Here is a 119,621-nt window from a genome sequence, read left to right on the forward strand (position 1 = left end):
GGGGGGGGGAGGGGGAAGGGTCTGGAGAGGAAGCCAAACCCTATTGACCTTCATTTTCATTCAAAGAGTTCCTGTATGATCTACAGCATTCCCATTGAATCTAAATATAGTTTTGTTTGGAAGTGCATTGTGGAGCAGTGTCAGCAAGGTTTGTGTTCTCAGGCCTGGCCCCAAACCCTTTGAAATTTACAGGGAGTCCCTGTGCTGACCAATTGGATCAATTTTGAGCTCCTCTTCTGCAGCATAAAGGTCTCGGATTGGGATGGTCAGACCTTTTGTTTCATGGATGGTTTAATTCCCATTGTGAGATCTGTTTGATAGGGATGGAGCAGGGTGCATGCAACCCAGTTCCCATCACTGCAGTGGGACCCATCCCTGATGGGATGAGTTGTGTGGCCAGGTGTGTGGGGAGCAAAGGGCTGTGTCTGTGTGGTCCTTTCCCTCTGGTCCTTCATAAGCACTCGATGACGGGTGAATGAATGAGTGAATCCTGCTTTTCTGCAGCACGCCTAGGAAAGCAATAACAGAGCCGTCATCACAGTGCTGGAACCTTGACAGGCTTAGTCACGGAGTCACGGGTACCTGGGGGGTTAGTGGGTGAGCAGCATACTGATACTTGGGGTCTTTTGAAACTAAGTTTTCCAGCATGCACGAGACCTTTGGCCTTAACTTGAAAGCTCAGAGGCCCTTCACCCAGGCAGTGAGCTGCTCCTAGGGTAGGAAGATGCAGCAAGCAACCCCACTTGCTGCCTTCTGCCCTGCAGATAGCAGGAGATACCCAGCAGAGTTTGGGGTGCTCAGCTGCAGCTTGTTGGCCATGCAGTGGGAATCTGATGCAATAAGCTGGCAGGCTGAGCACACTGTAATGTTTGTGCCAGAAAGGCAGCTTGCATTTTTTTTCCCCCTTTCTTTCTTTCTTGTTTAATTATATAACAAGACATCTGAAAATGCAGCTCTTCCCCCTTAGTTTCATGCCTGTGCAGTAAAGGTCCAAAGAGTTTCTTTTAATGCACTGTCAGAGGAAGAAGCAGCTCCCTGGTGAGTGAATGCAGGAGGCTGCTGTTGGGAGCACACTGCTCTCACAGCCCTGTCCTTTGCTGTGGCAGTGAAGGGATCTTTCAGCACAGGTTGAGAAAGATTTCCACACCTGGTTTAAAGCCCTTTGGAAAGGTGGGTGGGAGCCTGAGAGATGAAAGAAGGGCCAGTTTCCTGCTGTTGATATCTGTGCTGATGAAAGGGAGCAGTTGTATTCTTCTGCGTGGGGCAGCTGACAGGGGATTGAATTCACATTAGAATAAAAAACCAAGGCACTGTTTGCAGTCTGCAGGGATAACAGATCTAATTGCTTGGGAGGGCGGTGATTCATCGTTTGTGTGTTGCTGTCCTTTCAATTAGACTTATTTAAAATATATAAATAACGTAAAGTTTCGGTGCTCAGATGATGTGCATTGATTACAGAATGCTGTTCGTTGTTTGGGGCTTTTTTCAAGTTCTCCAAATCTCTGTTGACAAATGATATAGAGATAGACCTCTTTGCTTATGTTACAACTCCTTTGCAGTTCTCTTAAATATAGGATTTATTGCTCCCCCACGCTGCCAATTCCCTTCTTTTTGCTGCTGTTGTCTTTACGGTTTGCTGCCACAGTGAGGCTGTGAGCGAATCAGAATCAGCACAGATAAGGGGGGTGGGGGGGAAGAAAACAACAAAGTTCAATCTGAAAGTACCACAAATTGGCGTTTGGGTGTTGCAGCATCAGTTGTGGGTCGTGCACTGAACAAGTAGAGGAGGAGGAGGGAAAAAAAAGAAAGAAAAAGGTGCCTCATTTTATCCTTAATTAAAAGTTTTGCATGTGCCTTGCAGGCCTTGTCCCTGGGGAGCTGTAATGGGCTCCTGAGGCTCCTGAGTGCCTGGAAGCTGCTGCTGTTGGCAGCCTGAAGAGGTGGGTTGGTGGTCCCTGCCTGGCTGGCAAGGAGCCCCGAAAGCTACCCCGACAATTACCGCTAATTGGCATCATGGTTGGCAGTTTCACAAGAGAGGCTGAGGACTGAATGGAACTGTGGATTAAATTAGTAATAATAATACTTAGCACCTAAAATCATCTTCCCAGTCCTTCACCAAGTGTTAATTAATTAATTTGCACGGTGCCCCTGCTCAGTAAACCTGAACGAGCTGTCGTGTCCAGAGAGGTGTGTGTAGGAATGAGGTGTGCCCCCCTAGGGAAGGGACGGACAGGGACGGCGCGTGGTGTACGATGAGCTGAGTAACAACCGTACCCAGTTCTACTGAAACAGGAGTTTGCTATCGGGACGTTGTCAGGAGGCCAAGATGAGAGGAAGTTTTCTTTGGAAGCAGTCAGCAGACAACCGTGTGTCCCTCCCAGCCCAAGAATGACACCGTTTCATCTGTCCCCAGCCTGTGCAGTTTGTGCTGTGCAGTGTGGGCACTATGAGATGGGAAGACATGAGCTCTGCATTATCATGAGTTCAGCTGAGTTCTCACTGTCCTACTTTCTGGGAGCTGCTGTTTTTCTGTGCTGGGATCCCTGTTGCATTACCTTCACTGTGTGCTCTATGGGGCATGCCACTGAAATGCTCCAGGAGTGTTTTGGAGCTGAAGGAGCGGTGTTGTGCCCTTGGGATGGAGAGTACTTTTCCTGATACATAAAGCCTTGTGTCCCCTGTATTCCCAGCCAACCTGGTATGCCATGGCTGGATACAGAGGTGTTTTACCAGTCCTGCTCTGGAGTGCTGGTGGCCGGGATGGTTCATGCCCTCAACCGCTAATGAACCATGAATCATCTGATTCTGGCTCATCATGCAATCAGCATTCTCTGTGTTCATAGAATAATACTTGGTCTTAATGGAGTTGGAGGAGACACTTAAAGGCCATCCAGTCCAACTCCCTGCGGTGATCAGGGACACCTGCACATCAGGGGCTCAGAGCTCCATGCAGCCTGACCTTGGCTGTCTGCAGGGATGGGGCATCCACCATCTCTCAGGGCAACCTGTGCCAGTGCATCACCAATGTTATTGTAAAAAATTTCTTCCTTACTTCCAGTCTAAATCCCCTCCTTTTTTAGCTTTAAACCCCTTGTCATGTCACAACAGAACCTGCTAGTCTTCCTCCTTCCTTCTTACAGCCTGCCCTTTAGACACTGAAACGCACTCAGCTCTTCCCAAAGCCTTCTCTTCTCCAGGGTGAGCACCCCCATCTCTCTTAGCTTGTTCTTGGAGGAGAGATGTTCCATCCCATGGTGTTTGTATTACTTGGGTTGAGCTGGAGGAACCTGCTCTCTTGAGGAAGGGGAGTCCCAGGAGGCTTCAGGCACACAGCCATGCTGCTGGGCTGCCTCCCACCACACCTGCTGCTTCCCACATTCATGGGTACACCTGTGTGATGCTGATGGCATTACTCAAACAGGAAACAAAGAACAAAGTTTTGGGAACAGCATGCACTTCCCTGTGGGTTTCTCATTCATGCTAAATAACCCAATGTATTTCCACCAGAAGCAGAGCTCAGGAAGGATGGTTTAGTTGGATGGGTGCGTCAATCACCTCCTTGGCTCTCCTTGTGCCTCTGTACTGATCCCAGGTGTTTGTGTTGCTGGTGACTTGAAAAGAGGGAGCTGTGCCTTTTGGAGATGCACACATGCTGACAGTGAGCTAATATTACCTGGCAACTTGTCTGCTGCTGAACCAGTACCAGGCTGTTCCTGCACAGCTCCTCTCACTCTGGGAGTTATGGGCACTTGCTCTGAGTGTCCAACCTCAATTACAGATCATTTGACAGGTTCCAAAGCTATAGGAGAAGGATGAAAGACCTGAGTCTTGGCCAATCTCAGTGTGCTCCCTGACCAAAGGGCTGTTTTTCTTTCCATAGGAAGCCTTATGTAACCAGGCTGACATGGATAAGGGATTCTGAGCAGCAGAACTGTTTTACACCTCTGCGGAGTAATTGAGTGTTCAGGGCTCTTTACAAGCACTGAGTGCACCTTAGAATGTTCTGTATTTAACATTTCAAAAAGTACATAAGTGGAAAAGTAAAGTCTCAGTTAATAAATATGAAACTACGGGGCGTTTTTTGAGGTGCACTTTTAATATTTAATTTTGCAAGAGAGGCTCTTGCAGGGACTTGGCTGTAGAGTGCTTGGGGCTATAAGCTCAGATGCAGATTGCAGGTACTGTGCAGTCTAATAACAGGGTTAGTGACAACACCATGTCAGATATGTTGACACGAGCTGCTCACTTGTTTCAGTCTGTGCAGCAGCCCTCATGCTGTAGGGCAGGCCGAGGAACCTAACTGTAATGTGTTTGCTTTAGACATTTAGGATTTTCAAGCATGCCCTTTTAAAATGCAGGTGAGTAGGATTATCCTGCAGTCAGGATGCCTGAGGCCACAGACCTTCTCGCTGGGGGATCTGCAGAGGGGGGGAGCAGGGGTTGCGCAATTAGCTGGAGGTGCTGCGGTCTCCAGCTAGCTGGGGGTAATTAGTATTGCTGTGGCTAATGCCTTCAGCACCCTGCCCTATTAGGGGAAAGGGAGGAAACGCATAAACCATTTCAAAATCCCAGGGGGTGGAAAAGAGCATCTGCTGCTAACATCTGAGGTTACTTTGAACCTGTTGAAATATGTAGTTGCTGCTTTATTGTTTTTGCCAAGAGTTTCCACCTACAGTGATCCCAGCCTCTGGCTTGTTTGCAGGGAGGTTATAGGAGGCAGCAGTCATCCTCCTCTCCCATGGCCCACAGCAGCTGATAGCGGCTGCTCTTCTGGGCCTGACAGTGCCAGGGAACGTCTGGAGCAAACGGGATTTGGCTTTCTCAACAGCAGAACTGTCTGCTAAGTGTACATGGCTGCTTGGGTTTTCTGCTGCCTGGGTACTTCACAGCTGAGTCTACCTCCCTTGTGGTGATGAAGGTCTGGATGTGGTCTGGGGCAACCTCCTCTAGGTGTTCCTCCTTGAACAGGGGTTGGACCACATGGACCCAGAGGTTCCTTCCAAGCTCAACCATTCTGCTGGCCTTCACTATGTGGGTCCAAATCCTGTTTCCCACTGTGAAGATGCTGATGTAGGGAAGAACCAGCTCCACTCTGTGTAGAGAAGGAAAATCTATATGAAATTGCACGTTTGTGCTGTGGAAGGCTTTTCTCTGATGATGCTGTTACCTTTGTCAAAGTTAGATTGCTTTCATGAACTATATCCATGTGGATATTATTCTCAGCAATTGTGGCAAGCAGCTGTAAAACTGAGAGTATCACATCCCCTTTTTATGTATGTATTTATGTATTTTCTTACTGGAAATCTATGAAACTTGATTTGTCTGAGTTTGCCTCTGACCTCAGATCTGCAGCACTGGAATAACTGTTTTGTACTTACATTTCTAGTATAGCCACTAATGGAAAACACTTTCAGGAAGGCGTGAGTTCTGACTGTGTTACTGGCCATGCACTCAATCAGAATCAGGCTGACTTCTTATACAAGTGTCTCCTGGCTCTGGGTAGTGTTTCAAATGGGTACTTGAAGGAGGTAACTTGGACATAACTTTCATGGGAATCAAGTCTTCTGCTGCTGCCTTTGCCATTGGAGGAATGTTCAGGCACTGGGTAGGGATGTGAGTTGTGATAATCTGTGAAGAAAATTGCCAGTTCTCATGGAGAGGGGTGGTAAGGCTGTGGAAAGTGCTGCAGAGGATGTCTGGGCGAAGTGGAGCCTGCTTAAGTAGAGGGTATCAGATCAGCTCGGGGAGCGTGGATTAAAGCAGTACCAATGGCATCTAAAAGGGGCTTATCTTCAGGCTGTGCTGTGATCCCTGTGATGAAACCAGAAAGCTGCCTTGAGGAAATGGGGTGTGCCCCTGCAGTATGTCAGGAGTGCTTCAGTGGCTTCAGTCCCCCTTTCCGCTGTTGAAGTTCGTGCCAAAGTGTGTTACTTATTAGCTTTCATTTGAAATGTTTTGGTTTGAAATGGAAAATAAAAAGATAAGTTTATACAGAAATCCAAGAGCAAGGCTTCAAATGATTATCCCAAGCCAAGGGTGGGGCTAATGTTTCTTTGCAGAAGCAACATATTCTGTAGGATAAGTTTAAGTGAATGCAAGCTTCTGCTGTATGGTTCTTTGCACTGACCGCTTTGCTTTGAAGCTGCGTGAACTTTGAGGGCGTAACTGGCAGATGTTCATTTTCATGCTGGAGAAAGAATGTTTAGCTGGTATAAATAAACCCACCTATTTTAGGCAGCGTAATGCCATTGTTGCAAGTTTGTTTCATCACTACCAGTCTGACTGTTGGATGCATCACTCAAATGTAGGGTGAATCAGCGGAATCTCAGCACTTGATCACACAAACACACACAAAAAAAGGCTTAGGTGCACACAATTATCCTTCTTTCTGAGTCAGACCTTAAAATCAGTCTTTGATCAGCATTCCTGGAATTTGGCAGACTGCTCTCAGCTTCTGCTGGGGTTGGGCCAGCGTTCCCATATGTCAATACCTGTGCAGCATTGATTGAAATGTTGGGCAGCTGTGGGAAAATGATCAATTTTCATTTAGCTCTTAGCAAATCTTCCCCGGCTATTGCTGAGGGATTTTGCACTGCTGGGTGAATAGGATGGGAAATGTTCTGTACAGCTCTGAAATGTGATACTTCTGGCTAGGCTTGGCATTGACTGGCTTTCAGCACTAACAGCTACGATGAAGTATTAGTCCTAGTTCTCACAGCTTTCAAAAGATAATGTTTAAATGTATTTCCTACTATTACCACAACAGGCAACTTGTTACAGCGTGGTTTCTGTTGCTGTCAGTGTGTGTAGATTGATCAGGGCTGATTATGTTGCAAATGGGCAGCGTTTGGCTTTGTGCTTTAAGTCATTTGGGAAGTTAGATGTCCTCAGTCTGCACTGTACAGTCTTTATTGCCTTGTGTTGTTTTTACTGTATTGTTTGTGGTAGCGTGTATTTATTCCTTTTAGCATTGCTGTCATTCTCAGAGTACAGCAGTTTCCTACAGCTTTTGTTGCAGCTGGTCTCTGTCTTGTTTGTAAGCTCCCTTTAAATACTGAAAGGCCACAAAAGGATGTGGAAGACTTAAGAACTGTCTGGAATATGAAAACATATGAGTTGCTCCTATGATCAGGAAATCTGGCCATCCTTGTTTCAGTTCCTTTACTGCTTTTTGGTCAGTTGTAGAAGGACTGGGCTCTCCTGCTTGGAGCATTCAGCTCTTCCCTCAGTAGCATTTGGGTTCTCTTTGAGTGCCTCTGCATGAAACATGCTGGTGTTAATACTCACCCTCTCTTTAATACCGTACAGTCTGGAGTGTGTGGTGTAAAAGCAACTGCTTGTATCTACTGCCCAGCTGTGGCCAGGCTGCAGCAAACAATGGCATGCATCCCAGGAGGAAGAGTGGCTAAGAGCCAAGCCTTATAAATGTGCTTTGTCTGTGGAGTCCTTAGTAGATGCTGGTGTGGAAGTGGCTTTAGAAGCCAAGACTGCTGAGAGGCCTGGGCAACCCAGCACTGGCCCAGACTGGGCACATCCCCTTATGGCCTGTTTTGTGAAAGTAAATGATTTTCAGCTGCCATAAATAGTAAAAGTCGGATGGATTTGGTGTGTGTTCAGCAGATAAAGCTTCACTAGTGATGCCAGAGCTCATAGCATCCAAATGACTGAAGCAATGGTAGGGAAATAGTTGAGTAAGCTAATCCCTGGCAGCCAGGGTGAGAGGGATGTTGATGTCCATGTGCAGTGTTCTTAGAATAAATGGGAAGAGAACACTAACCTCTTCCAATGCTGTGCTCTTGTTGCATTGTTAGAGCAGCAGAGTTGTGTTGGTGTTTTGGCCTGGATTTAGTAAAATTGAATGGACTCTGAGGTGTTATTTGAGAAGTGTTGGCTGTGTTGTGATAATGGATCAGTTTTGTGCTGAACACGCGTGTGTGTTGTTGAGACTTAGCTTTATGAATCGGAGAGGAAACCAAGCTGAATCTGTGATGTAGACATCACATATACCCAGGTGTATGTCCTATTGCTGGGGGCATTGTGAGGAAGAGAGATGTTCCCATACCTGCTTGGCCTGGACCATCCAGTCCTTATGAAGCAGTCACCAGTGATGGAAAAACTACAAAATGTATAAGACTACTACAGTGTAGGGATCCATAATGGCCTTTGAAAGATGAGGTGAGGCAGAGGTTTGTTCGACAGTCATTTCAGGGCAACATCAGTGCTCCTTTTTCCAGTAGGTGTGCAGATGGGAGGGCTGGTTTGTCCCAGGTAATACCTTTGGAAGTTTCTTAGCCTTAATATGGACTATGGGCATTGCAGAGCTTTTGTAAGCTGTCTTGAAAACTATGCTGTGGGTGAAAACATGGGCCAGGATTTGGCCTGTAACTATTTTGCCTGTAGCTTGTAATTAAATATAAAGCTAAACCCAGAATCCCCAGTTAGAGTGTTTGTGTGTTAGTGTAGCTTGTGTAACTGAATGCAGAAGTGAGCCGTTCTGCCGTCTTCTGCTTGAAGATTTTGTTGCAAAGAAAAGAGAGTATATTTGACGTTCCTCCAACGAGCTCTCACAGGGGTAATTTTGTGTGGATGATTGAGAGGCGTGGAAACGCTGTGAGATATTGTCCTTTTGTGGGTTTTGTAAAGAGGAGATACAGTTGAAGTAATTTATAATACACAGAGTCTCAGCAGCCTGCTAAGAGAGCTTCCGTAAGCAATTACCTGTAAGAATAAAAGAAAAATCATTTATTATTGATAATTACATATTAAGAAATATTTCTTCTGGTATTGTTAATTTTTTATTTGTAGGCTCCAAAGGAGCGCAGAGTAACCCAAGTGTGGTTGGGGAAGAAAAATATGAGTTAAAGCATGAAAGTTTACATATTTTGCTTTTGATGGATTTATGGTTTTTAATTACATCTTCATGTCTTACATTGGGATCCCTGAGGGCCCTCTCTGAATTTTATGCTTGCACTCTTGTAACTGTGAGATGCTTTAACCTGCTGCCTTGTGCATTCCTACTGCTGCTCGACTGACCTCTGGTGAAGTTCCTTTTTATTCCAGTTTAAAATTTCAGACCCAAACAAAGAGCAAAAAAAATGTTCGTGTGATTTAGACTTTCTCAAGCCAGTATGTTGTACTTATGAATCTCAGCCTATCAATGGGTTCCTCTTTTTCTCTCTTTTTCTGTGTGGAAGAATGGGCTTTGTGCTCATTTGCTGGTTTGTTGAGGAGCAGCAGCACCCTGGCCCCAGCTTATGGACTTCTTGTCTCTATTGTGGCTGTTTGGCAGTGAAAAGCAGTCCCGTCTTTGCTAACAACCCTTTGAGGAGCCATGGCTGGGTTTGAGGAATAGCATCTTCAACAACATGTAATCATGCATCTGGCAGCAGATCTCTTCCGTCTTTGGGTAAATACAGCAGTGGATTCTCATCTCACAACAGTTTTGCAGCATGGTTCATTTATTGGAAATGGAATTGGAAGCCTGTGTTGACAGGTGGAAAATGAAACCTATTGGCTCTGTGTGTTTTCTGTTGATTTACACCAGCGAAACAGTGTTGGATCAGTGTGTGTATTTCAGATTCATTTCTCTATGTCCATTTTTGCATTCAGTGGGAATATGACTACCTGTGTTGAGGAGCGGGGTGGAACAGTGCCAGGATCTGTTTGGTGCAGCTCAAATGTAGCTTATCCAAATCTAACAGCAGTTTATCTAAGAGACAAACAACTCTGACTGATAATACTCAAAGGCTGCAAAAGATATTTGCCTGTGGACTGACTCTGAACATGAATATTCCACCCAACCTCTGGCATTTGAAAGCGACTGAAAGAAGAGGGTAACAGTCTTGCCTTTGGGAAAGCAAGGACACCTGAAGAACAGAGTTTATGCTGCACCAGCACTACAGTATCTGAGGCCCTTTTCTCAGGCTTGTATTATATGTCCTTATTATTCTGGTCATGACCTCTTTTAAGTGATGTAGCCCAAGAGCAAAATAGTTCTGATTTGTACTATAAGATTTTAGTTGGATTGCAGCATCCTTCTGCCAAGTCTCTTGATAACATGGAAGATGTGTTACATGCAGCGCTGGCTTTTCTGACCCACCCCAGCTTCTTCACTCAACTTTTCATTACTGTGATAGGACTTGACACCTGTAGGATTGGGTGCAATGAAACGTAGACAGGCAAAGAACTGCAGTGCAGAATAGTGGTAAACGCTTGACCCTGGGAAGAGAACACAAGTGAGAATGCAAAAGCAGTGAGATGACACTTTGGAAGATTGTTACTTTTCTGTGTTTTGTTCTTGTAGTTTTCATTTCAGTTCCTCTTGTTAGTCCAAGTTTGATCTGATTTTCTTTTTTCTTGCCACTTGAACAACAGCCCTGTTTATCAGCGTTGGGCATCTGTTCTTCCAGTATTTAAAAGGACATTATAAACAGGAAGGAATTCAACTTTTTACAAAGGTAGACAGTGATAGGACAAGGGGAAATAGTTTTAAGCTCAGGGAGAGAAGGTTTAGATTAGATATCAGGGGGAAGTTCTTCACACAGGGAGTGGTGAGGTGCTGGAACAGCTGCTCAGAGACATTGTGGATGCCCCATCCCTGGAGGTGTTCAAGACCAGGTTGGATGGAGCCCTGGGCAGCCTGGTCTAGTACCAGATCTGGAGGTTGGTGGCCCTGCCTGTAGCAGGAGGATTGGAACTTGGTGATTCTTGGAGTCCCTTCTAACTCAAGCCATTCTGTGATTCCTTTCTAATGGCTGTGGTCCGGCTTCCTGTGGAAGCAGTGAGAGGTCTGGTACAGAAGGTTGTCTCTTAAGCTTAAGGGTACAGAAGCAGCTTATCCACATCTAAAGGAGTGAGCTGAAAATGTTTCTGATTATTCAACAGCAACAAAAGTAGATCTGCTGAGTGAAAAAGCTGCCTCTTTCTATGCTTTGACAAGATCCTTTAAGTCTGTTTAAGAGCAAAGAGTTAAGGTAATCCTGATTTTTACAGAGGAGTTACCCAGGAGTCTTGTAGCTCAGCTGAATACAATGCAGGAGTGTCACCACTGTGAGATTAGAATAAGCTTCATTATCTTCAAAGAATGTTTACTTAATGGTTGGAAGCACTGTTTGTAGGTAGAGGTAGGAAATATCCTCAGGCAGAGAGGCGCTGATAGCATTGAAGTGAGCAGGAGTGTTTCTCCTGCATCCTTGCATCACATGTGCTTCTCCCAGCCTGCTTGGCTGCCTGCCTGCGCTCTCAAGTGCGCCGTTGGTATGGAGGTCTTCAAGAGATTGCCAAGGTAGTTTTGGATGCTCAGCACTGGATCCAAGCAGTATTTTTGCAGCTTTTGGATTACTTCTTTCTGCATCCTACCATCCCTGGCCTTTTACACGGCCACATATAATTGGTCAGCTTTTAGCCTTTGGCTTGCTCGTTTGTTTGTTTGCCTGTAATGTTCTTCCAGCTTTCTGTTAATTTTTATGGCAGATGTGCTTGCAGGGCGCCTTCTGAAAGCGTATCCCTGAGTAGCCACAGGACAGTTGTCTGAGGAATGATAGGGCAATGCAGAAGGGAGCTGGGTGTGCTGCTTCTCAGCATGGGGCTATCAGTGGCACGTCCTGTGGTGTGATGGATGCTGGATGTGTCACAGTGTGTCACTGGCTCTGCTGGGAACCGCATTCTATCAGGGGAACGATCGTGGTGATAAACACCCCTTTCCAAAACCCTGGCATGGTAATGAGCTGAGGAATCAATTTCTGCTGATGTTTGTGCAATATTACATGTATTTTTCTTGTAAACATACATCCAGAAGTTTTCTTTAAAATACTGGTCAGAAATATTTTAAAATCTCAGAGCTTCAGGTATTCCAGCTGTCACTTGTAATCATATGGAAGACAATATGTGGTTGGTTTAGGTTTCTGGAGGCCACTTGTGCAGGACTTGGATCTTTTCTGTCTTTCCATCTTCATAATCCCTTCTGATGGCAGTGAAGTTGCTTCTAATCTCCAGTACAAAAGAAAAGACTGTTTGGTAAAGACTGCATTAAATTTAATTTGCGACCCACTGGGGTACGTAAACATGTCCCACATGCAAATATTTAGCTCTTCCATTTTTCTCATGAGAACTTTACTGTAAAACTGGTCTTTAAAGCAAATTTGTGCCTCCTTGGCTTTATTTTGAAGACAAAGCAGAGATGCAGTGTTCTAGGCAGATATATTTTTGTTCCCAGCTGTTTTGAATGTTCATTTCATGTTAAGTCTTTGTTCAAACCAGTCCTATGTCATTAATGACTCTGGAGTAAGTAGGTATGCAGAGCTGGAGGAAATCCTGTTTTATATGTTCCTATTCTAGGAGAGCCTCAGAAAGACTAACAATAATGCCGCTTGGTGAGGTAATGGGTAAACATAGTAAGAAATAAAAACGTGCTTACTCCTTGCTGAGGCAGAAAAATAGCTTATAAAGCACAATGTTGTCTTTGATACGTGTAGATAATCTGACCTGCTGCAGTCTGTGGATTAAGACGTGAGCTGCAGAGACTGGAACAGCTTCTTATGAAGAACCCGTCCCTCTGGTTGTAAAGGAGTTGTCAGCAAATGCAAATGAGAATGAAAAAGAAGTGGGAGCCCAGTCATAACCCAGTGAAGCCTCTTTAAAGGCTTGCCTTCAGTGGTCAGTTGATTTCTGTGGGAGGTGGAGGGCTACGTTGTGCTGCTCAGCACTGTGTGTCCTCATGAGTCCAACACAGGCCCTTGGTTCCAGTGATGGGTGGGTGATATTCAACCAGGCTCTGGTGATGTGACCTTTTAAAATTGTTTATTCTTAAATCATTAGATTGTGTATATATATTTGTTGTTGTTTTTCTTCTCGAGCTAGATTCTGTAGCATCATGAATACAGTGAAACATCCTGCCTCCAGCCTACTGGCGCTGTCTGTGCTACGGACTTCCCTAGGGGCTAGGGCAAGTCAACTAGCATTACAGTTTTAGATGCACTTACCCATTTAGCATATGCATTTTTCTCAGCATGCGATTATGGGCTGGTGAGTTGCTGCGTGTATACCAGGTCTCTCCAGCTGGTGCTCCTTATATATGCATCATTTTTTATGTGCATTGCTCTGGTGCATACACTTCAGCTATAGCACTGATCTCTCTGCACCTTTATATATATTTTTTGAATGAGACAGCAGTGATTGCCTTTTCTTTGAGTAAGTAGGCAGAGTCGTACTTGCGGCATATTTTAAGACCACTTGGAAGTTATAAGCTTATTTAAACGCTTGTGATTCATCACGCTTTGCTTTATTTGATTTCTTAAATGTTAGCCACTGTGAACAGCCCTTAGGATTGGCCCCTTTTATTTGGGATACATCAGCTGAAGAGAAGGCAGCTGGTGTGCTGAAAGCATTGCTCTTGTAAGAATTTGGTGTGCAATTTGCTTGGCTAAGAAAAAACTCATTGATAGTTATCCTTGGTTTCTGCTTTCTTTTTTGCTTCCTCCCCACCCCCCATTCCTGAAGTTGCCATCTTGCTCTGTTGGTTTAATGGTGATAATGCTGCAACATGTTAACCAGTGCTGTGCCTTCCAGGCAGTGAGAGATAACTGAGGAATGAGAGCAAGCCTGTGTGTGAACAGAATGGCTCTTGGCTGACTTACGCTGATAGCGTTGGACACAGTCCTGATTGCTTGCTTGAAAGAGCATCTGATGCAGATGCATGCAAGACCCTTTTGGGGGCATGTGCTTTCCCACCCCTGTGATTGGTGCATGGGCTACCTTCAATGCTTTCTGCTGTCTTATGCTTTTGGAAAGGATATCTTGCCAGAAACCTTGTCCCAGGAGGAAGGAAGCTCCTCCCTGATGGTGAGAGGGAGCTGGGCCACCTGTATTTATCACCTGTAGAGGAGCAAGCAATTATTGATCCCTTATGGGAATGGTTGTTCTGGATAGAGTATTTAGGGTAAAAGAGTGAAGGAGTGAATATGCATTGAGCATCCCAAGCTTGTAGCTACCTGGTAGAAAGTGTGTAGGAGAAGCTGCTTTGTAATGCATGCTGGAAGCATCTACCTGCCCCATACCCAAATAAATCCATTTCTGGGTTCAAGATGTGGGAGGGAGGGAAGCTATCCATGAACAGCTGCTTTCCAGAAGCACTTGAGATCAGAGTCTGAGTGTATATCACCTCTAGTGTATCTTGCTTGTTTCAGGTTATGTTATGATGGCAGTCCTGATCATTATCTCATATTAATTTTCTAGAGCGTGATGTATGTGGATACACCTACTGCACTCAGATTTCACTGCAAGATTAGAGACATGTTTAGGAAATTAGTAATGAGAGAAAAACGCATAATTAAAAATGATATCAGTTTGGAAGCTCATCCATCTTCAGCCAGCTTGCTGGCACAGAAAGGAGTCTTACACAATGCTTAGTGGTGGGAAAACACATTTGGCTTTCTGCATTTTAAGCAGGAAGGAACTATTTAAATGGCAGACTTACAATAGTAATCAGGGCATTTACTTGGGAAAGTTGCATTGCATATTGTAGCTGTGTGATGCTGAGGTAACTCAGCTTGTATAAAGTTCAGAAGGAGCTCATCTTACTTGTTTTCTCTTAGTTATGCCTACAGACAATTGTTTTGTCTTATTTGAACCCTTTATAAAATAACCAGTCCTTGGAATGAAAATAGAATTCATATTTGAGGCAGTCAGATTTACATATGCTGGATGCTGTCTATAATGTTGTGATGCTGTGCCGTTAACAACTTATTGTTTCCTGAGGTACAGTTTTATGTGAAATGTCTTGAATTCAGAGCCTGCAACAGAATTTTAGCTCTTCATCCCCAATGACCATTATAAATTTGCCATATGCCTAAAAATGTTCTCAGCACAACTGTGATTGTTCAGGCTGTGAATTTCCTCTCATTTAATGATGGGATCCTTAGTTCAGAATAAAATTACTCTTCTTCAGCACGAGGAAAAGCACCATTTGGTTGTATATGGTTCATTACAAAATGTGATAATTTTTTAAACATTGCAAGCAGCGCACTTGCTTTATTTGAGTTCTTTATGCTATTTTTCATGAGCAGTTAACAGTAACATGTTGTCATTCTTTGTCTTATTATATCTGTAAACTTGGTTATCTTTCTCTGTGGTCCAACTCACAAATACATAAAACTGAAGCAGATGTCACAGCAATAACCAGGTGTATGTTAGACTATTTTGCTAAGTTTTAAATGCTGCAAGGATGTTTCCTAGTCAAGTTTTTTAGCTAATGGATCTGTTTACTAACTGGTTCTATCTGTTGTGCCTGACCTTGTGTCTGTTTTGCTTTTTTTTTGCATTGAATCTGGATATTATTATTTTTTTTAGCAACAGACTCGAAATAACCTTGTAGAGGGACACACTTCTTCACTGTCTGGAGTGTAGTCTGCAGAACTGCTGGCTGGCTTGTCATGCAGAGCTCTGTGTAACTTGTGATTTTGGTAAACTCATTAAATGTTTTAGAATTGCAAGTTTGACTGAGGGGGGGCTATATCCAGCTGGGCCTCCAAATGCAACCACTGTGTAAATATTTATCCTTGTTGCCTCTGTAAGCACTCTGGTGTAAAGCTAAGCATGGAGGCTGGTGACAGACAAGATAGCTCTGCCTTCACTCCAGTGTCAGAGCTGAACATTTTTGGGTGTCTGGTGATGGTGGCTGTTGGGTGTCTGATTGTTAGAGACAATGGCTGCTGTTAGCTGGGAGGACAGTGGGTAAGAAGGGTTTGGCAAAAAAGACCGAGGGAAGGACGACAAGCTGTTCTCAGCAGTGCTTCTAATGAGGAGCTGTTAGGTTGGCCAAGGGGACCTCATGGAGCTGGAGGTCAGCAGCTGTGATGGAGAGAGGTGGCAGCTTCTCAGTGATCCCTGTAATGCTCATCTGTGGAGGATTAGCCTTTCTGGAGAGAAACAAGGGGCAGCCACAGTCTCTGTTAGTAGCCACTATGGGGGCTGCGATGCAGTGCATGGAAAAGAGCAGGTGTGGATGTGTTCCAAGGATGCTTCCTACTGCCCTGTTCTTAGTGCCCAGAAGTGTCTGCATGGTAGGAAGAGGAGACCCTTGGTTCTTAACCCTGCACAGCACTGCAGATTTGGACCCAGGCCAGGCTCTGGAGCTAGGACTGGATCTTTTATGAGCACTATTATGTATCAATGGAATGAAGAGAGAGAAAATCTTTTCCCAGGAATTAAATAATTGCTTCCTTGATGAAAGGACCCAACATCTGGCTCGTGTGCTTCGTGTATTTTGTCATGTAGATGGAACTGTTTGCTTTGTTTCTGGCAATAACGTTAACTTATTAATGTATGAAGCTGTTTTTAGGTCAGGGGAAAACTGCATATAAATCTCAATTATGTGTAGTTGATTGTCTTTAACTCTTTATAAGATATAATTAGTGTCCAGTAATCATATTGTGGTGCTGTAGCTGTGATTACGCCGGTAGTTAGCGTGCAGTGCAATTCTGGTTTTATAGACTGGAGCTAATGCTAGCTTGATTAAAATTAAGGATAAATATCAGCCTCTGTTGTTAGCTAGCTAATCTTCTCACCTTTCTGTGGGCCAGTTTCATTGCCTCCTGCAGTTCTGAGATGTGGCCGCCTGCTCCTGAGTGCATTCAGATTAAAAAGCTGGGATTTTTAATACATGGTGTCTCACGTTGAAGTGGAGCCACTTTCAATAACAGTGTCCAATATGGGAGGGAAGAAGTGGATTGCAGCAGGGTCTTCAAGGACAGTGACTTGGCACAGCGCTAGTGCCTAGAAATGTTTTGATCCTATTGTAATGAATAACTGCTAGTTCCTGTTGTTGTTTCTGTTTTGATTGAGAGCCCAGCCAGCGTATGGTGGAGATAGGATGTTAGGGCAGGGAAAGGAAGTAACTGTCAAAAGTGCATCTCCCTTAGGAAAGCAAGAATGTGGAGGTATGGTACAGTTGGGGTTTAAATAGCACTTATTTTTCCTTGATTTTTCATAGTGCATTGGCTGTATGCAATTTTCCACATGCTGGGTAATGGAAAGTTGGTCCCAGAGGAAGTTACTTTGTAGATAAAGTTTGGGATTATAAAATCAATCACTGTTCGGTCACTAATTGGTGTGGAAGATAGGAATTTCCTATACAGTATGATAAGTTCATTGGCTTTTTGGCAGGGTGTGCACAGCGAGCTGTTTGCCGATGATATTCTTTCCTGGTTCTGTTGTTAACTCAGGAAAAGCATCAGGTCATTTGTGGCTACACCCAGACTGCCGGTTTGTTTCAGAGGAGTGAGGAGGAGGAGAGGGGGGAAGTTTGATGTCATGTAGAATCTGCATGTGTTTTATGATGTTTGTTTTCATCTGTCTGTAGCATAATAGTGAATCTTGGCAGCCAGATAGTAGTTGTGAAGATTGATTGCTCTCAGTGTTAAGCATCTCACATCTCTGAGTTTATGTCAACACAAGCCTTCTTCCAGCAGCAGCATCTGGCTCATTGGCAAGATCTGTGGACAGTTGTTCTGATTGCTCTGGAGATGCCTCTGGTTGTCATGTGGATGCTGCCTTGGCTGTGCTGCTTTGTTATTCTAGCTGGTCCCGTTTTAATTGTATTTATTTTTTGGCTTACCTCCGATTCCTGATGAATTGCTCCCGAGACTGCGTTCTTGAACAAATCTTGCCTAACATCCTCGTGCAGGGACTTCCACGAGATGCTGATGTTAATTTATTTCAGTGAGTGTTTGCTGATTGAAACTGGAGCAGTAACATCCCAATCTGTGCCTTCTGCAATGGTTTTTCCTGTGAATCACAGCATCAGCCTTGTGAAGTAAAACACACATTTTTGAGCATATCCTGCATAATGAACGAGTTGCTTTGAGACCAGAGCTGCAGGGATAAATCAAGGATTACCAGTACACAGCCAGTGTTTGGGATGGCACTGCCTCATAAGCTGGGAGTCCTTGAGTCAGCCACCAGGATTTCTCAAGTTGGTCACATGGAATAAGGTTTTTGGCCTCATTGATACAAGCTAGCACAATAGCAAAGAACAGCGTGTGTCAGTTTGGGATTTACATCACCTCAAGTGCTGCTGCTGCCTGCTTGATTGTATATTTTATTCATAGCACTTTAAAAATAGGATTCGTTCAGAGGCACTGTGGCTTTGAAAGACCTGTGGGTCGAAGTAAAAGTGAATGTTTCTAAAAATCCTAAAGTCCCTATCTTCATTAAATAGGCCTGTCGGGGTCATTGCACCTCCTGGCTGAAATTAGCAGGGCTCTGAGGTGCAGGAGGCCAGACGAGATGGTTATCTTCAACGGCCTCAAGCTCTAAGGATCTGTAGAACTGCTTCAGCACTGTCCACAATTAGAGCTGTTTGACTAGCTGTCAGATCTTATGAGGATGTTGGCAAGGCATGATTACCCACAATTTTCTGATTTTAAATGTGTATTTACATCTGTAATAATAATAATAAATCACCCTGGGAAGCATGTATGGTGTTTTTCTGGTGATTTACTGCAAATTTGATACAACGCTATCTGTTGCCACAAAACTTAATTTTCAAATGAGGGGAATCTTTGCACGTTAATTTAACTTTTCTCCCAGCAAATGTGCATTTCATGGGTGCTTTATGATAAATGGAGAAGTGGATTGATGAAACAGTCTTCATTGCTGATTTGTAGTCAGGAATGGGGATGCATGAACTTAGAGAGAGGGAAATACTGACTTTGTATTCGATATGAACATTACCGTGGCTTTTCACAGGGCCCAGATCTCGCTCTGGGGCTGTAATTTCTCTTCTTAAAGGAAGCCCATCTTCCTCTGTACTTGGCCTTTTCCAACAGGTGATGAGAAAGCTTATCTTTCAAGGTCTCAGAACAGAAATTAAAGTAAAAACATCCTCTTATGTAGTATTAACAATTGAATGGAAGTATAAATGTATCCTGTGATGTTAAGCATTGTCTAAGCTTGCGGAATTTCTATAGAAGTGACATTAGATACCATAAATGTTTAAGAGCCCTGGTTAAGTGTGACTGGTAGGGTGAGCTACAGCCTTTCATCTCTTACTTGCTGGTTTTAATAGGATCTGGCTTGAAGGGTGTTGAAAGTTGTTGCCAGGTGTCTGATTGCTGCTGTGTCTCAGGAGATAAGGCTTTTTTACTTTTTTTTTTTTTTCTTGAGGAGCCTGAAAGAGTTTGCAGAGGTATTTTAGCTATCCATCTGTGGGAATGTCTACATCTATGTGTGTTATAGCTCGCTCTGCCCACATATTTACTATGCTCATATCCTGTGTTGAAACAGAGCTTATAAACCATACCAACGTGGTTTTCAAGATGCCCTGAGCATAGGCAGAGTGATTTTGTTTGTCTGTTTGTGGACATGGCTGTGTTCATCTATGTTTGCAGTAGAGAGACCTTGGGCAAAGGGAGTTAGTCTTCTTTGATTACACAAGCTCTCTGGATGGAGAGAGGTTGTACAACGTGTGGGTTTTGCAGGACCACTGTAGGGCCACCCAGCCTTGCTGCCATAAGGATTACAGGTGGACATTAATCACTGTACTGTTTTCCTGCTCACATCATTTGCTGGGCTGACAGGGGAGAGCAGTTTAAAAAAAGTCAATTTCTGACTTGTCATTTAGGTTGCCAGGAAAATGTACAGTGCCTTTTAGTGGTCCTGTTAGGTGTTTTAAGGTACAAGGCAGGATACTTGCTTTCTTGTTCACAGTATGGCATAGCAATTGTAAGTCTTGTATTAGAAAATAGGTCATTTTGTGGACAAAGGTTATCTGGTAATGTTCAGGTAAGAGCTTTTGGAAAACAGTAGGATCAACAAAATGAACAACAACAGTGTCTTAGTACTACCCATTTTACTGCATTTATTTTACATAGTGTTTTGGTGTGACGCTGCTACAGGCTCATGTTCGAGGGTGTCATGTTAAATGCTGAACTTTTCATCTAAAGAAGCCATTGAAATAGGGGAACTGTGTAAGTAAAATATAACTGTAGAACGCGTTAGTTAAGCAGAATGGAATCAGCTACTTCAGTGCATTAGCATCTTAACTGAAACCAAACAAGAACCAAGGACCTTGGTTCTCTCCAAGTCCAGAGATGTGGGAGGGTGCTGCTTTCCAACAGAGCTGATGGCAAGTTTGTGAACTTACTTGCTAAAGTTTCTTGCTAAAAGTTGTATAAAATAAACGTGAAGCTACCACCTACCTCCCCAGTCTATTTGCCCCACAGCAACTCTTCTACATGTGCCACCAAATAAGCAAAGAAACAAGAGGAGGCTCTTCAGAGCAGAGTGTGGCCTGCTTGAGGCTGAGGAACTAGAAGTACACTTAGATGTTAATTTTCTCTGTTTGGAAGTTCCTTTTCTTTTGTTTTTCTTAAGTCCAAACCGGAAGAAAAAGGGAAAATTCTGACTTACTACAGAGTTGCTTAAACTCAGTTGCGAACTCAATTTTTTTTCAGCCAACAAATCAGTTTTTGGCAAAAAAAAAAATTAACAGAAGCACTTTAATGAAGATAAAGTGTAATCCACTTTATAACTTTATTTCTGCAGACAGACTACATAGTGTGCTAACTATGCACTGTGTGCAGTAATTTGTAGCTTTCAGGAGGAATACACAATGGGCAGCCCTTCCATTCTGTAAGCAAAATCGTTTCTTTATGGTTCTCAAGTATTCATTTACCAAACAAATAATTGATAAAATGAGCAAGTGAGAGAGACACAAAGAGGGTGTGATCCAATGCCAAGCACTGGTTTTCATAGTTGATTTTAAATCTACATTATGCTAATGATGTTCATTTGGAAGATGTGTCCACTCCCTAACTTCTGCTGCTGAGCATGCTTTTAATTGGATTCAGATGGTTGGACTGCAACAGTTGTAGGGTTTATATGCGGATGTCCTGAGTGCTCCAAGCATTTTTTCTCTCTTTGGTTTTTCAAAGCCAATGTTGTGGTCATTGAGGCTGGAGTCCAGATGTTCCTAAAATCCCCCACTGAAGGTTTGCCTGATGCAAACGGGCATGCTTCTCCTGAGATAAATGTCATTATAATAACTTAAATGTGTTGAAGATCTCATCTAGAGTGTTACTCCTCTCCCAGTTCATTGAGCTGTGTGGGCTGGGTTGCTGGTCTCTGGCCAGCTCATTGGAGAAGTCTATCTCACAAGGCTTGCCCTTGTGATCTGATTCTGAAAATATGGGTTGTTGCCTGAGTAAATGAGATAGTGCAAACAGCCTTTTGTTTAGAGTAAAATGATACCAAAGGATCATGTTTCTGAGGCATTCTGACAACACGGCATGTTTCCTTTGTGGTGAGCGCTGCTCAGATTTTCAGCCCTGTGCTGGAATTCAGAGGTACTGTATGATTGGAGTGGCCTGATTGAACTTAAACAGCATGTAGGGTAGGTAGTGGCAGAGGGCATCAGTTTCCAGAACGGTCATTCTAACACTTCTCATAAGCACATAAACTCTTCTTTTTTTCCTTTTAAAGAGAAAAGTTTTGACTTTTATATGAGCACTTTTACTCTTCAGTTTCAAAGAATGAAATATGATGAAAAACTATGATTTCTATTATTATTATTATTTAAGTTCTTAAATATTCTCTATATGTGTTTCTGTGAAAGTAATAGTGAAAACAGAGATGTTTTGAGGACACCAAAGGGCAGTGTAGGGATGGGATGTGCAACTATTTCTTCAAACAACTGTTGCTGTGCAAAATGATAATAATGAAGGTTTAAAAACAAAAAAGTAAAAGGGGGAAAGAAGAACGCAGAGGATGTTGGAATACCCTCTTATCATGTGAACAAAATCAGTTCTGAATTTGCATTGTGAAGTTACAGTAAGCCACAGATCCGAGAGGGAAAATTAAAGGATTACTTAAAACCAACAATAAACATGCAAATTAAAACGCATCATTTTTAAATGAAGTCATACACTATTAAAAATAAGCACAAAATTACATACTGGTTTGAATGTGTAGTTTATACAATACGTGGAATGTTAAAATTGAATCAAATTAAGAAAAACATTTTTTCCAAAGGCAAGTAAAATATCTGTTTAATTAGATCGTAAAGAAAGGAGATTAAAAGTAATATTTTGTAATACGGTAATTACTGTTTTTCAGAAGTAGTCGTGTTCCTGTGTGTTGATCTAAATTTCAATATGATAGCAGATCTCTTTGGGATCTTTTGTTTTGTGCGCATCTTTAATTGTTTTAAATCACGAGTGCTACCTTTATTTTGTTTCCTTTGCACTGAACGCACTGCCTGGCTGTTTGCTCCCATACTCCTCTGGCTCTCAAACACAAATCTCAGAGAACAGCCCATACCTTCTGGTTCTGGGAGGTTAAAAGACGAATCATTGCAGGGGACAATACAGAAGATAACAGGAAAGGCCCCTGAAACCACTGGGAACTGGGTTGAGGTGCTGATGGGAGTCTGAGATGTAAATAAACCAGATTGCTCTCATTTCCTCTTTCCACTGTATTATGCATTCCAATAGCACTATTCATCTTTATGACAGACACCTATTGCTTTAACTTTACTGCGGGCCACTGAAGTACATTAAAGTGGGCAGGAAATGGAAATAAATAGAGTTCAGTGGAGGCTTCAGAATAACTAAGCACACCGAAGTCATTTTTAGTGTGGGGTCATATGTTTTTTAGCACATTTTAGCGTGCTGCCTGACCTTTGTTATGAAGATGTTTGAAAGAGATGCAGCATACTTGTAAAGTAAGAAATAAAACGTGCTCTAATACATGTATTTTCCCCCAAACTCTCTGGGTTGCCAAAGATGAAAATAAATTGGGTTGAGACTCAGCTGGCCAGAGTCAATAGAGGATACATCTGTGTGCACTGCCTCAGGTTGGGGTTAGAAGCAGAATAATGGGACTGGAGATTGGAAGAAGTCGTGCTGACAGACAGCGTAGGGCAAGGACCACAATCCATTCACTTAAATTAATCTGCTTCAAGGTAGTGAGGCGTTCAGGTAGGGAGATGAAATGGAATTCAGCCTTTAAATGCATCTGTCTGTTTCTTAATTCATGTGTATTTTGCTTTGGAAACGTTCTGCTTATTCAGAGGGCTAGCTGCTTTCATAGACAGCTAAGTTACACTGCAAGTCCCACGTCCCTCTGGAAGAAGGGATTTGCAGTGAATTCCCATCTTGCAAAAGCTTTGTGTGTTTATTTTTCCTTGATTGTTTACACTCTGATAAAACATAGCCCAGTAACCGAGTGATCTTATAGCATGGGTTACTTGAAGAATTAGAGCTCATATTTTCAGTCCCTTGAGATAATTAGCCATGCGGAAACTTTTTAAAAACAAAAAGCTATTAGCATAGTTGTTTTTTAATTTGATTACACTAAATGGTATCTATAGTGTGTTCTTTTTTTTTTCTCCTTTTTTTTTTTTTTTTTTGCCAATGATTATATAGTGGAAAGCAAGCCCCAACCTTCAACGTTATGTGTCAATATAGAGCATATTAGTGGATATTCCACAATGTCATGTAAGATAAAAACTAATTTGTAAGCAGCATAGCAGAAATTGGCAAAAACAATTAAGACAAAAAATCATTATCATTGATCCATTTGCACTGGGAAAGTACATTTGATTCTCCCAAAGCATTTTTAAACATGTGGTTTGCCTTGGTCTATATTTAAGGATGCATTTCAGTGTACCATTCAGTGCTTCTTTCTTTTTTTTGATTATATCAAGATTTCCTTTAATTCTGAATACTGCTGCAGGTAAACTTGCACTGCAGAAACCAGCAGCAGGCAGAATTACAGCTAATTACTGAGAGTGGTTGTTGGCAATTTGACTTTTCATCATTTGTTCGTCATCGTTTGTTCGCGCTCTGTGGATAGTTCCTCACTGCAAGGATTAGGTTACAGATGGGTGGGTATTACTTCAGTGACTTCTTAAGTGAGAATCCAGATGCTTTTCTACATCCTCTCCTGTTGCTTAGTTTGGGAGGTAGAAGTCAGTGGCTGCAGGTAAGATTTAAAGTTTGTATTCTTGTTTCTCTTTTGCAAAGCTTTCTGTCACTCTTTGTTAGCAAAATTTAAATACAGACTTTCAATACTTTGGAAATTACTGACAAATTGCAGATTACAGTAAAATTTCAAGAGAATTTGAGTTTATTTTTTAACTGCATGTCACTCAAATGGTCTCAGGCTTCTAAGAGTTGAGCTCCAGCAAGGTCATTTGATGTCGCCTGCTTTTGAAAACCTGCATATTATTTTTGTGCCTAAGCTGCAGTGGGGATTTTCAGAGATACTGGCCTTTGGACACATCACAGTTGCTTAGAGTATGTCTGTCGTTTCAAGGACTGTGGTCTCAGGCTGTAGTAATTTATGGTTGTGAGATGCTGGCCTTTGTTTGTGCCCCACATGCTTTGGTGTTAACTGCATTGCTGGAAGCCTGTTTGGTGTGTGCTGGATTTCACAGGGAGGAACTGCAGCGGTTAAATTTTGCATTGGACAGGGTTGTGTGAATTAAAATTACTGTTTCTATTTTTCCTTCTGTTACAAATTACTTGATGTGTTTTCAGATCTGAGCGTGTTTTCTGTACTTGCACTCTACTTACAGAGACAAAGCCTGAAGGCAAACTCCAGGCTAAATGCAACAGTATTGAACTACGTGGGTATTTCTCTGTTATTTCTAGCTGGATCACAGTCCTGGTTTTCCACACTTATTATCTTCCCCAATTCAGCTAGAAAGCACTTTGAGACCAGGCGTGCATCCTTGGGGGTGCATCCTTATCCTTGGGGCAAGTTGCACATGTGTTATTAGTCTCCCAGGAGCTTGTAAGGTCACTTGTGTCTGTAAGAGCCACTTGCTGGAAAACACAGACAAATTCAGGTGCTTCAGAAAACTTTTGCTCACACAGATATGTGCAATTATCTCACTGCGGGTTTGCTGGGCTCTCAAGTGCAGTGGTCTGTAGTAGAACCATTTATTCATCTAATTGTCTGGAGCGTTTGGAACTCCAGAATTTGTGAGCAGAAGTTAACTGGGTGAGTCATTTTTGTAGCACAGCAGGCAGAAGTGGATTTGGAGCTCTGTTTGGATGGGTTTGTAGTTTGTGTGTGAGGGTATTGTGTCAGTACCCCCAGCTTGCACGCCTGCTTTGTTTGCTCCCCTCCATGCCGGCAGAGCTGTGATGAGGATGACTTTAACTGTGCCCCATCTGTGCCCTTAACACATATGGTTGCTCTGCTTCATTTTCTTCCTCTGCAAAACATGAGAAGGCAACTTCCACCCAGACTCATTAGGTCACAAGTTGCTGAAACAGGGGCTCCCCAGGTCCAGGCGTTGTCACCAGGTAGTAAAACCCCTTTAATGGGACTGACTTAACTTTTAAGTTCCGCTTAATGTTTTTAACAGTAACTTGCACTTCCTCTGCCCTTCACGCCCAATCATTAGCCAGGTGTTTTTGTCACAGGGAGTGGAAAAATAAAAGTAATCTAAGCTCACAGCTGGGCCCTCTGAGAGGGAGCCGGAGGAGGGAGGTTGACTACCAGCATCAGTGGGTAGTGGGCTTACAAGGCTGTAATATTGGTGCAATATTGGTGTTAGATGGACATCTGGACTAGATGATCTTAGAGGCATTTTCCAGCCTTAATGATTCTATGATTCTGTGTTTTGTGTAATCTAAATAGATCTATTTCCTCTCCTTTTTAATATGCCGTCCACTTAGTTTCCTTGTAACTGCAATACTGCCTGACTCTGATCTGCCTTGTGCTGTGAACTCTGTATATGGAGCTGGAACTGGGGGCTCATTAATTTTCTTTACATCAAAAGAAAGTTGTTTCTTTCAAATGAGAAGCCTGCTTCACCTAGTCATTTACTTTAATTGCTCATTTGAAACTTTTGACATCTGATAGCAATATAAGTGTTGCCAGATGAGGCCCATGCCAGCAAGAGCCACAGGTGCTTTATAGAATCACCAAGATTGGAAAAGGCCTTCAAGATCATCTAGACCAGCTGTCCTCCTACCACTAATTTCCTCACTAAACCATGTCTCTTAGTACAACATCTAAATGAGTCAACCACCACCCTGGGCATCCAATTCCTGCACCTGATTGCACTTTTGGGGAAGAAACTTTTCCTAATATCCAACCTGAACCTCCCCTACTTGAGGCCATTCCTTCTAGTCCTGTTGCTGGTTAGAGCTTCCTTGAGTGCCAGGCCACGACCTGGTGGCGCAGCACTGTGCACTGGTGTTTTTGGTGGCTGTGCAATCAGTGCTAGGTTGTTGACTGCAAGAGTGTGCTCAGAAGGCTCTCATTTGGAAGGGTTTCTGCAGAATGTGGGCTGTTTGTTTTTTCTTGGGAGATGTTAGGCATGGTCTTTGGCTTGCCTGAAGCATAATGGTGCCTGCAGGGCTGTGTTGTGATATCTTCCAGACTAACCAACAGCACCTTTCTGCTGACGTCCCACTGGCTTAGAAAAAAGTGTCTGAAATATTTTATTGTTTCCTGACTGTTATCTGTTAATTTAGTGTTTCTGACTTCTGGGAGGCATGAAGGGGAAGAATTTTCTTGCTCAGGAGGATAGGCAAAGTGAGCAACTTCAAATGCATTTTAAGCCTTAATAAGGAGAAAAGAGACAAAGATGAAACACTGTCTTTGACCTGAGTTTGTAAATTCGCTCGCTAGTGTGAATGCAGTGTATTGTTCAGTCAACAGCAGGAGCAGCTTTCCTTAGCCCGAGAGGTAATTTTTCTGTTTTTTGTTTTTTGTTTTTTTTTTTTCTTCCAGTAAATAAACAGTAATTTAAATTACTGTGGAAAAAGTAACTTTTGTTAATGGCTTTTGGCTGTGGACTGATGTGATGCTATACACAATGGTTTATATTAACACAATACTGGCATTTTATGAGATAGATCAAAAACTACTGCAGGAGTTATCCAGCAGCTAAAAACAAGCTGGATTCCCTGCTGCTGGTGGAGAAGTTGAGCAGTGTTTGAGGATTTTATAAACTCAGAGCAAAGGGAAATGGCACAGTTGAAAGAGAATAATGAGCAAAGCCAAAGTACCGGTCCCTAGACTTCTAAAGAGTTTTATTGATGTGTGTTGTAATTAAAACCAAAATGAGTTAGTTTTCTAATAGGGCATTCATTTCCTAGAGAGCAATTGCAATTTGGCATCAAATAATGCGATTTTAAAAGGAGTACTGATCTAGGGATACCCCAGCGTATGCAGGGTGTCTGACGTACTAGCTTTGCATGCCCTCATTATGAACACGCAAATTAAATATTTTCACTTAAAATAATTATACGAATAAACCTTTGGCTGTGATTTCATTAAAATTTTAATTGTTTAGAGAGCTGGAGGAGAGCGTGTGAAGTTGGGTTGGTTTTACTGCATGGCATTCATCTTGATAGCAGATTTACAGCAGGGCTGGATTTAATCTCCTGGCTGATCTTTACGGTAGCATGCTGGAGATGGGAAGGTGTTGGTGTGTTCCAGGAGATAGGTAACTCTGTCTCTGAAATGGAAGCACAGAGCAGGCTTATAAGATTTCTGGGCAGCCTTAAAATGAACCAGCAAGGTGGAGGAGTGGGGAGTAAAGTAGGTGTTGCTTTTAAATCAGCTTCTTAGTGTGCACATTGTCGCACCTTCACACATGGCTGTACTTCCAAATCTATTTCTCATCAAAGCAAGTGTAGTGTAAGGGAATATTGCTACCATCTGGGTTGCAAAGGTCAGAAATAACAGGCCTAGCCAGAAGAGGAGCCAGTTTTTGAGCACTACCATCTAAGCTGTTTTTATGCCACTTGATTACTCATTTCTGAGGGTCATGCACTAATTTTTTTTAATAATATGAAATTTTATTTTCCTGGTTTAAAGGTGGTGGTAATGCCTTTGAAATGCGTTACAATAACTGTAGGGTCAGCGTCTCTACTAATGTTACTTTTGAGCATGAAAAATACAAGCATGTAGGATGTGTCCAAAGGAGAGTTAATTAGAAGAATGAGTAGTTATCAAGTGCACCCACAGCTCTACTGTTTAATTTGATGAAAATTTTCGTGCTGGGTCTCATACGAATGAAGTCACTTATGGTTTATTAGTCAGTTGTGACCTGCAAGTCTTTTGGGGTATTCAGACAAAAAAAAAAAGCCTTGATAAATACCAGTAGAGATTTAAAGTGTTTCCATGGGTGGATTTTTTTCTCTGTTTATGTTTTGACTCAGTGTGGTTTTTTTTTTGCTTCTTCCCCCCTTCTGTAGGACCCACGATTATCAGCTTTAATTTTTGACAAGCTTCAAGTGCCTGACTATCTACAGAAAAACAGGAATGAAGGAGAGAGCAGATGCGAAACTTGTGCCACTCACTTGAACCAGCTGAAACAGGAAGCCATCCAGATGATGCACACCCTCAACCAAGCCAGCTACTCAGAAATGCCTGACCTCCAACCTGGTGCCACAGCAGTGACCAGCATGGTACCCAGGGTGGTGACAGTCTCTTCCCAGCGGGACCTGCCACTGATTACTGGGCAGGTGGGCAGGCAACCTGGAAAATCACCAAATCTCTTCTCCGGGACAGAGAGGAAGAAGGGACTTGGATGGTCTCAAGGCATGGGCGGTTTTCCAAACTCCAGCGTTCAAGTCACAGTAGCCCCCAGTGGTCTCAGCGGTGCACTGAGTTCAGTCACCATCCAGGCTCAGCAGTACCTCGAGGGCATGTGGAGTATCTCCAGGGTGAACAGCTTCCTGCCTCAGGCTTGTCTAGTAAGTCATGATAATTGTAGATGCACAACTTTTGTTTACGTGTGTGTGGATAAAGAAGAAATGTGATATGTGTGCGTATTTATGTTAGAGAGGGTTAGCTAATGGTATTCTAAGCCATGTTTCAGGAACTGAATGGCTTAAAAAGAGCTTTGAACGATGTTCTGTCAGATGTCACAAGGAATTTGCTTTCTTGTTCTGGATGGTGACATCCTTTCCTCAGAAGTTTTTTGCAACTGTTGTGGCTTTATGGATGCAGGTTGATGTTATTTGTCTGTCAGATACCTGGTGACCTCTTCAGAAAAACATGAAAGGCCAGGTTTGTCACAGAAAACTCTGGGGGCTTCATGGGAGCTGTATCAAAGACTAACTTGACCCTCAAGTCTAGCGCTGAACTTCTACGACTGTGTTCAATTCAGCAGATGTTGATAGAATGCTATGGGGAGGATTAATCTTCAGGTTAGGTGTGCTGCAAAACAGTTTGCTTTGCAGGAGGGTGTTCAGAAGGTAGCCTCTGTGACACACTTCTGTAAATACTACTGCACTTGGATTCTAGGTGTTAAAGTTGGTTTTAAACCATTCCTGTATTTGATATATATGGTAAGAATTCTTGTGAGAAAGGAAAAATCTTAATAGAGGTAAACATCACATTGACAACCAAGTTCATTAAACATTTGTGACTATCTATAGAGTACTGCTGTGTACAAAATGATACGCAGATTGATTCTGACTAAGTTATAAGCCTTTTTTCCATGAGAGTGAGCAGAAGTCATGCTTTTCACTTAGAGAAATTGCAACAGATCTTTCAAGACCAGGGATGCTGGTGCCAGGCAGCTTTGAGTGTAACATAATGCCTTATGTGCTGGTATATATAAACACTACTAGCATCAGCTGGCTGAGCTTCAAGATCATCAGTGATGAACATTTTAAGAGTGCCATTGTATAACGTTACCTTTACAGGGAGGCTGCTGTATTTCCTTCCAGAAGACTCTTCAGAGACATGATTGTTCCTTCCCATACTTTTTTTCTCATATGGAAATCTGAATGCTTGCATGTCCCCCTATTGAGGGGGCGCCCATTTATATCTGGTGTATCTTTATTGATGTGTTGATCTCTAATGATATTGCCTTTAGAAAAAGGGACGAGAAACATTCTATTCAGCTATTATGAGGAACTGCTTCTGTGCGTCCTGTTCTCTAAAATGCTACTTTGTTTGGGGTCGTTATGGCCAGTGTTAGGGCATGTGGTGTTGTAGTGTCTATTTAATTCTATGTATATCACAGAAACATAGGAAAATTAGAAAGCTTTTGGCTTAAGAGGCCTACAGTCTGTGGAAGCACAAGTATTTCAGTTTTTCTGCTCATTCCCTTCCTGCCCTTTTCACGTTCTAAATAATTCACTAACTGCCAGCTCCAAATTTCTTTCTGCTTAACCATGCTTACTGATAGATGTGGTTTCCCCTAACCACTGCATTACCCTACAATAAAACTGAGCTACCTCATTTAACCCCTGTGAAGTAAAGCTGTGTGTAATGCAACAGACCTGAAGTGCAATCTAGAAATGTGCAAAAAAGCTCAATAGCCTGGAAAACGTGACCTTTAAATGAAAGGACAGACAGTGTTAGACTGGGTGTTGGAGGTTGCTTGGATGTGATCCAGTCATCTGCAAGAGCAGTTTAGTTTTAGATGCAGCTTATGGAGAAAAGCTATTTTTTTTTCTTTTATTTTTGATTTAAGCTCAACTTTGTTCATCTCTGTCCACAGTATCCTTTCTGTGCCTGAATTCTCCTATTGGCTTTTGTTTTATTAAGAGCTTTGTGTCTGATTAATCTGTTTGGGTGGGAAAGGTGGGAAAGTGCCTGCACATTGCTTTTCCCCATGGGCTGGATATAAGGTTGGAGGGATTTCAGGAACTAGCTGATCTAGGATAGCATTCACTGCAGGGCATTCTTGTCCAGTGCTTGTCTTACTTCATCCTACAAATGTCATGATTGAGAGATTTCACGAGTTCTACTGATTGTCAGCTCTCAACCTCCTTTTCCATTAGAAAGATTCTCTTGTCTTTTGAAATAAACAAGCAAAAATTAATCTCCACTGCTGCATGTTAAACCCATTATTCCAGCTGCCAGTTAGTGTAGCTGGAGAAGAATTTATTCTGTTCTAAATAGCTTCTTCTTTTCCTGATGTATTTGAAGCTTGTTGTCACATTTCCAATCTTTACCAGAAGGTAAATCCTGTGCATTCAGCCTTTTCTTGTTAATAATGATTTCTAGACTCTTGATGACACTTGCATCTCTCTCTAAATGGCAACTTTTTGTCCGGTGTCAGTCTAAATATCAGCGCTCTTGCAGGATATATTGTTCTAGCTGAGGTGTCATTGAAATGAACTGTAGAATGGATAGTTCGGGTTTGGGTTACATCCTCAGTTTCACCAGAATCAAGAGTGTTGCAGCTGTGGAGCAAACCTGCAAATATGGAGCCCATGTAAGATGTGAACTGGCCTGGTTAGAGGAATTTTAGAGCAAGGAAAACGAATGCAGTGAAAAGGATAGCATTGAATTATATATTATGTGTAACATGAATGCATCTTGGAGCCCTCATGATACTGCATAAATGCAGAAGAAAAGATAGCTCCTGCCCTGAGGACTTCACGCTCTTGTGATGTTATTTTGACCACTCTGTAAATACCCCTGATTCACTTGGAACTTCACTTGGAACCTTCAGTTTTCCCTCCCCCATCAATGGAGGGCTTTTCATCAAACAGTGCTACACTCCTTGCTAGGAAACTCTTCTCTAAGTGCTTTACAGCTCAGTGATATAACTCAGTGCTGCACTTGAAGTGAGCATAACTCATTTTCTAAAGACTGGATGACAGATGCAGATGAAGGCTGGGATTCATCTCAACTGTTTTCAACTGCCAAAAAGACAGGTGTTTATTCCAAGCTAATTACAGAGCCTTCCTTTATAGCAGTGGGAGAGTACCAGGCACCTCTAAGATGTGCTTTATTCTTCTCATGTTGGTTGTCTGTCCTGGCTCATCCTTGACATCTATCTTTGCTCTCCTCAACTGTTGAAGGTGTCTGTTGCTTTCTGCTGGTGCCGGTAGAACCCAGATGGGTGTCTTGAAAATGCTTAACAACACATCGCTGTCAAACTTTAGGAGACCTTGTATCTACAGACTGTTCTTTAGGTTCCATATATATATGTGTGTGTGTGTGTAGATATATATATATATATACATACATACATACATACACATACGTGTGTGTGTATATATATATATAATTCTATTATGATCAATTTTAACAGTGGTGGTACTGCAGTTGTCTGCAGAGATAAGAGGATGATTTGATTTCTGCTCCTCTCATCTCCCTCCCTGAACTTGCATGTATTGCCTTATAATGTCACTTAGTTACAAAAGCATCTCAGAGCTGAATGTTTGGGGTCAGAAGTGCAGTACATCATAAATTTTTAATAAATGTTTGGAGTTCAAGTGTGAAAATCCATTATATAGATTATAAATTTTTTGAACAGGAGCATGTCTTCAAAGCATAGTGTGAGTGCTGCTCGAACTGAAATAATAACCGTGGTCTTCAGGAGCTTTGAAAAGGAGCCATAATTAAGGATCTGGAGGAGGGTCCAGGGAGGGGAGGATGAGGATTGCAATGAGAGTGCAAGAGGTGAAGATGTAATCAGTGGCTTTACCCAAGTGGCCTGTTGTGAAAAATTACACAAAATAATCACCAGTAGCAGTGATAAGTAGTTTGACCAGGCAGTGAACACTGTGAAGGGGAGGGAGCTGACATAACTCCATGTAAGACAGCTGATTTGCAGTGGACGACTGACAGCTGTAATTAGTACATAGTTTTATATTGATGTTTTTAATTCTAAACATGACAAATGAATACAAGGTTACTACTCAAATGAAAAAGCATGTAAGCAGTGCTCAGCATTGGCACCAACCACACTATTAAACACAGAGTAGCAAGGGGAATTTAGTTTTCCTAGATCCAAGATCCTTCCTGAGATGGAGAAAATGAAGACTACTAAAAATTCATTGTAGCTCTATTAGAAATACCTGCATATATTGCTTACTGTAGGAAAAAGAGGTTCAACTGCGTGCTTTGAATTGACTGTTATTAGTATGCAGCATTATGTGCTGAATAAAAGTGGTAATGTAGCCATGCAATGTAAAAACATCACCGTGAAATAGAGCTTGTTTTGCAAATTGCTTTTTCTTTCATCTTATGCAAAATGAAATCTTTGCCACACTTTATTTCTAATTTGAATATTCACGAATGGGACTGGTTAGAAGGCAAAGTACTGTGACTTTGTTGCCTGTTTACTAGTATCTAAGTTGCTTTAGAAATGTATTTAAGAAGAAACCTAATCTATTACCATACTAGGAAACCTGAGGTGCTGGAGAAGTGAATGATTTAAAAAGACTTTAAGGCACAGGTATATAAAATTGTGAATTTATAAGTAGTCCGATGTTCAAAGCTATGTTTATGTCTAGGTTGAGTGAGGCTCTTTGACTGTGGGTCAAAAGCCGGTATGGGTGTGAATGGGTGCATGTCTTCATAAGTTCAAGGAGTTCTGTTAATTTTCATAATTTGAATAATTTCTGAAGGCTATTTTAGCCAAAATTTAAGCTTTCCTGGAGTTCTTAGGAAAAGAAGATGACATATTCCTAATGGAAACCAGATGGATTCATCTGAGGGTTGCTCAGCCCCTGTTGACTTTCCTGAAATCCTTTTCCTTTCTTTATAGTGAGACTTATGCTGACTTATGCTTTGCTTAGAAGATGTAATAGAAACTGACTGGAAAACAGAAGAATGAGAAGATTTACTTTTCAGCACCTACTTTTTTACATTGATAAATGTCACGCCAAATGGATTTCTAAAATCTTTATTGATAGCTTTCTCGGTGACCTTTTATTAATACTGTGTGTGAAATATATTTTGTAACAAAACAATTAAAATATAGTGCTTTGACCATAAATCTTGTCTGTAAGTCATTTGGATGACTTTGAGCTTTGGGATGTTTCTCAGACGAGATGGATAACAACCTGGGTCTGCAGAAGGCAATAGCAAACCTCAGACTAATAGTGGGGCTAGGACTGCATAGAGACTTTAATGTTTTCTCTTTAGTTTTAGAGGTGCTGGTGTTACTGTTCTTCAGAGGAGGTACATCAAGGAAGGAGAATAGCAAAGAAAACTAGAGTTGGTTGTTCTCCTTAACAAGTCCAAGCAGTAAAAAGAAACTTCCTGATCCAAGTTACGAAGTGCTCTTTCATATTAACCTAATTTTATAGTTCCTGTGTGGAGGGAGAGATGTGATGTGAGAGGGCGACACTATCAGCAGTACCTTACATTCACTTACATCTAGAGTTGCAAGGTTGACCTTACCTCAGCAGCCAAGTAGCAGATCAGCTTAGAAACTGTGGATTAGAAATCTAGTGTTGCACACACACAAAACGCATAGAAATGTGGTAGTTAGCACAGTGCTCTGTGTGATTGCTAAGGACTCCATGCCCATTTTAAATTAAAAAAAGATTTTATTTTTTTTTAATTTTTAGATTGCTCCCAGTATGAAAATGAGCTTGCTTTTTAAAGTATAGCTCAGATATTAGAGTGTCTCATGAAAAATAGGGAGAGTTGGTGAAAGAGGTATTGGCTCCAAGATGAAAATAAGCATTTTCGTAGGGGAAGGTGTGGTTTGCATCCCTTTATATTGTGTATTTGAAACTTCTGCCATATTGTTGGTTTTATAGTCATGGGACAGAGTAACTATCCTCAGGACTCAGACACTCTTGGGGCTCAGATTACCACCTGAAAGCAGAGTTCTTTTGATCCTTTGCCCCTCTAGGCTAAGCAGTTATTATTACAGCTCTCACAGGGAAACAAATCCATCCTGGCCTTTGTTGACAATTGCAGTCAACAAGCAATAATAAAGAATGTTGGCCCAGACTTCACCTGTACTAATCAGGGGGTAGATTTAAAACAAGCAGACTTCAGAGATTATTTGCAGATGATAATCCACAGAATTTACCTTTACTGGGTCTCAGGTTATCTCAAGGCCTGTTGCTGAGGTCAGCTGCCTTCAAACTCTAAGAAATTCTATTCTGTAACTTCTGAGGAACTCTCTGAGAAAATCCTGAGTTTATGCAATGCCTTTTTAAATGTAATAGGGGTTCATAGGACGCTAATCTGGAAAATGTATTATAAACTACATTTTAAGTGAAAAACTACACTTTAAGTGAAAAATATCTCCTCCTTTTTACTCCGGGTGCTTAAATTTTCTACTCTCCCCTGTGAATTAATTTGAGTTGGCCTTTTCTGTTCACCCATTTTACTTTAGTGTCTTTTGCTCAGTACATTTAAACCATGTGTATTATCTGATTTGTTAATTCATGTGTCCCTATCCTCACAAGATTAGAAATCACCTTACAAGAAAGGCTCTTGATTTTTAGCTGGAGCTCAGAAATACCATCCAATAGACTAAGACTATATATCTAATCTAGAAGGGCTTAAATGAGGCTGCCATTGTTCTGCAAAAGTATTTTGCAGAGGTCTCTGTACCCCATGAAAGGAGCTGATCTACATGGCTGGATACAAGTGAAAGACCATAACAGGCAGCTTCTGAAAGGAGTTTTTAAAAGCACCAATATAAAATGTATCTTATGTTTCTGTTTGAGCACTTGGGAAAAAATTTATGATAGATAGAGAGTTCATAGATGTTTCAAGCATTTTATATGTGTGTGTTTAATGGAATGGATTGCCACTTTGCTGGACAAAGTATCAAATCAGCTTTGTTAATTGAAGTAGATTTTTCACATTATTGCTAATGATGTGACACAGTTTTGTTAGAGATGATGTATAAAATAGTGCTACTTGGAATGACATTAATGTACGCATTTAAATTCCTTCTTTTCCATTTATGTGCATTATTGATTTTATTTCATTGCTGGGCAGATAATGGATTTATAATTAGAATACAGTCACCATAATCAATGATGAGATTATTAGACTTATAAATAGAACTTTAAAACTGCGATGAGGTAATTTCCCAGTGTAACGAAGGATCAATAATTAGATGTTCGTTTTGAGTCTTAAAGCAGCACTTGTGAGATTCTGGCATGAAACACTTTAGGGAAGTGAGTCCATATAAATCATTACACAAATTGATGTTGTGGTTGGACATTGTGTGAAGTTGGCCTATTATTTTAGTTTGGTGCCCAAGTGCTTATGAGTTAATTCCTCTGGGTTTGCACAGCTGGTGATCTCTCAAAATTGGACAAGTTTGTTCTTTCCTGGTATTTAATCTGGAGGAAGCATTTGAAAGGAACCTGTTGCTCTATTTTTTATAATGTTGGGCAAAGATAATGATCTGCTACTCAACTTCCCACTCCTGCTTCTCAAAAGTAAGGGTAGTAGAGTTGGTCAAGGTGGTTACGGCTGTTATAGGAAGGTAGTGGAAAATGAATGGGAGAAAGTACCCTTAGGATGACTGGCTTAGGGAATGGTCTGAGTTTAGCTGGTGTCTGCAGACTAGCTGTGCAGATAGTGCCTCCATTCTCAGCAGCCTCTTTGAATGACTCTAAAGTTCTTATGGGGACCTATGGGAGTAGTGCAACCTCCCATTACTAGTTAAGATAAAAAAGACAAGTGAAAGGATAGATGTAAGTGATGAGAATGTTAGAAATATCCTACTCTGTCTGAGCTGTGGCACATCATGCTTAGGGTTGTCTCTAGCAGTGGTGCTATAAATGGTGTTTAGGGAGAGCTATGGACCCCCTTCTATGTAGCCGTCCTTTGGGCACTCTCTAACAGCTTTATATCCTTGTAATCTTGTGGCAGCCACACTGTGCCCAGTGCTCAAGGCGAGACCACACAGCACAGGGCAGAGTAGGGCAATCTCTCCCCTTGTCCAGTGGTAGTGCTGGGTCTGGTGTCCCTCAAGGATATCATTGGCTCTTTTGGGTGCCAGGGTACCCTGTTGACTCTCATTGAACCTGCCATCAGACGGAACCCCCCAGATCCCTTTCTGCAGTGTTGCCTATAGTCTCTTGTTCCCCAGTCTGTAAATATAACCAGGATTACCCTTGCCCAGGTGCAGAATCCAGCATTTACTTTTGTTAAATTTTCTGTAATTGCTGTCTGCCTAACTCTCTAGTTTGTCAAGATCTCTCTGCAAGGCCTCTCCACCCCTGAGGGAGTCAACAGCTCCTCCTAATTTGGTATCATCTGCAAATTTACTTAGTATGTGCTGTTTAGGTGTGTCTTAATGTTATGTGTGTCACACCTCACTTTGCCCTTCTTTGCCCACTCGTGTTTGGGAAGTTCTTCTGGCGTTTCTTGAATCTGTCCTGGCATTTAGCTTAGCTACATGGAGGAGCTTTGGGAAACCTGCAGGGAATCATGACTGTCTGTGCATCTGAGTTGCAGAGTTTCAGCATGGGAGGGTAAGCATTGAACAGCTGCAAGGGAGAAACAGCAGCACCTGCACATCTCCTTCCCTAATTTGAAAGGTTGTTGTCCTTCACCATAGTCTAAACTCTCCCTTGGAAACTTAATGCTGCTTAATAAGCTTACTGGAGATGAGGCCATATACTCTAGATTTTTGTGTACTGAAGATGCAGCTTTCACTGCATGTAACTGGGGCTTGTATCTCTTCAAGTGAGACACGTTCTTCAGTGGGTGCCTTGCACTTGGTAGCTGTCAGGCAAATTAGTCCTGAAGGATGTTCTCTTTTAAAGTAATTATGTGTAATATATAAGCAGTTCAAGCATGATTGAAAAAGAAAGTAGATATGGCAATCGCTGGCCACTTTGTTTTTTATTTGCTGACACTGTATGTCAGTAAATGTCACAACATAATAATTGCAAAATAATGTGATAAAAAGGAGATGCAATTCTTGGAAACGTGATGATTCCATTTTACAAAATAGGGAAAAGCAAGACACAGTGGAACTTGGACTGAGTTGCCTGAAGTCACTGGGTGATTTTTGCAGCCTCAGGAAGGCACTGCAAGTTCTGCTTCAAAGATTTGTGTGTGCCCTGTGTTTTGTTGCTAGAGACACATCTGGCCTGTGGAAGTCAGTCCTAATGGAAAAGCATTTGTCTTCTAGTAGGAAAACAAATCCTAAGCTAACAGAAATTTGCATTATTATGAGCTTGTTAATGAATTCCTTTGCTTGCTCATATCAGCCTCTGACAAAAAGCAGGGATTCAACTATATATTTGTCCATTCGAATAAACAGTTCATTTTTAATTTTGACCACAGTGGCAAATTAAAGCATCCTGAGCAGTAAACAGCAATATTTTTTTGGCTTTAGAAGCTGTAACTATTGCAATGTCAGCAGGGATGGTTCCAAGCAACATTTTCTGATGCTTCCCTGGAGGCAGTAGGAGAAACAGTTCCTCTGGTCTGGCTGTTTTAAATTGACCATACATGGAGGGTCCTGACTTTGAGAGTGCGGATGTGCAGTAGGGTCTGTGCCCTTCCTGACCCTTTCATGTCTCTTCAGCTTTCCAAGTGGTGAGCTTATGTGTATAAATGGGAGGGTAACATTTGTATGTTTGGTGATCAGAGAGCTGTGAAGGAGTAAAAAAATAGAGTATTGCTTGCTGCTTCATTCCATGCACCTGAGATGTGAAGTCACCTGTGTGGGTACTGAAGTTTGGCTGTGGAAACCTGAGTCAGAATGAGAGAGAATGCTGTCATTGCAAAGGTGTGAATGGGAGCAGGGAAGCAGCATGTTCATCGGTGCCCCCTGGCACCTTTGTGCTTTCAGACCATTGGCTTTGCTCTTTCTATCATGGGAACACAAGCAGACTGAAGGAAGGAATGGACACTTCAGAGAGCAAGGACACCAGCCGAAGATCTGTCCACAACTTTACTAAATCTCTGGAACTGAGGAGCATGGTTTAGGTGAGATCAGGAGCCATAGGGGGAATTTCTTCTCCATCACTTTACTGCAAAAGATATCAGCACTGGAAGCACATTGGTTTTCCATGCTCATGCATTTGAAGAGTGAGGACAGTCCATGAAACATACTCTGTGTGTGATTTTTGGTAGTGAAGACACCAATCCTCAGCCTGTGATAGCAATTCAGATATTAAACCAAAAAGTAAGAGCCCTGAGGTTGCCTTTGGATTTCCTACAGTGTTTTCCTGTCTGACAGGCCTTCCTATTTCTATTTAATTCTACTTTTCTTTGATTTTCCCTTCTGCCTCATCTTTAAAGATAAAACAATAAGTCAGGCATTAGCAACTCTTGTAGCTGAAAACCTATTTCAGGGAAGGGATATTTCGCTCTGTGTTTGATTCACCCTGAACACACACAATGCTCATAAAAGTCTGAATGTACAGGTTTAGGCATTCTTGTTATCACTTTGCAGCTGCAGGTTATGGAACTACTACTACAGCAGTGTATTGTGGTTGTAAACTACCCTAGTTATTTTATAATGAGCCCCAACAGAAACATTATCAAAAGGGAGTATGAAGTTTCTTTGGAGTATGTTTCATTTCAAGTGGTATATACTGCATGGTTAACTTTACATCATGCTAGTCAACTTGAGAGGGAGACATTTCACATGGGAGGGATATGCTTGGGAGGAAGGAGGGTTTAAAGTGTAAGCATTACCCAGGTGGAGATTTATGTCATGTTTCTTCCAGTTAGTGGGTCATAGAACTTTGGTATAAAACATTTGGGGGGATTATTGTTTTGTCATACACAAACAAGAGCCTTAATAGACTGCAAAAATCATTAGATCAAACAGTTTTTACAGTTCAATTTGCTGTGATGTTGTAGTCTAAAAGTGGAGAATAGCAAGTTAAAGCAACTACTTAAATTCTGCCTTTTGGCCTGCAAGTCAGAAAGGGGTAAAAACAGCTTGATGGGAGGAAAAGAACAGTCCCAGTGCAGCATCAGGACTGATGTTGCTAGAGCTTCAACTGCAGTTTACTAGTGAAGTCCTGCTGAATGCATTCACTATGGGACCAGTTTTTGGCCAGATAATATATTGGGTTTTGATTGCACAGGTATCTACCAGATATGGGGTGATGTTTCTGTAATTTTTCTTCCTTCCCACTTCCATGAGTGTCCTTAATACTCACATTTAGATGTTGAATCTGATTACTTTCTTTTACATTCCCTTTAGTCTTCTGTGTTTTTTTTACCTTCATAGTGCTGTCCAGGGATTGATCCATTTTTCTCTATGCAGATTTTCATATTCCCATGTTTGCTTCTTGCCTGTCAACAGGCTCATGTTTTGCACAAGTTGCAGAGATAAAGTAGCAGCACCTAGCTTGGCTTTTTTTGATCTGTGGACAAAGGTCAATGTCCAGAGAATAAAAATACTCAGTAAATTGAAAAAAATTCAGCTTAGCTTTTGGCTATGTACCTCAAACTTGTTAAGAGCTTGCTAGGGCTGTAATTGTCCTTTAGATGGTAATGACTTGACAGCATGCTGTACCTGGAAATTTAATCTATGTCCAACTTCTCTATAGTGTGATTTTAGACAAGTCTGACTTGTTTAAACATAGACAGATGTTTCCTGCCATCTGGTCACAGCAGGGAACCTGTGTGCTGGGAACTGGGGATGGGACAGGGGATGCCCTTGCCATACCCAGCACGTCTCTGCAGCCTGAGGATGTCAGGTCACCGCTGTCTCTCTGTCCTCACCCTGAGCTTTCAGGAACTTGGACTGGGAGCAACCTGTGCTACAGTTGTTGTTGTGGCCCTGTCAACCTTGGTTGTACGTGTGGACTCTGTCAGCCAAAATGCTGCAGCACATCCAGCGCTGTTCCAAATTCCTCAGGATGGGCACTGGGACCCCAAACCAAAACCCTTTCATCACTGATGCACTCAGACCTACAGAACACCTGGTGTAATGTTTTCAGCCCTTGCCTTTGCTATGTTCTTACTGCCACCAGTTCATGTATGGCTTCAGAGAGAAAGTAAAGGGAAGCAGCACTATAGAGCAGTTTTGGAAATCCTTCCTTTGGGGACTGGCAGTTTTCCAGAGAGTTAATGGTTTTTATCACCTCCAGATTTTTCTTAGAAAATTAAAACAACAACAACAAAAACACACCAAAAAACCCAACCAAAACAAAAAGCCAAACCCAACACATTAATCTCTGGATGGAGGCCTGTGACATTTAAAATATTCAGCAACGCTTTATAGTGACAAGTTTGTGATTTCTGCACTTGGTCATGAGTGATTTATGAGAACATTGCAGAGTTGCTGCTGTTCCTTTAGAGAAATGCTTTCCGTATGTAGTCCTCAAAAGAGAACGGACTGAGATGAGGGTGAGGCATGAGGTAATTCCCATGCTTAATTTAAAAACAAAGCCCACTTATCTTAGTTGTACCCTTCAGCATCTGTAGGCGACTCAGTCTGAATCAGGAGCGTGTAACAGAGTCCCACAATCTCTACTTAGTTTTCCTGCCTCAGGGCAAATGACTTGGACCTGAAATGTTTCCTCATACCTGAACTGGCTTTTCTTGAACTGGTAACAGTCTTAGTGTGTGACTACAAGGAGGAATGTGTACCCATGGAGCTGTTTCTCCTAAAGCTTTGAAGTCCTCCTTGGTTTGCTGTTGTCCTCTAGTAGTCTTGTCTTCATTTCTTCCCCATGATCCATCTTCTCTTTCCTTTGAGGGTCCCCCAATATCCACCAAACACGCGGACTGTGTGTATGTGGTGTGCAGAGGTGAAAAAGGGCAGAAGGAGAACGTGGCCATCAGTGTTTGACCATGTAGCCATCTTCCTTTTGGGAAGCTCATGTGTGTTCCTGATCTGTGCTGAAATGTTATTTTAGCTAGAGAAACTGGATGTGCCTGTAGGAAGACTGACCCTTTTCTCCTCATCAGCTGAGATGTAGCTGTATCTTGGAGAGCTGAAATTGATTGTGCTGGAAAATGCATTCACTTCATACAGTGCAAAAAATCCTTGAAATTAATCCTAAACTTGGAAGAGCTGGTTTGGCTTTTTTTCCACAGCTTCTTGGTAAGAATTAACATCAGTCTTCCTGCAATGTTTAAGAATGCTAATTGAGTAATTGAAAACTTAATGAAAAAGGTATGGTTTGTCTTCAGCACTAGGCTTCTAATGAACTTATCTTGCTTGAATTATTTCACTTTCTCTCCTTTACAAGAGTTAATGGCTTCTCACTGTCCTCATTCAATGTAAATTTCATGCAAAGAGCTGAGGAAAAATACTGTCAGATTTACCCAGAAATTGCAGTTTGAGTTTTTAAAAGTGTGTAATAATTCTAGGAATGGCAATTAGGCTTCCTGGGCTGTTCTATGAAGTCTGTGATCCAGCTTAGATATGTTGGCTAGGAAATGGGTGTTTGAAAAGTATAAACCATCTGCTATCTGAAAAATGAGTTTAGGTCTGAGTGTTTTGAGTTGAGGTGCCTGATATGTCCACAGTCATTGGTCTCTTTTAGAAACTTAGGCTTTTAAGTTCTCATAGAAATGAATAAATGATGAAGAAAGCACATGTGTTATCTGTTGCTCATGTTTTTGTTAAATGTGAATTGCTTTGATGGGAATTGACCTGTCAGAAGATGAGTGCTTACAAAGAAGCAAAACCTGATCTGGTTAACAGATTCCAGTGAGTTCTTATAAATCTGGCATACTTTCCTATAAAATCCCCCAAAGTTTTCTGATAAATACAGTTTTTATCTTCAGCTTTAGGTTATGCATACATTAAAGGTTAGAATCATGTTGCTTCTTCAGTATTCTTTTTTTTCAATATTTTGCTTAAATGTGATTTCTTTGTTTTAAAATCCCGCTGTCTAATCTTGCCCTGTTAAAAGTGAATGGAAAAATACGTATAAGTTTTGGGAATTCAGCTTCTTCAGCTTTTTAATCTGAGACAGTGCACATGACAGAGCTCTGCGGCTGTCTTCCTGGCAGAACATAAGGGAATATTCAAACACTAATGCTAAGGAGTGGCAGCTGGTAGGGTTTCCTTCTCTCTTGTGTTGGCCTCTGAGCATGCCAGTCCCTCAGTGTACCAGGTCTGGAGTTTCTCATCCCTTCTCTCTAGAAACCAGTCTTGCTCCACCTTGCTTCATCACTTTGCTGTGTAACTCTACTTTCATCACTCAGATTGCTTAATTAGGTGAAGCTTAGGGTGAAGTCTGGTGCTGTGAGCCAGTCACCACACAGGGCAGCTTGGTGTTACAGCTGATGCAGCAGCTTAGGTCAAAGATCCTGAGTCCACCTTTTCCTCATTGGCATTTGATTGTTTCTGTGATGTTGTGTCATGTGGTCTTCTTTTGGTTATTCTCTTACGCATCTGATGTATATTTCCTAATCCATAAATTGCTAAGCACTCAGTAAGCAATTCTTGTTGGCAGCATTTTGCATCAGTTCAGGTAACTCAGAAGATACCACATTTGGATCTTTCCTAGTCTGTACATTTTGCCCTGGGTGTATCATATTGTCCATGGCTGGCCTAGGTAAAGACCCTTTCAGTTTGTTCATACTCAGGTACCTGCTTTATTCACCATCCCATAATCCTCTTTACTCCATCATTTAGTTTCAAGCAGCTAACCACGTAAGCAGATTTCATTATTTTCCAGTCATCTCACTTCTTGGCTGTCCATTTGTGATGGTTCAATGTCAGTAGCTCATGGCTGTTGTAGACAGACTTCATTTTCTATGTGTGTGTGCGTATTGCTAGTGTACCACTTTTTTGTGTCATTCTTGATCTCCAGCAGTGCTTGGTCTCCTGCATTGCTAAGAAATCTAATCTTCTGGGACATGTGTGTTACCAAGTGAAGGATTTTTGTGAAAGGTTATTTAAATCTTCAAGTTAGGCTTTCAGTACAAGTAACTTCACTAGGATTACCTTGTTTGTTTGAATATTCCTCTGTCTCAGCCTCAGATCTCTGAAGTCTGGTCTATAAAAGGAGTTTTTTGTTGCAACATTGTAAGGTGAAGCATTTGTCACTTCTCCTGTTATGATAACAGCATAAGCCTTTGAAGTGCAGACGTTCTGAAGAGCTGAATGCACTTCCTTCTTGTTGACTTTTCTGGGAACTGGGAATTCAACAGACAGAACCTATGGGAATGAGTCCAAATGAACCTCCAGACACTCAGCCAAGCGCTGCGAGGTTGGCAGTTTTCCTGTGCTTGATACCTAACAACAGGGTTGCCTCACTTCTTACGAGAACAACTCTTTTTTCCAGTGCATGAGAAAGTTTATTGTCTGTATGTAGCTGGGAGAGCCCTATTACCATATTAATGTGTCTTTAGTTGTAAAACATGATCTATGGCAGCACAAAATTTAAAATTTGGTGGCATTGCATTTGTGCTTCATTACAAGACTGTCTCCTTTTTCTGGAATTTATTTTAGCTAATTAGTTGGAAATGTCGAAGTAGCATTTCAGATGTCAGAAATATCATATATTATCATATGTGAAGCAATTACCTCTTTTGACAAATATTTATTGTGGTGTCGTCTTTAATTAAATCTTCAGTACTCCTAGACAGAGAGCGGGTTATTCTTAAAAGGAGTCCTTCCCAGCACTGTCAATGAGAGTTTGACTGCGGGACTTAATTGAACTTGGCTCTCAAAGAGTTAATTGCCTCGGGAGGATGTATGGATATAGCACAGTTTAACAATACCAATGTCTGTCACTTTGTTAGAATTCCAAAACAACCACCTCCCTCCAAACTCAGTCTGTGATGTTGTGGATGTGTTATGCTGAAGATGATGTGGCTCCTCTTGTTCTTCTGCTGGAACTGCGCGTGTATTGGAGACAAAACTGCCACATACTTGTGCAGTTAAGATGGGTAATGCAGAAAAGCAGGGCTGTATACACATCTTACAAAATCAATTCTTTTGGTTTTGTTTAGTTCCTGGAGTTATTCTTGAGGAAACCTGTTACGAATGTGACTCTTTGGTTAGTTCCTCTTAAACAGATCGGTCTTGTAGATGATGTGCCACTGAGAAATAATTTCTGACAGTTATAACTGAACCAGATAAACAGTTCTGCCAGCTCCCAAATAACACCGTAAAACAAAAGGGTTCTGCTTATCATTTTCCATTTCTTCATGCCTGTCATACCATTTAACTGTGCATTACCCATCACAAAAGGTCTCTGTGTTTTTCTGCTTGTCTGCTGCGGTCATGGCTTTTACCTTCTCTGTTGCTGGACCTTTTGTGGTACACTTGTCCTGTTGTATTGCTTCTCAGCTCATCTTCGTGTTCATCCTCACACTCTTTGGAAATAACTGTTCCCCACCATGGCCATTCAGCAAAGAGTATTAACCTATATATTTCCTTTTATTTCTTTTTCAGGCAGAAACAGCACCAGAAAGTGTCTGGGATGGTCCCAGCGTTCAGGTCAGCTCAGGGCAGAACAATTCCGACCCCACAGGACCTGGTGGCTCAGCAGCTTCCCAGAGCTTGGTGGCTCCATCTGGGGTCTCAGCAGGTGCCTCGGCTGCAGCTTCATTCTTCATCAGGTTCGTCACCTTTCTGTTTTCAGAAACTGCTTGTGGATTTTCAAATGGTTGTGAAATATCCTTGAGGCTTTTTTGATAGGTAGAAGGTGAAGTGCTTGGTGTTGGTTGCTGAGAGGTAGAGTTGGTCACCTATGGCTTTCCACTGCCACTGGGGAGCAGGGATGTGACACTGACATCCCATTTCTCTCTCTGCAGACTTGAGCAGGACCAAAACCCTATCACGTACCTCTTGGTCTTTAGCCCTGAATAGACATTTCTACCTGTAGCAACTCTGGTTTTCAGTAGGTTTCTTTGGAGCAGAAGCAGCAAAGCTTTTACACTTGGATCAAAAGTAAAAGAGGTTTTTATTTAGATTTTCATTCAGCAGCATGGCCACATGTATACATACAACTGTTATTTTGTGTTTTGTTTTTTTTCCCCCCTTATTGGTAACAACAGTTAAAACAGTCTAAGACTTTTATAGCGCTAGCATGGAGCAGTCTTCTTTTTTCCCTGTTCTTGGGTCTTATAATGAAAATAAGTTGTTAGTTTTGTTTGTGAAACGTTTGTTGTAATTAGCACTGTTGACTAAATGCAATACGCTGTCAAGCAGATGGTATTTAAAACAACAAAATTCAGGGCTTTGTACTTGCATTCCAAACTCCTTTTTAAATTCAGAACTGAACATGTTTAGAGACAATATTGAAAAAGCATATGTCTGTGAATGGCATTAAAGTAGAATTTATGCACTGAGGAACCTTTTTATTCTTGTTAAAATTGTATTGTTTCCTTTTCCTTAATTATTTCTTGCAAGATTTGACAAAATGAATTTTAAATTGTAATCTAAAATAAAAAAGAGCTCTTCAGAAAACAGCACTTGGGTAGATGAATGTGGTATGGTGAGTCTGAAGCATCAGGTACCTATCTACCACCATGTCCCTGTACACAAGAGGTAGGGAAAGGTCTGTGCCAAGCGTCATGTGTGGAAGCTCATGTCGTGGATCTGTGCTGCAGGTTTAAAGTCAGCATAGAGAAATGTTGCTGACAGAGGACAAGGTGTTTTGTTTTAAGGTAGTTATTTGAAGTTGGTGTGAGTGGAGAGGAAAGTCAGGGGAAAAACTCAAACTTTTTTTCTTTTGGTTACCTAGATAAAGTTAGGTAAATCCTTTCCATAGTAGCTAGAGTGGCCAGTTGCACAACTTTTATTGTAGTACTGGGGGTACAAACAGTCTGATTCAATCTACTGGAGTAGATTAAGCTTTATGCTTTCACTGGAGAATCCAGAAAATAAAACAACCCATTTAGAACTGAGAGAAAGAAATCAGTGCCTATTAATCTGAAAAAAAAAAAAAAGATCCCAAATCTTTTCCTCCCAGTGGTGATTCTGTCACTGGCCAGCAAAACACAGTTCTGGATTTATTGTAAAGAGACAGGTTCTTGCTAATGATTATCATTGGCTTGACTGAAAGATTCTTAAAGTCCTCAGTCTTGTAACAAGACTGAAAATGACGTCAGTGTCTGTTGGATCAGGCCCTAATTGCTTCACATGAATCTGTCTTTGCCCTGAGTGAATAGCAGTTTTATAGCTTTAGCAGCCATGTGCTAGCTAAAATGTTTTAAAATCCATTAGTACCTCGCTTATTCCCTACACGTTTTCTCTGTTCAAAAATTCTCTTTTTTTTTTTTTAACCAAATAATAGGGCTGCTTTGATTTTTATTTTTTTTCCTTCATTTTTTTCCCCCCACAAAAGCACTTGTTTCAACAGTTTTCTGAATTAGTATTTTCATTATCTTTTATCATATTGCTGATAAATGCATTTCAGTATTTATTTCTTGGTCTTCTCAGAGTCCAGAGGAGGTTTTTTTTTTTGTTGTTGTTGTTTTTTTCTATTCCTAAAAGCAAGAGTTCAGGAAACAAGTTCAGCTACTGCTGTGATTGAACATATAGATAGAAACACAGGCAGTCTTATGAAGGTAGGAGGAGTGAGTTCCAATTTGATCCCTGGCAGTCATATATACATTGATCATCCTCAGGTGGATACTATTGCCTAATCCTGGCTAGGCAGATCCATCCCTGTCAGCATTAATCTTCCCCTCCCCCCTTCCTCCTTTGCTTCTAATGTGTGACACCCTATGGATCAAACTTCCAATGCTGTCCCCTCCTCTCCTTGCTGAAGTATGTAGCCCTTGGGAGGAAGAAGAGGAAATCTTCAGGGATGAGAGAGACATCTGCTAGTAGAATCTGGGGGTAGAAGTAGCAGCTTATCCTGGGAGCAGAAGTATTAGAATTAACAGTTTCAGCAGTTTTCCTTCAGTGGTGATGGGGTATTAGAACTGTTTGATCTAGCCTTTCCACCCCTATGTCTTTGTCCCTTTGCACCATCCAACTTTGAGCGAGTGGTAGGAGGTCACCTCTGCCTTGAATCCTTTGTAGCAGCATCTTCTTCTCTGCCCTTCATCTCTTACTTAGCTAACCTTCTCTCAGCAAGCACCTTCAGATAAAAGAGCAGTCGCAGGCAATGGCAACGTGCTGCAATCCCATATTGTATTTTCTGATTATTTCCTTATGATCTTTCTGCAGTCACTTAAGCTGTAAACTTAATAGCAGGGCCAGACTGTTGTTTAAGTTACGCTGAGCCTGGGACACTTTTTCCCTTATTTGCTTCCGGACAAATACAGTAAATATATTGAAGATTTTACAAGTAATCTTTTTTTTCCCCCCCAAAAAAACATTCCCCTCTTTTCATCTTTCTACTGAGTGCTTCCATCTTTACAGGAGTCCTTTTTAAAAAGCGGCTGTGGATGGGCCTTTTTCTTGGGAAGAGGGTTGTTTTGTCACAGGAATAAAGTAGCTAGGCAAAAATATGCATGTATATTAACTTTCAGTGTATGAGGGTGCAGGGTTAGTTACTTCAGAAGACAAAGCCTTTGTAGGTTGCTTGTGGAAACTGCGCCTGTGATTTACTTAGCAGTGGCAACAGTAGATCATGAATAAAGGCTTCCAGTCTTGTTCTTCATGAAGCAGCATTAACTGTGTTTGTACAGGTCTGAGCACAATTAGCTTTTGGGTTGTGGCGTGGTTTGCTGGCAGCACATAAATGTCTTTCAAATTAAAACTAGAATCTCTATTCAGTGGAATGGCACCCTTTGACTCTTGCTTGTGGGCTGGCTTGTACCTGTGAAGTCAAGTCTGTGCAACCTTTTTGGTTCACTTGTTTTTTTTTCCACTCCAGTTTATTCCTCAATGATAGTCATAGTTTGTAAGGTCACAAATTCAGAACTCAGTACAGCAGTATTCATATCCTCGTGTGGAAAAAACTAATAGCTGCAGCAGAGCCTTTACCTGCTGACAAGAGGTACATGGAGTTAAAATGAATTTATCTTAAGATGGTCTTCGCAGTGAATGTATTGATTCTGTAATGCATAATGTTCAGCCCAAGTTCATGTATCATCCAAGGCTCCTTTTCATTTGAATGTCATATTTAATTTCTTTAAGCTTAATTATGCTCTGCTTTTCAAAATAAAGAAAAAAGAAAAACATTTTATTCATTACCTAGAAATGCAGAGTCTGGTGTGGAAGTACTAAGTATTCAAAATCAAAGCCAAATATTAGAACCAGCAGACAGAAGCGTATTAAGAAATTAAATCAGTTTTAAGCCTTTTTCCCTCACTCTGATCTGTCATAGAAGGAGAAAAAGCTTTGATTAAGAGCTGACTGTGCCACACAAGCAAATTGCCAGACATTGCTCTATGGTCGTGTTACTGAAGGGTTGGAGGACTTAGGAGAAAATGCAGTTTCTCAGTATGTCACTGTCAGAATAAGAATGTTGGAGTAAAAAGTGCAGCTCTGGTGACTGTGAAGAGGCTCCCAGTTGACCTTTATAGTGGAGGTGAAGTTTTAAGTGGGCATTCCTCAGGTTTAAGAAAAATGCAAGTAGGCTTTGCCCATTGGTGTCTGAGCCATGCCTTGCTGTAGTACTCCATACTTCGTATGTGTTTCCACAGCCTTTTTTCCTTTTTTCTTCCCTTATTTATTTATATATTTATTTTTTGTATAAGCAACCTGAACAAACTTGCAATTACCGAGTGAAAATATGTGAGAAAGTTGTAGTACCCTTCTGTGAGCTGAATTCTCTTATGCTTTCAACTAAGTAAATATTGACTGATTTTGGTGGAAAGCTGTAATAAGCTGTTAGATTTTTGTCAGCCGGACACCTGGGAAAGGGTGGAGGTGTTGTATTCAAGAGCAGGCAGAAAGACAGCGAGGAGGAGGAGGAGAATGAGCTTGGGAAAAGATTAATTGTCTAAAAAGAAAATACCACTCTCTTGAGAGAATTATTAAGTTCCCCTGAAAATGAAGCTGTTGCTGTTAATGTGTGATTTATTTATTTATTTATTTGCCTGTTGGTGGCTGGTGACAGTCATGGCAGTGCTGCCTGTACCATCATCTGAAGATTGGTTCTTTTGAGTTTCTGGCCTTGTTATCCAAAGTGGGGCGTTCAAGCAGTGATGGAGCAGCTAAGAGAAACTGAAGCTGTTTGGAGGAAACTATGTACAAAGCCAACTGACTCTGAGCAAGATTGAACAGAAAACAAGCTGTATTGCATCTTAAATATTAATATTCTTTGATATTGGATTGTTTTTGTGTCTTTTCGGGCTGGTTTGGGCACAGGGTTGCACTTGCTGCTGTGAGACCATTGCCTTTGAAGCAGTGATGAATTACTTTTCCAAACACAGCACTCTCTGTGCACTCCCTGGTTTCTAGGTCTCTAAATTATTTGCAGTGTTGCTGGGCTTCACTAGATTGAAATCAGTTAAGTTAATAAATCTGGAGAATCACAATGGTGAATCACACCCATTATCTTTCCACTCATCGTATTTCTGCATGTTTAGGAAAGCTATGTCAATTTAGACATGACATAAAGCACTACACGATGTGCTTTTTGCAAGCAGCTTTCTTAGCAAGACATAACACACAATCTCTGAGTAATGCAATTGAACATCTTATGAGTTAAAATAAACATAGTCTTTTCCTAGATTCAGGATATTCCATCATATTGTAATGCCTGTGAGTTGTGGATTACAGAATCTAATTATTCACTAATGAGCAGTAATGGTACATATAAACTAAGGGTCACTATCCTATTACAGGCACCTGATGGTTCACTGATAAGCATTTGGCCATTAGATTGACCATAAAATATAGTCAATAATTGAGGTTAGTCATAGAGCAGGCACCTTATCAGCACTCGGCATGGTGGGACAGCTTGTCAGTACTCTGTGTACTGATTGTGCTGTGACTGAGCATATGATTAGGGTATTGAAGCAGTCTGTATCTAATGAAACTGCACGAAAGGCATAGCAATATTAGCACAACCACTAAATGACTAATGTGTTTTTGTTCCAAGCTTCAGACACTTCAATTAGTTCCAATAAACTCTGATCTAGCATAGTGGTAGGCAGAGGATTCAGATATTTTGTGTACATGCTTTCATTACGCTAGTCAAAATTTGTAACGTTTCGGGGACAGGTGAAATCTGTGTGGCTTTGAATGAAAAATGATGGAAATAATAAAGGCTGTCATTACCGTTTTTACTTCACTTTTTCCAGTTTTATTTTTGCATTTTTAAAATTCAGAATGCTTACGGAGACAATAGCTGCCGCCTGGTTTAAAAGACGAAGCTGACAGTAGCAAATTAGATGTCTGCATGTTCTGCTTTAAGATTCACTCATGCAGTTCATGTAGGCTTGTGCATATAGATCTAAACTTAGAATGTGTTCCTTAGCATTTAGTACTGTGTGGAACATTACTCAAATAGTCTACCTCTTGAGGGCTTTTGAACGGATATTGATTTTACTGTGCTTCAAACTGTTGCTGAGAAAATAACCTCAGAACCATTCTTTTATGATTATATATTTTTTTTTTGTTCCATGAGGATGCCTTAACTTTCATAAATTATTTAATACAGTGAAGGATGCAAAATGTCTGTCTGAACTGCTGTTGAGGCGTCTGTGATGCGACCTTGGAAAGTAACCATAGAAACACGTTAAAAGCATCAACCGAAAATCAGTAGTTGGGTTTGACAGTGATGCAAATTCTGTGAAAGAAGATTATGATGTATTAGGAACACTTGAGGCATATATTACTGCTAACCTGTTAAACCTGATTATTCCTTGTCTGTCAGTACTTTCAGAATTTAATACAGGGAAGAAAAAGAACAAAAAACAAAACAAAACAAAAAAACCCTACTTTTTTTCTTTAACTTGCCATGTTTGAGATGTTTCCAGCTAAATCACTTCATCCTGCCATTCTCTGTCCTTCTAAAAGCAAGAATTATATTTCTGTTAAGCTCGTAATGTAGTTCACCAATTCTCTGTATTTAATAGCTGTAAACTTTTGCCCTGTACCCTGCTGGGATGTGCTGGTATCCTGGCTTTGTGCAGAGCTGGCACAATTTAAATCTCTTTGACAGTTAAAGTAGATAACTGGGTTACGAGTAAGTAGTAGTTCACCGGAAGGTGAAGAAAACTTGTGACGCGTTGGATCCTGAGCCAAACCTTTTAGTGCTGAAATGCAGTAGCAAGGCCAGTTTGTGATGCTGCAGCAGAAGTGCTTGTGATGATTACAGGTAACTATAGCAAATCTTTGGTGAATCACAAGTCAGTGGAAGAAGCAGTTAGTTGCATTCTCATTAAGGCTAGTCCACATCCAAGAAATCGTATGTTGAAGTGTCAGAAAATTAAATTGGAATTAATTGCCTGGAAAGGGGGATCCTGGCTTTTCCTAGCCTTGCTGACAGAGGTAGACAAAGAGCTGTATGTGGTTTGTCTCCTATTTGTGGGGTTGTGGCAGTATCATGGGAGCTCTGAGGCTCTTCCAGGGACACAGCAACTGGCTGACATTAATGCAGCTCAACAGCCGCTCAGAGCATCAGCCCTTCTTCATTAAATCCCCCCTGTGCCCCACTTCCTCTTGCTACCAGCCAGTCAGGAATGGTGGCTGAGCATTCTGATGGCTGAAGCATCCAGATGTTTCAGGGGGTGCCTAATGCGTAATTCCCATTTTTCCCTCAATGAATCTCTCTTCAGAATCTGGTGGGCTGGAGCAGCCTGATCTCTGCAGTGTTGTCCACTACTGGATACTGGAAGTGTGAAAACCTTCCTGGATGCCTATTTGATGCTGTATGGTTTCAGGTTGGATATTAGGAAAAATTCACTCTCCAGGAGAGTGGTCAGGCACTGGCACAGGATGCCCAGGGAGATGGTGGTGGCAGATAATGGATGTGGATGTGATACTTAGGGACACGGTTTAATAGGAAATATTGGTGGTAGATGAACAGTTGGACTAGATGATCTTAGAGTTCTTTTCTATCCTTAATGATTGTATGGTTCTAGGAAGCCCTCGTGTAGATGGAGATGGAGTGAGTGACACTGGATGGCTTGCCTGGTCCTGCTGGTGCTATGCCACGACTGCTGGAATGTGGTTGCTAGCAGTCCCTGGTGTGTAAATGTGACCTGCATATAGCCCAGTGCTATGCAGGGACAGGAGTTGAGGCAGGGTGTGTAGCATTGTGTAGTATCTTGTATCATCTTTAGGCAGTTTAAGCTTTCCTAGTTGCTGTGGCAGCATAATAGTGCCTATAATTAAGGACAAACAAAGAAGTGCATGCCTTAGGTATATCCTGTTTAGCTTTTGCACATAAGGAGGATAAATGAGAAGATAAGACTGAATTTAGTAGGCTTTGTGCAGAGCAGTGTGTTTAAGAGTGAGACATCATTACTGGTATCATTACTAATACTGCATCATACCATACGCTTATAAAGCACTATGTAAATTAAGCCAGGTTCCCTGCTATGAAGAGCTCGTCTGTGAAGACTGTGAGACTGATGGGAAGACAGCTGGGGACACAGAGCTGTGGTTCAGCAAAAAGAGGAGGTAAAGAAGCCAAAGTAGTTGAGAAGAAAGGGAACAATGGAGTTTTGGATATCGGCACTTCAGAGTTTATCAGTTCTGAAAGCGTGAAGAATATCTCAGAGGTCAGCAGGGAACTGGCTGAGAAACTGGGATTGTGTTGACTAGATGAAGTAGTGCTGGGCACCTAAAGGTCCATTGCTTTGGCAAATGAAGCTCCAAGGTTTGGGAAACAAGTGTTCATGATTCAGACCGGGGAGGGATTGTGCAAGACATCAGTATAAGGGAAACGTTTGGGAGGATGGGCCACAGGGGAGGAGGGTTAGCTTTGCTGGAGGAGGCAGAATAAAGCAAGGAGGGAGTCTGGTGCCAGCTAGAATAGCAGGATATATAAGAAGGAAGAGACAAAGTGAAAGAGAGGAAGAATGAATTTAGTGAGGTGAATACATCGTAATAGAGAGGATGTTCTAGGTCTTTACTCTTTCATAGCAGAAGCTGAATGAAGGCACAACAGAACACTTGTAGTGCTTTGTGCTGGCTAATTGCCTTTAATGATCTTCTTCATGTGAGGCTGTCCTTGGAAAAGGCTGATTTTTTTATTTGTGAGCCCCCGAGTACCTTGATGGGATAGATAATACAGGAGGTTTTGGAGCATTGGAGGCAGCCTCCTTAGGAGATGAAATGACTTTCTGAGCTGCTTTAGGTGACTGTGTGCAGGCAGTATTGTGGTATTGGATTTGCTCTGTGTTCTGAGATGTTCGTGATGCCCAGGAGGAAGAACAAAGCAGAATAACTTGAAACAGATGTGTTCACAATGATAAGACAGAATTGGTGCCTTCAGAATTGCCAAAGTTTGAATTTATAGAGACACAAGTGATTGATGGAATGTGAATGTGTGTGGGGTAAATGGTGAACGGTTATAAACTAGTGAAAAGCCTGAAGCATTTATAGATGATCTGGCTGGAGTCATACAGATACTTCTTATTTTCTTCTCTCTCTGACCCTCTGCTTTCCTGAATTTAATATTTTATCCTCTAATTTAGGGTTTTTTTCACATGATCCTATCTGTATTTTCTCATTCATCCATAGCTGCATGTACCTCCTTATGCAGTTCACCTGAACATGCCCCTTGTCAAGAGGAACATATCTCCCACCTCACCCACCCCAGCCCTTTCCCTCTGCCTGCTTTTTTGCCTCCTTGGCTCCTGAACATCAGTGTCTGTTCTGACCCCATTAATTGGGACTTCTCAGCTTGGAGGCTGTGGCAGCTGCACTGGTAGTTTCGTTGCAGGAGGAATGAGGCATTCCATTGGTAAAATGATAACGGCAACTTTCCTGCGGGGCTGTAATTTGACAGTTTGCACCTGTCTCACAACTTTATTGCTGTCTTTCAGGCTCTTTCAATAACATACTTAACTATTTTAATGCTTTATATTAAGGCATGACAGACAAAGCAATTGAAATAGTCAAATCAGACTGATAATAGAGCACTTGGCTCTCATGGGTGATTTGCAGTCACTCTGACACTCAGTTTACTGAGAGTTGCATGCAGTTTGCAGGGTGTGTGCATTTTCAGCTGACACTGGCTGTGTTCTGAGCTTGACTGCTTTGCTTGCTTGTGCTACTGGCAAAATGAGACGCTTCACATTATCATTTATAACAAAAATGAAATGTCATAGCAAAATAAAGCACCAACACTACAATTGCAGAGCTTGACCTACTGCAAGATTGCAAAACTCCCTCATCCTTCCTGTTGGATGATGGAGGGTATTTCCAAGCATAAGGTTTTGCAACTGCATCATGATAACCCCTACTATCAATGCAGCTCGAGGGATGAAAGGTTAAAGCACAGCCCTATTGCAAAGGACTTAGGGATGATGGGGGTGGCAAGCTGGACATGAGCTGGAAGCGTGCCCTTGCAGCCCAAAAAGCCATCTGTATCCTGGGCTGCATCAGAAGCATGGCCAGCAGGGTGGGGGAGCGGATCCTGCCCTCTGCTTTGTACTGTGAGACTTTGCCTGGAGTCCTGTGTCCTGTTGTGGAGCTCTCAGTACTGGAGCGATATGGACCTGTTGGAGCTGGCCTTGAGGGGGGATGCAAAAATGATCCAGGGGATGAAACATCTCCCCTGCAAGGACAGGCTGGAAAAGCTGGGGCTGTTCGTTGTGGAGAAGGCTCTGGGGAGAGCTGAGAGCTTTTCAGTATCTAAAGAGGGGCTGTAAGAAAGAAGGGGATAGACTCTTTAGCAGGGTCTATTCTGATACAACGAGGAAAATGGTTTCAAACTAAAAGGGGAAATTTAGACCGGATATAAGGAAAACATTTTTATGATAAGGGTGGTGATGCACTGGAACAAGTTGCCCAGAGAGGTGGTGGATGTCCCATCCCTGGAGACAGCCAAGGTCAGGCTGAGCAGGGCTCTGAGCATCTGATGGAGCTGTGTGTGTCCCTGCTCAGTGCAGGGGGGTTGGAGTAAATGGCCTTTAAATGTTCCTTCCAACTCAAACAATTCTGTGATGATTTTGTAATGATTCTTTTGTCATAACCCTTCCAAGCTTAACCCAGTACCTTTCTCAGCATTAGTTAGTGCTTCTCTGCCCATCACTCTTGGTTTGCTTCACTTATTAAGAAGCAGTGCCCTGTGGAGTTTTGAATATAAGGAAATGAATCAGTGGAAGTTAATCAGCATAAAATGAATCTTATCTAAAAGTTATTAGGGAAGCTAGTTGAAGTCCAGGTCAAGGTTTAAAATATTCCTTGATAATGAATCAGGAGTTCCTTATTTCTCCTGAAGTTTGAAGTTAGTGTCTTTCAGTCAGGAAAAGTCAGATTTATCTGCAACAATGTGAAAACATGAGTCAGATATTTTCCTGCTAAATGCTGTTTTAAATGGTGCTGCAACTTTAGCCTGCCATAGCTCTAAGGAGTATTGCTTCAGAACCGATGTCATTTAAACAAACCACAGGTACACTGGCTTTAAGAATCTTGCATGTTTCTCCTTTGCTTAAAAATACTCATTGTATGGGCACAAGACTTTGTAATATATGTTTGCCTAACCCTGTGCTTCAGATATCCCCCATGTTAGCCATGCCCTGCATTTTCTCTCTCATCCTTTGCAATCACAGATGTGCCTGTTCCTTCCTGGGAGCAGCCTGAATGAGCAGAATGTTTTTGCTTTTCATACCAGACTGTTTTTGATGAATAGCATGGTGTGCAATAGTCTTTGTAACAAAAATAATGTATTGCCTGATAAGTCATTTTGATGCTGGCTTCCTTCTGTATGTTGGGAGCTGGAATCGCAGAGCAAAATGTTAGATGATCTATTGAAGTAATTACTTTAATAATGAATGGCTAGTTAGCACGGCTGTTTCTGTTTCATTACTTTTTAGTTTTAAAAGTGGCTTTGTTACTTTTTCTTGATGGAATACAAATGAGACTAAAATTTAGTTTTTCTCAACCTCTTTTAAGAGTCTGTGTCATGCTGACAAATAAATCCAACTGTTTTTGCCTAAGGTGTGTGCTTAGATTGATGTGGTTCTGCCTGCTTTAGCTCAGTTAGTTCATGAAACAGAGCGAGACAACACCGCTGGCAGTCAGGTAGCCGTGTTTTCAATATGGAGCTATCTATGTTGTGTGCGACCCAGAAACTGGCATATTTCTATATTAGGTGTTGACAGTCTTGCTTACATAAAGATTAACCTACACGGGTTTTCAGCAGTTTGTCATATGGCACAACTATAAACAGTGAGCACAGAAGTACAGCAGTGTGTGCAACTGTTCCCACTTTGTTTAACATCATTAGTGAGCAGAGCTGGAAATGGGACGTGGCAGGCTGCGGTGCCTAGCTGCTACCCTGGTGTGTATATAAATAAGTCAGTTCCAGATCTTCGGTCCTGGCTGCTGAAGCAACATTCCTTGGCCAGAAAAGTGTCTTAAATCTGCATACTGAGAAGAATGTTGATCTGACATCACTCATAACAATTTTGTAGCAGTCGCTTCAGAAACCGCTGTTTTGGGAGTAATGTTTAAGTAGTAACGTACGGTTAAGCAGACATATCAGCTCTTGGGTCTGTACACTGTGGGAAAGCTCTTCTGGTGTCAGCTGTTAAAATAAACTCTGCAGGTTTATTTTAACCTGTCATCTTGGAGAGGCCTTTCTGAGTTTGGCACAGAATGGCTCTGTCTGGTCTTCTTGCAAGGTGTCTGAATTCAGGTGTATCTCGCCTATTGTACACCTGTCCACCAGGCCTTCATTCTGTACTTGGTGAAGATGTGAACTGAGTAGGAGGAGGGCAACAAGGGTGATCAGAAATCAAGGAAACTTGGTCTTTAAGAAGAGGTTGAAAGAACTGGGACTGTTTTTGTGTGGAAAGGAGAAGGTTGAGGGATGCTCAGCCTTCATTTTGGAATGTTTTAGAATTATATGTTTTTTCTATTGAAATTTATTTCTGTCGCCCATTATAAAAATGCCATTGTTTGAGGTTGTGCATTGTGATCCAAATTATTTATTTGTTGAGGAAGGTGAGCTAGTGAAATAAGGAACATTTATTGTTCTTCCTGGCAGTGTGTCTTGACAGCGCTGCTGGGATGGCTAAGCAAACAAAGGTTTGGTGCTGTACGTGTATAATGATGCTGCAGTGAGGAAAGTTAGCATATGCTCCTGAAACTAAGTATGCATCACAGAAACCCGTGAATGTTGTTCCATGGGGAAGAACAGGACATAATCTCAGAATGTAATTCATACTTCATAAGAGATGCCTTGGGCAAAATTTATTGCAAAAATACAGATGGTGACTTTTTTTTTCCTCCCAAACCTCGGCTGACAGATTTAGGCATTCCCAGCTTTCTGTTCAAAATTGGCTCTTTCTGAACCAGTTTTATTTTCCTCATTAAATGGTGCTGGTGGAACCTGATACCTTGCTTATTTCTGCTTGTTCTGTATGGCGTTTTGGGCAGCAACTGTATATTGTTTCATTGTGCTGTCTTTCTAATTTTAGAACCACAAATCAAACAGCAATAGAAATAATAAAAGTGATAATGCCAACCAAGTTTGTTCTGGTAATTGCGGAAGGCTCAGGACATAATGCTGGAGGGTGTATTGTAGGACATCCGTCTATTTGTTGTCTCTGTTGACGAGTAATTAAGGAAACAATAACTGGAACTGCAGATACAATGACAGACTGGGACTTTCCCACTGCTTCCATTCGAGTTGGTTTGCAGTGGGAAAGGCTTGGGTTATGTGATGCGGGGTGATGACTGTGCTTGGCTGGGAGCTAAGAAAGTTCAGAAGGATCCTTCTTAAGGGTATAGAGTGATACCCAGGGTAAACCTGCATTCAGAATTCTGCAACCTTTGCAGAAGGTTCACAATCTGGATAAAGCTGAGACTTGAGATATCTGTCAAGGTCTGCTGAGTGGACTTTTAAGTAAATTCCAAAGCTCAGGATATTTGAGACATGGACCATGCACTTCTTTGGCCATGACTTGCTTGGTAAAACCCTAAGAAATTTCACAATCTGAATGACAGTGATAAGGCTGGCTAAAGATGCTAAAATTGTGTTAATACATAATGGCTCGTGCTGAAATGAATGTGAAGAAGTTTTCTTTTATTATTTTATCAGTGGAGCTTAATCTGACTTGTGTGGGTTTGTCTGCAAAACCAGCTTGTCAAATTAAGTCCTCTGCATCTGTCTCACTTGACTCATTTCTAGTATGTGTTCCAGACTATATTTTGCATCACTTTTCCTTGTGAAGCTTAGTAAATGTTAGGATAACACTTTGTAGAATTTTGTAATTTTGCATCATTATAAAAGCTTAAATTCTAGCTTTCTGTTTCATGGAGAAATTATACCTAGATGGAACACTGTTCTTTAGGGATTTAAATTGTGCTGTTTACTTTCACAGCTATAATGTGCAGAACGTGTGTAGTGAATGTAATGTAGGAGCAGCTTGCAGTGCATTAGAGTATCTGAAATGTCATGCTAACTACATAAAAAGAATATAAAATTTAAAAAAATTGTATTTATTTTACTGGGCAGGCTTTGTAGCTGCCATTGCTGCACACATATTCCCTAGATGCTGAGAATTTTGTAATTGATCTGGCTGTGCTTTTCCTCACTGGTCTCATCCATGCATGGCAGAAAAATCCAGTAATCTGTAAATTGTGTTGGAGGGGAAAGAACAGGTTAGAGACTGTCCCTTGTCATTTAATATTTGAATGCTCCTGCATGTGCCATATATTAGTTTTATTTTCTACTGTGACACCTAGCTATGAGAAAAGAACTCTCCAGAGCATCTTAAAAGACATCTTCTATTAGCGATGGAAAGAGTTAAGCAAAATGCAAACAATAGATCTCACAGCTAGAAGTAAAAATAATATATGCATGGGTCTCTGAAGCATTAATTGGAACAGAGGCATAATAGTGGAGCTTAGCTTCCCTTGAAAGAATGCTCTGTAGATGAGCTATTGAAGTAGAATGGGGAAAACCAAAGGTAGCTGAGTGTATGTGAGTGTCAAAGTTGCAAAGAAATACTTGGAAAATACCCTGAAAAAACAAATTAGTCTAACACTTAAGTTTTGCACTGTATTCTTTAGAAGTTATAATTTTTCCTATGGCAAAAAAAGTATTTGATACTGTAGAAGACCGGGCAGTCTACCATGGCAATGAAGATGAATTTAAGAGCCTTGTCTGAGAGATTAAAATTGAGGAAAAGGTGCAAATTGAGAGGAAATAGGCAAAGCACATACAGAAAGTGGTTTGGTATGATCCCAGCTTCAGCCTTTGTGGTGGTGGACAAAAAGGGCACGGTTTTAGAGGCTGGCCTTGTCTGTTGTCACGGGGCAAATTCTACCGGAGAAAGAGAATGCTGGAGGAAAAACAGGACTGGAAGCTCAGGTGTAAATTTAGTAATGGGTTATTGAAAAAGGACTTCAGGAAATCCAGTATTTTCATGCATCTTGGAAGTGGTCTGTGAGTACATGTTCTCATGAATTTTACTGAAGTGAGGAGTTTTGTGTAGTTGGATTTTGTTTCATTTGATTGGGCCCGCATCCAAACCAACGCGGCCTGTGTTTTGGTCTAATGAGTACTTGGCTTGGTTACCACCAAGTATGTTTCGGTGTTGTAAGAAGTGCAGAAGGATTGATGAGCCCTTTTGTGGTTCTCCTTGCCTGGACCAGTCCAGGGGCCCAAGCCCATCATATGAAGGCTGCTGCCCAGCTGGATTTTTTTAGCAGTTAAAGAACTGTGCTGTTAGTAAGAGCTGAGGCTGACAGCTACTTACATTTGTATTCAAAATCTAGAATTGGTTATATTTTGTTTTCCCAATTGCTCAATTCTTAACTCCTTACATATTCCCCTTTAGAGAGAAAAGAAAACAAACCGACCCAGCAAATTGTTTGATACTGCTTGTGCAAGATGTCTGTGATGTTCCTATTCCAGAAATAACCTCATTTTGATGTCAAGTAAACACAGAGAGGTTACAATTAAACTTTGTGCACTGCTACCTGAGATGAGATAAGCTTGGATATATCATTATTAGTGTGGTTGGCCTGTTGCCTGTCAAAGCACCGATTATTTTCTTCAACAACTACTCCAGTTCCTCTGCTTTCTCAGTTTCCTGTTATCCTACATGGACATCTGCAGTCCCTTTGCCAAATTTCTCAGCACATCGCGATCCTTCAAACTCATAGGAAAAGGAGTTATCAGCAATCTAGCAGTTAATTGCTTTAGCTAGCATATGGCGCCATACTTTGAACTGTGAAAGTGCGTGAAGTCTGGATACGGCAAGGAGTAAATCAGTTTGAAAGGATGTCTGTCTTGGGGAAGTTAAGATAAATTTTAGTGGGTTTGGTGTCTTCTACTGCTTCTTGTAATGGTCCAAAACTGTGTTACTGGACAATGTTGAGAGATGTTATACTTAAATAAGGCTGATTTTTCCGTTTATATGTTTATATGCTGCTTAGCGTGGCCTTTTTGGGTGCATTTACTGGTCATTAGTACTTTGTTAGGTGCCTGAATAAACAACTACTGAGCAAATTTGTTCTTTGTATCCCATTCTCTTTCACGTATTTTTCCCAGAGGAGCTCCTTCAGCCAGCTAAACTGAAGGAATAATTATTTCATCAGGATGTAATGCATATCTTGATTCCACTTTGAAGACATTCTCTTGAGGAGGTTTTATCATTTTAACAAGGGATCATAGCATGTAAACAAGGAAATAAATGCTACCTTTCATATTAATCAACAAGATGATTAAATAATAACCAGAACTGTTAATTGGTACTTGGAGAGGGAGGGTAATTACTATCTTGACTTCCACCTGAGAGCACAAATGGGTAGATAGACTTTTCTGCACAATAAAGCTGTGTATTTAGGAGGCATTACAGTTTTAGTGTGCAGCTGCAACCTCAGTGAAATTGTGCAACTGTTTGCCTGGTGTCCTGTTTCAGGCATATGTTTCCACACTGAAAGAGATATTACCAAGAGTTTTGGGGTTTAGGCAGTTAAATCAGTTCTCATTGCCACTGAAAACCTGAAGTTCTATGTAAACTCATGCTTGCAGTGTTTTCCTTCACCATGGGATGCAGTTCCTGCTGGTCTCAGGGTGCAGTGGGAGTCAAAAGCTGTTTCTTTGCTCAAGAATCCAGCTTGTTTCTCACAAGATGGTGGATTTTGACTCCCTGTGAGTTTGGAACTATGGTCTTTTCATCACATGACTCTTTGTTTTCTTCTAAATATTACAGTGTTTTTAGATGGAGAAAGCACACAGGGTGTCTTCAACTCAGATGTTGGGCAATGTAGAACATTGAATTGGGAAGTCTGGAGATGTGTAATTCTTGTTCTTAGATGCATAATCCTGACCCAAGTGAGTAATTTTGATGCTTGGGCACAGCTGGTTGTTTGCCCTGCAGCTTGCTTGATGCTGACGGTAGTGTTGCTGGAAGAGACTGTGCAGCCCTCCTGCTCTCAGTGTTCTGTTTCACTCCTGACCTACTGTAAACAGAAGCAAAGGAAGAATTTCCTTCACAAGTCAGCTTACTAAGATGATGGAACCTGGGGCTGAATCATCCCTAGATTCATGGAAAAGTCAGAGGTCTCGTTTTACCCTGAGTTGAGCATAGCACTGCCTTAGTTTTTCTATGTATGTTGCTTATAATACTTCAGAGATACTGATGCCAGCTCATTCTCGCTGGAGAGCACTTTGAGATCCTGGCCTGAAAGTCACGATGAAAGTATAAAGTAGCTGTTGTATAAAGAGACTTCTTGTGGTCATATGCTTGTAAACATATGCTCGTAAACCAAAGTGACAGGCCTTTATATCACAAGCATGCACCAGAATAGTGCTTTGCTACCCCTGTACTGATACTGTTGGTATCAGTACTGACCACTACCAACAGAAGTAGCAACAGAAGTACTGTCAGTAGCGTGGGCTCGGATCACTCACACATACTGCTAGTGTAACACTTCGTGCCTTTGCAGGCTTAGCAGTCATTCAAAGTTATAATAAAAGATAGCATGTTGGATTCTTTTATGATAGGCATCTGAAGGCTGTCTATCTGCAGGCAGTCTTAAGGTTCATCACACATATTCAAGTGGCGAAACGCTTCTTGGCTTTGGCAGAGCTGAGATTTCACCCTCACAGCCACAGCCAGTTATCTGCCGTGTACTCACTTATGCAGATACATGTTCTACATCACTCTATAGGCTGTTTTTTCCCATGCAGGTTTTGATGTAGAATTGAGTTTCTGGTTTTTTTTGCTATACTGTTTGGTGTTGCTGGTGGGGAATAGCATAAAAACTGATATTGTTGCTATTCTTAATCACAAGGAAGAATGTTACAGTTTTAATTTTATGTTTTAATTTTTCCTCCGTCTTTTATGTTTTGAAATTCTGCATTTCAAAAGCAGGATCATTATCATTTTAAACATTAAAGAATGTTTCTATAATAGCTTTCCGTTTTAAAATGGAAGAATGGAATTGAGGAGGAAGAAACCAATCTTTCTTGAAGGAAATTTTCTGTTATCTGAGGATTTTCAGTGCAGCCAACAAGATAGGATCTAGGCTTAGCTGACTTGAAGTGTCATTCTGTGTCTTGAGTAACTTCTAGTGTACAAAGCATTGCTTCCATAATGTTATCACCAGAAAAGTCCATCTGGTTCTTACGGTGACAAGGGGATTATTTCAACTTTTTATTACATCAGTGAAATTTTAAGCGTTTTAGGGTTCAGCTGTCAAGCTGTCGGGGGGAGGAGAGGAAAGTTAGGTTGTAACTGAAACTCTACTAAGGGAGAAATTAACTGAATACTTCACTCTTAATTTTTCTATCCATGTTTCCTTTTATTAGTCCCCCGATGTTTTGTCCTTGTTGAATCAGATTAGAAAGCAATGATTTGATTTGTTAAAACACACAGTGATGACAATGAACATCTGTTTGTCTGGTCAAGACTGCCATTAACACCTAGTAACATTGTCATTTCTTACTATTACTTTTATACAGAGCAGCACAGAAGCTTAACCTGTCTTCGAAGAGAAAGAAATATCATCCACCCCTGCCACACACACACGACTACTCTGTCTATGCTACTAACTTTAGTGGCATCCTACAGCTCTGTCCTCCCCCAGCACCACCATGCCTTCTGAGAGCTGTGTCCAAAATCAAGGACAACCCTGGCATTGGAAAGGTAACTTTGGATTTCAGTTTTGTTTTAAATAGTTGTCCAGATGAGCTTTAATGGGGCTGGAAGCTTTCAGCCTAGGATATGGTTGGATAGGCTCAAGGGAATGGTTTTGGGTGAGAGAGGTACACGCATCTGTCTGAATATGCCTGAGAGCTGTTATCATTTGTTGACTTTGGAAAATGTGTGCATCCTCAGAGCAGACTCAGTGCATAAATTTTGGCTATGCTGAAACCAGTTAACATCACTGATGACAATACTGACAGAGGTTATTTTGTTCTTTCCTCTCTTAAAGCAAGGGACAGAATTTCCTTTGACTTCTTTGGTCCAAAACCAGTGCAACATACAGGTGTCACCTTTGGCAGAAGCAGTCTCTTTGTTACCAGCAAGGCTCAGGCTCAGCTGCTGATGTTGTTTACAGTGAGTAAAGGAGATAGACAATTGGTTTTCTTCTGCTTCACATGTCAGTATAAACCAGGAGCAATTTTGTTGAGATCAAATAGCTAGAGAGAAATAGATGTGTCTCCTGCTTGGGAAATCTATCACCTTTCAAACTGTAAATTCTGTCCTAATTTTATTTAAAATTAATTAAAATGCAACCTAATTACTTAGAGCTTTATTCATATTTGTAACAGTTTAATCACCTCCATGACAATCTGAACGATTATTTACATAAGTTACAAGCAATTGGTGTTTGAAGATAGAATTGAAATACTTAATGTGCATAAGAAAGCACGGATATGCACCTTGACTAACCATAGAAATCAGCATTAACATAAAGAGATTCAGCCTAAATTCTTATAACTGATGTACTGTGACTCTCAGAGAATACTCTGTGTTCTCTTAAGCTGGTAAGTTTGTGATAACCCCAATTACTGCTCTGTTTTCTATTTATCTTCAAGCAGGTGGAAATGTGTACATGAAAATGTGATTTCTGCTCCTATTTTTAAAATGTGTTATAAAAATGATATGGTATGAAATGGTGGAATGCAGCAAATGTGACGCAGTAGAGATTCTGAGGTGGAAGAAGAGTTTGGTCAAGGAACATCCATTCTGTGCTTATGTTTTAGCAGAGCCCATTAGAGCCTTCCTAAGCTGAGCACTTAGCTGTGGCATGAGGAGCGATGTGTAGCATTGCATTTCTGAGGCTCTTGGGTGTAGGAAGACCTTTAAAGTGTGCTTACATCTCCCTGTGCTGACAGCTCAAAGAACTGTCTCTGTACCTCACCACACTTATGCCTACAGCTGCGTGTAGCCTTTCTCTTACACTTTGAGGGTGGTCAGTGGAGCTTATCAGCATGACTTGTGCCTTGCAGAAAACTCTGGTTTAGCTGACGTCTTCAAACAGATCAGCAAAGTCTAAACATCAAGTGAACGATCCCAGATGGTAGGAAATCATGCCTTAGGTTATGTGGTCTACCAGCCTTTTTAATCAGGGAGCAGAGAAAATGTCTTTCAAAGGGCTAGCAGTATGCAGCGGATCAAAGTGGGACCCACAGACCAGGGCTGTGCCCACCTGCTAAACTGCATGAGCTTCTCCAGCATGGAATATATATATATATGTTCTTTGCCGATGGAAAAGGTAGATAGACCACATGATCCAGGGCATATATATAGATAGAGAAAGCATGCTGGCAGTGTGGCTTGTATTTCTGTCTTGTCTAGAAGGTTGCACCAAAGAACTCTCAGATTTTATGGATCAACAAGCTGGTGTTTGACCCTCAGGTATCTCAGCTGTGTAGGCTGTTGGCTGAAAATATTATTGCAAGTACTGTTTGTTCGGGCCCAAGATTCCAGCTGTGGACTTTTCATCATGTACTTGACCAACATTTGGAAAGCCCTTGTGCTGTGCTGGGAATAAGAACTCTCTGCTGATAGCATCATTCACATGTGAGTTAAGACTGAAGAGTATCAAAGTGGTGATGGGGTGTGCTGTTTCCTAGTTTTAATGCTCCTCAAAAACTAAGGTGATAAGGCATCTTCTCTAACCCATGGTTTAAAATGTGCAATACATCTTAAAACCACTTCTGCTATTCATTGTTTTTGCAACTTTATAAATAATAACTAAACAATGTAGGTGTTTTTTTTTGTTGTTGTTGTTTTTCTAAAAGCAAACCAAAATCCAGCAGAAATGAAATATTGCTTATTCTAATTCTTAGATGTTATGGACTAAGAAAAAAATCAGTCCTACATAGAACATTCAGTTCTTTAGCACTGAATGCTGAGTTTCACCTTCTCTGAGCAATGCCAAGTCACTTTTGTTAACATTTAGTTCATTGGTGTAGTGGTTACATTCTCTGTTTTATTTTCCTCTTAATCTGCTAGTCAAGATTTATCCATCCTAGCATCTCCTTACGGTAACTCACTTTAAGTATCATTGCAACTGAGAGAGCAATTGGCAAATGCTGGCAGATGTACTGTGATCCTGTTACCTTTCGGTCCCTTCTCTTCTAACAGCTTTTCACTTTGCACTCCTCCTGGTTCTCTTCTTCCTCATGCTTTTCTTGCAGCCTGTCCAATAGTAAGTACAAGATAACACGTGGATAGAAGAAATGTTGGATTCTGGAGTCAGTCTCTCCTACTGCAGTTTCTGTGGCTGGTTTTTTCTTTGGTTTGTGTGACTGCTTCCAGGTCAGCAGTGCGCCTGGCCCTATTATTGTGCAATTACAGTGGGGTAGGCGGCTGTTGAGGCAATTTTTTTCCTTTTTCATCTCCCCACATGCTGCTGCGTTGTCTTTCATGGTTATTTTTGATGTGGAGGACTGCTTTCTTGGTGGTATCTGCTATGTGGGTGAGAATGTAGCAGTATTGATGGCTGCCTTACTTAACCTTACTAACCTGAGAATGACCCCTTTAGGACCAGTCTTTCTCTTTGCAAGGGGCTGATTCTTGAGGACAGATACCTTGACAAGTTTTAATGTCCCTCTTGTTGCATGGCTTCTTCAAGACTGACAGGTTACGGTACAGCAATACAACTTTTAGTGTTGTGAAGGGGCTGAAGAGATAACATTTAAGGAGAAATGTGTATGTTATGTGAGAATGAAAAATGTAGAAACAAACTGGAAACCCATCAAGTGTCAGTGATCGATCAGTGGAGCAGCATAGTTCTCCATAAAAAGTTGAAGTGGTGAATGATAGGTCAACTATGGGGGAATACTGTTTATGTGAAGAGGGAGTTAGTGAACAAGGCCAGGAACCTGCACAGAGTACCTGTTAATCTGTTCTGACACATGCTAGTCAGTTTCATTTTTGTTGTAATTCTCTTGAAAGCTTACAGCAAAATACTTGTTTAAGTCAATGTTGAAACATTTAACAATGTCCATTATGATTGGCTTTCTATATTCCCCAGCTGTAGTAATTTTTAACTACTCCCTCCACCCCTGTTCAAGATTATCAGATATTCAGTGCAATGCATTTAGATAGTATATAGGAAGAGAACATAGAAAATACAATGTCACTTTGGAGGTAGAAGAGAAAAATGGGCTCCAAAGGGAGCCTGGAAGCTTAGCAAGCCTGATTCTCAGGCTTGGCAACCAGGCAAAGTTGTTGAAACAGTAATAAAGATCAAAATTAGCAAAGAGGGATTAATATGATACAGTAGAAATCAGTTGATGGGACTTTTATGGGCAGAATACAGATGTTAGAGCTGTACAGAAGAGTCAGCAAGCATTTGAATGGGGTGATCTGGTTGATTGAGTGGACTTCTGGTTTTGCAAAAGCTTTTGACAAATGCCCTGACCTAGATTTCTCAGGAAACCCTATGCCATCGTGTATTCTCTAGTGGTGTAATAGCTGATAGGAAACAAAAGGTTAGATTCAGCACTGGAGCAAAGTTAAGCACAGTGTCAAATGGAGGTCCATGCTATGTGCTGTCTTCCTAAATGATTTGTGTAAGGTGGTGAAGCTACCTGTTCAGGCTAGCCAAAGCCACTGACTGTGAGACCTTGTGAAAGGATCTCGTCATGCTGAGATTACTGGGAGATTAAAGAGACAGATGAACTTTAAATATTAACTAACACAAGGAAATATATATAGGAAAAAACAACTCTAACTCTGGATGCACAAATGCTAAATTGTAAATAAATCAATCATGACTGTAACATGTTTTACTAGCCATCATGGAAATTACAGTGTTATTTTTGTTATCATGAATCTGAGCTTCTGAAGAAATGCTGTATTGACTGTTCAGGAGGCAAGAATAAGCATCTTCAGTTGTAAGGGGGTCTCTGAAAATGCAATATAAATACATGATCCTCTTCATGCTCATCATGTTTGAACAGCCAGTCACTGTTTTTCCTTAATAACTTTCTTCCTTGATGTATTAACTTATAAGAAATGTAATAAAGGATGGTAAGAACTAAGAAAACATAATGATTTTTCCTACTCCCCCTGTATGCATCTCTAAAGGACCCTCTCAGAGGTGAACAGTTCCTATTGCTGGATCTAAGACCACTGTATGCAGAAACAATAACGGTGTGCACTGATGACAGCACAGGCTTGGACCTAAACCTCTGGAGAAAATAAAAGGCATCAACAAACATTAGCATCTGTACTTGGAATTTTAAGTTCCTTATTTGATTTTCAATTTCAGAGCTGCCCTACCATGAATATTTGCTTAACTTAGCTGTAGCCAAAGCACAAATTCAGTGGAGATATTCCCTATGCATTAGGTCCTTTTCACTTGGTTTCAAAGATAAACAAACTAGTAAGAGTTATTTTGAACTGGAGTGGAGGGTGGTTGAACTTAAGGGACTCAGTGAACTGAGCGTCAGCTCAGCAAAGAAGATAACTGTGTACTGTCAGAACTGTCAGAGGGGAAAGTGAGAAGACTGTATGGCCTGTTCTTGCACTTGAACACAAAATAATAAAAATAAAATAATAATAATCTAAAGTTGTAAATCTGTCCAAGACGTGTTTTATATGATCAACAATTATCAAACTCCCATACACAAAGGGAAGTCCCATTATCGATATAAGCTAAATGTAAATGGAGTTTTGCTCACTACCAATAGATGTTACAATACAAATTTCATACCTTTCACTTGAATGTGCCAAAAACATCAGAGTCCGAATCATTTAGCTAAATCCTGCTTAAAAGGCAATGATCCAATACACCATGATCCTTGTAACTGAATCATTTTTGTGGTCTCTCTGGGTGTTATTAAATTTAATGTCAGAATAGTAGGAAAGACGTCTGAAAGCCATTTAATATTGTCACTGGAAAGAAGTTAGATTGTGCTCGATTTCTGACATTAATGTGCTACTTAAGGTAATTTATCATATTGTGGTATTAAAAAAGACATCTTTTTTATAGTGGCTGCTGCGTAGCATTCTAATTTGCTATTTTTCTTCAGCATGGTAGGAAGCCTTTTTCATGCAAAATGTTTTTTTTTTTCCGGAGTTCTATTCAACTCATTCTTTATAATACCGCATCACTTACAACAGCAACTGTAAGTGCTTGTCTCTTTCAAGGATCCTTTCTCTTTTTGTATGTTAGAATGACAGGAGCCTTCTATGAGAGACAATAGACGGGGAGCATTTATAGAGAACCTGAATTGTATATACCTGTCCAACAGACATGTCTGACTTATCGGTCTCCATTTATGTTTTTTAGACATCTACTTTCTTTTATGCTTTACCAAGCCAAAGCTTATGTACTGCTAATATGATTTACTGATCATGCAGGGTTTTCTCAAGTGTGCTGTATGTCCCATTCACTAGTTCTTACGATGGTTTGATGATGGATAACAAATAGGTACTTAATTTTGTCATCTTTATTGCTGCTTGTTTCCTAATGACTAGAGTGTTATTTCTGATATAAATCACATATCATACTAAGTACTCTTCAATCCACACATGTAGCCCTCTATAGTAAAAAGTACTTACCTCCCTGCTGAAATGCACTGAACTACTTCAACAAAAATGTCAAAGTTTAGATTAAAATATACAATTTCTTCCATTTTGTTTTTACCTTTTAAAAATAAAATAATTTTCTTCATGTCTCCTGGGAGTGGAGAATCAATTTTTCTTTAATGGAGAACAATACAGATGTGATTTTTTTTCTTTCTTTAAAGGTTCTCCCAGGGGAGCTAAAGGGTCTATGCTAGCATAGCAATTTTGCATATAAATTTACCATCCATTGGTAGTGGCAGTATGTGAAAGGCTTGTAAGAACTACCAATTTAGCAAGGGTTATATATCTGTCAGTTACAATTAAATCCATGAAAAATATTGGCTCTGAACTAAGACTTTTCTAATTTGATTTAGACTGTAGTGGAGAAACAAGTGATTTCATTGGAAAATGGCCTTTATTCAACGGAATGTGAATTCTTTGTAATTTCTTGCTGAGAAATCTTAATTCAGAATGGTGGATGAAGTCTAAACATAGTTATTTAATTAACCTGCCGTTATACGTCATTTTGTGAGCATTGGATAAGATTGTCTTCCTGGCTGCATGATGCCTGTCAAAGATGTGTGTTTCCAGGGAATATTTAGTGTCCATTCAAATCTGATGTAATGACATTTATTGCTAAAGACCAAATTGCTTGTTCATTTAGGGATTACGATACTGTCACAGTGTAGAATACAATTGGCATTCTTAGAATGGAATTCCAGTATAGTGCCAGCACTTTCCCAGATTACAGAGAGATAAAGTCAGAGAGCTTATTTTAGCAAAAAAAAGAAGAAGAAGAAGAAAAGGCTTGAGCCCATGTATTTTAAAATCTGACATGCTTTTAATACATTCCTTCTTGTTTGGTTTGATTTGAAACTTAACTGTATAAGCATCAAATGCTAACAAAGCATCACCATAAACACATGAATGCTGCACATCCATTGATTTCAAAGGAAGCACCATATGTTACAGTTATACCTCTGTTAACATACTTGGCTGGGTCAGGGTCTTAATTTCCTCAGCATTCAAAATGCCATGGAGTATGGTAATTACTTGGTGAATTAGTAGAGCTTTTTCTGCCTACATGTCTGCCCTAAATTAAGCTCTGTAGATTATTTGGCATCCTTTCCTTCATTGAAAGATGATCAACTTTATTATATATGGTGGTTTTTTTTGTAAACATCCTCTGAGACAATATTGTAGAAGTCTGGTATTATTGGGGATGGAATCCAAATACTATATTTCTTTGTTTCAAGTGTGATAATCCTTCCCTTTTCTCTGGTCTCAATGTTGATAGTCCTTCCCCCTTCCTTGATTACAGGGTAATAATCAATGTGAACCTGGCTGTCTCAGTCTCTTGGCTGTTCCTGTCTAAAACTGTGTAGGTTTGTGTCATTCTCTCTGCTATCACTGGCTCTTTTCTCTTAAAAAATCAGCCTTGGATGTGATGTCTTCTGAGATGACGGTTGCCTCACTGGTCTTTGAGGAGTTACATGTTCACTGATGCGTGGCTTTGCTGTATTTCCATTCAGTTCAGCATACCCAAAATACCTAGGATATATTAAAAAAGACTGCTAGCTTGCCTCTGGTCATCAGTCCCACATTCATGTCTTACTGTCAGAGAGTTGCCTTGAAATTTGGTTTTCACAGTTTTTTGGCCTGTCTTTTGCTTTTCCCAAACTTGCTTTTTGACACTGACATATCCTTGATGTTTTGTGTTATCTTGACCTGTCCTGCAGCCAGCCTGTTACTTAGGTTGCTGTCACTTCCTCATCCTGCTCTCTTAACAGCATCTGTTACATTGTATGAAGGGAAGTCTGGAGGTCACCAGCCCACATGAAGCGGATATGTGGTGTTGGTGCTCCTGGAGGTCTCAGCATGGGACCAATGTGAGGAGGAGGGAAAAGGTCTCTCCTGGTGGCCATTAGGTGTGAAATGGGGTAGACAGTAGTGATGGCCTTTAGAGGAGAAAGGGTGATGCCAGCCAGGATATATGTTTCATTTCTGAGGAGATTCAGTGTTGTATTTAACAATGCAGAATTGTTAAATATTTATCTATCTTTAACTTTCAAAATGGTCAAAAGTGTCAAAGTCTAGAACTTCGGCTTAGGGCTTCGGCAGATTACTGATATTTGTGTGTTTAACAGGATCTGTGGTTGTCTAGTGGTCTCATCAGATGTTTCTAAAACTATATGGGTCTTAGCCATGGCCATTGTACCTCACATAAGGGCTTTTTTTCCTCCGTATGTCACTACAAACAATTTTTTTTTTCTTCTCCATAAATCTGCCTTTTGTCACCTTGTCTCACTTAAAATTATTTATATATGCGTAAAACAGTGTTACGATGTTTGTTTTTATGCTTCAGTATCCATCTACTGGGTTTTTCCCCATGGCTGGAGAAAGGGAATTCTGGTTTGCAGGTGTGTGTTTTCAGAACAGTAACTCCCAAAGTATGAAAATAAAGAACTTAATAAAGGCCTTGCTTGTTATCAATCTTTCTCCTATTATTGCTAGTGACAGTTTATGTTATATCACTGTTGTCTTGAGTAGATGGACTTGTGACCTTATGCCACCCATTCCCAGGGCTTTTCCAAATTCTGTGCTCATTTTTTTATTTATCCTTTAGTAGCATATTCACGATGTTTGCCATCTTCCCAAATGCTTTTGATTTGAATAGAATTTCCTTCAGCACTTCTGCTGACCTCCTAGTTCCTGTGGAAACATAAATTTGGAAATTCCAATTGGGTGTTAACCCCAGTTTACAAAACCCACGGGATTAGGTAGTTACTGAGTCTCTTAACAGCATTCGATATCTCACTGAATGCATATGTAAGAAATTCTTGCATCGTTTATGATTATAAACTTTTACCTGTTATTTATTTTATTCCTCCTCATGTAGTTTCTTTGCTTCATGCAAGTGTTACCAGCAGCTGGTACTGCTGCAGTTGGGTCTCTGCATCAGAAGTGGCCATACTGCTGAACATCTGCCAACAGAGGATGTAATCCTGAGTGGGCCTGAAATTAATGCTATTGCATTTAATTCTTGTCATTAATTTCATAAGCCATCCCCAACCACCCCCCTAGATTTGAGTGCAGTGCAAATACTGCCTGTGCTCTCTAGTTACATTTCTCTTGGAAACTTTTCACTGTAAAGATGAATATGAGCATTGAAGGTTGTTAGGAGTTGGAATCTGATCATTATAGGAACAGATTTTGGTATCTTTCTGCTGGTCTCAAAAAGCTGATTTGACACGCACGGTTTTTCTGGGACTGAAGCCATCTTTTTATTAGAGGGAGGAACACGCTGATAGAGGAAACTTGCTGTTTGGGTTAGGAGGAAACCAGTTTTCCTCTTATCCAATCTCTGGCTGCTATAATCTAATAGTAAGTGTGAGAGAGAAAAGAAAGCACTGTTTAGGGAAGTTATTTGAAAATAGCGTATATTTTAAAATTATTTTTAATCAAGTGACCCTGAGGTGGGGATTTGTGTTTTCTTTAATACATATATATACACACGTATATATGCATTTCTCTTTTTCCTTAGGGTGGTTATTTTCTGGATGTTTCAGTTGCATGTCAAGGTTGAGCTAAGAGGCTAATACACAGAACTGCCTCCATGGAGCTTTTATAAGGAATCAGCCTTGAGTCTGTCACTCCTGATGCACTTTGCTTTTGAAACAGCTGTTTCATTTGTTCTGAGGTTCAATTATTTTCCTGCACTGCATTTTTATATTTATATCAGTATAAAAGGGACAGTATTTTCATATTCACAACAGTGTAAAAGTGGAAGGAAAAGAAGAGGGGTTTGCTTGAGCGAATAGGTGGAAGAGTTTGCTGCTGCCTTTGGTGGAGCCTCTGGCAGTGCTTACTGGAGGGGTCAATTGTTTCTTAAACTCTTTGTTAGGAAAAAAAAATGTTGGGGGAAGAAGCTTTTATAGCTGCTTTCTGAGAATACTTTGTGATGACACTCAGTCATAACCCTGCATGGCTGGGCAGGTGATGCTTGCGTGCACCTCAGACCCCACTGAACTGAGGAGCTGGAGAAATGGAACAGTTAAGGAATGAGATGAAAATCAAATAGCTGTCCTTGATAAAGGCAGGGATGTTTTGTGTAGTGCTTAGTGCTGCACTCACTTGTCCATTGTGACTCATCCTTGTCTGGGCACTGCATTTCACTTCTGTGCACGAGGGGTATATGCCGTTACCTTTCTCACCTTGTCATGGATAAAGGGCAGTCCTAGAGGATGGCTCAGCCTGCACTGGGGTCTGTTCCTTGCAGTGCTGTGTGCTGAATATTTTCAGGCTCTTAGACCCAAATTGCTCTGACAGTTTTGAGATTAAATTTAGCAAAAGTGAGTTACTGGAAAGGAGGCTCTTTCTTTATTAGAGGTGTATGTTTTCCAGCCTATCTTCCAGTGCAACATCCAACATGGTGCTAGAGCTGAATATGGAATCAGAGCAAATGACTCTGTGCTCTCTGTTTGGAGGGGTCATCTGGTAGATTTGCAGTTGAGAGGTTGCTGTCTCAAATTGAATGCAAGTGCTATAGAAGGTGGAGTGGGTATTTTGTTAGGATCAGCAGTTGCATTATGGAACGTCATGCAGGTCCCGATGGGTGCTTTGGAGAGCACAGATGTGGGTTGTTCCAGCTCTGCTGGCTGTTCTGCATTACAGCTGTGGAGGATCTTCACCCAACAAAACTAGGTGTCCCACTGCTGCTGGGAATATCATTTGTTAGGTAGAAGAGTATGTAATACTGTTGTTCAGCTTTTTTTTGAAGCTTTTTATATTGGCCAGGGAGAGTTACTCTTGCTAGGAATGGCTTTCCTTTAAGTTTGATATGCTGGCAGTGCAGAATTGATTATCAGCTGAGTGACACTGTTCCTGTAATAGTCATTTACTGCAGTGCCAGGTGTGTAAAATACAATGGTTCTGACCTGGGAGCATATTGTAAGGATAAATGGTTGTAAATAGGTATGAGGCAGTATTTCACAGCTTTTCAAAATAAGGGTAGGACTTCCAGGAAACCTAGAAGAAGCAGGTGTGCAGCCTTTGCTGAATTTCAGTGAGACCAGGTCATTTGGCTCCCATGAGCTACTTGGAAAATCATAGCCAGCATGTCTGAAAGCGTTGCCTTAAAAAGCCATGTGTAGGAGTAAAAAAGTACTTCATGAGTAGTTTCTTTTCAAGCTTCTAATGTTTTTGGTTTTTTTTTTTTACTTCCCTTCTTTGAGACTGACATTAAATCTTCAGCTAACCACCAAGCTGCCTAGGAATAACAGCTTAAAGGTGTCTGCCTGGGAAAGCTATAAGAGAGGCACCTGTTTATTACAGCAATGTGAAAAAGACATTGAAACTTTCCAGATTTAGTTCAGCTTGAACGCACTAGCTCTCTCAGCTTTACATTATTCACATGGATTTTTGGAATGGCTCAGGTTGTACTTTAGGTCACATTAAGCACATTAAAGGTAGGAGACCAGAGTTTTGTTTTCTTTAGGCGTGGTATTACACCTACAGTGGATTATACCTGCAGATCAGAAGTTTGGAAATAGAAACAGTGAAACAACAGAAGGGACAAAGTGCACCTTTGAAAGCTAATTTAGTGAAAACCCCCAGGTGGAAAACAGCCTGAAAAATCTGGCTCTGGTTTTGTCCCACGGTTGTCCTGACACACCTAAGTAATACAAATGATCATGTCTTGGGAGGGGGAGCATATTAAGGAGGAATGCTATGCATGTGTTTAGCTTGGGAATAAAGTTGTCACTTTCTTCTGAATATTTGCAGGTGAAAGTGATGGTAAGGATTTGTCCCTCTCAAGGAACACATGAAACATCCGAATCCATGTCCTTCCTAAAGGTAGATCCTCGAAAAAAACAAATCACGCTTTATGATCCAGCGGCAAGTGGGTCTTCCAATGGAGGTCACAGAAGAGGTGTTGTTGCTGTCCCGAAGATGTTTGCCTTTGATGCAGTTTTCCCACAGGATGCTTCGCAGGTACTCAAGTCACTTGCGTAAATCTCCTGCGTCTTTTGCATTTGATTTGCCTTTAGAGTACTTTCTGTTTCTGGGGAATTGTATTTGAATGAGTTGCCTAACGCTTGGAAAAGAAGCCACGCTCAACAGTAATTACTAGACAGACGTTTTCAGTTTAGCCAAGACATAAAGTACAAGGAAATGGATTTGCTGACTGAATTATCTTTGTGCGTTTTCTCTTGTTAGTGAAAGACAGCCAATTTGAAGTTGGCTTTTCCATCCATTTAAGTTTTAACCCATTTGATGTCACAAAGAATCTCCTTCCCCACTGCTTTCAGTGGGTAATGAGCATGTACTTAATGTTAAGTGCTAAATGCTGCTGTTAGGAGAAGAGATACAGCTAACCCCATGGTACTGCTATACTGAAGTAGTTAGGGAGCTTTTATGTTTTCATCACCTTTTCCGGTTTGCTTATTCTACATTTTTGACCGAATCTTTTATCTTCATGGTGGTGCTGATGGTGTGTGCCTCTCATGCTCTGCAAAAGGCTGTATTTCTACAGCAGTAGCCCCAGGCATTAAATCTGATATGCAGATGGCATGGTGGGTATTTGACAGGACTTTTGTTTTCAGGGAGTTATTATTAAACTTAGATTTTACTGAAACACGAAGTATTAAAGGTGATAAAGATATATTAATATTGAGAAAAGATATTGAGATGTAGTTCAGAATCCCAAGCTCGTATCTTCTAGGATTTTATTTACTTTTCGGGTTCCAAAGAAAAAATACAAAAATATGCATGAAATTTAAGTTCTAGCCAGCCCTGAAGATGGAGAACACGTCCCACACAGATCCATTCCTAATGCAATGGTAACGACAACAGTAGTCTGGTACTGAGATTCTGCATAAACCCAAGCAATGTCTTTGTGCAGAGATTTGCAACCATGATGTCAGCATTGGTCTAGAACTGGAAGTAGCTGTGTCTTACAGATACTGAAACTCACATGGCCAGCCCTTCTGTGTGGTTGATCACAGCTGTGCTGGCTTTGACACAAGCCCTGTGGATCACCGCCCCCTTGTTTGGGCCAGGCACTTTCAGAGCTCATAGTGGACCATTTGTGGTGGTTCTGTTGGGCAGCCCACCCCCTTCTGTGCAGGCATCATTCTTCACTGCCAAGAACCTACAAACAGCTTTACTGTTTCACTGTAGTTACATGTTTAAACCTTTCCCTGCCTCCACTGCCCCACACAGTTGCTGTACCTAATATATCATCATGTTGTATATTTGAAGCCTTCACTGATGTGGATAAACAGGTTTTAGTACACTCAGGTATTTTAGCAAGTTATTGAGACTGTTTTCCCTGGAAAAGGAAAATGTGATGCTATGAAATCTTATTCAGGGATCTTAATGCATTTTCTCCAGTATGAATGTCTTTTTAATTCCTGTGAGCGCTCCTGAGTAGCTTAATTTCAGCAGAGTTGCTTCTATTGCTGAATAGCCTTGGCAAAGCTATTATACCAGCAGGAAGCCTGGTTGGATAGCATTCAGTTTGGTACATTAGTCATAGAATCAATATTCCAAGAAAATTGGTTTAATAGAATTGAAAACTATTTTAGGCTGTAGTAGCAGGATTTTTTTTTCTTTTTTTTTTTTCTTTTTTTTTTTTTTTTTTAAAGATAGCGTAGTTACTGAAATAATAGGACTGATGCCATAAAAATGGGAAGAATATAAAAACATTAAGTCATTTCATACAGAAGAGTAGTGGCAAAACATAGCAGTGTATTCTCTTCTACTTATTTGTCTCCAATCTTTCTTTCAGGCGGAGGTATGCTCTGGAACAGTAGCAGAAGTAATCCAGTCTGTTGTGAATGGTGCAGATGGTTGCATATTTTGCTTTGGTCATGTCAAGCTTGGTGAGCTCCCAAATTCGTTACAGTTAATTACTATGTCAGTCTGGTAATTACATGCTGTCAGCTCCTGGAACAATAAACCTGGAGTATATGAATAGATTAGAATTTCTTTTTAATTAGCTTTGCAAACTTATCATGGTTTATTTCTACACTGGGATTGTAAGTTTTAATTTGAAAAGGTAAAACGTAACATCAGATTAGCTTATTCAACAGCACGTTTATATATAGGTGCATTGTCATGAAAATCAAAGGACGAGAGATGTTTTTAAAATCTAATTTGCTGAAGGTCAGAGTTGCAAAAATGGCAAAATTAATTGAATAAATAGTAATGGATTAATAATTAGATGCTTGGCATTTTTGCATCTGTTATTTTCCATTATCTTTGCAGAGCATAGCATTGCATATAATGTGTAGTGGTGATACACAGAGAAACTGTCTTTTACAAGAAAGGTGAATTAAGTTCACATTTGTCATTTCATTCTAGGAAAGTCTTTTACGATGATTGGGAAAGATAGTTCCACACAAAGCCTTGGTATCATCCCCTGTGCAATCTCATGGCTCTTCAAATTAATCAACGAACGTAAAGAAAAAACTGGGACTCGTTTTTCTATTAGAGTATCTGCTGTGGAGATCAGCGGCAAAGATGAAAACCTTAAGGATTTGTTAGCTGAAGTAGCCACTGGCAGCCTTCAGGATGGCCAGTCTCCCGGGGTTTATCTAAGAGAAGATCCAATATGTGGAACCCAGGTATAATGGATATCACAATGTAGATTTTCTGAGTCTGAGTTTCTTCCACTTTTTTTTTTTTCTTTTATCTGATGGCAATTATGACAACTTTCAAGATGGTAAAAAATAATAAATAAAAAAAATATTGCTTTTAATCTGTTAAGTCCTGCTCCTGTGATGTACCTACTTGTTTCTTTTAGTTCTCAAGAGATTTAGCTAGTTCAGAAAGAAAAAATGTAAGCTCCTGTGCTGATTAGACATTTTATTGTTTGTATTCCAGCTTCAAAACCAAAGTGAGCTAAGGGCTCCAACAGCAGAGAAAGCTGCCTTTTTCCTTGATGCTGCAATTGCTGCCAGAAGTACCAGCAGACCTGAATGTGAGGAAGAAGATAGGAGGAATTCACACATGCTCTTTACTCTGCACATCTACCAGTACCGCATGGAGAAGAGCGGCAAAGGCGGAAGTATGAATCTTCACATATTCTTAACTTTTAAATGACTTGGGTTTGGGTTAGCTTAACAATAATTGAGTGAATCCTCAAGCCAGTCCACCTACAACTTCAGTAGCTGTGGCTAATATATGGTTTTCCTTGCTATTAATATTTAATTTGGTCATTAGCCTATGCTGTATTCATTATTTTCTTCATTTGAATAAGTTTGCAATACCCAGTCTGGCTGGAGCCCATGCAAGCAGGTGACATACAACTGTTTTTCCCTTTTTGTTTTAGTGTCTGGAGGACGCAGCCGTTTGCATCTCATTGATCTAGGGAGCTGTGAAAAAGTGCTGAGCAAGAGCCGAGATGGAGGAGGCTCTCTGTGTTTGTCTCTCTCTGCCTTGGGCAATGTAATTTTGGCCTTAATTAATGGTGCTAAACACGTGCCATATAAGTAAGTCAATTATTGCATGCATTAGCTTAAATTTGTGGCTGGTGTTACCTGAACAATGAATTGCAAAACAATTTACTCTGCCTGAGATGAAAGTAAAGGAAGTTCTGTCAGAGAGGGATGTCTTAATATCACTTACAAATTAGATACATACATGCATTTATCTACCAACACGAGATTCTTACTTAAGTGACCAGAAATTGTATAGATATTGGCATATGCTTAATTTGGGTGAAATGTGTATGTTGAAGAGAGTTTGGTTGTTGAAGAATGCAGGAGGAATAGCAGGGATCTTTTTTTTTTTTTCCTCTTCTGTTTACTTTTTAAAATTTAGAAACTGTTTAGAAATTTCAGAAAATACTGGAATATTTATAAAATATGGTCATTTGGGGTTTTTATTTCACTATACTATTTTTAGTGGTACATTCCAATTTATTCAATTAAAAAAACAAACAAGTAACAAGAAAAAGTGTCCATGTTGCGTGTTTGTCTATCAGAAGGGAACATTCAGGTATACTGCTTTGTAAAGTATGCTTGTTAATAATATTATGCCAAACACATCTGTGGGGAGCCCAGCCTAAAGACAACATTCACATGGTAAACACCCCTGCCAGAAGTTGGCCTTCTGCCCTTAAGTTTAATTTCTCCTTGTCTTTATACTTCCATGTCTTTATTATCAATCATGTCATTTCACTTATCTAGTGCTGTGTCTCAAACAGGTGTTCCTTCTTTCTGTATTAGGCTGAAAGTAGGTAATTTCTTCAGGCTGGTTGCTGGGTTTGGGGATGGAGTAAAGGATGAATGGGTTAGAATAGGGAAGGGCACCTACTACGATTTTGTGAGCATAGACATGATAGTAATTCCTATGCTTTGGGCCAGCTTAGAGTGATGATAGGAAACAGCCACCAAAGAGCCTTAGGTAGATGTGTTGGAGACCTGTGGAGGGACAGAATGTTAGCTATCTTGTCAGCTTTGCTCTCCATAGCCAATGATTTGTTCTGAAGGAATACATTCAGAGAGAGTTATAGCTTCCCATTTGCCATGTCATAGCAAAGCAGAATGAGAACTAGATTAGCTACGGTAACACTAATAATGCATTTCTGATACCTAATGTAGTTATTTTTCTAGGACTTTCTTACTATTTCTGTTGACTTTTTCCTATCAAAATTATATACCCATAGACCACAAAGGTTAGATTGAGATGCAAAGTCTGTGTGGATAAAAAATAAAGTGATCATGAGATGCTTGAGCAGTATGAACTAAGTATGAGGTAACTAAACTAGTTATCAATCATTTTACAGCTGTGCTACATAACAAACAAAATGAATTATACTGCAAAAAACACTGATAAATTGTCCAAATCTTGGCATATTTGTATCTGTACAATTTGACACATTTTGAATATAGGCAAATATTAGGAATAGTTTGTGATTGATATGTACCATAACTGTGTATATCCTTTGAGAATAAAAGAAAACTTGTGGTGTAATAATCTGCAAAAAATTGCCATTTCTTTAAACCATATTAACATTCTCATTTGTTACACAGAGACAACAAGTTGACAATGTTGTTGAGGGAATCACTTGGGAACATCAACTGCAGAACTACTATGATTGCACATATTTCTGACTCCCCAGCAAATTATGCAGAAACCCTCACCACCATTCAGCTTTCATCGCGAATCCACCGAATGAGAAAGAAGAAATCCAAGGTTGGTACACAAACAAGCCACAATTAATTCATTTGATAATGAGTCTTTCTAACCTCTTGGTGGGGGAATATGGGATTTCTCAGCCTTAAGAAATAATACAAAATGCATAAAAGCTCAGGAAGGGAACTGACAAATGACTTGGCATAAAGCCATCATCCTGTCTCCAATCCTTAATCCTGAAATTCCTTTTCTTTTTGTTCTAAACACGAATCCTTTATTTGCTTGTATGTGGAACTATCTCAGGCTTCAATTTGTGTTAATTAAAAACCAATAAGAAAGAACCAGAAAACTGTTGAGGATGAAGAAAATATGTAGTATTTAATGTAAACTGTCTGAAAAGGTGTTATTTATGACTGCAGTAAAATTTGCGTAGCATGACCTTGTTACTTTAATTCACACAGTAATATTTTTGCACTAGATGTAGATGTGATAGTACATACTGTGCAGAGTATATTGCAAAACCTGCTCTTTTTATCAATTACATGCACATCTATGTACACATGTATCAATTCATTTTAGTAACTCTTCCCCTGTTGATCATTTGCAGTATGCATCCAGCTCATCTGGAGGAGAGAGTTCATGTGAAGAAGGACATGTCCGAAGACCTCCCCATCTTCGACCATTCCACCCACGAACTGTTGCCCTTGACCCTGACCTTCCTGTCCTGAGTATATCTAGTGATCCCGATTATTCATCTAGCAGCGAACAGTCTTGTGATACTGTCATCTATGTTGGTCCCAATGGTGCGGCTTTGTCTGACAGGGAATTGACGGATAATGAAGGTCCTCCGGAGTTTGTTCCCATAATCCCATCCCTGAACAAGAAGAGAAGTAAAGACAATTCTGCTAGTGGTAGGAGTTCTGACAAGGACCATTTTAAATGCAACACTTTTGCTGAACTGCAAGAAAGATTAGAGTGCATTGATGGAAGTGAGGAACCTGTCAGATACGCTTGTGGGGAGACCTCTGTTACATCCAATTGCAGTCCAGTGCCTGGAGGTACAGAAAACACGCAGTCTAAACTGATAAAAGAAAAACTGTCTTCTCCTTCTGGAGGTTTTAAGAAACCAGTTTCCCAAGAAACCACATCTCCAAAAAAAGGGCATAATATTCCTTTCCAGGCTGTTGCACCAAGGGGTGGCAATGGTAATTGTCATGAAAAGAGCACACCTCACTTGAGAACAGAGCTTTCTGTGCCGCAGAGCAGCACTGACAGCAAAGTAATGGAGGGGGAGAGAGAGACAATCACTGATTCCGTGCAGTTGTCGAGGTGTAGCCCTTCAAAGAACCCAGAGCAGAATAAAGTCACAGCTGAATGTGTCATTAAAGAAAAGTCTTCGTACGTGAAGAGGCCCTTGCCAAGCCCAGCACCCCCACCTCCACAGCAGAAAGAGCAGGTGCCAAGTTCTAAAGCTCAGAGTTCAGAGCTAGACAATAGCAATGCAGTTCGGACTCCTCCTGTGGGAATGAGCAAGCAGATGGCAAACAAACCTGAGCAAAGCTCTGTAGGAAGCACATTTCTGGTTGGTGGCAATGGCCAGAGTCAGTCGGGTGCTATAGAGGTTCACAGCTTCCGATCAGCGTTCAGAGGTAAATGTTTTGATCGAGATATACTAACTACTACGGTGACTTTACAGCAGCCTGTTGAGTTGAATGGAGAGGACGAGCTTGTTTTCACTGTGGTGGAAGAACTGTCTATCAGTGGGATTATGGATAATGGAAGACCTTCCAGTATCATTAGCTTTAACAGCGACTGCTCCCTTCAGGCTCTTGCATCGGGTTCAAGGCCAGTTAGTATTATCAGCAGCATAAATGATGAGTTTGATGCTTATACCTCACAGGAAACTTCTACTGGTGTAAATATTGATATTGTTGTGCCCTTCGCTAAAGATCCCTTTACCAGCAGCAGACGTTCCTCCATCAGTTCATGGCTCAGTGAAGTCAGCATTTGTACAATTGAGAGTGATGGAGCTCAGTCAAGTGACAGTTTTGTAGCTCAGACATCTTACAGCTGTAATAAGTCTGAGGATCCCTTCAACTTGGATTCACCCAATTTATCTGTCCCTTTGAAAAGCACTCTGAATGACAGTGGATTTTGCTTCTCTGAACTGGACAGTGAGAGCATGAGTTCTAGCAAGCTGTCCTCAGGATTTGGAAAAAGCCCTCAAACCTCTGAAACTACCAAAGCATCTCTGATTAAAAGTGCTTTTTGTGTTTCTGATCAGCCTGTAAAAATAAAATGTAATTCTCGTAATACGCCTGTAATAGAAACAATACACTCTAGTCTTCCTAGGAAAACAAAAACTACCTCGTCTCCAATCCACAATAATACTGTCATCAGCTATAAAGACCTGCAGAATCCACATGGTGTATTTGAAGATCCCTGGCTGCTGCGCACAGATAATCAGCTGGAAACAAAACCCACAGATGCATTGCTGTCTCCAAAATCTCATGCATTTGGTACTGACAAGCAGCCAGGAAAAGCTGCCCAGTATTTTGGCACATCATCTGGGCCAATGAAGTCACAAACTATGCTTGCCTGTTCGCAGAGGGTTGTGGATGGTTGTGAAATGGCCTGCAAATCCTCCAGCGGAGCTGCAAAGAAGTCAGAAGCTGTGATGAAGATGCCACAGCTGAAGAGAGGGGCTACTACATTGGGAGTGATGCCAGTATCGCATGCTAATAACAGTACTTTGTCAGAGGCCATCACCAGAGGGAATTCAGATGTTCCTATGGCTACTGGCAGCTTGAAATCTTCACTGGGAAAGAAGAGCGTGCCGCAGAAGTCAAATATGTTGCCCAGGCCAGGTGGGCCAATGCCTCCAACACCTCCTGTGCGCAAATCAAGCCTGGAGCAGAAACCTGTTGCTCTGGGAAGTGGTGGGGGAAAAGCCTCCAGCCTAGAGTTTGCCAGAGCTTCCACAACAAAGGCTGAAGATGAACTGGATTTGCGGTTGAAAGCTGGGTCTTACTTCAGTGAAAGCGCCAGCAGTAGAATGAACCTGAAAGGTGATCACTCTTTGCCTAAGATGACATCAAGCTTGAAGGCAAAGGCATCAAAGAGTGAGGTTGTGCACCGTTATGGGAGTCACATGTCTCTGGAGAGGTGTGACAGCCTGACGTCAGTCGGATCCAAAGCAAACTTGGTGAGGGAAAATGTGAGCACTGGTAATGTCCGGGCAGGACGCTCTGTCCCTAGGCTGGGTGTTCCCCCTGTTGCCTCTGGTGGAGCTTTACCATTGTCCTTCAACAACCCCACGCCTGGTAAAAACAGCCAGGCAAAACCCACAGCGAACCAGAAGGTCCAGGCTAGCGGGAATAAAAACCGGGGCCTCTCTGCCAGCGGGTCAAAGTCTCTCAGTTCCTCCGTGAAGTCCCTGGCACAGCCGGTGGGGAAGAGCTCTGGTGTGGCTCCTGGAGGAAAGGCCGCACCTCGCTCCATGCAACCTGTTGGTGGCAAACCTGGCCGAGGGACCATCATGGGGACCAAGCAGGCCATGAGGGCAGCCAACAGCCGTGTGAATGAGCTGGTGTCTGGTGGCTCTGCCAAGGTGGGCCACTTCCGAGGCTCTACCGACTCTGATAGTGGCAACGACAGTGGCATTAATCTCAGTGATGAGAAGTCACCAATCCCAGTGCTGCCATCTCCGTACAGCAAGATAACGGCACCCCGGCGGCCTCAGCGGTACAGCAGCGGGCACGGTAGTGACAACAGCAGTGTCTTAAGTGGGGAACTGCCACCGGCCATGGGGAGGACGGCTCTCTTTTATCACAGTGGTGGCAGCAGCGGCTATGAGAGCATGATGAGGGACAGCGAGGCGACAGGGAGCGCCTCTTCTGCACAAGATTCAATGAGTGAAAGTGGGATGTCCTCTCCAGGCCGGATGAGGAGCCTCAAGTCCCCCAAGAAACGATCGACAGGTAAGGAGTAAAGGGAAGGTGGCCAGGCCACCAGCACACTGCCGCATCCTGGAGGGTGTGGAATTTTAATAGCACCTCCAACAGAAGTGGGCTGGGGCAAGCTTGAAGTGGGGTCTGCCTGCATTGCACTTGTGTGTGCACGTGTATTGCTGTGACAGCAGCTACTTGTCATTTATTTCACTTCAAAGCTGCAGGTGCGACACAGGTGCTGCGGCAGAGAGGGCAAGAGAAGGTGCTGGGTGCCCTGGGGCGCTGGCAGCCTCCTTGTGAGGGAGGAGGCAGCAGGTGGCTGCCGGCAGACCGGGACCTTCCTTCTTTAGCAGGGTCAGCAGCAAGCACAGCCCAGGTGAAGAGGGTGTTACAGATGGTTTGGGAAGAGTGAAGATACTGAAAGCATTTTTGTGAGAATGGAGAGTGTTTGGGAAGAAGGGCAAGAAGGGGGCAGTGAGGAGAGGAGGAGCTCTGCTGATGGGAAATTGCTGTGGTAGGCTGGGACTTGTTTGGAAACAAGGAAATAGGTTTGGAGTGGAGAACCGCATTTGTGAATTAATGAAGATTGCTGGACAAGCGATGGTTCTCACTTGTATGCTGTAGCAAGGCAGATGCATCTGACTGCACCATGCAGAGGTGGGCATATGAGTGCCAGGTCCCCTTTTCTGCTCTCCGGTGCCTTTCCTTGTTGCTCTTGATGGTGGTGCTCATCTAAGGGTCCTTGGTTGTAGCCAGCTTCAAAATCAGGCTGGTGTGACTGCTATTACAGTAGTCATTTTTATCCATCTAGCTTGAAGACATACAATAAAGAATCAGTGACAGTCAGTGCCGTGCGTAGCTAAAGACCAAAATGCTTATTCAGTAATCTAAGTGTACTGACTGGTAGCAATACAACAGGAATGTATATCAGTGATGCACTGAATCTTGAGTTTTTGGTTGGCAAGGGGTAATTTTTGTAATCTGTAGAGACACTCATGATGCACAGTTCTGGCAGTAAAGTCAAATGAGTTAAAGTGATGTGGATCTATGGTACTTTCTGGTCAAAGAAACTGAGTTGGTTCAGTGGGGGATAAATCAGTTTGGAAACTTAGTGCAGCATTTGCTGCAGTTCTCTTTCCATAGCATAGCAACCTCTTAAACCTTTCCTACAAATCAATATTAGCAGCTGTATAAGTTGTGCACATATTGAGAAGGCATTACCCGATGATGGATTTCTATTTGTTTTTGCCCCAGGAAATGCTTCTAATGTCTCCAAAAATGACAAACTATTTATTTTTTCAATTGAAATTTCTCTGTATCAGTAAATTATTTTTGGAGTGCTTTAGACTTTGAGACCATAATGTATTTTATACATGAAACAAAGTTTCTTGGGAACTTAATGAAATATTTCTTAGATAAAATGTCTAATGCACTCCCATTATTGCCCTAAAACATATGGTAATCTTTGCAAAGTGGGAGATTCTTGATGGTTACATTGCTCCCAACTATGTCATAGGCATATAACAGGTCTCTGGGTTTACAAAACCCCTGGAAGGGAAACCCACTCTGTAGACAGAACCTACTCCCTTAGGTGTCACTGGAAACCTTGTTCCCTCATCCTTTAACTTTGTCTGCAGAGAAATGACGTTGACCTTGGCTGGTTCAGTGGAAGGATATGAAGTTTTTCTGCTTAGTATGTGTTTTACTACTTCTATTCAGTGCCCTCTTCAGAGGGGATCTAGCTCTCACCAATGTAGTTACAAGATCAGAGTTAACAGTGGGTGGTTTCAGTGGGCAAATAGTGTTGATTCAAGTGAAATAAACTGAGAATGGGAGAACGATAAACAAGTGTTGGAGAAGTAGAATCAAGTCTTACGCTTTCCAAAAATGTTCCCTTTGTGATTATTGTTACTTAGAATTTAGCAAGGGTGCAATTAAGAGTAAGGGATGTTATTCTTAAGAACATGTAAACGAGGTAACTCATCAGGTATCTGTAGAGGTGTATTGGTCTCATAAAGTGTCTGCTGGGGTTTTGTCTCCGTTTCATCTGGAGTTTTGTGACAGGGCTCACCTGTCTGCCCTAACTTGAATTTTTCTAGCAGAGGTCTCGACCCTAGTTGATATCTTAGGTGCACTATCCACTGAGCAGCCTTGTCTTTTTGATATGTTCTCTTTAGCAAGAAGACCAAAAGTAATAAAACTCAACTCTGAGAGTAGGTTTGCAATAAAAGGAGTGAGATTTGTCAGCAATGAATTTATTGGCACCACTCAGCAAAAACTGCTTGTACTTACTGCTAATGTGATGTTTTAGCTTGTTTCTGGTGGCCTTCAGCCCTTCTATTTACCTAGGGACTGGATTGCAGCCTTGTTTTAACCAGCCGTATATGTAGGTACTCACTCGTGACATATGTAGTGTAAAGTTCTGCCTTTGAGAGAATGAAGAGAGAGACACTTATGACTGTGAAAACTGCTGGACACCAAAGTGTCAGCTTTTGTATACTAAAGTACTAACATTTCTGAAGTGCACCAGTCAGTTTTTGCCATAGGAAACTTGTCCTGGGAGTTATATCAGTGTAGTGGTTTGCTCTTTACTTGTGGAAAAAACAGATCCTTTCTGTTGAGGAATTGGTGAGGTTTGTCATAATCTGTCCTGAGTATAAATGGGCAGTGATAGGCGTAGCAGTGACAAATTGCAACTTGATTGATTGCTTCCTTCTGAAGTGTCAAACATCTTCTAATCCCACAGTGTCACTAAAAACCCTGACATTTACCTCCTTTAGTACGGGCAGTTGTTCTGGAGGGGGCTGGGTGCTCCTGGCAAAGAGTAGAACTGTAGGGATCTTAGCCTTGGTTGGCTTTAACTGGAGAAAGAGATACTCAGACTTGTCAGCCATTACCAGTATTGGTGGAGAGTTACTCTATCTCATTTCCATTACAAGGTAATGAATACCACTAAAACCCACCAAAGAGAAATGAATCCAGGAAAAATATTTTTCCAAGGAGAGAATAAAAAGCCAGTGCTCAGACATCTGCTTTGGGAATGAACTGATGCTACTCCCATTGACAAACTAACAGGAACATATTTTGTCAAGGCAGTAACTCATTCGGCGGCCTGAGGGGATTTGCTAAAAGGAAAAGATCAAGAAAAGCATTTCTTCCTAAGTTTCCAGAGAACCCACATTCAGTTTGCTGCAATTATGTTCTGCTGTCTGTTAGTCCCCTTGGAATCTGAGGATCACTTGTCTTTGTCATTGTAGGTCTCCAGCGTCGCAGACTGATTCCTGCTCCACTGCCAGATGCTGCCTCCCTAGGAAGAAAACCCAGTGTCACTGGCCAATGGGTTGATCTACCACCTTTGCCAGGCACTTTAAAGGAGCCATTTGAAATTAAAGTTTATGAGATTGATGATGTGGAACGATTACATCGACACAGACAAGAGGAAACTGAGGTCAGCACATATTTTACAACAACTGTAGACAAATTACAGTACACAAGCAGAATCCTTGCTTGAATGCTGGAACAGTGTTTGAGAAATTGATTGCAATTAAAGCACTATAATTATTAATTTTACAATTCATATGTTGAGGTACCCTTAACACGGAAAATGAAAGTGATTGCTATCTAAAATTAATTGTGTTTAACATGACTGATGGTATAAATGGAAGTTACCAATGAATACATTATAGAAAACTTCATAATCTTAGCCTAGCTGATGAAACCTTACAGCTTCTCTCAACTGTAGGGTCATTAACTTTTTATGTAAATGACAGGATTCTATTAAATCAGGGATACACTGAGTTTAATTTACTTGCAATTGGAAAACACTTCACCTAATTCTTTTTTGGAGACCAGAATTCTATATTCTTCTGATGCCTTTTTCCCATTTCTTTTGTAATAGCCTTTCCAGGATGTTGAGAAGGTAGGAATACTTTTAAGAAAATAAGAATTCACATTTCCTAGGATTAAGTATAACTCCTTCATTATTATTAGGCTGTGGTGGTTTTATTTGCTTTCCACTACTGAAAAAAGAAATCCTCTACAAACAGTGGTTATTTCAGAACATATTGGAGGTGTTTGCTCATAGAGAAGAGTGCAACAAATGCTTGAGTGACATAGCATGCTGTTGCTCTAGACTAGAATCCATTGATATGAACTTCAAATAATAATAATAGTTTAAACAAAACAATAAAACCAACCAAACAACATCTGCCAACTTTAGTAGATAGTGAACTGGGAACAATTTGTGTCCAAATGTCAGAGGTCAGCTCATAACAGGCAAATTAATGAAATGTTTTTTTCTTTGTCTTTTAAGGGTCTGATGTATTTCCATACAAAGCTGAAGATACTAGAGAGGCGCCAGCAGCGAATCAGAGAAGTAAAGGCAAAGCATGAGTTTTTGAAGGAAGAGTTGGAAGAGACAAAATGCAGGTTGATGATAGATCCGAATAAATGGAAAGAAGACTGTAAGTATTTTTGCAAAATAGTATAATGATGGACATGTAAGAAATTTTCAGCATGTGAACAATCCCTCTGACAAAGCACTTGCTAAGATACTGTGCTGAAAAGGGACCCAAGCGCTCTGTGACACCAATAGTATTTCTGTGATACAGGATTTTGTTCAGTGATTAATAGTACCAGAAATGGAAGAAACAAACAATAGAGACAATCTTTATTGTCCTTCTTTCCAAAGAAGAAAATGTATTTTCAAATCCATGTTACAGATGGGAAACTGAGGTATGAGATTTGTTTGCAGACTGACTGATGTGAGTCTCAAGGTGAACTGTGGAAAAATGAAACTATTTCTTAGTTGAAGAGAAGTACAATGGTCCATTTATTTATTTATTTTTTACCTCATGATAATGTTTTTTAATGAGCTTCTTACCTTAACGTGCTTTATTTTTTTTGCCTGACAGTTGAAGTGGATCCTGATCTCGATAAGGAGTCACAGGAGTACCTGGAGGCACTGGAACAAGTGACAGAGGAACTAGAGCAGTGTGTTAATCTGTGCAAGTCGCATATCATGATAGTGACGTGTTTTGATATTGGAATAACAGATGCACAAGATGGAGTAAGGGAAGTGGAGGTTTGAAGAGAGGCTTTTCAAGGGACTGAAGGAAGTGAAGCTGGATCGTCCGACATGAAGAAGTAAAGAGATTAAGCAGTTGGGAAGTGAAGGAGAAAAAGTGAAGACAAAAAAGCAGCGATGAATGTTGTAGAAGAAAGAAACGGCTGAGAGATGGGAATGTTCATAAATCATTTGGTGCCTCAACATGACCTGAGCTGTACAAAGAGAAAAGTAGGAACAAGTATTGCTTCTACCAGGGGGAAGTGAAGAAATTTAGTACAAACCAAGACATTAAAAAAAAAATCAAACAAGCATACAATGGAAGTGCCTTTAAAGTTCATTTGATTTTCATTTTTGTATTTGGTGCTACAATTAAAGCCAGCAAACCTAAGCAGACCACAAAATGTATTCCTACGAAGTATTTTATACTGTATAGTGTATTTATGACAATATGTAAAAAACAAACAACATTGTAGCAAAAGCAATAAGTAAATTATGTTTTCATACCTGAACTTGCCTTCTTGTTTCATAGAAAAGCTGTTTTATGTAGCAGAATTAAAACTGTATTATAATTGTTTTCTTGGTTAGGGTTCAAGATATTTTTATGAACATTTATCTATTGAAAAGGTGTATTATGGCATTTTGAGATGATTGTTTTACCTTCGGGTTTTGTATTATTACTTTTTCAGATCAAAATAAATGTTTGTTTTCCATTTTATATATTCATATATAGATATATATTAACTGCTTAGCCTACTTCCTTGGTTAATAACCTCGCTTCTCACAGACCTGGTCTTTTTTAATGTGAGGAAGTCTACAAAGGGCACTGTGGTTTGTTTTTGGTTTTCTTTTTTCCTCTCTGAATGCAGGAATTGAGAATCACGTTTATTACCAAAACCATAAAACAAACAACAACAACAAAAAAAAGAAGCAAAAACTTTTTGTAAATGTTACGTTAGGTCCATATTTTTATATAGTTTTGACTATAAATATAGCATTTGCATTTTGAACTTTTAAGACAAATAGTATATCTTTTTACAGTTTTTCTAAGGAAGGCAAACCCTCAGGATCAAGTTTATACATGCTGCATGAGATTTGTGCTTTTTTGAAGGAGGCCACATAGGTGTGGAAACTATTGATAAATTGTTGCCAAACAAATACTTTTGAAAAGGTTTAATAGTATGTATGTAATACCACATTTCATAATGAATCATATTTTCTGATCATCTTCCTTTTTATGGTTTTTTCAAATCCTTTGTACAAATATGTATTATAACAGCTTGCTTCGGTTTTTATCTGTGAATAAAAGATACATCTATTGTTACGATTTCTCCTTGCTATGTATGTGATACTGATGTTAGGAAGAGAGGGGATGGCCTGTGGCATGCAGCACTAAATGTCATATTATATTATTTCCTTTCCCAAGAGAGAACATGTAAGAAAGCCTTGACATTAGTCATTATAAACCAACCAGAAAAGAGACAAAAGACCAAAGGGTAAAATAAAGAGCAATGATAATACTATTAGCACTTCACAGTTTAAGAACAAAGACCTGTGGCTCAGATAACTTGTTTCTCCTGATGAGGCAAAGCAATTAAGATCGGGTATACAAAAACATGAAAACTTCAGGAACTGGAATTGAGCCCTGCACCCCATTGGTCCATCATTGCAAACCACTACTCTTATTTCTGACACTGCTGCATTTGCTCTCTTTTGGACAGTAGCTGTGCCTGATCCTTATCTTTCACTGATGCCAGCTGTAGTAGCTCCAAGCAGATTTAATGTAAGCTAATCTTTCTAATGACACCATCTCAAGTATTTTCAAGCTATTTGGCCAAACAACCTATAACGTGTAGCATTTTCCCATCTGTCCCTCTTTCCCTCCCTCTTTCTTTTCAAAGCCCTTACAGCACATTCTCTGGCTCCCAGAAGGGGTCTGTTGGTGTAGCTATGGTAATGGGAGGATGGTTGGGGTAGATGATCTTGTAGGTCCTTTCCAACCTTGTGATTCTATGATTCTATGCTTTTCTCCTCATTATACAGCTGGAAGAGATGGACAGTGAGTGGATGACTCTGATGCTTAAATACCTGTATGATTTCTGATAAATTGCAAAGGATGCCCTGCCCTTATCAAAGTCCCTGTGGTTTATCCCTGGAAAAAGCTGCTCCATGTTTGCGTATTGGAATTTGGTACTGCATTGGGTTGTATAGAGAGGAATGTGACATCTAGAATTTCTGTTGGATCCCCTTGCTGATATCCTTGAATATCAGATATATTTATTAAGATGATTTTTTTTGTGCGTGTGTGCAGAATTACACGGTTCTTCCAAACACAGCATTGAAATCAAGCCATGAATCAATGCTCTGTGGATTTTCCAAAGCAAGGATCAGAGGAATACCATCAAAACAAAGAAAGTAGTGAAGTGCTGAGGAATGAGTATCTCTTAGCAAAGTGAAAGGCCTCCAAACCACAGGGCTGAAGGAGAATACATCCATGGGAGCTCTGGAGTGCAATGCTAGATTTGTTAGTGCTGCCATTACACTGTCATCTGAAGATGTGCATCTTAGTAGGGCTGCTGCAGCAAGATGAGTTGACCAGTGATTGCCTCTGGGCAGTGGGCATAACACGGCTGGGTTCGCATCTTTTCAGGGTAGCCTGTAAGTCCCTAATTAATTGCAACAGGAGTTCTTTGATTTGCCATTCTCTTCCTTCTCTGTGAGGTGTTTGTTGCTTCTCCCCACCTCCAGCAATACTGTAGTACTCAGAGATAGAAACCAAGCCACTAATCATCTATCCCAAAGTCTTGCAGCTTTTGACACTTTTTTCTTCTTAATTTCTAACTTTGGTTACGTTTTCCTCAAAATAGTGAAAGAGACATTTCAGGGTTGCTTACTTCCATGTCAATATGGCAATTACGTACGTATTTGATGCATTTAGCCTCTGGCTGGGTGGCACAAAGCAAGACTGAGATGTAAAATAAGGTGAGGCACTGATGGGTGAAATAGCAGACATTTACTTATGCAAACAGTGTTCTTTGTTGGTGGTTGTGGATAGTGAGGTATCTTCTGTATCACAAGTCCTTGCATCTTGTAAAATTCCCTTCTTTTTGGCTTCTTTTTCAGTCCTGTCCACTTAAGATTCATGCAAACAAATGCTCAGTTTACAATAAATTGTAAATGGCCTAATTGTAAAAGGTTACAAATGAGAGTTGCAAAAAGAAGTGGGGCACGTTATTTCATCAATTTTCTTTTGAGATTTAATGATCTAAGAGAGCCATTAAACTGCACTCTTAAAGGAGTGAGCTTGTTGAATTTGTCACAGTATCAAATAAAACCATAGAATCCCAGTGGTGCTGGAGAACTCTATGAGTTACTCTTGGCAAGCTTCAGTCGCAGAACAGTAATTTCTCTTTTGGTTGCAGATCTTCCCATGAAATTCCTCAGCTCCTTCTTCCACAGGGGACCCTTTCCTCGTCCCCTCATGGCCCAATCTACCAAGCAGCTCATGTTATGCTTATTTCCAGGCAACAGGATTGCTCCCAGCCCCCCAAAATGTAGTGACAGCTGCTGTATTTTTAAATCAGTGTAATGGTAACTCAATAAAACCTTAGAAATGAAGTGAGAAAGCCAGGCTCTTGTCTGGTTACTGTGGTTTCAGGAAGGTGAGGTGAACCTTGGATCTTGGAGATGGCCTCCAAGCTTACTTTTGTATTTTCCCATGGATGTGGGCCAATAAATTAAAACTGATTCTGGGAAGTGGGATTTTGACTTTCTTGTGAGAGTTTGCAAGCTAGATGGATGAGGTGGTGGTCACTTCTTTAAGCTCTGTTGTTGCTGACCAAGTATTAAGAAATGTATATCTAAGGGGCCATACCATTTTTGTATATATAGTTATCACAAACAGATTTCCTACAAATGCTGTGTGAGCAAAACCTAATTCAATCTATATGTTAAACCTTTTGTTTTTCCAAATAGTTCTTTTGATCTAAGCTAAGGCTTTTCTAGGACACCCTAATTGCAGTATTGAAACATCAGTAGTAGAAATATGAGATTATTTGTTCTTTTCTCAGCATGCAGTAAGTGTTTCATTTATTTCTATTTCAAGATACTCATGTATTTTGTTTCTAGTTATAAGCCCATGTTTTCCAGTCACTTGCATTTTATTTTTAAGTCACATGTGGAACATAACTCCACCATCAGCTGTTCTATATTGAGGCTATAAGCAGGGTTTAGGGCAAAAATGTTGGCTCTAAGATGACCTTTGTATCAGCTGTCCAGGCTGGCAGAAATGGACACGAATAAAAAATGGCAGTGTGTTTGGGCCCTGGTTCACTAGAGCACTTAGGCACCTGCTTAAGCAAACAAGTAAATCTGGTTTTTATCCAGCAAAACACTTCAGTTTTGGCTTATGTCCCACTGACTTGGATTTTTTGCTCCAGGGCTTCAGATGGTGTAAATTGCCTTAGCAGTTCTTCAGTGGAGCTGTGTAGGTCCCGCTCAAAGTGTTTTCCTTATCAGTGGTATTTGGGAGAATGGAAAGAATAATTCTGTTGATGTGCACTGGTATCACGAGTGCAAATTAGAAAGCAAAAATTGCCTCCCAGGCTGTTCCTGCGCGTCTCATGCCTTCATGCAGAATTTGACTTGCAGAAATCTGTTTGTGAAATGCAGAGAGTAAGACATAACTCTTGACAGTGTAGGTGTTCAGAGAGATTTATTATCAGGGCTGCAGGGGAACTATCTGAGGATTGGGTGCACTTAGCACTGCAGTAGCCTTACAGCAGCATACTTAGGAGTTAATTATTTCACTTGCTGTTTCCCTTCCTAAGACTCTTCCCAAAAGCTGAGGTGTTCAAGAGCTGCGGAGATGTAGCACTGAGGGATGCAGTCAGACATGGTGGGGGTGGGTTGGAGATGGAGACTTGGTGATCTCAGAGGTGTTTTCCTTAATTATTCCATGATTCTATAATTCATTTGCTGTATATTTCTATCAATATGTGCTATAGAGATTATGACCTCACTGAAATCTTAGTGAGGTCTTTATGAGATATCTTTTGTTTGATCGAATAATCTCAAACAGACAGGCCAGGTCCTCGAGTTCTGCAGATTTTGTTGCTTCTTTTTTTTCCCTTTAATGTAAACGTTTCCATCAAAGCTTCCTTTCAGGTGTGGCAAAGGAATGCAACAGCTCGTGTGGTGCTCCTGGTCACCTTGACATAGTTGAAGAAGCATGTCCAGACTTCTGGAAGTATGAGCCTGCCTGTTACTGACACTAAATGAAGCTTTGCTGCTGACTTCCACAGGGAACTACCAGGTCATTAGTTAACTCCTGGCATCATTACGAGTACACTGCATGGGCAGAAAGCACAGCCCTCAATCCCCAGGTAGTGACCAAGTAGACTCAGACTCCCTGTTACAGGCTCTGCTGCCTGAGGTTACCATATTGCTTTCAGTGCTTCCCTTCAGAGTACCAGGGACATAACCAGGGCTGCAGAGCACTTGACACAGCTCATGCAACTGTATTTAAAGCACATTTTAATTAGCCTGACCTTGTCTAGGAAAAGCCTGCAAAGCCCTAATGCTGCTCACTGGGAGGTGCATGTGGTGCTCCAGGGCACAATGCAATATATGGATGTTTCAGGGTTTTGGCCCATGGCTGGAAAACCTGATTTTAAATATAGGCTCACCCAGACCTCTCCCTGAGCCTGGCCATTTTTCATCACTCAGCACTGTTATACCTACAGGTGCCTCGTATTTTGAAGGATGCTACTCATTTCATTGCGTATTACCATTTAAATGAGTTACATTTGTACCTAAAGTCTTCTATCTCATGGGGCTGAGTGCTGTACAAGCACCATTTTTTAGCCCCAATAGGGTATGACTGAGAAGGACCAAGTGGACTGCTGTGCTCTCCTCTGAAAGGACTATGTTCAATTCTTAACATTTGTCTTTTGCTTTGACCTTTGCAGGGTCCTGAGCAAAGCATTCAGACATGGCAGCTGAAGCCTTGCATACAAGCTCCAATGGGATCCCATTTCCAGGCTGCTCAGTTTTCACACTGAAGGCATGTTATTTGCTTTCATGACAGGAAAGGAGAGAAAGCAAAGCTTTCCCTCCAGCTTTTCCCTTCACCTTTTGGGGAGATACAGATAAGGAGGAAAATGTAACAATTTATAAAACGCATTTATAAATAAAGGAAGTACCAGAGCCTGCACTGTGCATTTCTTTTCCAAAGCTGTGTGCTGGGCAGATGCTGGGATAGAAGAAATTCCTAATAGAAAAGCCAGGAATTATGTTCATCTTTAGGACCCAAATGCTCTGCTGTTATGTTTGGGCTTGGACCAGTGGTGCTAGCAGCACAGCAGTCACATTTATTGGTCATTTTCTTTCAGTTCAGGGCTTCTTCTGCTTGAAGCCCACCAAGCTGTGTTGGCATTTGAACAATTGAGAACTGCACAGTTTTGCATCATGCTTGGATTGCACTGTATCATTAAGTAGTTAAATTGGTGTAGTCATTAAGCCATAATCATTGCTAAATCCAAGTTAAAAAGATAGAACTCTGCACTGTTATCAAGATTATTTTTTAGGCAGCTACTAAAATGAGAGGTCTGCAATAATCTCAGGATTCCCTGGAACCCTCTTCAGAACTTTTGTGTCCTTAGAAAATTCCCTTCTCTAATCCAAAGGCTGAAGTTCCTTGACAGCCAGTCCAACACAAACCAAACATCATCCAGCCCCAATCTCCATCTGTGGGCTGGTTGCAACCCACCAGATCAGGTGGCCAGAGGCCTCATCTTCGTACCCTGTTAGGAAAGACTTTCAGATACACTGGTGATGCACTGACTGGTTTCTCAGAGAGACTAAAAGATCCACCTTCAGGTGTGTAAATTGTAAATGCAGGCCTAAATGCTTCATAAGATCTCCCCCCTCTCATCCATAGTTCTCATGGCTTGGGTGTGACATTGAGGCAGTGATGCTATAAGATCAGTTAATAGAATAGATGGGTCTATATATGTTGGGAATGTGGCCAGGAATTTCCGCTCTGAGTGCACCAAGCATGCAGCTGTGCAGCCCTTGCCCTCTGAGGCCTTTCCTCGTTAGCAGTGTTAATAATAAGGTTGGAAGCAAGCACTGCAGCCTGACAGCACCATGTGCAAACTAACTGGGAGCCCCTGGAAACACAAACTCCTGCCCTTCTCTGGGAAAGGTCTCTCTGCCCCTCATACAGACAGATCGTGATTTTCCAGCCGATGGTAGTCGAGAACAAGTTGGGTTCTGCTGGTGCTCCAGGGCCCACGCAAGTTGTTGCATGCACAGCAAGTGGCTCCAGCTGTGCTGCTGTTTTCTTGGAGCTCCCCATGCTTTGCAAGGGCTGATCTTGCCATAATCTCCCACAGCAGCAAGCTGCACAGACAGTTGTTCTATTTGTATTTAAGATGTGGCAATACTTCAACAAGGCATGGCTGTGTGTTTACAAATGTGTTGCGTAAGGCTTCCCTTTGTTGTGCTATCGTATCAGAGTGAATTACCAACGTGTTTTGCCAGCTTGCAGCACACTGGCACATATCTAGAATCACAGACTATCCTGAGCTGGAAAAGACCTACAAGGAACACTGAGTCCATCTCCTGGTTCCACACAGCACCACTGCAAATCCAAACCCAGTGTATGAGAGTGGTATCCCAGTACTCTCTGAGCTCCAGCACTCAGGGCTGTGCCCACTGCCCTGGGCAGCCTGTTCCATGTCCACTGCCATCTGGAACACAGCCTTTCCCTAACAACATCAAGATGTGTGTTTTGTTGGTATTAACCTATGTCAGAATGCAGTCACTCCCATTGCCCAGAGGCATGTAAGAGCCATGAAATAAAAGCAGCTTACGTATGGCACAAGGAGTGACAAGTCTCAGGAGCACAGGGGAAGGGCTCTGCCTTGGGCTACAGCCACCACAGTGACAACCCCAGCAGTGCTAGTGACTCACCTCACCCAGCAGCCCAACCAGAGCTCTGCACAGAGACAAATTATTCTCTTTATTTGCTTTATGCTTGTTTTTTGCCTTTTCTTAGATATGCAATGAACCAAGGACAGCAGTAACATGTTTTCGTGCCTAAGCAAAAGGGTTGTCCAAACTTGAACTTGTCCAGGGGCCTTTCAATAGAAGCGCAGCAACAGTTTGCTTTTATATTGGGTGTTTCAGACATGTTCTGACTACATCATAAAACAACGATAGGAAAATTGCAGAGCAGCTCTAACAGGAGAGAACCCGCGGCTACAAGTGACTATCTCCAAGCTTACCACACTCCCTCAGACCTTTCCCACACACACATCAGTAATAGAATGTATTAATAAAAGGGAGCACTGCCCGATGGTCTGAGCTTCAGCCTGCAAACAGGATCTGGCAGCAGAAACAAAGTGTGGTTTTATGGACTCACGAGGACTTCCCTCCATGCCCTCCCACTGAAGTCAGGCTCCTGTGACAGCCCCAGTAGACAAAAGGCAGCATGTACTACAGCTCATGCAGAGCAATCTGGCTGCTTGGGGTCTGCATGATGCCTGCCTCATGTCTGCCCTTCCTTGGTGAAAGAGTTAATCTCCTCTTCAGTTGTGCAGCCAATTTGCATGAAACCTCATAGGAATGTAATTATCATTGATATTTCTGCCCTTTCTCAGATGTGTTTGATGTTGGCTAAAGCTCCTCCAAGTTACTGGGGAGATCGGGGAGTGGTGTGATGTACATTGCAATTGAATAAAAGCAGGTGGGCAGCCAGAGGAGTTCCTGTGTGCAGCACAAATCCAAATAACTTGCTTTCAAAGCTGAGCTTGCTATTAATACAGAAAAATGTGCAATGAAGCTGCACCTTCCTTAGTGGCTCAGGGACTTCTCGTCCTAAACCTGAAGTCATCTCCTGTAATGAGACACAGCTGATATTGGTTCTGCCTCTCTCAATGAATAACTCCTTTCTCTGCTTCCAGGAATGAATTGTAAGCAGCCAAGGAGGGAGGATGCTCTGTGCTCAGTGGAGTTAGACAGGCTGAAAATTGCTCTGCCCCAGAATTTGCACACGAGGATCTCTTACAGATTACAATAGAGCAGACTAAGAGGGAGTATACACAAGTAATTTTGGTTAGCCTGTAATTAAACCAACACTGATGAGAGCAGGATTTGATAGTTAGGCCCTCAACTGAGGGCACCTGTGTTTGGAAAGGGTTTAACTTACTGCTGTGCTTCAGAGAGTACCCTCCTAATTTACGGGCTTCATGTACTGTATTGAATGGTGGCAAATTAACTGGAGGTGAGAACAATCCCAGCACATTTCTTCAGCTGCTGGCAATCCATGTAACTCCATTGTCTTTAATAACGAGTGCTAATTTTACACCTGTTAAGGACTTGATAAAAGGCAGTGTTGGCCACACATTACCTTCTGGGATGGATAATGAGCCATTTTCTGGCTCTGAGTTTCTTATTTCTCTGTTGCTTCTCTTGGCTGCAGCATTATGAGGTAAGATATGGGTTTTGTTTGCTCCCTTTTCTGCTATAGGGGTTAGACTCTCTGGAGAAGGCACAAGTGCTATATTTTGACTTGCTCAACCTGTGTGAGTGGGTTGGATGTTTTTCTTTGCCTGGATGATCATATGAGGAGAATACCTGAAGTGGCCTTGGTTTGTGTGTAGTTTTGTCTCTAGAAATCAGGTAGCCATATTTCAGTTTTGGAGACCTTGTAGTGATTATTTTCTGAAGTCATAAATCGCTCTGGTCATCTCCTATGGGAGAAGGGCTGGCAAACAGCAGATATTGCCTTAAGTGTGCCTAATCCTACTTAATTTTATGTGAATGCAGCTTTTAATCATAGCCTTGTAAAGCAAGGCATCTTTTTCTGAATTTATATGGGTGAGACTAATCAGACTTATTCAAGATTTTCTGTAACAGGCCTAGTTGTTCAACCTAGTTTCTCTGAGAAGGGGAAAAAAGTTTGTTGCTCTTTGTTAGGGTGTTGATGAGGCTTTAATCACTTTACATGGTAATCTTGGAAGTTGATGTAGAAACATGTTTACAAAATAAACCTCTTCTCATCTATCTGTACTTCAAAGCCTGCATTGTGCTAAAGGAAGCAGAAAGTGCTGATGTGTGTATTCCTACTGGAGTTCTCTTGTTCTCATCAGAGTGCAAAAAGCATTTTCTTATGCTTTGTGTGGCATACCAAAGTGTTTGGGTTTTGGAGATGCTCATCCTGCTGTGAAGAGAAATATTAGTATCTGAACTCAGTGCCTTGTGCTAAGTATATTTTGCAAACATTAAAGCAAGCTATTAATATCAGAGTAGTGTAGGGGGATAAACAGAGGGAAATCTAAAGCATAGGATGGAGTGAGCTTGACTCTTTGCTCTGGCTACTGCAGAACACTCAGTGTCCCAGGGCTACCAGTGTAATGTTGCCTGGACCTGCACAAATATATTGAATCAAGAGTGAAAATACTATTTTCAGGACCGCTATGTGCTTCTGGGGAAAAGATACTTATCCTGCTCCTATAAAACTATAGAGTCTGAGTTCTGCTGAACTTATCTCAGGTAGGGTTCACTGGTATTTTTTCCAACTGGGTGTTATGATGCTCCTGGGGAAAACTGATGTGGACTAATTAAATCATTTTATTATGTATTCATGCAGAAAACTATGGTCAAAACAAGGTTGCTTTGCTTTGTGAATTTGTTAAAATAGCTGTTTTACTTGTGTTGAAAGCTGAAACAATTCTTTCTTACGACTTCACTGAAACTCTAATGTTCTACACGAGCCTCAACCCTGGGCAGATTGTTAACCCCTGTGTATGTGAAGTTACCCTTGAATTCAGTCATGTAATGAAAGTTATTTGTATAACTAAGCTGTAACCTTAGTTATCATTTCCCTGCTGTGTTAGAGAACAGCTTATGTGCCAAAAGCAGAGAATTATATTTCTATTCAACAAGTGCCTACAGGGATAGACCTATTTCTTAGAAGTCGTGAAGTAGAGCCCTCATTTTACTGTTTCTCTACTTGTATCATAAGAAGGGAAGCTACAAAACTAAACACATTGATGGAATAATCCTTGTTCTGTAGGGCTGGAGTGAAAAATAACCAAAGGAAATGGTGAGAATGAACCAGTAAGTGTTAACTTACAAAAATCTGGTGTTACCTTGTCAGAAACACCTGGTAAATTCCAACTCTGTTTGAGTTCCAACAAGTGAACTCTATTTCACTTGGTTAAAGTTTTGCAGAGTGTTTGCATGTGTAGTGCTGATCAGTACTAAGATTTATTCCACCTAATTGTTTTACCAGGCAAATAAAACATCCTCCAAAGAATGCTTAGGGATAGATAGCTATCTTGACTTCATCTGTAAGGAACAGCTGTAACAAATGTTCTTACTCTTTCCACTCCTGTTGTATGCAAACATAGTGCTGTAAGGTTTATTGGATGTATTTGGGATGTTTGTTAACTCTGAGAAAGGTGCACTATAAGTAACTTTATTAAGTGACTTTATTTGACCACTCCCTTTGTACTTGTTCTTTCTTATCATAGGATAGAACCTTGCTGTTGCTGTAGCGCTGGAACAAGGTATCTAATCATCAGTGATGTTATCACAGGGGAGGTACTGACAACCAAAGCCCAAGATAAATTTAATCACTTAAATGCCATGTACCAGGAAAGAGTTAGGCATGGCAATGGTGTTGTGATGTGGTTTGCTCTTCCTTTTTCTTAGTCCTCCATTTCTGTGTCCCTGTCTTTGTCCTGATAACCCTTATTTACTTCTCGCACATTGGTTCTTGTTTGGCTGTATCAGATTTTGCATTTGTGAAGGGTCACTATGGTAGAAACTCATGATGAGTAGCTTCAGGCTTCTGTTAGTTTAAAGGTTTCAAGACTGCTGTATGCGTGGGAAATAGATTTTGCTTTAGAGTGCTTTCAACAGAAAGAATAATGAAAAATATGTGAAGTAAGCCACCTGAAGTTTTAAGGATTTCAGGTGTGCTGGCCCAAAAGGTTTGAGAACCATTCTTCTAGCAGGTCATAAATGGAAAATAGCACCTTGTAACTGTGCTAGTTCTTAAACACAAAGTTTCTCAGAAGCAGGTTGTACAGCTGGAAAAGCTGATATTTTTTGGTCTTCAGCTTTTCTTACTTCCCTGACCTGGGGAACATTTTAAAATTTTCTTTTTATATTTTTATAAGTAATGCTGAACATGATTTCAGTTTACTGAAGTTAAATCCTACAGCAGCTGTGCTGTTAGCCAAACAAAATATGAGGATAAAAATGGGTGGAAAATAGCTTTCTTCTGCTTTAAGACTGTTCCGTCCTTCAGAATTTCTGCATTTATGTTTTTCTGGACAACATCAATAAAGAATAACAAGTCTCCTGAAAACAGAAGTCAGATGAGGGGAGTGTGAAATGCTGCTTCTGAATTAGTTATGCCTGACTGAGGTAAAAGACCTGAACTTTTTTCCTAGATGTGGTGTTTTTTATCTCTATATACAATTTATGGAAGATACAGCATCTTTGAACTGGGGAACTAAGGAAAGGATCCTTTTCAGACTGCCTGGAGATGGAGCAACTTGTTCTGGATGCCATCTCCAAGCAATTCAAAGAGAAGGAGAACCCAAACTGGGCTCTTGACAACCTGTAACTAACATTGTTCCCCAGGGATCTCTCCTAGAGATCCAGTGGATAACTGCAAAGATGATAAAGGGCCTGGAGCATCTTCTGTACAAGGAATGGCTGAGAGACCTGGGTCTTTCAGGGCTGAGAAAACAGGGGACCTAATAAACGTTTATAAATATTTAAAGTGTGGGAGATGACTGGATGAGTCCAGACTCTTCAGTGGTGTGTAGTAATAGGACAGAGCCATGGCAAAAAACTGGAACATGAGAAGTTCCACAAAAATATGTGAAACAACCCTACAGTGAGGATGGTGGAGCACAGGAACAGGCTATCCAGGGAGGTTGTGGGGTTTTCCTTTGGAAATATTCAAGGCTTGTCTGGATGCCTACCTGTGCAAACTATTGTAGGGAACCTGCTTTGGTGGAGGGATTGGATTTGAGCTCCAGATGTTCCTTCCAAACCATGTAATTCTGTGAAGTGCTCCAGCTAGTCTTCTAGACCTGAGCCATCTGGCCTTTAAAGGTCCATTCCAATTTAGTTCTGTGATTCGATTCTAGCATTCACCCTGACATGGAAGACTGATATTATGCATTTTCTGCTGAAATGTTCCCAATGGAATCATCTGCATGTCATGTTGGTTAGGACAAAAAATTTTTGAGCTAAAAGGAAATGTTTAAAGGAAAAAGTGTAAGCACAGCTCTGGTGCTATGAAACACTTTGAAAATAATTAGATCAACAAAGAAATTATTGGTATTTGGGAAAAACTCAACTATGTCACTTTATTTGAACATGGGCACCTCTTCCAGGTTTCGTTCTGCGGGAGAAGTGTAGATACTTAAGGTGTATTTTTAGTAGAGGCAAAACAGGATAGCTTTACTGGTGTAAGACTGACATGAACTCTTTTAGATCTCTTTAAATTTTGTCTATTTCATCCCCTTGCAGAGGAAAATAGGTGTGCTTTTTTCTAAAATCCAAACAAAAAGCATTGCATTCTCTGGAGCTCCAGTGATGAGCAAAGAGAAATCTTTCAACTTAAAACTGAAATTTATATTGATGATGTTAATATGCTGAATTCTATAACCACTTCCTTCTCTCAGAAGGATCCTAATACATCCTTGAGTTTTGGGAGCCCGTTTCATTTGGATGTAGTATAACGACATAGATGTCATGGGGTCTTTTAATTTTCACTCCTTAGATTCATTCTCCTTCTTTCTGATTAATTTCTCTATGGGGTGTCTGCCTTTTACATCATGGCAAATGGAGTGCTGGGGGGAGAGAGATATAATGTTTTATTAGCAGCCTCTCTTTAATGTAGCTGTGCTGGTCCTGTGAACTAAATATGCTATCAAATGTAATTCCCCTAAGATGAGCAGGCTTGCTGATACTGGGAAAGCTATTGAAGAACATATTGGCTATAGAGGAAAGCTTGAAATGCCAAATCTTCTTTGTATCTTTTTTTTTTTCTACGACTGACCCAGGGGGTGTTTTCTGTTAATTTTAAGTTTTTCTTCCTTGTAGAGAAGGGAAGAGATCTCATGTGTTGTAAGCGGTTGACAACTGATTGAATGAAATTGTTGAAGTTAAAATGTGATATGAATTATATGGTAGTGGCCTTAGGAAAATATCAAAGGATTCCTGGCATAAACACAGGGTGTTAGGGGAATACACATATAAGATGTGGTCTTATTAAGCAAGTTTTTGAGTAAGTGTGAAGCACAAGGCTGAAGGAATTCAAAGTTGCTATCACACTATTCTATGAATATCCTATGAAGCAACAGAGGTGTTTGCAGCATGTAGATGTATTCTCTATGCACAGCGTAGCCTTAAGCAGCAAATTATTGCACAGCATTTCCTACACAGTGGTGTAGAAATGTGAGCTCTGTACAGTATAGTTTAGTGCATGTTATGTGCATTTCCACATGTTCTGTGATACTTGCCACCTTTGAATAATAATTTCCTATTTCTTATTGAAGCCTATTGCATTAAGCATGGAGAAAATAAATATGGGATTGTTTGAGCATGTTTGTGAAAACTTTGGGGGGAAAAAAAAAGAAATATGGAGTTACTCTTTGGTAACTGGGTCACATTGTGATGCTTTTGTGTTTGAATTTATCAGAAGGAACTTGAAATTGCCAAATTGTTATACATAAAAATTTGTTGAAAGCATCATTTTTGAAGGCTTTTTGTAGAGTATTCCTACACACCTGGCATAGTGAGAGGTTGGAAGATATAAAGATGCTTCAGAACTTCCTAGTGCTATTACATCACCTCAGACCGTCATATTATAGGCATTCAAAAATGCTTTGAAAGTTTCAACAAGTTCAAATCTGTTAGTTCTTTTCAGTCTGCAGACCTCATCAGCAATAGACTTCACTTTCAGTTGCATGTTGGTGATCTTGTGACCCAGAGCAGTGTTTTTCAGAGAAACAATTGCTGTTGTTAAAACTGTGCCTGTAGAGTTTTTTTCCCCAGAGTGTTCAGCTTGTGTCCAGAGACTGCAGCTTCCATAAAATAAGCTGTGCAGGTTGCAGTTATCACCGAGTAACCTATATAGCATGGACAGACATAAAGACTAAGTCAGTGATATGAAAGTAGTGTACTAGCATTGACTTGCCCATGTTCTTGGGGCTTCATGACTGCCTTGATGTGATGGCATTTATAGTTTGGAGGAAAGGTGGAATTAGCTGCCTAATTTAAAATGTATCTTCAATGGGGGTAGTAGAGAGTAGGCTCCTTGGGTTAACCATTAGCTCCTCTTGTCTAAGACTAGATAAGATGTTAATTTAGAGAAGAGCTACTTTTCATCTTCCTTGATATAGAAGATGTTACTGTGTGAGGTTGCTTGTGCTTTTTGTGGCTGGGTTATTGGTTATTTTGGCACTTTCTGTCCTTATCTAGGAACTCCCCAGTATTGCTCCTGTCATTAGTTTCACCTACTACGGGATGAACCTGGAGCTATTTGGAAGCATGCCAGCCATAACACAAAACATGTCTGGGAAAGGAGTGAATTCAGATCTCTCAAGTACCAATCTGGTGACTTAACTATAAAGCAGACTTCCTTTTCATTAACATAAAGAGTGCTCTGAATGCACCTCAGGCTATTTAAGGGATCTGAGGGTAAGACACTTAGCTTCTCAGTCTGTTTACTGTATCATGTATTACAGAAGTAAAAACATCTAACTGGAATATTTGGAGATTAATGGTGATTAGTAAACCTAATTGAGAAATCTGGATGCCATATCCTAAATGATGTAACAATGGTATCTTTAATGATCAAGAATACTTTTACAGGTCTCATTGTATGTAGGAAGTCTTAAAATGGAATGGACTGCAGAGTTTATTATTGAAGTCATTTCTGCTTCATAAATCAACTAGTCAAAAGTTGTATTAACAACCAAGTTGAATTTCTATTAACTGGATAAAGAGACTTTAAATGCCTTCATTCACTTGTAAACAAGCACTTTTAAAGAAAGGTATTCTTGTAAATCAAGCTGTGGATCTTAATACATTTTTAATTAGAAGGAGTAGAAGTAAGGCATGCAATTACAATTTCCAAGTTCTAGATGCAAGCTTAAGTTTTGTGAATGATATTGGACCCGATCTACTGACATCACCTGGCATATCAAATGCTCAACTTTAGGAACTAAAACTTACTCTTTGCAAGATTTTTATCACCATTGGACTTCCACTGATCCATGCATTCCCTGATTTACCTGCTGTGATGGTACTGGGGCCTCCAGGGAAGTATGTAACTTATCTGTACAGTTCTGTTACTAAAAGGTTGAATTCTTGAATGGCATTTGCTGAGGGCCTTCCAGGCACTCACTAGGAAAAACTATCCCTATACAGGGGTAAGGATATCTGTAGCCACTGTTGCTTCTTATTTTTATGCTATGTACCCATTTTTTTTTTCATCCTTGGAGTTTTCCTATGCATTTTGTATCTTAGACTTAAAAGCAAAACACCATGAAGAACTTCTCAGGAAGAACTCTTCTTGATTTTCATGTATGAGTTTTAATTCTCAGTGATTACTAGTGCTTCTTGTTTCGACTTATGCTAGACTGTACCTTCACAGAATGCCCTTCTGATTTTTGTTCCCTCTGTATGGTGTACTATTGGACAAGCAGAGGGGTCTCCTTGAATTCCTATGCTTTTAGTATTGGGTTTAGGCAATGAATGCACCTTCTCCAGCCATCTAAGTGTTGTGCTATTGTCTTGGAGGAATTAACTGATCTTTTTTATACCTTTGCCTGTGGCCTATGTGGGAAATATTTATATACCTGTGATGAACCAGTTGCTGCAACTGCCAGAGCTGCTTGTGCAGCGTATTTGGGAGTGATACAGAGGTGTCATCTCCAGGCATCTCAGTCATGGCTCAAGTGACTGGATCCTGTCTACAGTGCTATGGATTGAAGCTGGTCTAATAGCCAGACCAGAAAGTGCTTGTTCTAGGTGGGAATGTCCACTTAGTTTGGCAAACTTGATCCTTACTACTATATACATCCTCAAAACTACAAACTATTGGGCTTCCTTACTGCTCTAGTGTGGGAGTGTAAGGTGGCACGAATCATCAGGTTTAAACAAATGTGGCTTGCAGTGGCGACCTGAACATGAGTAGGCTGTGAACTGCTTGGTGTTGGTCAGCACTGCTGCCTGCCTGCTGGAGGAGCTGGAAACAAGGGGGGGAACACAATTGTTTTTAACATCAATGTGTGGTATCCCTTCTCAATCATATTTCAGAAATATTTCATAAATATTGCATGTGCCACTTGAGCATCTTGTGATGCCCAAAACTTCGATGGAATAATTTTGACTCACTGATAAAGAGACAAATTGAGATGGAAAAAGCAGAATTAAGTGTTTCATGGGTTTTTGTTTTTGTAAAAGTGTCTGCTTTATCAGTAACCAAACTACTGATCAGAAATGTTATTTAGTAATAAATTAATATTCTGGCTTGACTGTGGTGTAGTTTGTCTAGTGACAGATGGAAAGGTTAAAGCTGGTAAACTTACTTTAAGAGCATTCTGCCAGATCATACGCCTCTGAATATTAGGCTCAGTGCTGATAGCTTTATGAACAGGCTTTTGTTTAATAGCTGCTCTGATGTTGCTTATTCAGTCTTGAAATTAATGTGCAAAAGATGCCCAAAAGCAACCAGCAGCTGAATTGACTATGATTAGATGGATTACTGCTATTACTCGGCCCAACAAGTTTGTTTTGTATACTTGAGCAAATTTTGTACTGCAGACAAGTGGAATGATATGCATGTGGGCTAACACAAAATCCCTCAAAATATCCTAGGATTAGATGAACATGGACTTAAAATAGAAATGAATTTCCTGTGTTTATAAATTAGAGGCTTTCTGGCATTTACATGTACAAATAGCTTCTATCAACATATTCTGTTTCAAATGAGCACTGACTCAGTTGCTCTTTTTCTCCCCATGCTAGGAAATAGGAGCTGATTTATCAGAGCATCAAACTGATTAAGAGGAGATTATCTGCTGCAGGGGCTCATTTAAAGAAATCTAGGGATTCCACTGAGTTGCTGTGTTCAGTTGAATTCATTTCACACAGCCTAAAAAATAGTCTCTTGGCTTTAAATATGTTTAACTATTTCTTTCTCTTGGAGCAAAATAAGTAGGAAGGTTTTAAAGCTTCGAGGCCATGGACATTCAAGAGGGCTCTAAGAATCCCTGGAGACAAAGTAACCCCGGAGATTGTTCTTCATCATATGACACTATCTTTGCAATGTGGACAATGAGCCCACGGTCCAGGCTATAGCTGCAGCCGAGTGCACTAGGCTCTGAGTTCACCCTCCTGAAGAAGTAAGAGTGCTGTTCATATAGCCTTTAATACAGGGGGCTGGAGCACCTCCCCTATGAGGACAGGCTGAGGGAGTTGGGTTTGTTCAGCCTGGAGAAGAGAAGGTTGCGGGGTGACCTCATTGCAGCCTTTCAATACCTGAAGGGAACTTACTCCCAGGAAGGGAGTAAACTCTTCGAAAGGGCTGATAATAGCAGGACTAGGGGAAATGGTTTTAAGTTGAAGGAGGGAAGATTTAGGTTGGATGTTAGGGGAAAGTTCTTTACTAGAAGAGTGGTTAGGTCCTGGAACAGGCTGCCCAGGGAGGTTGTGGATGCCCCGTCCTTGGAGGTGTTCAAGGCCAGGTTGGACGGGGCCCTGGGCAACCTGATCTAGTAAAGGTGTATGTTTGGTGGCCCTGCTAGGCAGGGGGGTTGGAACTACATGATCCTTGTGGTCCCTTCCAACCCGGGTAATTCTGTGATTCTGTGAATACAGATACCTGAAGGATGATAGCTGGGTTATGGTGTCATACCTTTACTACTCCTATACTTTCTGGAGAGCTCTGGAGCTTAATGATATGGGGTTCTACTCTTGTTGGGATATTGGCTTTAATATGGTTTTTAAGTGTTGTGCTGGCCAGCATTCTGATGCAAGGAAAACTGCTTCTAACCTGAAAGCACCAACATGCAAGCTCTCTTGCCATCATCTTTGTTGAGGGGGATGAGTTTCTCTGCCTGCATACTGGAGAAAGGAGTTGTTTTCTATCTGTGCTAACTCCTGTGAACAGGAAAATGTGCATGTTGAACAGTGATAGTCATGACTGTTTTTGTAATCGCTACTGCCATGCTGCTCATGCAGGAGCTGGCAAAGCATCTCTGATGAATCATTTAAGTTATGGATAGATTCTAATGAGCAGCTGTAAAATACTAAACTGTTTGGAAGTGATTCTTGTGAGATGTGTTTGTCTGGGGCTGACTTCCAAGTGTCATGCAGGCTGGAGCAGAGGGGAGTGTGTGCTCAGGAGCTCACCTCTGCCTTTGGAGGAGAGAATGACAGCTGGGGAGGAAAGGAGATCAGACAACTCTCCCCATAAAGCTTTGGTTGTGGAAGTTATTTATGCTTTGCTGCTTGCTTCTTTTGAATCTTTCTGCTGTTGGTGTAAACCAGCAGTCTTGTTTCATAGTTTCCCATCAGTTTAGCATGATGGCAGTGACTGTCCCAGTAAATAAATGGCTGAGTTAAATTCTTTGAGGAGTGGAAAAAATATTCAAATTGAGCAGATTGGTTCTCTGTGTTTTCCTGCTGCTCTGGCAGAAAGCAGGTCTGTGTGGCAAGGACTGTGGCTCATGTTGGAGTTGGTAGCTTTGTGCACTGAGCTTATGTGAGCTTAGCTGTGCCAGTTGGGCTGGGTCTATGGAGAGTCTGGATGACACCTGCCTTTTGACTCAGATGAAGAAAATAACTGTCAAACTGGAATAGATTTGGCAGCTCAGTTCTGCATTGAAAGTATTTGAAGGCCTATAGCTTTGTGATGTGACGCCTTCCCCCTTTTCCCCAATCTTCTGCACTTTTTTGGATTGTGGTGGATTTTATCTACATAGGAATCTGTAGCAAGGAAGCATTTATCACTATGAACAGAAAGAGCCGCAGATGCTTCAAATTTGTAGCTAAGCGGAAAGCTTTGGGCTTGGGAGGATAATTTTACAAGCAATAGCTTTTGAATATTGAGTGTAAAAGTTTGCAATTGATGAAAGGATATGAGAAACCTTATTTTGAAGATCCTGTTCTTGTGTGGGACTTTTGTTTCCACTGAAAATAACGTGATCTGATTAACGGTATGATATGACCTTAAATTCAGAGCACTTACATGTAGATGTGGCCTTTCAGATGTCTGCTTTCTTCTGTAGAATTCTTCTCAGATTCTCCAGTTCCCCTAAAAAAAATTATTTGTAAATGTTGGAAGGGTGAAGGTGAGCGTTAGAAACTTAATGTTGATTCATTCAGACATACAAGGATTTATTCATCCCATCAATGTGTGTTTATATACACATATAGCTTCTATGTTTTTAAATAGAAGATTTAAAATAGAAGAAGAAACATGAGGTTTGTCAATTCACAAAAGAACAAAACTAGGACATCTTGATCTAAGAATGCAAGATGGCTTCCTGCTTTGGCTTGTTTGGAGAGCTTTCCATTTTCTCTTCTGATGTCTAATGTAAGTCCCATCGGACCTAGATTTGAATTTGATTTGTAGGCAAATTAAAGGATTTCAGAAGTTAATTTAAGATGAAAATTTGCATGGAGGAAAAGAGAAAAAAGAAGGATCATCTGATCTAAAGTGATGGGGGGTGCCCCGAGGTAGCTGGTGTTTCTTCTAGTAATAGGTCTGGCCTATCCATGTGCCATTTCTAGTGCTCAAATCTCTGGTATATAACATAAACCACATGCTTGCTGATGTGAATTGACTGGCTTAGTACGCTTGGAAAAATGGCACTATAATTTTATCTGTATTCCTTAAACAAGTATACTATCCTACAGAATGTGTGTTCTAACAATTCAGAACCAGCAATACCTTCTGCAGTAACTCCAGAACCTCAACCTTGCAGAACTGCCAGAAGATCTGCTTTGGTTTATAGCAGCTTGAGGATTTGTCCCAAACTTCTAATTATTGTTAGAGAATTTTCAAGCAATCAGAACAGAGATTATTAAAATTGGTTGGAAGTTGTAGCAGAATCTGCAAGTCACCCTTTAAGGGCTGTGTTAAGAGGGATTTGTAACACCAAATCTACTGTCCTAACTGTCATAAATTTGGGTCATGTTCAGTGAATTCACCATCCAGGAGGAACTTTTGAACTAATTCCTTTTAACTAAAATGAGTTTAATATTAAGTACGCTACCAATTTCAAGTGAAAGGATCATCACTTTTTTTGTTGAATAAAAATGTCACATTCTCATCTCCAATCTACTGTACCAGAAGGAGAAGATCAGACTTTTTTCTCTCCTTCTGAGGGATTTTATTGAAATATTCTTTAGACTGGCTAACCCTGTCAGAAACTGGAGGTCAAAAAGGTAGAAGACAGGATTTATTTCTACTCTGCTGCACAAATTAAGGTGTCAGAAGCAACTTTAGAGTCCCAGTTCCCTTTGGAGCTCAGTAAGCTTCTTCAAGTTATTTTAGAGTGAGGGGAGAAAAGGGAGGGTAAAATAGCCATGTCCTTGTGACTGGTGATCTTTGAAAGACTTTGATCACTATTGGCTCGATTTTTATCTGCTCTGCAGAGGGAAGGATCCAGTGCATAGCTTAATAAAATTAAGCAAATGTATATACAAATATATATAAGCAAATAACCAGATTCAGAGGGAAGAATAGGAAAGAGTGCTGGTGTGAGCTGTAGAAAGAATAAAGAAACAATTTTTACTTCACCATTTGCTGCAGCTCTTGCTGGCAATTAAGTTATTTTAACATTATTCAAATACATAAAACTTTAAATATTCCTGTCTTTCTACTTGAGAAACTGTAGTGAAATATAAAGCATTTCAATTTAGTACAGCGATAGGAATATGTAATAAATCCTTGGCCTCTGCTGTGGAGTGGGAAAGAATGCAGGAAAAAAGAGTTGGATGATGTCTTACATTGTAAGGTTATATCCTGTCATGTATTGGGGTCAGCTTATTCTACTGTATTTGTGCAAAAGGACTTCTGAGCTAAGTGGCAGCTGATGACTTCTGCCATGCAAGGGGGGAAAAATGCAGCAGGTGTCAGTGAGTGTAACTACAACTGCTTCCTGGGCTCATCAGGGAAGTGATTGTGTTTCATGAGCCAGAGGAATGAAGTGTATGCTCTCTACCAATGCATTTAGCCTAAGATGTAATGTTTAAGGTGCCATTTTACTTGACATGCTGCAGGAATATTGTGTATGTTCTCATGTACTACGGCATTATGGTTACTCTCATTTCTCTGCAGTAAGATCCCTAATTTGTTGCTTACAGCTGGTACTGTGCCACTGTATTTCTGTATATACTTGCGCATTTAGATGCATGTAAGCAAGACTGAATATATGAGATAGGTAATTTATTTATCTTGTTCTTGTTGATTTTTTGGAACCCACTGCCACCAGCACTGATGTTAAGGGCTTTAGATGTTCATGAAATCATTATACTTTTGTGGTTAAGTCTCACCTGTGCATGCACTGAGGTCATGGAGGCTGTTCACTCACTTAATTGCTGGCCTTCAAGTTTGGCTATTTTTGTCACTGTTTTATTCTGGCTGTATGTGTCCAGGTAGGTAAGTTGCCTTAAATAAAACAGAGAGTAGGAGTTAAATTTCAAGTTTTTACTTCTAATTGCAGCTTCAGGGTATTGGATGAAAGCATGTTGTTTCATTACAACAGAAATGGCAATAGGGGCTACTTGAGCTTCCATTTTCCATCTTAATATTGGATTCTAATTTTAGAGCCCTGTTTTCTTATTTCAAATTAGCCCCTGAGATTCTTGGCTTACCTTTTTAGTAAGGTGGTTCTGCCCAACCAGTCAAATCTCCAAATTCATCTGAACAATTATGACCCTACAAACTGTGTTTTGATGGAAACCTGAGGGGTTTTGTGTAAAGGTGGATTTATCAGCTGCAGGAAACCTGACCAGCAGCCTTTAGTTAGTTTTAATAAAAAAACCCCAAAAACTAAAATAGGTATTTCTTGTTGTCTTTGCTTGCTTCAGTGATTTACATCCAAGTAGCTTTCGAGCAGCACTAGCACAGAACTATGTCGTAAAGTAAAAGTCTAAGTTGATTACCACTGCCAACCTCTAAAGCCATGATTTGAAGAGAGGAGGTTTCGAAAAAAACAACAAGGGAGAAGTATGTCAAATATAAGATAGAGGTAAATGTTAGTGGTGGACTGAGTCTTGAAAACAGGCTAAAGTAATGAAAAACATTACAGTATGAAATGGCCAGTGATACTTACATCCAGGCTGGAGGCTTGCAACAGCCTTCTTAAGACATTAGGAAATTATCTTTTATTCTGCTTTAGAGGAATCATTTCAGACAAAATTCCTCACACTGACTGTAGTGCAGTAGAGGTAAATGGAGTATGTTCATAGCTGTATCTAGGTAACTGAGATGAGCATTGTATCATCTCCACAGTATTTTATGTGGAATTTATGAAATATGCTGGGAATCCCAAACAGTGCTGCTGAGAAGTGAGAGTTTTCAAATCTGGTGTGGGGAAAATGTGATACCAAGTGGCATATCACAAGAGGGGAAAGGGAAGTTCTCTGAGCAACGTTTCTAATCCCTGTTAAATGCTGATGTTCCAGCCTTTTAATTAAAACAAGCTGGCATTTATGGCTGCATGCAATCAAGAAATGAAAGATTTTATACTGTCTCTTTATCCTCTGATATGTGACAAGGGAAAATACCAGTCTGCCTTTATCCAGGCACATCATCTGCTAGAGGGCAAAGTTTTTCCAGTTTTCCCATGAATATAGCTTTTCATTGCTTGTGTAGCATCTGTGGACATCTGCATTGCCTGTCTGTATGTGCTTCTGAGGCAAACATAATCATAAGCCATTAGGTGATGAGCACCAATCTTCTACTGGCCTGTGTGTATTGAAACAACTGTGCTTGCATTGTAATGGCATATTTAACTGAATAATCTTGCTTGTTTCCTTGTGCTTCAGCTATTGCCAGCGGTTTCAGGATACTATTTCAGTAAACACTAGCCCATGCATGAATCATTCCTTCTTCTAGGCCCATATCTCCATTACCAGTACTTCCACTGTGTTGGAATGACAAGTTGTGATATTCTATGTAGGACTGGTTGCTTCAAATTCTCCTATTCAACTTCTAAACTTGTTTCCCCCCTTTTTTTCCTGTATCAGTTCTATACACATTAATCTGTTTGTGATGCATCTCTGCAAATGCTCAGCTGTATTTTTCCTGAAAATGCTTAAGGCTCAGCTCTACTTGAAGGATTCTCTTCATATTCCTCAATTTCTCAATGGAACTGCTACCTAGGAAAAACCAAACCTTATACCTAAGGCAGTGTCGTCAACAGGCAATGCACTGGTTAAAGTTAAAATCACGAGTATTTACTTACGGAGGTATGACTGTGTAATCAACTTAGGCAGAAGTTCTTTTGTATTTGTCAGAAAACAATTTGTAAGGAATGCACTTGAATATGAGCTTGCAAATCAGATGCATTGACTAGCATTTCAGATGTGTACTGGAAAAGGTCTCTTTAAGGGAAAATTGCATTACTGATCACACCTAGTTATTAATTCCCCATACATATACTTAGAATTCTAGGTGTTGGCATGCTGTAGGAATGTTATTAAAACAATTGAATATAGCTCTGCTGGCTTCATGCTTCACATGCATTTTTAACAGCTCTCTGATGCTGACTTTGTGGTCTAGCAGAAGTTTGAAATCATATTTACTACTGTTGCCACTTAAGTATGTGTTGCTTATGTATCAGGCTCTGTTTCAGTTATATCTGTACAGGAGACAGGTAATATGAAAGCTGTATGAGTTTGGGATGCCTGCTTTTTCTTTGCAAGTGTTCATTTAATTTGTATAAAAATAATAGTTCAGAATGATTTTAACTTTGAGGGAGGTATTGTTTGGTCTTCTGCAAAATGTCAGTAAAGGCCAAATGAAGTTCAGTGCAAATCCTTAGATGAGGGTCTGGGTGAGTTTAGTGAACCTGGGTGCTATCCAGCCTTTGAAGGCAATCAGTGAACATAAACTTTAACAAGATCTTGCAGAATCTGCTTCTCCTGGAAAGATTACTGGCTGGTCATTATGGTCATATGAGTCCTTTGACAAGAACTCAATTTGGTGTTTCTCTGGACTGTCCAGTCATTGTTAGAACTGAAAATCTTGTAAAGAAACTGATTCTGTGGAGTAATGTGTAATTCTTAAGTAATGGGGATGCTCTATTACTGTTTTCTACAGCTTGATTACAAATGATTTGGCTACTTGGAGAGATCAGGTGAAGGAAATCTGAGGGTCATGACTGCTTTTTACACAGTTCGCACACATCGTCTTATGTCTTTTAGAATATAAGTGATGACTCTGAAACATGTGTTTTCCAACACAGAGAAAATCATGTTTTTTCTGTCAAGTTCTGCTTCTTAAGTTGATGTCTTCTGATTTCAGCATACATGCTTCTGTTTGGCCTTGAAATTGCACAATGACATTTTGCTTCCTTCAGGCTTGAATTCCTGCCTGTTTATTCCTTTACAAAAACACAAGAATGTAATATTTAAAATGTACTTCTTTCCTCAGCTGGCATAAATCTATTGTTCCATAGGCTGCTCTAATTTAAGTCCAAATTTGATCAAATAATATTAAATTGGGTCCCAGCAAAAAGTGAAGTCAAAAGAGAACCCATAGGTGCCTAAATCTTAAGTCCAGTTTTCCAGTAGAAGGGCATCAGCTGCTACTTCATGCATTTACAATCTCATTTTAGCTGCTTATGGCTCAGTGACTGACATTGGCTGTTGAGCTGACACTTGGCTGCTCCTTTGGCCAGTGGAGATGAAATGCTGGTGGCTGGCTCTCTTAAAAGAGCAGAGCTATAAAATTAGAAAACAATAAAACATGATGATTAGGGTCACAAAATATTGTAAATAAGAACATATTGGCCTTTATGCTCTTTTTAAAGCTCTTTGTATGTTGGCTAGCCAGCTTCCTGCATGTCTGTGGTGCCTTAGCAGTGTAATTGTCTAAAGGTGATGTATTACAGAAAAAAATAAATGACCTTTTATGTATAGTAAGGCCTGAAACAACTTTTTCTTGAAAATGTTTCCTCCCTGACCTTTATCTTTTACTAGCAGTGAAGTCTCCTTTTTCTTGCTGTCACTCATGGCAAAGTTGGTAGCATTTAGGATAGTGGTGGTGAATTGTATTGGCTGGTACTTGTATTAATGTGTTTGGACTGGGATTTTTAACCCTTCCCTGGGAATAAATGTATTTTTATTAAAAGTGCGGTGTTGTTTGTTTTTGGTTTTAAAGTTCTGAGCAATCAAAATATATTGTGGGCTTTGGGAGTTCCGTTACTAATGAATATGGTTGTCAGACCATGTGTGAAGACTTGGAGTCTAAATGCAGAGATCAGAACTTGGTGTTTAGAGGAGCAGGTTTTATTATTAAAAAATAAGTATTTTTCTGGTTATCTATATAGGCTGTTTGTTGTGTGACACGTTTTGTACACTGGGCATGTTAGTGAAAGCTTGAGTTCTTACTAGCTGATCTCTTGTCATCAAAAATTTTTCTTCTCCTCTTGCTTATGCATGGAAACTCCAAGAGAACTGAAAGGATAGAGGCCCTTGTGATGCATCCAGAAAGATACCTGGCACATTAGACCAGGAGGGCTGAGTTGTTTTTGAGCTTGGTGAGCTAATTGGTACCAATCTGGCTGAGGGAGAGGGGTAAAAAGTCTTTGTGGATACAGACTGAAGGAACGTGCTGCATGAAACCTCATTAGTTACCAGATCACAGTAGCTTTACAAGCCATGAGTTGCTCTTCTGCTGATTTCCACCTAGGAATGTCCACCTGTATGCAATTCCACCAGGTCTGTGGCCTAACAGATGGTCCTAACTAATGAAGAGAGTCCTTTTAATTAGTCCGTCTAAAGACATTTATTCACGCTGGTGGGCGCTCCCAATAAAGTTTCGGTGACTGGGAGCTGTGCTGCTGGCTTCCAGCAGTCACCATCTGTTTGGTGGCAGAAACTGGCCACGATATCACTGCTTGCATTTGCCACTTCAGTGGACTGGAAACAGGTTTAAAGAGGGGAGGGGTGGGAAAAGGTCTCCTGGTTACTGCCTACAGAAGTTTGAAAGCTGTGGTATCCCCTGCTTCCAGACCTAGGATTACAACAGCTTATCCTGCTATCTCTAAAAGCAGTTTTAGAAAGCAGCTTTAGAAATCATACTTATTTCCTTTGGCAGCAGCATTTTTTTAATATCTGAGAATACCTTCAGTGTGTTTACAAAGGCTTTCTTAGGCTGTTAGCTGGTTTCTTAACTGAATATTGGAAGTCCCTCTGTTCTTGATGATTGATACAAAATCTAAAATATTTAGAATTAGAAATGTTATGCCAGTAGTACTTATTCTGAGGGCAAAAGACTTTGCTAAAGAAACTGTGCTGGCTGCATCTTAAAGGGAACCGCTTAATGGTAATAGTCAATTAAAACTAGGAGGGATGTTAGGGAGCTGGAGCAGTATAATAGAAGATAAATAAAACTAGTCACGGGTGATGAAGCTTTGTATATGTCCTCAGCATACGGTCAAACTAATCCACTTAGGAAGGTAATTAAACCAGCTGAGAACTGCAAAATTTCTTGGAGAAGAAACAGGTTAGAGTTGAGACAGGAACAGTGAGAATGCAGCATCCTTTAGGATAATTCCAACTTCATAAGTTGTCTACATACTCAGTTTATGGTCTTTCCCTGCATTCCTTGCTTCTGGTCATGAAAGAGAAGAAATAAGAAAAAGCAATTAAAGATCAGGAAACTTTATTGTATAGGAGGACTGATTCTTATCCAGTTCTGCTTCATACAATCTAGACAGTTAATTTTTGGAGACATTAGGAATCAAAATAAAAAAAAAAGCAGAGGATTCTTTTTTTTTTTTCCTAAAGACAAGTTTAGTGACAACTCTGATCTTTGCTCATGTTTGCTCTGATTTTGTTGGAGTAAGTCTGTAAGTTTTCTTTTTCCTGAAGTAAATTGCTTTGTTACCTCTGTGTATGGAGCTGATTTCTACCCAAAATATGCCTAGAATGCCTGGTCAAGTATATGTTGTGTATGCTAAGAATCCTTACTGATTCTTACTATAAGGAAGGTCTGAAGGGAAGGTTAAAAAAAAAAGGAACATGTGGTCTTTTCAATAGATCTTCAGAGTGCAGCACTGCACAGTTATTCAGTGTGCAAGGATTATCAGGCAAGGATTTAACTCTGTTCATTTAACTGCTTCAAATAGTGAAATACATGATTTCTGGTGGTCTTATAATACATTTAAATGTCTACAACTTGAGCATCTACATGAGTAAGTACTTGTACTGAAGATTCCTGGATTACGTAATGGAGATCTGAATGTATCCTTTAACAAATATTTAAGTCTGAAAATATTTTTTGGGGGTGAACTCAAACTGAATTAGAACTTCAGTTTCCTGAAAAAGCCCAACTTTCACACGAAGACTGAAAAGGAGTGAGAAGGCTATTGTGGGCTGTGTCAAATCTACCATTTAATATCAATAACTTTATATGGAATAATGTTTTCTGACAGAAACTGTTTGGCCAGAACTTGTTCTCATTGCAGTCCGTGTACTTCATCATATTGTCTTATTTTATTTAGAGAGAGAGTTTTTTGTGGTTTAAAGGTTTCCAAATACTTAAGTTCCTTCCCCCATGGAGGAGCATCAGCTGGTAACATACAGAACATTTATTGACAAGAGTAATAAAAAGAACTGCAATCACAACTCAAACTTGTAAAACTCCAAGGATATTTTTTCTTCTTTCTCTGCTTGTCTTCATTTGGGTTACCTTTCTATTTGCTTTTGTGTACATGATTTGAGCTTTAGTTAAACAGCTTGCAGAAGAAGTTAATTTTAGCTTCTGTGAATTATGATTGTGCCTTCCATTTTCCTGCAGCTGTTCGGCACATCAAGACAGGGTTGTTGCATCCATTGCATTCTGCCCACAGAACATTATTAATATGCAGCTGTGCACAAACATCTGGGTAGTCTGGCTGAAAGCATTTTGAACATGAGCATGTGAATTCCATTCTCACTCTGTACCTCAGATAGACATCTGATGTGTTCCATGGGCCACCAATTCTCTGGCATGAGCAGTGGAGGGCTTTGATGTCTTGTTTCTGCTTTACATTTTTCTTCTCTGCATTTTATTTTTCCTAGCCTCTTTCAGTACGTCTGCAGCACATATGAGCTTTTACTTCCATGATGGAGGACTAGGGTGGAAATAATGGAAGCTGCTTGTTTTCAGTATGGACATTGGGTATTTTCTGGCCAGTACATATGTTCTAATGCTTATTACAGGAATGTATCTTGAATGCTTTTTTGGTTTTTGTTTTTTTACCTTGCCTTTCTTAAATATTTCTTTATAAGCCTCAGCTCTTCATCACCCAATATGGGTTCCTCACCAAACTGGGAACAACTTTCACCTTTTCCCCTTCTTAGTATTAGTTAAGATGTTGTCACGGGTTACTTAGATTTACCTATGCCCGTGACAGGGGAAGCCACCCCGTGGGCCCCCCTCCCGGGGCCCGGAAAGGAGGGGGAAAAAGGGAGTGGGATAAAACAGCGACAATCTAAGGAGGAAAAACTTATTTTACTAAATA

At 40.8% G+C, this 119,621-nt stretch overlaps 1 protein-coding gene across 1 annotated transcript; it reads left to right on the forward strand.

The window, feature by feature from the left end:
• Positions 1-26,144: 26,144 nt before the first annotated feature.
• On the forward strand, positions 26,145-91,156 carry KIF26A (kinesin family member 26A). The gene is made up of 14 exons (XM_015865662.2): positions 26,145-26,703; positions 28,221-28,721; positions 45,044-45,210; positions 63,600-63,783; positions 75,454-75,663; positions 77,462-77,555; positions 78,037-78,299; positions 78,559-78,742; positions 79,007-79,166; positions 80,712-80,874; positions 81,422-84,794; positions 88,022-88,212; positions 89,077-89,227; positions 89,678-91,156. The coding sequence occupies exons 2-14, from the start codon at positions 28,356-28,358 to the stop codon at positions 89,851-89,853; spliced, it is 5,682 nt and encodes a 1,893-aa protein (XP_015721148.1). The 5' UTR covers positions 26,145-26,703; positions 28,221-28,355; the 3' UTR covers positions 89,854-91,156.
• The last annotated feature ends 28,465 nt before the right edge of the window (positions 91,157-119,621 follow it).

Source organism: Coturnix japonica, chromosome 5, assembly GCF_001577835.2.
Source record: "Coturnix japonica isolate 7356 chromosome 5, Coturnix japonica 2.1, whole genome shotgun sequence".
Lineage (NCBI taxonomy): Eukaryota > Metazoa > Chordata > Aves > Galliformes > Phasianidae > Coturnix > Coturnix japonica.

Excerpts from the sequence above, each read along its gene's own strand:
- KIF26A (XM_015865662.2), top strand. The coding sequence starts at position 28,356 with ATGATGCACACCCTCAACCAAGCCAGCTACTCAGAAATGCCTGACCTC. Across the intron at positions 45,211-63,599 it reads GCAGCTTCATTCTTCATCAG|AGCAGCACAGAAGCTTAACC; the intron begins GTTCGTCACCTT and ends ACTTTTATACAG. Across the intron at positions 78,300-78,558 it reads ATCCAATATGTGGAACCCAG|CTTCAAAACCAAAGTGAGCT; the intron begins GTATAATGGATA and ends TTTGTATTCCAG.